General features: G+C 54.6%; 5 protein-coding genes across 9 annotated transcripts; 2 read left to right on the top strand and 3 right to left on the bottom strand.

The window, feature by feature from the left end:
• Nucleotides 1-22377: 22377 nt before the first annotated feature.
• Nucleotides 22378-89922, top strand: CDH23 (cadherin related 23; the record flags this gene model as incomplete). The annotated part of the gene is made up of 60 exons (XM_084290519.1): nt 22378-22452; nt 27102-27180; nt 33116-33228; nt 34823-35011; nt 40073-40222; nt 40375-40533; nt 48641-48705; nt 48909-49146; nt 49244-49349; nt 49430-49557; nt 50801-50873; nt 51054-51170; nt 52154-52266; nt 53180-53287; nt 54415-54604; nt 54968-55113; nt 55254-55473; nt 55595-55747; nt 56216-56329; nt 56954-57102; nt 58435-58495; nt 58615-58763; nt 59520-59655; nt 59761-60149; nt 60243-60344; nt 61717-61866; nt 62132-62260; nt 62347-62475; nt 63057-63284; nt 73882-74103; nt 74180-74299; nt 76005-76185; nt 77202-77335; nt 77414-77623; nt 77950-78057; nt 78529-78631; nt 79452-79577; nt 79664-79867; nt 80007-80465; nt 81329-81445; nt 81778-82002; nt 82379-82548; nt 82805-82942; nt 83093-83212; nt 83592-83769; nt 84352-84563; nt 85134-85328; nt 85690-85800; nt 85990-86119; nt 86293-86556; nt 86673-86834; nt 87099-87355; nt 87636-87733; nt 87811-87931; nt 88070-88149; nt 88240-88280; nt 88447-88507; nt 88691-88820; nt 88910-89032; nt 89599-89922. The coding sequence occupies exons 1-60, from the start codon at nt 22393-22395 to the stop codon at nt 89920-89922; spliced, it is 9267 nt and encodes a 3088-aa protein (XP_084146645.1). The 5' UTR covers nt 22378-22392.
• Nucleotides 62591-72525, bottom strand: VSIR (V-set immunoregulatory receptor). Of its 2 annotated transcripts, none has more exons than XM_084290523.1 (7): nt 72445-72525; nt 68678-69133; nt 67936-67983; nt 67439-67546; nt 67054-67081; nt 66194-66384; nt 62591-66049 (listed from the first exon to the last, which is right to left on the bottom strand). In XM_084290523.1, the coding sequence occupies exons 1-7, from the start codon at nt 72503-72505 to the stop codon at nt 66012-66014; spliced, it is 930 nt and encodes a 309-aa protein (XP_084146649.1). In that variant the 5' UTR covers nt 72506-72525; the 3' UTR covers nt 62591-66011. The 2 variants fall into 2 exon arrangements, with proteins under 2 accessions (XP_084146649.1, XP_084146650.1); XM_084290524.1 differs by having other exon boundaries at nt 66194-66381.
• A 1173-nt stretch (nt 89923-91095) lies between the features above and the next one.
• LOC311211426 (prosaposin-like) lies at nt 91096-97866 on the bottom strand. The gene is made up of 14 exons (XM_084290159.1): nt 97774-97866; nt 94806-94930; nt 94513-94587; nt 94296-94421; nt 93943-94122; nt 93715-93849; nt 93561-93617; nt 93403-93443; nt 93216-93333; nt 93038-93115; nt 92610-92954; nt 92441-92521; nt 92228-92323; nt 91096-92120 (listed from the first exon to the last, which is right to left on the bottom strand). Exons 1-14 carry the CDS (start codon nt 97832-97834, stop codon nt 92085-92087), a joined length of 1554 nt encoding a protein of 517 aa, XP_084146285.1. The 5' UTR covers nt 97835-97866; the 3' UTR covers nt 91096-92084.
• An 869-nt stretch (nt 97867-98735) lies between these two features.
• Nucleotides 98736-121806, bottom strand: PSAP (prosaposin). 2 transcript variants are annotated; one of them, XM_084290520.1, is made up of 14 exons: nt 121733-121806; nt 112502-112635; nt 111380-111454; nt 110076-110201; nt 109620-109814; nt 108613-108756; nt 108022-108087; nt 105127-105240; nt 104225-104320; nt 103822-104008; nt 103512-103663; nt 102095-102175; nt 101460-101567; nt 98736-100890 (listed from the first exon to the last, which is right to left on the bottom strand). In XM_084290520.1, exons 1-14 carry the CDS (start codon nt 121773-121775, stop codon nt 100855-100857), a joined length of 1557 nt encoding a protein of 518 aa, XP_084146646.1. In that variant the 5' UTR covers nt 121776-121806; the 3' UTR covers nt 98736-100854. The 2 variants fall into 2 exon arrangements, with proteins under 2 accessions (XP_084146646.1, XP_084146647.1); XM_084290521.1 differs by having other exon boundaries at nt 108031-108087.
• An 8014-nt stretch (nt 121807-129820) lies between these two features.
• Nucleotides 129821-134852, top strand: CHST3 (carbohydrate sulfotransferase 3). Of its 3 annotated transcripts, none has more exons than XM_084289851.1 (3): nt 129821-129846; nt 132436-132719; nt 132880-134852. In XM_084289851.1, exons 2-3 carry the CDS (start codon nt 132583-132585, stop codon nt 134126-134128), a joined length of 1386 nt encoding a protein of 461 aa, XP_084145977.1. In that variant the 5' UTR covers nt 129821-129846; nt 132436-132582; the 3' UTR covers nt 134129-134852. The 3 variants fall into 3 exon arrangements, with proteins under 3 accessions (XP_084145977.1, XP_084145976.1, XP_084145975.1); XM_084289850.1 differs by lacking the exon at nt 129821-129846 and adding an exon at nt 131478-131586; XM_084289849.1 differs by lacking the exon at nt 129821-129846 and having other exon boundaries at nt 132263-132719.
• Nucleotides 134853-137403: the final 2551 nt, after the last annotated feature.

Raw genomic sequence — 137403 nt, 5'->3', positions numbered from 1 at the left:
TCAGCCGGCGTCCTGGAGGCGCTTCTGTTCCTCTGCCGGGGAGGCAGCGCCACCTCGGCAGGCTCTGCGAGAGCAGGGCATGGACAGCCCCGTCCTCCTCCAGAGGACCCTCCAAGGGCTGCAGCTCATAAGAGAGACAGGCAGGACTGTTTTCTCTTCAGTTCTCGAGGAAGAAAAGCCTGTTGGTTTCGAATTCAAGCACGAGGTGGCGTGGCACCGAGGTGTGTGTGATGCTGGAGCTTGGTGGAGTGCTGAGAGCGGGTCACAGTAGGGGATGACGCTGTCCCAAGGCTGTCCCCATGCTCCAAGAGCTGAGCAGCAGGGGGTTGAGTATCCGAATCCATCTCAGAGACCTCCCAGCCTGAGCTGGAGGGCCTGTGGCTAATGAATAAGCAGGGCCGGGACCCTGGGGACGGAGCAGAGGCCAGCAGAAGCACTCGCACAGTTTTGCATAGGCTGGCTCTGTGCGGAATTGGCAGCTAATGAGGGTTTTTCTCTTTTTAATTTTGAAATAAATGGCTGTATCGATTTGCAGTTGTCCTAGCTAATGGAGCAGCAACAGAAAGGCTATTTAAACCTCACTGCTATTGTGTGGCGCGAGGGAAAGTCAGAAAGAAGAGTGCGCATAAATAAATGGAACATGAAGTAAACTGACCTTTAAAAACAAGCCTGCCTCTAAACACCCGTCCCGGCGTTTCACGCAGTCCGCTTGATTTGAGAACGTGAATTATTGGGGCTCAGGTTGTTCTTCTCCAGCACAAGCTGGGGGTGATGGCACCCAGCTTCACCGCAGGTCCTCAGCATTGCCGCAGCTCCTGATGGCCATGCCGGGGACTGTTCGCCGCTTCCTCACACCTCAGGCTGATGCTGTGCATCCTCCGTGCTCATCGGGGCCTCACCACATCCCTGGCACCTGCCTGGAATAGCAGAGCAAGGACTGGTGTGGGACCTAGAGGTTGCTCCAGTGTAATGGTCCGCCCCGTCTGGGCAAGGGCGCACCACCGGTCGCGCATCGGGAGGCAACGAGGCGGCACGGACGCTTTCAAGTCTGTGAAGAAAGGGGAATCCTGCTAGACTTGGCAACTTAATTCACCAAGCTGGCCTCGACAGAGCTCATTAAGTTCTCGTGTATTCATTTCAGGCTAATGGCTGTCATGCTGACTGCTGTTTGATTTGCTGTAATAGACTTTTATGGCTTTCCAGTTTGTGAGGACGTGTGCGCCGGTGCCCGTGCCCCGTGGTGCTGCTGTAGTACATTAGTTAGCCGCTCGCGTGCTCGCTGCTCTGACCTTCAGGGCTCAGTCTCCTCTCGGATGCAGCCCTTGCGTTTCGCCTCTTCCATGCCCCATCTCATCCTCCCCCAGCCCCAGGGTGCCGTGGTTTTGGGAGTCTTGGAGCTTGGCTTTTAAATGAGGGACGATGCCTTGCTGAGCCTACAGCGGGCTGCTGTGGCCATGCCTCAGTCTCTGACAGCTCTGATCTGCTTTAGCCAATCTGTTTTTCCGTTTGACTGGGTCAGCAGGGAACCCGGTCTTGCTGGGTCCTCATTCTAGGTGGAGCAGAGCTGAGCCACGTGTCAGTTTTGTGGTTCCTGGTACTGGGATGGGGCTAGACCATTGGCCCTGGGTACCTGCTGGGTTATCCCATGCCACTTCCCAAGCACAAGAAGCTCTTGAGTTGCCTTTGAAGTGAGCAATCTGCCCTGCAAGCCCATCTCCTGCACTACTGCATCCAGGTGTCTGCTGTCCTCACCTCTCGGGCCCTTCAGGCATTCCTCAAACACGAGACTGTTATGTGGTGGGTGTCTGTCTCGTACTCCTTCCCAAAGATTCATTCCCCTCCACATCCTGAGCATGTTGGTTAAGTCCAACCTGCTCTAGCCTTGTCTCTGGAGCTTCAGCAGCCTGCACAAGCAGCAGAAAGGTCACTTAACTCTCTGGACGGGATGCCCATACATCATCTCCAAGCTTCTCCACTGCCTGAGTGAGGTAGCAAGGCACTGTTGCGAGAGCTGTCCTCTGGGCTGGGACGTCCTCAGCCTCCCCTCCTTCTTAGGGCTGGGATAAACATGCTCCTCTTGAGCTCATGCAAGCACCAGGAAGAGGTTAGGCTATGGAAAAGGAGTGTAAAAATAGGCAGGGATGTTCCTGGGCAGCACACAACATCGTGTATATGAAGGCTGGTGTCACATCTCCAGAATTCAGCCCCAATTTCCCCATCAATTTTAACCGGGAGGCACGCGGCGCTTGCTGTCAGCAACAGTCACTTCTGCTCGGGGGGTGGCCTTTGGGATCGATCCTTCATGAGCCACCGGTCGCCGTTTCCATCCTTAATATGTTGGAAACAGCACTTTTATGATGTGTGGGTCTTTTTTTTTTTTTTTTTTTTTTTTTGATTGTGCAGAAAGAAAGGGAGAGAAAGGAGGGGACTGTCCCTGCCCTGTCCCATTCCGCAGCCTGGAACCAAACCATGCAGGGTGGTGAGCAGGAGCAGGGAGGGCCAGAGAAAAGCTCCCAAAGCCCTGGCTGTGTAATTACAATTATTATTTTGCTTTAATGGTAATAATGTCAGTAATTATATCAGTTTCCCTGCCATTCTGCCTGGGAGCCTTCAGGGGCTCATACAACCGCTGCGGTGGCTACGAGGCCTGATGCTGCGCATACGAAGCAGCTGTGACGAGCGTGAGCTCCTGCTGCAGCCCCACTGGCCAGCGCCTTGTGCGTGCCCGGACGCTTTTTGTGTTATTCTCCCCTCTTTTTACACAAAAAGACTTTAAATTGAAGGCGATAATAACAGAACTGATCAGAATGATGTTCCCACCATACTGTAAAGTGGTCTACAATCCTTGCTGGAGGTTTTCCTTCCTCATTTCTTTTTTCCTTCCTTTTTCCTCCTTCCCTCTCCCTGTTTTCCTTCCCATGCCCTTCCCCTTCTGTGTGGATTTTAGAACGGCACAAATAATTTACGATGAATAATTTACCCCCCAAATCCAGCCCTCCCCTCCCTCCACCACCTCTGTGTGCACAAAATCCGCAGGCACACTGAACTCCTCCACAGCACTTCCTATGCAAATTTATTTATTTATGGCAGCGTTTTTATTTTATTTTATTTTATTTTAAACTTCCTAGAGAGATGGCAAGTAAATTTGTAAATAATTCAGGCCTGTGCTCATTCATCGCCATTGGCCAGGAGCAAGTTGGTTCTCTTTGCTGGGCAGGCGAGCATCCACACAGTTTTGTAGGAACACAAAATGTGGTTCATCCCGTGGCTCTTGCACAGAGTTTTGGGAGTCAGGCTCTGCCAACGGGCATCAAGGCTGCACGCTTGTGCAGGATGGACGGAGGAGATGAGCATGAGTGTAGGGTGAGGAAACCCTCCTTGGTCCATGATGCTGAGAAGCCCAGGGGTAGAAGAACAGCTTTAGGAGGGGGACAAGCCATTTTCTGGCAAATGAGATGAAGCTTTCAGTTTTGTGCAGTGTTGTCTCTCTGGCTTCGGAGATCTGGTCACCTTGTGTTTGTTTTGATGTTTTTCCTCTTTTTTAAAATTTTATTTCTGAGCAACCTTTAATTACTTTCCAGCCTTGCCCGGCAAGCCAGTGGAAGCAGAGCCGTGTTGTGAAGGGTCTGCCTTCCCTTCCACAGTCTTAAATGCAGAGGTACTCTCCGTCTATTAAAAAGCCATCTCTTAGCTGGATGAGATAATCTCTTTTGAGAGGGTTTCATCTGCTCCGTAATCACTAGGTAGAAAGTAATATCCCTCAAAGAAACCCAGCCTTCTCCCCTCCCCTCTCAACCCCAGCCTGTGTGATCCGCCTCAATGGGGCTATTTCTAGAGGAGGAATGTGAAAATGTACTTTTACGTGCAGAAAATGGCCAAGTCAAGGTTTTGGCAGCAGCGCCATGGGATGCCCTTTGTCACCGGTGCTGGAGAGGCTGTGCAGGTGGCTTGTACCCGCAGGGAGGAGCTGAGCTGCTCCTGCTTGCAGGGGACCAGAGGACCCCAATGATGGTCCAAGCCCCTGGGTATGGTCAGGGTAGGATGCCCCGTGTGTTGACTCTGGGTTGAGTTTGTGAATATTTAGAAAGATATCCACTGTCTGCGGAACATAAACGGGTCATCAAAGTGCAGGGAAGTTTGGGGGCTGTCTTGGGCTTTTGGATACTAGCAGTTCCTTAAGGCAAGGCCTGTTTGGAAGCCCACCAGCTTCTCCCCGCTGCTTTTTTGTGGGCACCAAGGAAAGGTGCTTGAGGGGAACGGGTTGTGATGTGCTGGGTAAGGCACAGCTTGTGCGGAGGAAGGTGCTGTGTGATGGAGCAGGTGCTCAGACCCGGGAGCATCCTCCCCTCTGAAGGTCGTTGTCATGCAAGGTTTCTGTCGTTATTGCTGCTGCGTGCACCGTGATGCCAGATGGAGAGCCTCAGAGGGTGCCGGTGACAACCTGAAGTCCCCTGGGGAGGGAGAAAGCCGCAGTCTGTGGCAGACCCAGCCCTTGTCTGGCTGAGCAGGAGACCCTGGTTCTTTAAAACACGTGCCCGAGGAGCGAAATGAGAGACGCAACAGAAACCACTGGGGCGGAAAACCCCAAATGGCGTGGAAGTAATGCGTAAAGTGTCCTGGAGATAACAGTCATTTCCACGAGGCAAAACTTGGGCTGGCTCTGGAAGGATGCTGCAGCAAGGGGGGGCAGCCCGAAAATTAGAAATAGTCGTGCTGTTCTGACCGGTGCAGTGCTGGGCTAGGCGAAGGGACAGGGGAAGGGAGAAAGGGGTGGAAAAGAGCCCACTTAGATCTGGCTGCTCCAGCCACCTGCACGCCTGGCTGCGGAAATATTTGTTAACGTGTGCCCCAGATGCTGCTGCGTTGGAAAATATTGCTCTTTTCCACCCCAAAACACCTAGGTTTGGTGGCAGAGCCACGGGGTGGGCACGTGCCAGCATCCTCACCCATCACACCCCGAGCAGGTGGGGTTAGAGCTGGCAGGACAGGCTCGCCAAGGCTTTTTTCTTCCAGTAAAAAAGCTGGTTTTAATTAAGACAGAAATATTTAAGGGAATGCTGCTGGGGAATTGGGGGAATTTCCGCTCAGAAAAGCTGTGCAGAAAGAGGGCTTCGAAAGGAGGACGATAAAAACCGCTCTTGCAATAGATTCAGTCCAATTTCTTTTTCGGAATTGCGTTTTATGTTTTATTATTTTGTAATGCGTCAGGGACAGTCATGTATAATAAGTTTTCTACCGCTGGTCATACTTTGTGATAAAATAATAGGCTAAATCAGCCTCTCTCTGTATTTTTTTTTTAAATATTTATGTGTGAACTGAACTGTTTGTATCGGTTCCAAACTATTTGCATTACAAATGGGAGAAATTTGATCTAGGAAAAAGTTTCAATCACTATTAGGCAGCCATCGCCTAATTTCCACCATTAATTGATGTTGAAACTTAAAGTGTGGTTGATTTATTCTGTCAGTAGGTGTGAATAATGAAGACAGCAAGAAAAAATGAATATATGGGGGTCCGAGGCAATTTCGTTTCAAGACAAAAATCTGAAAGTTTTTAATTTTTCAGGATTTGTTGCACAGGAGGTTGGAAGAGCATGGTTTGCCCCTAAATTGGGGTGAAAAGGAAAAGTTGGTGGCCAGGAGAAATGTCTGCTGTGTCTGGCCACCCCTCTTGCCAGGGCAGGGACGCTGTCCCTTGGGAAGGGACCCATAGCTCTCACTGCTGTGATTAGAGCATGATTTTGGGGGGTTATTTAGCAAGAAGCAGGTGTGACAAATGGTTTTGGGTGGAGCTGGTGTCCTTTTTCTTCTGGAGCATGTGTTTCAGCATCAGTCCTTCGCGATCATCTCACCCCGTTGGTTTGCGACATGGTGGCACAACATCTTCGATGCGCTCCGAAGGCACCAGGAGGAGGTCAGTGGGTTTTCTAGAAGACCCGTTTTTTGCTTTTAGGTACGTGAAGCTTCACCATTTTATTGTCCTTTTTGCAAGCACCTCTGAAATACAGAGCGTAGTGTCATGCTGAGCTGTCTCCGTGGGACGGACGGGGTGCGAGGTGACCCGTGGGCGATGGTACTTTATGCTCACCCCTCACGTGCATCTCTGGGGAGCCTGGTGCTTGCAGATTTGGGAGCTTAGGAGGCAGGTGGAGACCAGAAGAGGGGCAAGAAGGAGCCTGGTGCCAGCAGGAGGCTCGCAGGAAAGGTGGGCACCGCCGAGCAGCCGGGAGGCGGCGGCGAGCCACGTCCCTTCTGCACGTTCGCGCTTGAGGTCGGGCTGCGGCAGGCGTGCTTTTTTTGGGTTTTGGTTAAAAAGCCTCATCGGAGCGTTATGGAATCGGAATGTGAAGGGTAATTGAGCTGAAAGCCATTCTCTTCCCGCAGCCAGCGCCGCGGGAGCCGCCAAAGCGCCCTCGGATGCCGGTCCAGGAATCCTGCCGGAGCAGCGCAGGCGGGGGGGAGCGTCCCCCAGCCACGTCCCCTCCTCACCCCTGTCCCTTCACCACTCCACTGTGCCCACGGCTTGTGGGGAAGGGGTTGGAGATGGTCCCTGTAAAGGCGTGAGGGATGCGGATTTTGTGTGAAATGTGCAGAGAAAGGTAAAACAGGTTCCTGAGCTGCAGTTAGGCTTTTTGGAGGTCAGTCCGAATGAGTCGCTGCAGCTCGTTGGGGAGCATCGCCCCATGTCTCTGTCCCTCGCCCTGTCCCCATGGGGGACGTCAGAGGGGTGCTGCCCCCTCCCAGTGACACAAGGCCACCTGCACACAGCTCTGGGGCACACAAAACCATCAGATTTTTAGCAAACTGGAAGGGCTGCATTTTAACAACAGCAATAAAAGGTACCTGGCTCTTGAGGAGGAACAACGCAATCATCGCACGCAACCAGAAGAGGTATTTGTCACCGCTCCGGTCCCCTGCCTCTCTGACAACTGATGGCATGGGGATTTGCAGGGCGGCTGGTGTGACCTGGAGGAGGGGATTAGCAGAAGAGCCCCCCGTTTCGGACCCCCAGCCCTGGCATGAAGCGTGCAGCCCGATGGCGCGCCTTGTTGCGCGTTATTGATTGCCGAACGGGCGCAGCTAAGTGCCTCTCATTAATATTTGTTTTGGTCTTTTCCCTGAATTCCGATGAGCGGGGGAGATGCCTCTTATCTCTCTCCTGCAGGTTTTCTTTCTAGAGGATTCCTCTGGCTGGTGACAAACCTGGCTTTGTGGCAGCCAGGCCGCCCGGCCCGCTGTCGGGAGGAGGGATGAGTGAGTAGCTGCCACGAAATCTTGGGAGCTCTGCAGAAAGTGAGGAACTGAAATTAACACAAAATTAAGAAGGAAAAAAAAAAATCGCCTGGCTTGCATTGTGCAGCTGAAAGATGTATTTCCATGCTCAGCTTGGTTTGTAAATCTTTAAAAGGGAAGGGTTTGGGCACATAGCAACTTAAATAATGCTGGCTAAAGGTAAAGGTATGCACAAGGAGGAATTGTGTGAGATTTGGAGCAGGTAGCCACGGACCCGTTCCCAGGCAGGGCTTCTGTGGCTGGTTTTGAGGTGGTCGAGCTGAGTTAGTGGATGTGGTGTCTGTGTCTCCTGGGCTGTCACAGTAGCAGCAGTCCTTCAGCTTCCCAATGGCCCACAAAATGCTCTCTCTTCCATTTCTCCTCCTGGAGAGGAAACCTCTCCAGAGGAGACTGTCCCGCCTGCCTGTGCTTCAACAGGGCAAGGCAACGTTGCTTTCCGTCCTCCACTTTAATGCCTCGTTTGTTAGGCTTGACTTGAGCTGCTGCACCCCAGGCTGTGGAAATGCTTTGGGGCAGCTTTCAGCCGTTCACGTCGTGCCCCCGAAATGAAAGATTTCTGGTGTGCCCAAAAGCTCTGATGAAAGCTGCTTTAATACAGTCGCTCCTCCGGCTTTTCAGTGGCAACTTGGGTCCGGGTCTGCTGTGAAGCAATATCGGAGGCCGTGGAGCATGAAAAGCTGCGTTTGTTTGTGGGTTACAAATGAAGACCTGTCAAAAACCTTTTTAAGCAGTGACAGAAGTTTTCTTTTTCATGATACATTAAACTGAAAGGCTTTGCATCCCCTGGCTCTTCTCTTTCTCCCTTTCTACAAGTTGGGGGAAAAATTGGTGGGCTATGGCTGCTCTTCTTTTTTTGTGTCTTCCCATCCGTTAGAGCCTTTTGGTGGGGTGTTGGGATTTTATGGGGTGCCCTAGCTTCTGGAGAGTGTTGTGTCCAGGGAGAAAAAGGGCAATGAGCCCTGGGAGAGGGGGGGTACAGGACACAGACCTCTCCTTGTGCTCGAAGCAAGCGCTTTGCCAGCCTCGCCTGGGAAAAGGGTGCAGGCTGCTTCCATCGATTTGGTGTCAAGAGCTGTTTTTCAAAGGGTAAACGTGTTTATAGGATTCCTGTCCTTTTGTTGTAAGAAGTAGGATGCCGTGCCTGGACACAGGGGTTTGCTAGCAGAGTGTCACATCGGTTCTTCATCACTGTGCTTGGTTGTGCAGCCCCTTTCCTCTATGTGCTGTGTGAGCAGGGCATCATTCACCACCAGCCCCTGCGCCTTGTTTCTTTCACCAAGCTCGGTGGTTTCCAGCTGTATATTCTGGGTTGGCATGAAGAAAGAGCTTTCTTTTAACGGGCCTTTTATCAGGTTGATTTCCCGTTGCCTTTTCCCTTCGGGTGTGCTTAGGGGAGTTTATTCTTTTTTAACGGGTTTATTCCACTGGCAGCAATGGGTTTGGAAAGGCTGGGGGGCTTTGATTTGATGCCTGGAAAAAAAAGTATTTGGTTTCTGGTCCCCTCATGGGCTTGGGTGGATGGAAAGGAGGAGAAAACATTGCAGACATTCACGGTTTGATGGGAAACTTCACGTGCTTCGTGTCTTCCGCGATGCTTTCACAAATTAGCAAACCTGGGCTGTTTGCAACCTCTTCAGCCCGTCTAGCGGCAGCTTTCTCATCCCGTCTTTGTCTCTCACACGCTTTTCTTCCACTGTCATCACCAGCTGAGCCCTGCCGGTGGTCCTCCAGGAGCCCCGGAGCAGGTAAGGTGCCAGACGGCCCCGCATATTTTAAGCAGTGCCGCTCAAGTCCCTGCACGTCACCGGCACCAGCACCCCTAGCTCTCTTCACATCTGCTTCTATTTCTGCCCGAGCTGGGGCCACGAGGCAGGGCTGTTTTATTTTTTGGCAGTTTTGCCTTTATTTCACTGTTACATTCCTGAAACCTCAAGTTTCTCCTAACCGGCCCTGGAAGCAGCAGAGGTTTGGTTTGGTGATTTGGTTAAATGGCTATGGGGGGGGGATTAAATTGAGCTCAACCCCCCCATACATCTCCCTTGCAGCTGAGGGCAAATTTAGCTGCTGATTCCAGAGCTTCCCTAAAACGACTTCATCTGAAAATGCATTTTGGGCTCTCAAAGTTCAAGCATTTATCCTGAGCCAGAAATATACACAGATTTGCTCTCTAATTTAATAAAGTCATCCAAATAATATGATTTCTCCCATAACCATCGTTTATGTTTCACAGCAAAATGATAATGAGAAAGTCATTAGAAGTAATAAACAAAACAAAACCCACACAGCAAATCCTTCACTGAGCTTGACTGATGGGAAAAAGAGCAGCATCTGAGGCTCAGGCCACACAATATTAGCCGGGTGCAGCTGGTTTTAAGTAGATGTGCTCTCGAAACATCAGTTAGCTTCTTGAGTCTCGAGGGGCTGCTGGTGCCAGAGCAGGTGGGCACCCACGGGGCTGCCTTTCTTGCCTCTCTGGGGTTGGTTATAGCTGATCCAGATCCTCCTCCTTGTCCTGACTTGGACAACATGCTCTGCTTCTCATTTCTTGGTTAAGACTTGGGTCAAGCATGTATCGAACATGTAAAGATCAAGATTTTTGGTAGTTTGACATAGTTCTTCTTTTTTTTTTTTTTTTTTATAACCGCATATGGGCTTCAGCCTGTATATTTATTTCTGCATCATCCTCACCCAGGTAAATTTTCCTTTGACTTCAGTATTATTTTTTTCCTTCAATTTTTTTCTCCTTCGTTACCAGCACCCAGCAGTGCTGTATGTCCCCTCCCGCTGCCTCCCTCCAGCACTGATTTCACTGGTTTTCAGCTGAGACCACGCGAGGCACCTGGTCTGTGTCTCCTTCGTTTTGGGAGGACAAAGCAGAGGCCAGAGGGATGTCACGGCCACGACTAAACACAACTCCAATAAAATGCCCTGCTAGGCAAATAATTTTCCCCATTTCATGGCATTTTGGGTGGCGGGGACTTATTTCCTCCCCTCAGCCGAAGCCCCAGTGGTTACCCAGTGAGGCTCTGCTTCCAGAGCCTGCGTCACTGCAGGCTCTTGGCTGCTGCCGTGGTGCCCTCCCCACTCTGGCATTTGTTCTTTTTGGCCCAAAATAGCCCACATCTGTTGCTGCTGAGCGTTCATTCACTGCCTTTCGCCCAGGCTTCGGGGGAGGGAGAAGATAGCAGGAACAGCTGCTGTCTGCTGGTTTTCTTGGGACTGTCGGGCATCTTTGCAGGTCTCGTTGGTTTTGGGATTCAGGGCACCTTTTGTTTATTTTTTTATTATTGTTATTTGTATAGGTATGAAAAAAATCCCTCCTTAAAGCTCGTCTTTGCTGTTCCCACTTGAACTTTCTGGATTTTTAGTGCTGGCCGCTGTTGTGTTAGAGTCTGTTGGTGCTCTCCATGCTCTCCGTAGTTCCTATGGGTGCATAACCTTCAATCCTATGACCCCTGCAAAGCCCCAAAATAGGTTTGAGTCACCCTTTTCTTCTTTATAGAAAGTTTGCCTGGAGGGGGCAACAGGCTCTGCTGGGGCTGAGAGCAGAAGTGACCGCCCGGTGGTGGTGCTGAGGACCCTGGTGGCTCCTCATGGCTTTGTGGGAGGCCAATCTTGTTCCCTGCCGGTGCTGAAGGCTCTGTGGGACCTCCCCTGTGTGTGGCCACGGCTTGGAGAAGCTGAGCAGGGTGTGTAAACTGTGAGTGAAAAGGTGCTGATGGAAAGCCGCTGCCTTTTGTAGGAAATAAGGAGAGTTAATGACTCAGATCAGCTAAGGAAATCAGGGATTCTTTGGGTACGGTGGCAAAAAGAAAAGGACTGGAAAACGGTGTTTCTGTCTTTTTTCTTTTTTTTTTTTTTTTTTTTTCCTTTTTCCAGTTGCCCCTTTTTGTTACCCTCCCAGCTCAGGAGCCTGGGTTAGATAAAAGACAGAGGGGTTCTCCCTGGGGAGAGGTGCCGGGCTTTGGGGATGGACGTCCCAATTCTCATGCAGCGGCCGGTCATTTGGAAATAGTGGCTCATCAGGCACTTATGGATCTTCGGAGCCCCTTTCTCCCCCTAATAATCCCACCTCTGGGGAGGTATCGATTCGCCGCCGCCGGCTGCCTCTTGGTATTCCGCCGTCTGGTTTGGTCTGTGTAAATCGCCGCGCTGTCATTTTCACGCCGCAATTACCTGCTCTGATTTCTTTCATCCCCTGTCCTTTGCCAGAGATCTAAACTCTGTATCGACAAACCACCCTGGAAAAAAAGAGGGGGCCGGGGCTCGGGGAGAAGTTGAGCAGCGCAGAAACTTTGGGAAGAGCTTTTCCCCTGGGTGTGATCATCTCAGGGTCAGGGTCTCAAAGCGGATCGGTCTATTTTTATTTTTTTTTCCCTGCTGGAAAATGCTTGTCTAACACAGGAGGGATGCTGTGAGTGTGACTCTGTGCCTTGCTTTTCTTGATGTTGGAAACAAAGGGAATTATTAGCTAGGCTGCTGTGAGGCTTGGGTCGGTGGTTCCCAAATATGTTGTGTGAACGGAGGGAGGGATTTTGCTGGCCATCCTCAGTCCCATGTAGAAAGTTTAGGAGTTGTCGCTCCTCCAGCAGAAGCACTGGGTGCAGGATGCTTGTCCTGAAGGCAGAAAAGATTAACCAAAAAAAAACGGAGAGAGAAAGGTTGAGTGCCAGACACTCGAGCAGGAGTCTCGTGGTGGTGACCCGCAGCAGCGGGGTGTCCTCTGGTCCCCTCACAGCCCCCAAATTGCCCGGCACCGTGCTCGGCCCTGCACAACCCCACAGCTCCGAATGGAAAGGTGTTTGGTTATTAAAAGGGCACGCCTGGCCAGCCAGGGCTCTCGCTTGAGCACAGTCCCCATCCGAGCAGAGAATAAATTAAAAAGCCAACTGGCCGCGGCTGCCTCGGGAGCACCGGGACCAGAGATAGGGCCAGAAGTCAGATAGCAAACGGTGTCCAAAACGGCGGTGCCTGGTGCGAGGCGTGAAATTAAAACCTCCTCTGCCTCCTCCTGCACGCCGTAACAAAGCGCTTCCTTCCACAGTCTGCCGGCACCGGGAGTGCAGAGGAGAATAATTAAATACATGGAGATGTTGGGGCCAGGGGGAGGATGCTGATGCTCCTCTGCCCTGAACCTGAGCTCCGTGGTGTTCTGCAAAACCTGCTCCTGTGATGGGGATTTGCACCAGGAGGGAGGAATTGGTCCCTTTGCTGTGTCCCCCTGGTGCCAGCCCTGCTCTCCCCTTGTCATGCCAGCTTGCCAGCCCTGGGGAAGGGCGAGCTGCTGCTCTTCCCCCTGTTACCACTAAGGAATGATGAAAAGGGCAGGACTTTTTAATCAAAGTTACATTAGGTGAGGCTTAGATTATTCACCCTGCTTTATTGCAGCTATTTTTACACGGGGGTTAGAAGTTAATGCTACCCGGTGAGCCTGGTTTTGCTGGATCCTGGCAAGCACTGAAATCCATCAGCACATCCAGACAGGGTAGGAAAGAGCCCGAGCGCAAAATAAACCCACTAGCCGAGCTGGAAAAAAAATAAAATGAAGAAAAGAAGAGCAGTCAGGAACAAACCTTAAAAATCCAGACCCACAATAATAGAGGGTCTGGTCTGGAGGGGCAAAAACCAGCCAGGACCATCAGCTGTAATCAGCAGGAGGCAAGCTGCTGTAATCAGCGCCCAAAGGGGAGGGTTGTTGGGTTTGGGGTTTTTCTTTTTTCTTTCTTTTTTTTTTCTTTCTTGTTTTTGGTGTTTCTGTTTTTAAGGGAATGCCAGGGGTTTGGGCTGCGCAGGTTCCTTGGGGCTGGTGGGGATGTTGGCAGAGCTGCTGTCATTTCCCCTGCCTGATGCACTGAGCTGAGAGAGGGAAAGGAAGGAGTCATCCCTGTATTTGTAGAAAAGGGCCAAAACCCAACATTTTTTCTGTCTCTTGCCCCTAGTTTTCCACCTGCATTATCCCTCTGGGGCAGCATTCCTACGTTCAGGGAGTAGCTCCCTGCACTGGCACCGATGGAGGTGGCACAGGAGGCCGGGAGGATTTGGGAGAGGGCTTGCAGTGCCCATGCCATTCGTTCCCCCAGCCCAAGCCTTCAAGGATACCCTCTGGAGGTCTCATTGAAGCACATTAACAATTTCAGATTACGGTTAATGTAGCATCACTGCGCTGCGGTGTTATAATTACATGCTTGTGTTCACGTTTATCCACCAAGGTGTTCTGCGGGCAGGGAGACACTTGTGTGTCAGCAACAAACCCGGAGCCCTGCTTGCATGGAAAGCTGTGGGTGCACCCAGTGCTTTTTGGCAAGGGCTGGTTTTGACCCAGAAAAGTTTTTTTCTGGAAGAAATGGGAGAAAGAAAAATGTCACCAGTCTCATGGTGACAGCGAGCCGTGCAGGGCTGTTCCCTAAGTGCACCTGATGCAGGAATTGTTTAGCTCACCCCCATCTTCAGGGCATAGTAATGTGATGGGTTTAGCGTTAGGTCTGGCATCCCTGGTGCACCAGCAGCATGCTTGTCTTTAGGATCAGCTCTAAAACTTTTAATCTGGTGCCAAATAAATAAATAATGGAGGTGGCAAAGCGGGCAGGTTTCTATCCGAGCAGGAGGGGCAGGAGGAGATGGAGAGAAGTCCTGGTGGAGAAGGGATGTCCCAGTTCCTCCTTGGCCAGCTGGAGACTGGGTCCTCCTGGGGGCACAAAAGGGAGGGAGGAAAGTGGCCAGGACCCCTCTGAAGGTCTGGGAAGAGCAGATGGAGAGGAGACTGGGAGCAGCTAAGCGCCTGCAGACCTCGTGGATGTGTTTGCGGTGTGCTCTACAAATGAATGCAATACCTAATGATTCGTGGCTATTATTTGAAGGGCCCCACTGTTACAGATTTATTTGTCGTTTCCCGTAATAACACCGATGCTAATGAATTCATTTGTATTAATGCGGGTGTCGTGGGCTTCCGATGATGTTCCACGTTAATTAATGTACCATTAAAAGAAAGTGTCACCCAATTAATATCAAGTGGAAGCAGCAGCGCTGCGGTCCTGTCATTAGGGTTTTGGTTGGTTTTGGTGTTTTCCTTTGATTTTTCAAATGTCTCATTGGGCTCCCATCGGTTGTCTCCTCCCAGCCTTGTTTTGTCTTTGCCCACCTCCTCGATAATGGATGGAAAAGTAAGAGAAATGCAGCTTCTCCATCTCGATGGCCTGTGCCCTTTGTCCCTCACCATCTCCCAGCCCTCTTCCTGGGGAAAATGGCAAATGACGGGCAAAGCCCCTCACTTTCCCAGCAGGGATCCTCTGTGAATACTCTTGCCTGATGATATTCCTTGTTTATAATTGTACTTGGAGGGTGATGTGCTAGCTCACTGCATTGATTCAGAATTATTCTGTGCATTAATCAATGCCACGCAGTGCAGCCATATGGCTTAGAGAAGATGTGCATGGCTCTGGTTCCTTCCCAACCAAATTTGCTCCTTGCCATCCCAAATTGTTCTCCGGGAGGAAGGCATCCTTTGCCTCTGGAGCACCCAGGGTGTGAATTTGCATCCATGTGCCTTCTGTGGTGTCGTCCCTGGCTGCATGTAGCCAAGGAGGAAGGTGCTGTGTGGCCGTGGGCTGAGCTGCTTGGCTCTCATTGCTCGCTGGTGCTTTGCACGGAGGTGGAGGAAAAGAGACGAAACCCGAGGGGATGGGGAAAAGGGCACAGGGATGTGATTTATTAACCTAATGGGGAGCTACCTGGGGCTCATTTCCATGCACGGAGGTACATTGGGGCCAAAAACACGCTTGAGTGCTGATGTCCAAGGCAGTTCCAGGCAGCAAATGTCACCACGGATGCTCTGCTTGCAGACGTCCAGGTCCATGCTTGCACTGCCTAATGCCTTGCATCCTCTTGGGCACCACACCAGCAGCATTTAGAGGTTGGGTTTGCACGGGGCTGCCACTCAACACTTCCCTGGGGGTCATCTGTGGCCTCCCAGGGTGGTCTTGGGGGGAAGCACCTCGCTTTCCCTGCCTTGAATTCGTCTGCTTGAGAAGCAGCGCTCCCAGCCCCGCGCACGGTGAGCCAAGCCAGTAATTCAGTCCCCGGCTCCGACGCTGTGTCTTCTTCCAGCTGTGTTTATGGTGTTTTCAAAAGCCCCTCAATTGAATTATAGCTCTGTGGTGGCCGCTTGCCAGTGTCAGTCGATAATGAGGGAGGTCACTTAATAGAGAGAGCGGCGAGGGATACATATTAACGAGAGCTGATTGAAAGGTGGGGTGAATTTCAATCCAAAAAAGAAGAAGAAGAAGGGAAATTATCAGGTTTTAAAATCAAATTTTGAAATTGGAAATTGCTTGGCTCAGACTAGCAGTAATGCAATTAATAAATGTAATTAAAAGCGTAATAACGAACAAGGGAATTGGAAGCCCGCGCGCATCCGCGTGAGCTGGCGAGGCCCGTGCTGGCGGCCGGGGGAAAGCAAACCCATGGGCCAGGGCTGGCTTCAACTCGTGGCAGAGCCTGCAGAAGGGGCCTGGGATCTGGGGTTTCATCGCCTCTGGGCTGCTTTGCCTCAGGAAGAGGCACCGAGCATCCCTGCTCCCTCCTGCCCGGGGATGGGAGAGCATCGCCGTGGGAGCCTTTGGCTCCAGCACTGGGATTTTGGGAGCAGAAGACTTCAGTCTGCGATGGGGAGAGGGAGTTGAGCTGCTGAAATGGCAGCAGGAATGTGTTTAAGAGTAATAGGCTGACCTGAGGGGTAGCATGGGCAGCCAAGCATCTCCTAACAGCAGTGGTCAGCAGGGGAAAAAAAAAAAAAAAAAAAAAAGAGTAGGAACTGATATAGGGCCGGAGAGACGATTTTGGGGCTGATGTGGAGAGCACAGCACTGGAGCCCTCGTGCCCCCTGTCCGCTCGCGTTGCCTCCTGGCATCCCATCGACCTTCAGACAGCTGCTCGGCCAGATTGCCTGCCGTTTTCACACATTATTTGCACTGGTCCGGCGTGCGCGCAGCCGCATCCTAATCGCCTCCACCGGCTCCTGCCGGGTGACTTTGCCCTGGGAGGTCGTGCGGAGGTCCTGCAAGTGGCCAGATGCTCGAGAAGGGGCCTCAAGGGGCTTGAGACTCTTCCTATGGGATTTTCCATGCGGTGAAAATTTCCTTCGGGAAAATCCAGGAGGCACAAGTGGCCTCGCACCCCGTGGATCCTCCCTGGGTGAAGGATGGGGTGCCAGAGAGGTCCAAAGCGGGACCTGCTCCCCTTTGCCCTCCTCCTCCTCTGCAGGAGGCATCTGGCTGCATGGTTATTTTTATCTCACATCTGCTGGCGTCGTAACAAAGATTTAATGATATGACACGATTTTGTCATCTTCTTCTTTTTTTTTTTTTTCCTGTGGGAAGTTTCACCACTGGCTGGCGGAGCGAGAGAAAAGCTTTAAAAATGGGGAAAAAAAAAATTTAAACGGGGGATTTGTGTAGGAAGCTCACCTGTTTGCCACAAGATGTTGTAGACAAGATGTTGTAGACTCCTGTCTGTCTGCATTTCCATTCTTCTGGACAGAAAAGACAGATTTTGCTATTTCTGCCTCTCCGTGAATTAAACATAAGCACTGTTGAGGAGGAACGGCCAGGAGGGATGCTCAGAAGAGCCCCACAAATGGCCCAAATGCTCAGAAAGCAGAAACACAGCCTGGCCCCAGCAGCCCCGATGCTCGGCGTGCCCATCGCATCGCCCTGGGCCCTGCCCTCTGCCTGGGCTTTGTGCTCCAACCCCAAAAGCGAGCCCGCGATGTCGATACAGATGTTTTGCTCCATTGTTCGGGTGACGGGCTGCGTCTGCTGAGAAATGAGATGTCAGCCTCCCGCTGAGCAATAGCTTGAGCCTGCTTGACCCAAAAACAGCAAGAGGATTTTTAAAGATGCCTTTCCGCAGCTTTGAAGGCAGACGGTGTGAGATATCCCTCAGTCCTTACCGTGTCCTGCATGGGCACACGCTGCTCATGGGGCTTTTATAGGGGCAGGAGGTCTTCATGCAGGGCTTGACCCCCTGCTTGTATGGGATTTTCTATCCCGGCTGATGGAGGGACCTGAGCAGCAAAGCTGTAAGAGGGGGATAAATATAAAGCAAGCTGGAGCTCAGGCGGTGTCACCAGGATTTGTCACCTCCTTGTCCCCCCAAAAAGCCTCTCCCTTGGAAGGAAGCAGCCGCCTCGGGCGAGGAGATGATGAACTCTTCTAAGCCTGCTCCGGGGCTATTGTCTGCAACACAATGCTGGGGAAATCAAGCTCTCCCCTAATCGGAGTGGCCAGAGCGGATTTGCATGTTAAAAGGAGTGGCTGGGGGCACTTAAAAAGAGGAAATGAATTCATCGAGCCTGGCTTTATCCTTATGAATATTATTCTTCCTAGGGACACTGCGTCCCAGACCTCGGTGCAACCCGTGAGTGGGTAATCTGCAGTGCTGATCCCAGCAGGAACCTGGGGTGGGTGGGTGGGTGGATGGATGGATGGATGGATGGATGGATGGATGGATGGATGGATGGATGGATGGATGGATGGATGGATGGATGGAGGTGCTGAGCAGGGCTGCAGGATGCTCTGAGGCTGCATGGTGGCTTGGGGTAGCCCAAAAGATGAGCTTTAGGGGATGCCTACTGCTGCCCAAGGAGGTGTTCTTTGGTTGCCCCATACGCAAAAGCCCCCCACAAAGGACTCCTCCACCCCAGCACACCTCCTGAGCCCTCCAAGCTCCGTGAACACACAAGCCAGGATTAAGACATGGCACGAACAGCACGAGGCCAGGGCTCGTGGGGCAGATGTGGGCTAAGCGTGACAAAAAGCGAGCAGTTGTAAGGCAAAGGGTAGCAAACTGCTGGGATAAGTCGGCTGGGGAGGCTGTGATGTCTCTGTTGCTGGAAGGCTTTAAGGCTGGAAATAATTTAGGTGTAGCGAGAGGACGGGTTTTTCTTTTGAGGTCCCTTCTAGCTGGATCTTTTATGCTTTTATGATTGTTGATCACAAAAAAAAAAAAAAAAAAAGTTGAACGTGCTTTAAAAAATAATCCCCGGGCCGTGCCCTGCAAGGCTGCTTTTAGCAGCTTGATTTAGAGGAAGGAAAAAAAATAAATAAAGCACGGAAATGAAAAGTCGAGGTGGGAGCTGCAGCCTCTCACGCTTCGCAAGAGGTGACAGTGGGCAGGAGGTGTCGGGGACATGTGCGGGGTCACGGCGTGCATCCAGGGCAGCTTTTGGGGCCTCTGCTCACAAAGGTGTGCCGAAGGATCCCTGTTCCTTGTGCTTTGACTGAGCTCACAGCAAATCCTGTGCCCCCAGCAGCCCACGTCCCCCCCAGCACAGCCTTTTTGCTCGCCAGCCCTGCCTCTGCCCTCGCAGCGAGGCGAATACACGAGTTTAGGATTTGCATAGGAACATGCAGCTGTTCCACCAAAAATGGATAATTGTTCTCCCCGCTGCGAAGTTAAACAATAAGAAGTGCCAAACTGCACTTGCCGTTGCTGATTTTGTGCACTCAGCTGCATATTTTATGCATGTAGATTAGTTACAGATTTATGACGATTTAACTGTTAATGCCTGCATTAATCGGGCCAGGTTGTAGTTGCTGTGGAAACTCCAGCGTTGAGTTTTATGTAAAGTTCTGCGTTGCATTTAATGCATTTGGGGTGTGTGTGTGTGTGCTCTTTTATATTTAATGCCTTACGGTGAAAGCGGCGAGCGAATTGGCACTGAAAATAAAAGTGCCTTTGGGCAGAAAACAAGTTTCAGTAAAGAGTGAGTAATTTTTTCTGGAAAGTTGTGATGTCTGGGAAAATAAGGGCTTGTGATAGAGTGCCATCTTGACCACAGCTGTATAACTATGATTATAAGCGCGCAACAACTATTATAGCTGCCGCAATCCTGCAATAAAGGAAACAGCTGTATAACTTGGAAACGTTCTAAAAATACAGGACTCGAGTTCTTGGGTCTCTGGGTATCGGTTCTGGTGGGCGACAGAAATTGCTGATGTGCATCTGATGGGGAAATTGGCTGGTGCACGGCTTTATCCATGTCTTTTTTTTTTTTAATTTTCTTCCCAGAACACTCCAGTGGGCACGCCGATTTTCATCGTGAATGCCACGGATCCGGACCAGGGGGCGGGGGGCAGCGTGCTCTACTCCTTCCAGCCCCCTTCCAGCTTCTTCGCCATCGACAGCGGCCGCGGCATCGTGTCGGTCATCCGGGAGCTGGACTACGAGGTGACGCAGGCGTACCAGCTGCAGGTCAATGCGACGGTGAGTCAGCTCCTGCCCGTGTTTTTCCGGAGGGATGGAGCCACTGCTGACTCACTTTGTTGCCCTGTCGTCTTGTGGGCATCCAGTTTTCCTGTGAACTATCAGTGCTGGGTGGATTCGGTGGTGGTACGGGAATAGGGGAGCTGATCTGGGTATTTTGGGAGTAGTGGCAGCATCGTGGGGTGAGGTGCAAAGCATTGGTGGTCACTAGTGGTCATCATTGGCCAAGCTGCCTGCAATTCTGAGCATTTTCCACCTGAAAGGACATTGTTGTAATGCTGTGCTCCAGCTCCTGGAGCACAGATGCTCCTCTCCAGCAGCACCTTGGACTCGATGATCCTAAAGGTCTTCTCCAACCAACGTGATTCTCTGATTTAGGACACTGAAAAGCAAGGATTTGGCACAGCATCTAGAGCCAGGAGAGCCCATTAAGTCCTCTGGCCCCATTCCTTGTGCATCCTGGTTTATTATGGATTTATTATTTATATTTATTCACCTGTACGAAATCTGCTGAGTCTCGTTCAGCAACAGCTGAGTTCAGACCTCAAGAGTGCAGATTTCAGTGGGCCAGGAAGGAGAAACCCAGACCCTAATTAGTCAATACCAGGAGAGGCTTTCCCCCATGGCCACGATGGCAGGTTCATGCCCCACCACAAATGGGAACCTTCCCATTCCTGTAGGTCTGTAGGGAGGGGATAAATGAGGTGCACCAGGCAAGATGCTCTGTGCAGCAGCTCCGTTCCCGTCTCCGACGCAACCGAGTCAGGTGAGATTCAGCCCTGCAATATATCTGACCCTCTGTGTGTACAAGAAGGGGGGGGTGGGAAAAACCCGTCCTGCCCCCTCCAGGCAGCTGGCTGGAGCTCTTGAAGCATGTGATTCGATCAAGATCATTGTGTTGCTGCAGAGCCACAAATGTCACGAGGAGGCGGAGGGCTGCGCGGGGCTTCTTTGGGTTTTGTGGCTACAGAGGTTGGGCACGCACAGACTGCAGGGCCAGGGGCAAGCACCTCAACCTTTCAGCCCCATCCCTGCGTGTGTAGGGCCGTGGAAATTTCCCCCCAAAGCTTATTTTTCCCTGAAACATATCTCACTTTATTTTAAGTGCTCCAGCAGTGAGCCCTCCATCTCCCCCCTGGTAAACACTGCGATGTTTCATTGCCTCCACTGCTGAGACGCATCAAATCCTCTGAAGTTAACTGTCTCACCACTGCTTCCAGTCTAACAATCTGATGAAGTTTACCTGAAAAACTGGTAGATGCCTCACATCCTGCAGTGCTTTGCCAGTGTCATCACATAGGCATATTGGTCACGTAGCCTCTTGCCTTCCTCTTCCGTAAGCCAACGAAGCTGAGCTGATGTCCCCATCCCTAAATCTTTCCGTGTCCATCGTTTGGCCTCGTCATGGTAGCTCCATTGTTAGGTGTCACCACACCAGACCTGGACTTGTGGCTGCAGTAAGAAAAGAAATACAGACCCTTGATAGAAACGTGCCCTTCTTCCACATCCCTGATTCTGGTTGCCTTAAGGACACAAGGATGCTGCCTCCGTCCACCCAGCTCCATCCAGCCCTCTAGAGCTAGAAGGGGATGGGCAAATGCAGCATCCTGCTTGCCTGGAGAAGGGCACGGGGACCTTGTTTGGTGGGGTGGTGTTGGGTTGGGGTTGGGTGAGGGCTGTAGGAAGAGCCGTGGAGCCTTGGTGCGAGGCAGGAGCCGTGCGGTGCCGGGGCTGGAGGCAGCAAGGGCAGAAGGAGATGGAAAGGGCAGCGTGGGAGAGGCTAGATAGGGAAATGTGCAACGTGCTCGCTTTTCTGTGCTATCTGTAATGCTTTAACCAAAATTTAAGAGGTGAAGGGGAGAGAAAAAAACATTATCTGAAGAAACGAAAGACTTCAACCTGATAATGATAACAGCAGAGTGCGAGTCAGAAATAAGCATCAATCCAAGCCATAAACGCTGAGGCCTGCAGGTTAAGAGGATAATGTACAAGCTGTGTTGTTGAATACGGTTTAAATTAACATTAATCTTCTGGCAATCAGTCCTTGGCGCTGTTCAGAGCCATTTTGCAGAAGTGTGCGGTAACCTCTAATGGTCGCCTTTCACCGCCGTGCTTGATTAGGGGGTCAGGAGAGATTTATTTCCTTCCCTTTGTGCCTTGTCTGCTCTGCTGCTGCCCTTCTAGCAAAGGGCTGAGGCTGTCGGGGTGGCTTTTGGGCACCCATGGGATGAGCCAAGAGCAAGAGTGGGGCACAGCCCCAAGAAGCCCCTCGCAGCCTTTCCCCACGAGACATGATGATGTTGGTGGGTTTTTTATATGGAGAACCTGGCATGCAGAAAGGCATCAGCCCTGGTGGGTCTGCAGCTTTTTGCCATGATATTTTGGCTGCTCCTGCTCCTCCAGAGCGGGTACAGGGATGAGGGTCCACCCGCCACCACTCCTGAGTCTAGGCTGTAGCTGCAATGGGAGGGAATTTCTCTTTTCAAGTAGGTGTTGAAAAAAACCTTGCTTGTTTTCCACCCGAAGCACGATGACAATCAAACTGGCACTCGCTGTATATTAAAGGGGGAAACGCTGGAAAGAAATGCATATTGTATTCCAGCTCAGAGGGGGGTACAGTGGATGATAATTCCAGCAGGTAGCTTGAAAAAGAGGTGATTACCTGGGCTACTCATAGATTTTGACCAACTACAACTGAGAGCCTTTACGCCGTTGAATAATTCTATATTTTTTTTCTGATAAAAACCCTTTCCTGCCCTTGCTTTTCAAGGACCAAGATAAGAACAAGCCGCTATCCACTCTGGCCAACCTGGCAATCACCATCACAGATGTTCAGGATATGGACCCAATCTTCATCAACCTGCCCTACAGCACGAACATCTACGAGAACTCGCCTCCGGTAAGGGCTGCCGCTTCACGCTGACATGCCAAGGGGGGACAGGGCAGGCTGTAGGGCAGAAAGCACGAGGGATCCCAAAAGTGCTGGAGGAAATCCTCCTCTTTGCAGGGAAATTCATCCGTCCTTCCGTCAGGGCTTTGTATGGCTGGGGAGACAAGAGCCAAGGGCTAGGTTCAAATGGCATCTTGATAGAGGCAAGCCTTTTTCTTACTAAAATGACACGTTTCAAGTCAAATCCAAAATATTTTGTGCTTTTTAAAAAGGGAGCCTCAGTCAGGTGGTTTAGGAAGCCTGAAACAGAAGGAAAATGTTTTCTTAAAACATTTTTTCTGAAATTCTAAGGAGGATTTATGTTGTTCTTAGCGCATGCTCACCCCCTTTCTCCCCTACAGCATCCACGCATGCCATTCCTAATAGAAAACTTGAAGAAAAACGTAAACGTTCCTGAAATGAGGCAGTTTTGAAAATGCCAGAGTGATCAGCCATTTCAGCATTTTGAGTCTTTTCCCCCGGGTTTTGCCAAATTGATCCAATCATTTCAATCCTTCTGAAACTGGGTTTGTCAGCAGACTCGCTGTTCGTGGAAACGTCTCCCCGTCCCCAAACGCAGCGACGCCTTCCTCCTACTGGGAGCACGGGGCACAGCTTCTGCTCCCTTCACCCCAAGCACCAGCCCAAGGCAGCCAAATCCACCTCCCCAGCTTCATCCGTAGGGCAAATATTTTTGTGCACGGATAGAAAAACCTTCTGTCCTGAATGGTGCTTCTCCATCCCGCAACGCCTCAGTCATGCTGGGTCTGGAACACCTGATGGCTCACTTCTTGCAGTGGCAAAGTCTCATTTCTTTATGCCTTTTTATTCACTTTGGAGCAAAATTCTGTCTCTGACTGCTCCGAGCGTGCCGGATCAATAGGGCTGAGTCCTCCTGTCACAAATCCCATGGTCAGGCAGCACATTACCTGTCTGGCAGCCCAAAGATGGCCAAAAAATGGCTTCATGAATTACTTTCATGAGGTTTAGTGCTGTTGAGATTAAGGAGTATTTCTGTGGTGGGCTGTATAAGACACAAGGGGAAAAAAAAAAAGCACTACTCAGATCACTGTTAACAAAAAAAATGTAGATGAAATTGTAGAAATGGAAGTTCCACAGGTGTCAAAAAATTATAGACTGCATCACCGTCATGGAGTGACCTGGTGTCCAGTAGGCAAAGTAGCAAATAATCGCTGTGTAAGCCAGAATGGGAAGTGAATGAAGCCCTGCTAGCCCACCCAGTTCCTCTTGGCCCTGTGTGACATCTCCAAAGACATCGAGGTAGGATAAAAAGGAACAAAACCAAGCAGAAGAAGGTGAGAAGCAGTGTTTGGGTCCATCTCGTGGCCTTTATTCCCATGGGAAGGGGGTGATGAGTGCAGCCTGCGCTGAGCAATCCTCTCCAAAGGAATTGGTTTGGCCCCAAAGTCCTGTCTTTCAGGGGAGGAATCTCACAAAATGAGCTTGTCTTCTGCTTTGGGGTTTAGCACAGGGGCTCTCCAATGGCAAATTTCTCATGGGAAACCTCCTCCTGTGCTCTGCCTCACCACCCGAGGGAGTCTGCTTGGCTTTGGGAAGGATAACAGCATGTTTGGCTCAAGGTGTCAAGGCTTGGCCAGCTTCTGCCCGAAACAGGGCTCCTGTACACCCAGTTTAAGGCACCTGTGGTGTGTTTGTGGGGGACACGTGGTGTGCTGAGGCCATCTCCTGCCAGCCCCAGCCCTGAAGATGGCTCAGGCTTCCCCCATGCGCCTGCTCACCGCTGTGTTTCCTTTTTATCTGCAGCGCACAGCATGTCTGTGCTCCTCTATCAATGTATCGGGCGAGAATACCTAATCTAAAGTGTATACATTACCTAATAAAATCCTTCTTATTTGGGATTATTGCATCAAATTTTAATTTCCTCACTCGAGCAACAGCATGTCAGCCAGCCCGTCAGTGAAGAGCCGATAGAAGGTGAAAAGAGTGGATAAACTGCAGCAAATTACTGCAAACAGATCTCTATCAGCCCTTTGACTGGAATTGACTGGAATTAAGAAGTGAGAAATAGGATTTTTGCCTCCGAATCTGCCGTGGCAGCTTTCTAAGGCCTCCCCCCCCCCAGCCTCCACCGGCTCCTCCCGGTACTGCGCCATGCCTTTCAAGTCCCTAATCCTGCAACGGGCAGAGAGGAGAGAGGAGTGCTGTGATTTTTTGGCAGAACAGGATCTGGTAGTACAACTGTGGAAGCATTTTGGGCTCACGTTTATTTGGACACCAAGAGGAAAGACTCATCTTATCGGGCAAAGGAAGGGGATGCAGTGGGGAGAGGCTTTGCTGTCCCTGGAGGAATTGTGTCTTCTTCCTTGGCACTGGTTATCGTCCCAGCCTGCCTCAGACCTCTCTCCCAGGGCAGCCAAGGTGTTGATGTGTTTCTTCATCCTTGGAGTCTTTTTGGGTGCCCATCATCACGCCATTCACAGGCTGGATAGCAGCCCTGATGCCCTCCAGATAAGTTAGTAGGGGCTGGAGGAGAGGTGCTGACGGTCTGATGCGAGGTCCGGGCACCATCACAGCTTCAGTTTGGGGTGAAAGAGGTGAAATCCACCTGCTGAGAGAGGAGCTGAGCTCCCTGGAAGCCTGCTTTATCCCACAGGGAGCCATGCAAAGGCACAGGGGGAGGGCAAACCCTGCTGGCACTCAGTCCTGAGATCAGCAGGTATGTTCCCTTGCAATAGCATGGTGTAGATCCATGTAAAATATCATTAAAACAGTTTTAGTTCTTCAGCACTACCCCCTCCCTCCAAAAACTCCTTGGGTTAAAGAAATAATGTAAAATCAGTGCTATTTTTGCCCTAGAGTCTCAATAGCTCCAAGTTAATTCTTTCTTACAATATTTCTAGTCCATCAGTGTGAACACTTTATTAAAAGCTCAGGGTTTTATTAAAAAAGGATTGATTTACCCCTGCCCCTCTTCAAAAAAACCCTCAAACTTTGTTTGGATAATGTGCCATTCTTTATTTTCTTTGCTTTCTTTTAAGTATAGACTCTTCCAAGTTATTACTTTTCTAAATCTTCTCCCTCCTTCCCTAGAGGGAGTTATTCTGCTCCAGTTTATACCCACCACCCGAGTATTTTCCTTGCTTTAAGAAGTGCCAGGAGCATTTTGGAGTTTTCGAGGGCCATGGGTTCACACCACAAATCCCCGGGGTGAGCCCCAGGCAGAGTTCCTGGTGCTGGAAGACAGCTTGGGATTTCCATCCTTATGTAAATCCCAATTTTTTGCCAGATGTGTTTTGCTCAAGGTGGTCAGATGGTCCCCTCCGATGTAGGGTGCAGCTTCTCCCCCCCTTGCCATGGCAATGACTAGGTAGTGCAAGGAATAGCATTGTGGTTTAGTGGGATTTTGGGAAGAGGAATTGGAAAATGAGATGTGGCTGGTGAGAGGTCAATCATTGCCATCACATAATGGCTTTAGCCAGGGGTTCGGCTTGGTTTTGTGTGATCTTCCTCTTCCATCCCCATTTGTGTGTGCCCTTAGCATCCTGCGCTCTGTCGGTGGGCGACGAGCGAGCTGTTGGAGCAGCCAGGTGCCTTTGCACACCGTGGTGCTCCCCGGCTGCTTGCTTTCCCTTTTTTTCATGCTCTTTTGGAAAGGACAATTCCTGTCCGTGATGTAGAGATTCTACGGAGGCTGCTGAGCCTCACCAGCTGAGCGCTACCCAAAGGCCAGTGCCCTGGGATTTTTGGCACGTGTTCTGGGCTAATCGCGGGGTTTTGCTTAAGGAGCCTATTGAAATGCCCTCAGAGATCAGGGAAGGGACTGATCTGCCTGCCCTAAAAGCCAGGGACGTGGTGAGTCCCTGCTCTGCACCGGAGATGCTTCTTCAGTGCCTTTTCCTTTGGCCTCCAGCTGAAGGAGTGCAGGGCAAACGCTGCACTGCCGCCCGCCGTGCTGCCTCGTTAGCCATGCCAACACCTCCGCTGACATTTTCTTTGAAGGCAGGGAAAAAAAAAAAAAAAAAGATTGCTTCTTTTCCCACTGTTTAATAAACCAATGAAAACAACAACAGCTGAGTTGTAAATTTTTTCACACTCCATTAATTATGTGCATGTGCCTGTGTTTGTATTCACATGGGCTCGCTGCAGTGCGGCGGGGGACGCACAGCTTCTGGAGCTGACAGGAGCGTGTGATATTTGTATTTTAAGAGCTGAACAAGGACCTTGGGTTACTCTTGTGGTCCTCGCTGCCTTCTGGGGGCCTTGAGGACCTTTGTGCTGGGCTATAAGAAGCATGATGTAGGATGAGCTTGCAAATAGGGCAATCCCCCTGTTCCCAATGTCCGTCCTTCTCCTCCTTATTGTCTTCAATTAAACCTTTGCAGCTCCTTTAGCTCGCTGTGCCTTTGCTAATGCTTCACTCCCACCTCCTACTCTGATTTCCACTGCTGAGCTCCTGATGATGAGTGGCTGTGCCTTGATGGAGCCCCGATGGCTGCCCTCCCCATGCTTCAAACCCTTCTCATCTGTCCCCACATCCTCCCACCCTGGCTCATGGCCGAACCCAGCCTGCTTGGTGGGACCCATTGGACTTGCCCTGGTGCCACTGGGGCTCTAACACCCCTCTCCTGTCCCCGCAGGGCACCACGGTGCGGATGATAACAGCAGTCGACCAGGACAAGGGCCGTCCCCGTGGCATCGGCTACACCATCGTCTCTGGTGAGTCCTGGTGGGACACGGCACAGGGCATGGTGGTGGTCATCAGCAGGAGAACACAACCATTTACAGCCTTGACACCTCGTGGTGGCTGCCCTTAAGCCCTGGGGGCCCTTCCGAGGAGGTGTGGGCATTGATTTTGGGGGGAAATCCTTGCAGCAAACCGTGGTGGCAGTGCCTGCTGGCTGGCGGCTGCGGGTGCGGAAATAATTTCCCTGATCGCTCCTGCAGAGCCTGGCCTCTCCGAACGCTCTTTTAATCAACCCCGGGGGTCAAGGTGATCTCACCCGGGCTTTCAAGCCCATTGATCCCGACTGCAAGCATCCAGGTCAGCCTGCCTTTGAAGATGCAAGGATTATTTATTCCTCTAATTCCCTCTGCAATTTATTCTAATGTGCCCCAGCAGGAATTAAACGAGAGGTTCCCCCAGCTCACGTGTATCGGTGGGCAAAGTGCAGCAGGGGCTTCTTTTTTTTTTTTTTAACCGATCCAAACCCTTTTCCATTCTTGTTTTTCTGCTTCTACCTGGCTTTCCCACAGAATAGCCCTGAGGTTTCTTTGCTGGGGGGTACGGATAGGCAGGCAGGTGCCCTGCTCTGCTCACGGACACCAGGAGCTTAATCCTGCCCTGCTGCTGCCTGGCGGGGGGCAGCTCCCGTATCAGAGCATCGTGCAGAGCACATCAAAGCCACCAGGCTGCTTTGCAGTGGCTGACTTCTCTTTTCCCCAAGCCAGCTCCTCGAGATTTGCAGAGCATTTTCAGAATAGATTGAGAGATGTCACCCCTTGGTACGAGCATCTTTCCTGCCTCCTCCCCAGCCAGAGCAGGGCATCACCCTATATTTAGCTCACAGCCAAAAAACCTTATTTTTCTAAAGCCGGTAAATATGTGAATGCCCCCTGCCTCTTCTTGGGATGTTCTCCTATAATTTCCACAACCTGCTTTTTGCTCAAGAAAGATGTTACCCCACAGCCCAGCTGTGGGAAGCGGCCGCTAGCGCGCCTCTAAAATCCCACTCACCCAAGGCACGCGAGTTTTTGGCAGGCAGGTAAAGCCTAATTAATTTGTCATTATCCTCGATCACGATGGGAAAGGTCAGCGAGCAGATTTCGTGCCTGAGCTGGTAGATTTTTATGGCAATTTTGCAAAAAAAATAGTGGTCTAACATATGGGAAGCGGGATGCAAATTAAATTAGAAACAGACTGTAAGCAAGAGTGGGTAATTAGAGCTGGCACTGACGAGGGGAGGTGTTACTGGGACAGGGGATCAGGGCAGGGGGATGCCCACTGTCCCTTCCCAAGCCCAGTGCACAGGGTTCAGGCATTGCTACCCAAATTTTAGCACCCCCCTTGGATATACAGCAGAGGGAGAGGCGCGAAGTGACCCCGATGTTCATCATTCCTTCGGAGCGGGCAGCGGTGTGATTTGGAGGCGGGATATGGAAATTAATTTGGCACTGCTGTGGTCCTGCTCAGCCGTAGCCATGCCTCGGGATGTAGTGCAGAAGCTCTTATTTATACAGCCATCCCCAGGCGCAAGGTCCTCCCCTGACAGCAAAACAATAAAACTAAAAGATTAACCATAACCACATAAAATAAGGCCGGAGATCTAACTTCACGCCGCCAGCTTACAAGGCTGTTAAGCCTGAAATCAGGCAGCAGCACAGCCCTGGCTAGTTGTCCACGGAGTGGCTCGGGGAGTTGTGTCCCTCGCTTACTTGTAACCCCCTTTTGGCTGTTTCTCCCCTTTTCTCCCGGCCTGAGGAGTGTTTCAGCCCCTGGAAAAAATTCTTTTTAACTCTGTTTTTGCAAGGAGTGCAATGAAAAAGTGGTTTGGAAAAGAAGCCCCTGTGCTGCCCTGCTCGCTCATGGCTGCTCCGCGAGGTCGGCGATGCTCGGATGCTGAGGTCGGGGCTCTGTGTGAAGGACAGACCATTAATCCCGTGCAGTAATCCATGGCTCCTTTTTGGCAGATTTACGGAGATAGCCTCTGTGCCGGGCACTCTGCCTCCTCATCCTTCACGTCCCAGGCGAGGAGGGTGACTTGTATACCACGACTTGCTCTAGATAAGGCTTTTCATTTCGGGGAGCTCTCTGCTCGAAGCAGATTGATTTTCCTGGTGGCACACAGGCACCAGCAGGTGATGGGAGAGTGACGGCCTCAGGTGTGCAGGGCACCACAGGCTCCTCAAAAGGCGAAATGCAGCTGCTGATAAAGTGTCTGGGCTCCTCCAAACCAGGATTTTTATCATGGATCAAAGGGGTTTTGTCATCAGTGGGCATCATAGGGGTTAAACCAAAGGAAAGGCAATGCCAAAGGTCTGGCATGGTGATGGATGGGCACAAAGGCAGTTCCCACATCTTCTATGGGGCTTGGGGGCTCCTGCAGGTGAGAAAAGAGAGCTCTGGGCAGCTGGTGCTCCTCGGGGCTCCTCAGAAACCCTCAGAGCAGGTGTTTTTTTTCCCCAAAAAATTGGCTTTTCTAGGAGGCTGCTTCAGTTGCTGGTGAAGCGCTCTCCTCCTAAAGCTGGCGCATCCCGAGGGAAGCGTGAATTAAAAATAATTATTTGCACGATAGAACAGAAGTGTGAGTTACAAAAGCAGGAGGGAGGTGTGTCTGAAGCTAACTGTGCTCGGGCTTTCTTCTGTTCCTGCTACTAAGGAATAAGATATTTTATACTGTACTAAACGAGATATTTTATACTAAATCAGACTTCACATGTCCATGTGCCTTCCTTTCCAAAGGGCCACGTGAAGCTCTGATTGAGGGCATCCCTTAAACATGACACCGGGGAGCATCCTTGGAAATACAGCCCTCTAATTTTAATATTCCCAAGTCCTGCTCTGCGTCGTGCCAGCTTTTCTCCACGTTGGGATCTCTGGGTGAGCCGCTGGGGTGTCGGTGTCCTCATAAATCACAGCTGCTGGGAGCACCTTCCAGCCTGATTTAAGGGCACTCATCTCCGTAGGAGGACATGCTGATGGGTGGGAAAGTGCCTGGCGCCGAGTTATTCATCACAGGCTGTTTTTCCACCCTGCCAATGGCAGGGGATGAGATAGCACAAGGCGGAGGTGGTGGCTGTGGCCGTACCCTTGGGTTTTGTCACCCCGTTGGCTCCGTGGCAAGCCAGGGATAACAGCAAGGCAGCAGGGGTGATGGTTTGTCTGCTTGGCAGGTGGTTCCCCCAGCAAATGGCCCCTGGAAATTAAAACCATACATCCCCATTTATGGGGAAATATAGAAAGTAGTTTGAGTTTAATTGCTGGGACTTTTCTCCATACCTACCTGGGATTTAATGTATAGGCAGAGTGTTGGCAAGCAATGGGAAAGAAGGAACCTGTCTCTAGCTGTGTCAGGGCTAGAGAAAACAAGGGCTTCTGAGATGTTTGCTAGTATGGAAGGTTTTCTGGCAGGTGTTGAGCCTGACCGTGTGGTTTTTACTTTAAAAGCTGATTCAGAGTTGTTCCTGGGCACATCACAGCACGCTGCTTTCGTGTTCTGGTGCCTCTGCCTGCTGCCGCCAGAGAGCAAAGAGGCTTTCTGGGGACCTGTAAATCCAGCGTGGACAGGGTAGCTGCTAAGAAGGTGCAAATATATTTTCTTTTTGCATTTTATTTGCATCCTTCAGCCGCGTGTGACTGCTCTGAGATGGCAATGCTGGGCAATTCGGAGCAGCTTCTTTTTGGGGACATGCACTGCGTCCTGCTCCCTGCTTACTGGGACACATCCTCTGCATTTCTTGGCTCGTCTGTTTGCAGGAATGGGCAAAACCAACATTCACAAGCCTTACCTCATTCCCAGGGTGTCACCTAGGAGGTGGACATGGGGTGGGTTCAGGCAGAAATAGGGTGGTGAAGGGATGGGAATGCTGCTCCTCTCTTTTCTTTGTCCTTTAGAGGAGCGGTTGTTGTGATCCAAGCTTCAGCATCCCCTAATGTGAAATGCTACCCTCAAAGCAGGGGCCTGTCATGTCTGTGGGCTTCAAGCATCTCTCTGACACCTAGCCACAGTTCCTACAGGCTTCAGGAGGAGGATTAGAGCTTAGAATCTAAGCCTGGGGCACTTCCCAGCCTGTCGTACGGGGGCAAAACCTCAAGGTGAAGAGCGGCGCAGTGGTCACGGCAGCTGACGGCCTATTTATACGATGATAACTGTGTCTGTTGCTGACTCTCTGAACCACATCCAACAGCATCTATTTCGGTGCCGAGGAGCCCTGACGGAGCACATTTGGATTAATAAATTACCCGGCGCAAGGTGTGTGATGGGTTCCCCTTTGGCAGCTCGTGAAAGTCATCCGCTGCGAGCAGGATGCTCGCCGGCACAGGCAGGGCTGGGACCAGCAATGTTTGCATCCCCCCGTGGGTTCGGATGATGCTCGAAGGCCGAAAAGTAGGGAGGAAGGAGGAGATGGAGGACGTGTCAGTGTCTTGTCTTTTCTTTCATTTTTTTCTTTTTTTATTTTTTTTTTCCCTTTGGAAAGGGAAGGCCCGCACCGTCCCATGTCATCCGACAAATGGGATTAGCTGGGGGGCTCGGCTCAGCTGCAAATCCCCTCCGTGTCCTCCGTCTTGTGGTGCTGCTACAAAACCCATCGGGCACAGCATTGGAGGGGTCCTGTCCCCACGGGTCCAACCAGCTTGGCCGGTGGAAAGCTGGTGGGGAGAGGGAGAAATTCTGCAGGGACCGAAGGGTGGGGAGAGAAGAGAGGCTGGCGGGGAGTGGAAGGCAAAATTGGCTCTTTTTTCTCCCTCTTTTTTTCTTGCTGTTGGGAGAAAAGGGAAGAAATGTGAGGATGATTAGAGAGATTTTTGCAAATGCCTCTGGGGAAGGCGCATTGTTCAGTGGCAGCGAGAGCACTTCGGCCTGAGGCGTAACGAAAGGCTGCTTGGAGAGGCATTGTAGGGGAAATTAGGAACGTCCTCGGAGTGGCTGGAGCCACCCCTTTCCTTTTTCCCTTCCAGGGCTCATTTGCAAAGGCAGCAATTCTCCAGCCAGCAGAAAGGAGCCCTGGAGGGCACTAGGTGTGGATCTTCCCTCTGAGTGGTCCTTGGGATCTCTGACATTATCCCAGAAGTGACTGTGCAGCATAGCACAATTTTTAAGGTGCAGAGCTTGGTGCTGCATTGAGCCCTTTGCATCCAATCCATGCCCCGCTGACCTGTTTCTACTCAAACACTCTGGTCTCTGGGTTCATAGTATTTTGTGATGGAGAACATATTTTTATTATGCTTTATATTAGGAGGATAGTGGCACAACTGCCCCAGTACATAACATTTAACATGGCAACCCCGAGCAAGGGCCGAGGAGGAGAGGCAGCAGTGCAGGTGACCCTATGCCCTGCCCATCACTAATTTAGCAGCCGTCCCCGATACGGTGTCGGGCTGGCATCGGGTGTCCCAGGCTGCAGCCACCAACTGCTTGCTTTTGTTCCCTGGGGACTGTCGCAAGGGCGTCCCCGGTGCAGGACATTCATCTTTTCAGCATCTGCTGGCCGAGAGGCCCCAGTGTCACCTTAATCCTGCCTCGGTGTCTAGTTCCAGAGGAGGAGGGAGGCAGGATGCTCGCTGCAGGCACCCCGTGTGCCTGTAAGGACCAGCACAGAGGCCAAATTTGTCTCAGACAGAGGAGATTGAGGCAGCTGCAGGGGGAAAAACACATCTGCTGAAAAGCAAGAACATAAAAACAGAATGAGTGCCTGTAGTTCATGCTCCAGCACTCTCCCGGGCACTGAAGACATCCAGCTAAATGGAAAGCACCGCTTCCAGGGCTGGGGCAGGTCTGGGGAGGAGCGGGCCCCCAATTTTAAAGCACACTGAGGTAACAGGCAGGGTGTGAAAAGCCTGAGCACAGGGTCTGGTAGCACGTGGAGGCTGGCAGGGGAAGATGCTCATGTCCTCGCCGTGCCTCTGCTCATGCTGCCCCTTGTTTTTTGTCAGGGAACACCAACAGCATCTTTGCGCTGGACTACATCAGCGGAGCACTGACTCTGAACGGGCCACTGGACCGAGAGAACCCCTTCTACAGCGCCGGGTTCATCCTCACGGTGAAGGTGAGGTCCGGGAGAGCCTCACGGCAGGGTGGGAGGGCTCCCTGCTGGGGACACATCCCTCTGGGCCGTGGTGGGCATCCCCGGCTGAGTGAAGCGGGATGCTTAGTGGGCCTCGCACCGTGGTCCCAAACGTGGTTGCCTCCATATGGATGTGTAGGGCCAGTTTGTATATTTGGCCTCCAGCTAGATCCTCCTGCCATTGTATCTGCAGAGGGAGAGGTGCCAGAAGCTGCCTCGCCAAGCAAACGCACCGGAGCACGCTTTCCCAGCCCCACCTGAGCACGGCACCTGGCTCCGCTCGCAGCCCTTTAATTGAAATCAATACTGAGCTGGGCAGCTGGTCAGAAACGCATTTCGGAGTATAGATTGGGCCGGGCCGAGGTGGGGAGAAATCAGCACTGCAGGAAGGGTCATTGATTGAGAGGGCAGCAGCCTGCTCGCCTTGCGAAGTGCTGGGCTTTGGTAGGGGGCAAAGGGCCAAGAAATTCCCTCCTTATATCAGGCACGGGTCATATTGTGGGGTTTTCTGCATGGGGAAGAGACCTGCGTCCATCCCTGGTACCTCCTGGTTTGGAGATTTATAGTTTGAATTCAGTAGAAACCAAGAGAAGGGAAAAAAACACCACCACACATACGTTGTGTATATTTAATAGGAACAAAACTATCTGTTTAGCCTTGGAAAGGTTTGCGGACCTGAAAGCTTGCCCGTTTTCCTGCCTGCACGCTGCCAGGCTCCCAGCTAAATCACACTGCGCTGGCGGGTTTCCTTTTCCCTCCCCACAAACTTCTCCTCACCCCCTGAAAATTGCCAGCCCCTTCCCCGCGATGTTCCCTCGCTCTGCAACGCGCGGCGAGCATCCAGCTGGGTAGCTCCTCGCGGGATCAGCCTGTTCTGCTGGGCTGTGCGGGAGCAGAGAATACCAATGAACCTGAGGACGAGAGGAGGGACCCTGCTGGAAAAGGTTCTTTGCAAGCCTTGCAAGAAAATCTGCTCTCCTTGCCTTTGGAGAAAGCAAAATTCAAGCCCCCCTTGAGATAGAGGTGCGATACGGGGTTGTGACTCAGCCCCGTGTTTAGACACGTGGTGCCAAACCTATTTTAAGGTCTTAATCTTGTTTCCTCTGGTGCCCTAGTTTCTGCACTTGTAGTAGTACTTTGGTGGTTTAGCCTGCACCTCGGGAGGAGGCAGAGGAGAAAATAGGAGTGCGCTCTACCCCGTCACATCTCCCCTTGGTTTGGGGACTAGGAGAAGGGAGCAGGTTTGCAAGCACCACGTCTGAAGCAGGAGTGATGCCAAATGGCCCCGGGTTCTCAGAGGAGCTGTGGGTGCCTGGTGAGAGGTGGTGGGCTCAGCCCCAACCTTGCTGTGAGCATCCTCCCTTAGAGCCACGTCCACACATCTCTTGGACATCCCTCAGGATGGGCCCACCACCGCTCCCTTGGGCAGCCCGTCCCAATGCCAATAAAGAGTTAGAAATTCTTCCTAATGCCCAGTCTAAACCTCCCTGGCACAACCTGAGGCCATTTCCTCTTGTCCTGTCTCTTGCCCCATGAAAGAAGAGGCCGACTGCCCTGTTGGTTTCTCCCTTCACAGGGCACGGAGCTGAACGACGACCGCACGCCCTCCAACGCCACCGTCACCACCACCTTCAACATCCTGGTCATCGATGTCAACGACAACGCGCCCGAGTTCAACAGCTCTGAGTACAGCGTGGCCATCCCCGAGCTGGCCCAGGTGGGCTTCGCTCTCCCCCTCTTCATCCAGGTGCAGGACAAGGATGAGGTGAGTTGGCCCCTTTTGTACTGCTGTGGTTTTTGGGGGGATGCAGGGTCGTTGGCAGTGAGGTGCATGGTCATATCCTATATTGTGTAGCTCTTATTGCTGCTTGGTCCCCAGAGCACGGGCACAGGGTGGGCTTTCATGCAGTGAGGCTTGCATGGCCACTGAGAGCCAGAAAATAGGATTGTGCACGATGCTGATCCTTGCCTGCTGCTCGGGCATTGCTAGGCTTCCTTTTTTTTTTTTTTTTTCCTGTTTTAGGAAGGGAGGAGACTTTCTGCAAGGCTCCCAGGGGACCTTTGAGTCCCAAAGGGACTTTTCCTGGCAATTCAGGTAGATTAAGCAGTAGCAGCAAGGAATACAAAACAAAACATCTTCCCCCCCAGCCGAAAAGAAATAATAACAATATCCCAGTGGGTGGATGGAAACGTGCATCTTCTAAGAAGCAGGAAATTACCGTTAGTGGCTGGAAGGCAGAGGTGGCCTTTGCTGGTTGAAGTGATGGACGTGCTCTGCCCCAGCCCCGGGTGGGATCCGGTGAGCCCTGTAAAACCCACAGAAATCCCGTTTTTTTCACGAGGAGTGACTATGACACATAGCTAACAACCCACTTGTGACATGATGTCACCCACCAGGAGCTGTGAGCCCAGCCTGAAGAGGTGCAGATGAGCTATTAGGCAGATGAAAAGACTGTGCGTGTGTTGTGTTTCTTTTTTCCTTGAAAATGTCAATTACTAATAAAGAAGATGTGGCTGTGACAGATGCTGAGGTTAGTTTGTGAATAGAGTCACTGCCGTGCCTTCCGAGAGATGTCAGCAGCTCCGCGCTTGAAGGGCATTGCAATGCTCCTGTTTATGCCACATAAGAATGAGGGATCTGTCATCGTTCCTGGTTAAAAGCTCATTTTACTGGAGTCACTCCCATTCGAGGACTCACTCCAGCCTCTCAGCCTGGCTAATTTTAAAATGGGAGAATAAAAAATAGCCTCGCGTTCCCAATAGGGTGAGCGAAAAATAGACTCATTCTTGTGGCTCCTGGTGAATTGCCCGGGCTTGCTGTGATTTCCCCAAATGAATTGGGTGGGATTTTTGATTTTGTGCATTTCAGAAAGGGAGGCTAGATGCCTGGCGGTGATATTTGAGATGCTCTAGCTCCTCGTGGGAGCTGCGAGGTTTATAAAGCACCGGATTTGAGCTCAGCAAGGTGGCAGCGGGCTCTCCCTCTGCCTGGAGCTGTGGGTGCAGGGGTCGGATGGCGAGGTCTGAGATCTTCAGGTAGGGACGTGAGGGAGGATGTGGCTGATGGAAGCTGTTCCACCTTCATGCTGGAAATGACACGATTCATTTGAGCGAGGGAGAAAGGAGAACGAGAGGAGAACTACACACACGTCCCTGGGGAGAGCGGCTAAATAAATAAATGAGAGCAGATGGATGCAGTGCATGAAATCAGAGCTAGGTTTTGGGGCAAGATCATTTTGTAGGAGCATGGTCTCCTGCCTCTCAGCCCATGTAATAAGTCCATGGAGAGCAATCCCAAATGTCAAAGCTGTTGCTTCAGCTCCTAAGCCATCTTTCACCTTGTTGAGGTCCTGTTTGGATGAGCCTGAGCCCTGGCGTCCCCCAGTGATGGGTGGCTTTGGGGACCCCTTCTTCCATCGCACCCCAGATGGATGGTGGAAGCTTCACCATGTCCTGTAGGGCTGGGGGAAGACGTGGCGTGTGAGTCTGGCCCTTCAAGTGCACTGTGGGCCTTAAACAAGTTGTTGTTTTTTTTTTGTGGCGAGGGCCACATGGAGGACTGAAATGGTGGGGTTTGGGTCTGTCTTTCTGCTGGTGCAACACCTTCAGCCTTTGCTTTCAGGAGGATTTTGGTTAACCCGGCTCAGCGCTGGCTTGGGCAAGGCTTTTCTTTTCCCCTCTGCTTTCTGCATTCCCCGTGGTTTCTCAAAAACACTTGAACGTGGGAGAAAGCAGTGCACGGGGTTTGCTTGGTTCTGGAGCCAGCCTCTGTGAACCAAGAAAAAAGCATTAACCTCTGTGCGGCTGAGTTCCTCTGGCTGCCAGCTTGGGAGCAAGCCACTTGAATACCTTTCCAAAGCCGTTTGAGAGCTGTTTATGAAAATCTGTGAGAGTCTCCCAGCATTTTTACCGAGCTGTGCTCAATGGGATGTTCCGGGAGACGTGTGGCTGTGTTCTCCTACAGGGGCTGGGTTCTCCTCTCACACACGTGATAGATTGGCAGGGACGAATAAATCCTGTGCACGACAGCAGATTGACACCCTGGGCTACCCAGCTTAGCTGGCAAGTTGCTGATGGAGAAATGAAATTCATGTTGAATGCTCGGGGTGGGATTTTTGGAGAGGTCCAGCCGCAGCCATGGCTTCTGCAAGCACCTCATGTTCAGGGCATCCCCCATTTTAGCTTCCTTCACCCAAGGTTTCGCAGTGCCAGCATCACTGCAACCACAGGAGTGTATTAAGAGAAGTGGCACGCCAGAGAAACCAGCTCTCCCACCATGGCTTTCACTCGATTTTCCTTGCCACGGTCGATTGAAGAGGAAGAAAAGGGCAGAGACCGTGGAGAGCACGAGTATGACGGGCTGACATTTTAAAATAATTTTTTAAAAGTTCCCCCAAAATAAGCATATTAAGGAAGATAGATGGAGAATTAAAAAAAGAGAAGGGAAAGAAAATTCAGGCAACGATAATCCGCAATATTCGGGGCACAAAGCTGCATCGGGGAGCTGCATACGGATACGGTATGTGCCCATGCATGTGCAGGTGCAATATATGAATCATCCCAAGCATATATATGCATATGACAGGCACGCGCACTATAAATATGATCTACACAGCCAGGAATTGTAGGGGGGAATTGACGGCGCTCGAGTATTCTCTCCCAAAAGTGCCAGCTGCCAGTCGGGCTGAATTAGATTTCACAGGGGTTTTTGCAATACATGGAATTCACCAGCAAATTACCCTTAAAGAGGGAAAATCAATCATTTGGAGCAGAGATAAGCTGGAGGCGAGGCAGCCTCGGATTGATCCCGTCTGTGCAGGCGTGTGTGGAATTCGGGAGATAACCTGGGGAAGGAAGGCAGCTCCTGGGGCGGGGGGGTGAGCAGGTCTGACATTTGGGACGGACAGACGGACAAGGGGAGAGGGCTGATGGTGTATGGAGGACAAGGAGAAAGGCTTGGGATGGTATGAGGCTGGGGAATGATTTTTTCCAAGTATCCTGCGGGATGCAGGGGAGCAGTGCCTGTGGCCAGTGAGACATCAGGGTTTGGTGCCATCGTGCCCAGGTGCAGGGCGAGCAGTGGATGCATTGTGAGCAGTGGGTGCTCAGCAGGAGCTAGGAGTGAGCAGTGGGTGCTGGCAGCCCAAGCTGGCAGCGGAGGGAGGCTATCCAGAGCACTCGAGTGAAATGCCTTGAAGTAGGTGGAGAGAACAGCCCTCTTTATGTTTTCAAAGGAAGGATTAAGCATTACTTGTCTCTGCCTAGCTAGAACCAGGCACAAGGTAGCCAAGCCATACAAAGAGGCACTAATTGCATTTAAATTTTTTTTTTTTTTTTTTTTTTTTTTTTTTGCTTTCTGTCCTCCCCCACCCCTGCTGAACTCTTAGCACTTTTCTTTCTTTGCAAACATGCCAGAAGGAGAGATATTAGGCACTCCCTGGCTTTCTGCCCCTGCCTAGAAGGTGTCTGTGAGGGAAACCAGAGCGATGCTGCTTCACAAAGGCAGGCTGTCCTTTTTGGAAACGTTACCTGAGCTGTAGGGCAGAGGGATCCCCAGGTGGGTGGGAGCATGAATGATGAAGCCAGTGTGATGTTGGGTGAAAAAGCAAGGATAACGCTTCCAAAACCCCCTTACCTTGGGCTGGCACAGTGGATGCAGCTATTTTTGGCCTCCTGATCAGCCAGGAGGGGTTCCCAGTCCGCACGTGTGGTGCTGGTCAGCTGAGCACCATTTGGGACAAATCAGCCCCTGAGAAGCCAGGTATCAGCACGAAGGGCTGATGTTGGCATCACAGCACTGGGGCCATGATGCGGCTGCTGTTACACGCTCCGAGGAGCAAACACACGGGCAACAAAGTGATAATTATGCACAACGGCGGCTGCAATTGTCTTTAGCTGAATCGGCGTTAGGTTTTTTATCCATGGGGGGGGAAAGGAGCATCGTGACCGGTGCGCCCAAGCATCCCGTGCTGTGCCCAAGCACCCCATGCTGTGCCTGAGTGTCCTTTGCCATGCTGACCGTGAGCCCTCTGGGACCTCTGTGTGCTTGGGGTAGCAGCTCTTGTTTTGCTCTTCCTGGGCATCTCAGCCCCGTTGTTCGCTCCGGGTGGCCGGGAGGAAGGGGGTGAGGGATTTGAGAAGCGTGCGGAAAAAATCTCCGGAGCTGGGTACCGGTGGCAGCGCGGGCCGAGCCGGCCCCTTCTGCTGGGCAGCTGATAACAATTTGAATATTCAGATTTGCTTTCAGCCATCCGCAGGGGGCTCGCAGGCTCCAGGAACCGGGAGCAAGAAAAGCAGCATGGGGGCCGAAACCAAAAAAATAAACAGCGGCATAAATGTATGAACGCCACCTCGCAGCAGCCCCCCCAATAGGCTGATGTTCTCCCCTTCTCCAGACCTCACATGGGGAGACTGAGGCACTGGAGAGGCTGGTAATTAGGGACGGCAGGTATCTGGAGACTGATCTCCTTCCCCAGCTGGAATTAATCCACCCTGCTCCCTCCCTGCAAACATTTGGGTTTCTTTTGATGTTTCAACTTTTATCTCGCGCCTCCAACTAACGCGCTCCTCGCTGGATTCCCAGCAAATCCCTCGCATCTCGCTGCCACAAAAAGGGGCTTTCGCGTGCCGCAGGGACCCCAGGAGAGGCACGGGACACGTGGAGGAGATGCAGCACGGTTTTGCGGGGAGGAGGGCAAGCAGGGATGCTGCTCGGGTCAGCAGCTCTCAGTGGTCAAGCATCAAAAAAAAAAGACAACAAGGAGTTCTTGAGGCTGGTGCTGAGCTGTGCGCCTCAGGTAACCGGCCTTCCTCTTCTCCCTTTCAGGGCCCAAACAGCGTTTTTGAGGTCTACCTGGTGGGCAACAACTCCAACCACTTCATCATCTCGCCCACCTCCATCCAGGGGAAGGCGGACATCCGCGTCCGCGTGGCCGTGCCGCTGGACTTCGAGACCATTCCCCGCTACGAGTTTTCGGTACAGCCACGACGGCGGCGTGAGGGATAGGGTGATGAGGTGTAAACCATTGAGGTTGGCTAGAGCAAAGTGGGAGGGAGTTATTTTCTGCATTTTTTTTTTAATGGGTAATTTTGCAGAAGCTCCAACTCTCCCCTTGCCTCCCCACCCAGCTCTTTGCAAATGAGAGCATCCCCGACCACGTCGGCTTCGCGCGCGTGAAGATCAACCTCCTCAACGAGAACGACAACCGGCCCGTCTTCAGCAAGCCCCTCTACAATGTCAGCCTCCCTGAAAATGCCACCGTGGGCACCACTGTGCTGCAGGTCCACGTGAGTAGGAGCATCCCAGATGCAAATCCCACAGGTGGTGAGCAATTTGAGGGCTGTTGAGCCAAGGAAGGGACGGGGAAAGCAGGGCGCGGAGCATGGGATGGGGTGGATCAAAGTGATGTGGAGTGGTGCTGTTGGTGCTCCTCTGGGATAAAAAGTATCCCAAAGAGGAGCACCAAAAGCCATGCAATGCTTTGGGGTGAAGCGGTCGCGGCCCCTCCATAGCTGCCTGCCCATCCCAAGAAGAAAAGCCCTGACAAAAGGGTTCGGTGTGTAAGTGTGTTTACTCTACAAACAGATGGTGTGAAACTGCACAGAGCCCCCGAGCTGTTCCCATCTGACAGTTATTAATATTTCAAGCAGATGTTGAGCTAGTCAGGCCGTCAGGCGCTGAACAATGAGGTTGTTACTGCCTCTCCTCTTCCCCCAACTTCCAGCTATGCCAGCATTTCGGAGCACACGCAAAACCGCCAGGAGTTGAATCCTCCGTGATAAATCAGAATGGATGCAATTAGCGCTGAAATCCAGCTTTGCCCTCCCAGCTGATCCCAAACTTCTCACAGCCCTCGGGCTCCTCCTCCTCCTGCTGCGGGATGCGGCTTTCCCAAACCGTCCCAGACACCGCAGGGATGCTGGACATGAGGATGCCACTGCTGAAAAAAATGGGCAAAAGGAGACTCCGTTTGCAGTGACAAACGGCCACGCGTCTCCGCAGCATTTCAGCCCCTAACTGTGCTTGTTACCCTATAAATCAGCCGTGGAACAACCCCAGGAACAGGCAGCCGCTGCTGCCTCCTGCTCCCTGCCCTTCCCTTTGCTGCTGTGGGGTCAGATCTGTGTCCCCCAGGCTCCTTGGGCACCCCCAGGTCCCTTCCAGCATCGCTCAGCCTTGTTCGCCCTCTAAGGTTTTTGCCTGCTCTCCGTTCTCCGCTTCGCATCCCCTCCTCTCCCTGCCCATCCATCCATCCATCTGTTTAATTCCATCCATGAGATGCATTTATCATACGGATTCAGGGAGCTGCTTGCTTGCAGGGGAACATCTGGAGGGTCCAGCTTCAAGGGAAAGCCCCCCCCCCCGGTTTCCCACCCGTGCCTGAGCCTCTTCCCTCCCAAACTTCCCTCTCCCAGTTCTGCCCCAGCTACCAACAGATATTGAAATATTATTATTTTTTTTTCTGAAACAACTGGCCATGAAACCTTTTAATAACGTTACAGTAAAGGTCAGGGAAAGAATTTCACACTTCTTGAGCAAGCAGGCAGCCGGTATATAACTTCGTGCCCTCCGGGAGCAAGAGGCGCCGGGAGCATATGCTGCACCCTAAATTAACCGGGGTGCCTGACACCCCTGGCCGAGCGCAGCTGGTGGCTTTCTTGGTACTAGGGATGCTCTTGGACCACAAGGGGATAAATCTGTTGTGGGGAAGGGTGAATTCCCCCTGCTCCAAGCTGCGGGGCTGTGACCAATGGGTGCGGAGGTCTCTGCTCCTTTTTTCCCAGCCCTAGAGGTCTGTTGGGTGTCCTGAGCCTCTCATCATGCTGATGGGGTTGGGGATAACCCTTTTGGGGCTCCTTTGGGACATGGGGTGTGGGCACCAGAAGGGATCTTTCAGCTGAGAAGCTTTTTGGGGTGGAAGAAGCTGTGGGACATCGCTTGTAGGGCCACCAAGACCCCAAGCTTCCAAGGAGAGGAGCGGGGGGCTCAGCTTCCCCCCCTGTGTGTTCAGAGGGGTGGGCACGCGTCTCCTGCTCACTTGCTGCTGTGTTTGTTAGACCTGGAGGGATGGGGAAGGGCAGTAAGACAAGGCAGCGGGAGGTGGGAATTAAGGGGCGGGAGGTCTCCTTAAGCTCCTCGTATCCTACAGATCTGCACCGCCAAGCCCTCCTGAAAAGCTCCGATAACCAAAATCGTTAAAACCCAAGCAAACAGTGAGGAACTTGTTTTTTTTTTTTTAACCACAACAATGCCTCTCATTTGCCTTGAAGGGCCTGGAGGAAAACAGTTCTCTGGGGAAACGTGGGAAGTAATCCTACTTCTCCAAGCCCTCTGGTCACCCCAGTCTGGTCCCCACAAGGGATGCAGCTGGCATGCTGGGCTTGGTGATGCTTCCCCACAGCCTTCAGCTCCCAGGAACCATCCGAGGGGCTGCTGAGGCTTTGCAGAGCACTAAAACACCCCCCGATGGTGGGGTTTGAGGCTTTGGGCTCACTTTCCCCGTAGATCTTCAGCAGCAGCCCCCAGACCTAGCCTCAACTCCCCCCTTTTGCCACCGTGCTTCCCTGGGAGAAACCTTGTTAGTAAGAGCCTAATGAAGTAAATGTGCTAATTAACCTTCCGTTACTCTCCTCATTTAAGCAACCTTTAATTTGCTTGGCAAAGTTTCTCTCCTTCCCCACCCAGCTGTCAGTTGGCTGCCGCTGCTTCGATCTCTCTTCGGCCTCGCGTCGGGGACGGGAAAATCGATCCCGCCCTGATTTCCCTTCCCTTCTTTCCACCCAGCCGTGAACGCCAGACAGCAGGAAAGTAATAATGTGGTTTTCCCAGCCTGGATGTCAATAAGCAGCTATTTAACATGCAAATCGCTCTCTCAATCAGAGCCTGCCCCATGCCCTCTCCCTCCTCTGGGTTCCCAGCTGTGGGGTGGAAGCGAGGGACGGACCCGTTTTGGGGCAGCTCATCCTTGCTGGGAAGCCTTTGGCAGGACCATGGAAATATTTGGGATTTAGCGGGTTGGGGTGAGAGCCCGGGCAAGGCTCACGTGCCTGCAGATGGGGACAGGAGGCGACAAGGTGGGGCGAATGTCAGCGCCAGCCCTCCCTGTTAGCATCTTTGTCAGGCCCGTTGTTCGCAAGCCCCCCGTGTGCCCCCGCTCCAGCTGTGCTTAAACAGAGCGAAATCACGTCCAATTTCCCCGGCGCTCAGGAGAAAATTGAATCCTTTATCTGCGCGAGGAGAGGCGAGCAGCACATACGTGAAACAGTAAATAGTTAAATAATCAAAGCAGGCGATTCCAAATTGCCTGGAAAGTTAAACATGAGCGGCTTTTCTTCTTTGTGCCTGCCCCCTTTTTTTAAGAAACCTGCTCACACTCCTTGTTCCTTTTAAATATTCCTCTCGGTTCGGCTCTGTAAATACAGGGAAAGGGAGGAGGAGGTTTCCAGGTAGCAGCGTGATTGACGGATCTGAAGTCCTCGTCTTGCTGTCAGGGCCCAGTGCTCTTTGGCTGTGTTTATCTCTTTAATCTAAATATCAATCCGTAAGACCGAAATGGGGTGGAATAGGAATCATGACAGCCGAGGAGAGAGACACTTATTGCAGCTTTCGCAGCCGCGCCGCGTCCTGATGGAGCTGTCAGGATAAATGCGTGGCTGCAAAGTGCAGAGGTGGCAAAAAAGGAACCGCAGCCCCCAAAAAGGGACAGGCACAGCAGCAAAACCGAGGCTCTGCAGCCCCTAAAAGGCTCCGTGCTGTGTGGTGGAGGCTTAGGTGGCATTTGGGGTTCCTTGGGAAGGAATGAGGTGGCCTCCTGGAGCATGTTCCTCTTCGGGATGAACAAGGAGCATCTCCCTTGGTCTCTCTAGAAGTGCCTCCACCTCTCAGGGATGCATTTTCGGCTTGCTACCCCTTATTGAACTAAAAAGGGAGATGGGGCTGCAGGCGGGGGGGGGTGCTGGGAATGTTTCAGAGCTCACTAGGGATTTATATTTCCTGCATCGGACTCTGACCTTAATTTCTCTCGTTTTGCTGGGCCGTAAAATTCATTAGCGACCTACCGGCGCGGTGATTGAGATGTCAGCCAGGCAATTGTGTGGTTATTTAATCCATCAGACGTGCCGCTTGCCATTTGGGCGGACAACAGGAGAATATGAAATCAATACGGCTCATTAGCGGGGGACTCGCGCCTGGCTCTGTCGCGGCGCTCTGGCAAAACCCACCCGGGAGGGCACCTCGGCTGGCTTGGTGTCACCTTCTGGGTGGGACAGGGGGACAAAATATTGTGTCTGGGGCTTGTGCTAAAGGGCAGGGTTCAGCACAGAGTGTCCCTCGGCTCGTGGCTGAGCCTGTGCTCTCCGGCCACTAAAGCACGGCTGCCCAGGCAAGTGTTAACCTGGCCAGCGAGGCGCTGCTGCTGCAGGGATGCTGTTAGAAAACACAATCAAGGAGCCTGGAGGAGAGGTGGGGAAGGCTCTGCTGTTCCCAGGGGGGTTGATTGGCTATTTTTTCCCCCCCCCCAGAGCCCTCTGGGGTCGTTAGCGGCGATTGAAGCCCTGCTCGGGGCAGCTGGGCATCTCCCCGCTCACTCCTCGCCTCCATCCCTCCGTCGCGCCTAATCACGGCTGCCTGATTGCCACCTCCCGCCAGGCTGGGGAAAAAGCAGCTTCCATCTGGGAAGCCGGTGCTTTAAGCAGGTTTTCCACCAGCTTCCTCCATCCGGCTTTGCAGCCCGGTGGTTACTTCTCGTGGCAACTCCACGCCTTATCTCTCCCTCCTTTGCGCCCCAAATCACCATGCAGGATGCAGCCAGGGCTTGGCTGCTATTCCCTTGCTCTGAAGGCCAGGGCTGGCATTTTAGAAGAGCCTCTGGTTTCCTTAGCAGGCTGGGGTGGCTCAGATATTTGGCGTGGGGATGCTGCCTTGCCAGCCCCTTGTCCCCGTGCCTGCCCGGTGAGGCAGGCAGGCGAGAATCACGGCCGGTCAGTGCGGCGCCCTGACAGCTTTCTGACGTCGGGTAATTGCTTTCCTGCTACGACTCTTTTAAGCAGCGAGCTCCTGGCCAAAGCAATTTGCTCCCCATCAATTTTTATTTCCTGGATTCTGAGCGCAGGGTAAGGGGGGATGAGGCCGGGAAACAAAGGTAGCAGAGGAGCACGGGCAGAGCCGTGACCCGCTCCTGGGGAGCCCATGGGAGCCCCAGCATTCACCCATCCCATCCCATCCCATCCCCATCCAGACAGACCCAAGTCAGCCTTCCGATGGGCTTCTGGCCACCCCTGCCTTGCAGCCACTGGGTATTGACCCTCTGTTGCTCATCCTTCAGCCCCAACAAGGAGCAACACACTCCACCATGGGCTTCTCCTCTCCCCCCTCCGGCAGGTTTTGGTGGATTATTGCATTTTGGGGCTTCTCCTCTCCCCCCTCCAGCAGGTTTTGGTGGATTATTGCATTTTTTTTGGTCGGCAGATCGGCGTGTACGGCTTTTGTCTCTTTAAGCACATCCCTGCTCATCCCGACGAGCTGCTGCGAGCAGAGTTAATCTCGGGTAGTTTGCGGAGTCGTTCAGTGGGGCTCGGCGCGCGGATGATGAATGTCGAAACCATTACCAGCGAAGCGCCGGGGCTCCGTGGAGCTGTTTAAAAATGAATTCTCCCATGTAAATTTCTGCTCCATCAATCCTTACGACATGTCAAACATTGCCATTGTTTCCCGAACAAATTGCGCGGCGTGCCCTCTCCCGCGGATCTGTGCAGGAGGGCAGAGCCGCTCACCTGGTGGGGTGGGGAAGGATGTATGTGGGGGGAGCTCATAGGGTGAAGGGGAGATAGGTGAAATATTTGTGGGGCAGAGGTCTGGGCTGCGTGTTTTGGGTTGGCATCACCTGCAGCATCCCTGCGGAGGATCCTGCGGGTTATCCCCACTGCCTCTTCCCGGGACTCTCCCCGAGTTGCACTGCGTAAATGTGGTTTTGAGCAAAGCTCTGCGCCGGTGACAGCTTGTGAAAGGACAGCTGTGGACCTGTGCTTTCATCCTGCCCTTTGCAGGCTCCAGCGGGCAAATCCCCTTTTAATATTCCGGGCAGGAGGCGAGCAGCCGCCAAAGCCATTTGACGGCTGCTTGAGGTAGAGCCCAGGGAAACTTCCAGCCAGATGCTTCTCCTCCCTGGCCTGGGTGCCGGAGGGGACCGATCTCCAGGGAAACATTACAAAAAGCCCTGCAAAACCATCAGGATTTTGGCTCTTCTCCTCGTTCTGTCTCAGGATTGCTTTGCAAGAACGTGCGTGTTACCACTCTGGTGGGTTCGAGCATCCGAGCATCTTTTCTGCCCTTTAGAGGTAAAAAGTTTGGTAACGCAGAAATGAGCAAGGATCCAAAATTAAACGTGTTTAACGCACGTGGCTTGAGCTTTTTACATATTCCCTCTTGCAGGCAAGTACATCACCTCCTGCTCAGCACCAACAGAGCCATTGAGCATGACCACCTCCCACCTTCTCCAGTGCAAACGGAGCTAACTCAGCTCACCCAGCAGTATGGGGCAGAATCAGGCCACCTGGCACTATGCCCGTGCCTTGGTTTGCCTTGGTGGCACTTTCATCTGGCCCAGCAGCATCACCAAGGGCTGCTGGCCCTGCGTGCCGCGCAGCTCTGCGCTGACCTTCTCTTCACCTTCCTCCTTCCCTATATTTTTTTAGCCCAGCAGCAGAAAATTACACTTTCCCGGCATTGTCTGTCACTGCAATAAGCACTTACAAGTGCAATTGCACGGGGCCAAATGAAGGGAATTAGTTTTGCCTGTGCTTTGTGGTCCTGGCAGGTCCCCTGTAAATCATTATCTCATCACCGGCCAATCCAGGTGCGTGGAAAATGCCTTTCTTGTCCCAAGCAGTCAGGGATTAATGGGACCTAGGGCTGTGAGCACAGACATAGAGCCTGGGAAAAATCCTGGATGGAAATTTGAGGTCCCAGGTGATGATGAGGTGCCCAAGGGAAGGGGCATCTCCACCGGTGTCCTCCAAGGAGCAGCTGGCTCAAGGGGGATGGCTGCAGGCAGGGTGGATTTGGGTAGGTTTGCTGTGTTTGGCTGAGTCCAGCGTGCACAAATAGAAATCAAGTCTGAGCGGTGGGGAGGAAAATCAGCAAAATGGGTCGGGCTGGAAGGTCAGCTCCACCAGGACACGCTTCAGCTGGCGTGAAGCAGCAATGATTTACCAGCCAGGGTAGGGAAGCATTTTGGGGGGAAAATGAGTGAATTTGGGTGAGTGTTCACACTTTCATCCCCTGGCATGGCAGGTGGGGGGGCAACGAGATGAGCTCAAACTCCTGCTCTGCTGGCAAGGGTACCCAAGGCTGCTGATAAATCAGGAGGGTTTGGGGAGCGGGTTGTGCTCCATGCCAGTCCTAAAATACAGCCTCTTGATGGTATCTGGACATAAAATGTGTCTTTGACCCTGCTTTTTCAGAGGCTTGGTGGTGTCTAAGTAATCCAGACAGGACTCAATTTAGAAAATATACTGGGGGGAAGGGGGGGGGGAGGTATATTTTGGGGCTTATATTCCACTTCCTTCATCTAAATATAACATTTTCTGGCCCTTGTTTCTTGCCTCCATTCATGCATATTTTATATATTCATTAGAGAAGAGTCTTTAAAACACACATAAATCTCGCCTCACTCCTCTGGAGCTGGCACACCGAGTCTCTCACACCTCGCCCGGAGGCAAAGCCTTCCCGTGGCAAAGCCTGGCAGGATTTGTGTTTCCCAGGTCATCCTTCTTCTCCCGTGCATATTTTGTGGCTTTCTGATTAGATTTTCTCTGCTGGACTCTCCTTTCTGGAAAGGGGGCTGCTTGCAGCAGACAGCTCTCATCTCTGTTTTCTTGAAACTCTCGTCTGCCTCGAATTGCCGTATTTCATGCGTGCTTCCCAGATTAGCTCAGCATGTCGGTGCAAGTCAGGAGGCATAACAGTCCCCACCAGTGGAGTCTCTGGAGATGGTGCTGAGTGCTGGAGGGATGTTATCTCCAGCTGGTGGCCAGTTGAGGATCCCCCAAAGAGCCCAAAAGTCCCCATCCCCAGCTCCATTGGGTGCTCAACAGCAGCGCACAAGGTGGGCAGAGAGACGAGGGAGGTAGGGAGGGAAGGAAGAAGAAGTTTGGGCTTGCACACCCATTTTGGGTGGATGTTGGAGGCAGCAGCTGCTGCGAATGCTGCTGGAGGAGGTGGAGGGTTGGCTGGGCTGAGCATCTACCGACCCGCCCCAGAGCAGGCCACCTGGCAGAGACACAAACCCTCTTTAGGCAAGAATGCAAATGAAGGTTTTCCGTGAGTCGTGATGGAGCCGCTGGTGTGTGCAATTCCCATATGTAGCTTCATTTATTAACTAACTTTTTTTTTTAGGCAACTGACAATGACGTGGGCACCTATGGGAAAGTCAGTTACTTCTTCAGTGATGACCCCGACCGGTAAGTGGCTGAGCCACCGGGATAACGTTGATGCTCTGAACCCCTCCTACCCCATCGAGAGCTCATGTGGCAAATTTGGGATGCCCGTGGTGTCCTACCTGGACAAAGGCACTGTGCTGCCTTGAGCACGTGCCACTCGTCCCACCGTCAGGCTAACATCTCCAGCGTGTGGTCAGCAGGGCTTGCCCCCTTTTTTCCCCCAGTTTCTCCCTGGACAAGGACACGGGCGTGATCCTGCTGACAGCTCGGCTGGACTTCGAGACCACGCAGCGCTACACCCTGACCATCATCGCCCGGGACGGCGGCGGGGAGGAGACAGCGGGGCGCGCCAGGATCAACGTCCTGGATGTCAACGACAACGTGCCCACCTTCCAGAAGGAGGCATACCTGGGGGCGCTGCGGGAGAACGAGCCCTCCGTCACCCAGGTGGTCCGGCTCCGGGTGAGGGACGAGCAGGGGCGAGGTCCCCATCCACCATCCCTCCTCGCGGGGCCGGGCACAGCTCCCATGCTCACCCCTTGCCTCCCGTCACACCTAGGCATCCGACGAGGACTCGCCTCCCAACAACCAGATCACCTACAGCATCGTGCAGGCGTCTGCCTTCCGCGAGTATTTCGACATCACGGTGTCAGAAGGGTATGGAGGTGAGCACCGAGGTGGCGTCAGCAGGCTGTCCCCAACCCATCCTGCCCGGTGCTGAGCACCACACCTTGCTTCCTTCCAGTGATAAGCGTCAACCACCCCCTGGACTACGAGCAGGTCGCCAACGGGGTCATCTACTTGACCGTGATGGCCAAGGATGCCGGCAACCCGCCTCTCAACAGCACTGTCCCCGTCACCATCGAGGTGTTTGTAAGTACGAGGTGAAGGATGTCCCATGGGGGATGCCCCCACGGGGGGCAGCAGTGGCCAGGGACACCCCTGCGCCCCCACATTGCTCAACATGAACACGTCTACCCAAAGAGCACGCTTCTACTGGTCATCGCCTCCTGGCTGACTGTCTGCCAGTGGCTTTCAAGTAGACGTCACTTTTGTGCCTCTCAACCAAAGGGGTTTTCTCTCAACTGGGTAAAAAAAAATATATATATAATGGGGAGAATAGGAAGAAAATGAGGAGGAAGCGTTTGACAACGGCACTTCAGGAAAAAAGAGCCATGAAAAGGCAGAGTAATAGCAAGTGAAGAGGGAGGGGATTTTTTTTTTCCTCTGTTGGTTGTTGGTTTTTAATAAAGAAGTCAAACTCGCCTTGTAGATCTCCCATTAGGGGACAATACGCTTTGTAGCGGGAGCCGCCGAGTCAGAACTAATAGCGCGCGCGGCGCCGGGAGCCGGGGAGATATCAGCACTAATAAGCCTCTGCCTCGCTCGCTGACACCCCGCTTGGGGCAGGCAGCTTTTTGAAAGGCTTTTTGGGCTTCATGCGGGACGAGGGACCTACCCTGTCCTGCAGCGGGCTTCCCATAACCCTGCCCAGATGGAGAGCTGGCCAGAAATGAGCCCCTACCTCCCCAGGAGCCAGCTCACCGTGCCGTCATGATGCTGAGCACGGTCTGATTAACTCAGGACTGCTAACGAAAGGGTGTGGCAGCTGCCCTGGCTTGTACCCACCTAAACTGGTCTCTGAGGGTGAGGTCTCTCCGTTTCCAGCTTCCCCTTCACTGGTTTGCCTTGGGGATGGTTGCAGTTTCCTCCTCGCCCCGGCGGGGAGAGCTGGGTGATGCTCTGGCTGACTAAAGCCCACCTGCTTCCAGAAACAGGAGCAGAGGATGGCAATTTAATTACAGTGTGATGGGCATCGTTGGCACGTGAAATTGCCTCTGATATCCAGTTTGGTGGCAGCAGGAGCAGCTGAGCCTGAGAAAACATCTCTGGAGCAGCCCCAGCACAACAACAAAACCCGCAGCAGTGCTTTAACACCCCAGCAGCTCCATCCTCACCTCTCTGTGCTGCTGGATTTGGTGCTCAGCCCTCTGCGCCTTCCCCCACGAGCTGGTCTTGCGATGCGGGAGCATCTTCCACCCGTAGCAGCCCCTCACACCACCCCCAGCTCAGCTCTCTCCTCCCAGCCAAATTCTCACCCTTGTCTTTGCTGCAGGATGAGAACGACAACCCGCCCACGTTCAGCAAGCCCTCCTACGTGATAGCCGTCGTGGAGGACATCATGGCAGGTATGAGGCATGCTCCTCTCCAGGCAGCCCCTGGGGCCGTGGGGGTGTCACAGCCAGCCTGGGGCACATGACAATTTTTTGGGGAGCCCCTTAGTCGTTGGGGGACTGCTTGAGGTGCTGGGGGGCAGGGTGATGGGGTGGATGCCTCCTCCAGCCCTTGTTTATTTCCCCCCCCACAAGGTGCTACCGTGCTGTTCCTCAACGCCACGGACCTGGACCGGTCCAGGGAGTACGGGCAGGAGTCGATCATCTACTCCCTCGAGGGCTCCTCTCATTTTCGGATCAATGCTCGCTCAGGTGAGCCTCCATGCGTGTGCTTGCTCTTCTTCATTCCTCATTTCCCCCCCCAGTTTTCTTCCCTTTTGTTTCCCCCTTCCCAAGCTCCTTCCCAAGCAGCCTGCTTAGGAGAAACACGATGTAAGGGAGAGGCCAGGCTGGGTCACCGGGGAGGTTTTGGGAGAGGCACCAGCAGAAGGTCCCAGGGGACCTTGAGAAAAGGCTGGCGGTTTGGCTGCTAGGGCTTGCATTAGCCAGAGGTCTAATGAATGAATGCCCCCTTTGTGGGTATCTTTTTGATTAAGGGCAGGAATGCTGACAAAGCTACAACCACTGCAGCAAGGAGCTCCTTTTGTCCGTCTGTCCAGCATCCCCAACTGAAGCTCCACATGGGGGTCTAGGAAGGAGGGAAGGGGTGTTGATGGTGTGTCCTGGGACATTGGAGAAGCCAAGAGCTATCCACCAGGGCTCCGAGTCCAAGCTCTCCAAGCCTGTCCTACAAGGCTGAGCTCAGCTGGGTGCCAGTCTGCGGGCAGGAGCCATCCATCATTACGACACCTGTACGCTCAAACCACTTGTCCTGTGATTAATTTTTTCAGTGCACGAATTAGTCGGTGCCATGAGAGTTTGGAGGCAGATGTATTTTAGGAAGACCTTTAGCCCTGCAAATTTCCCTTGCCGGGATTAGTTTTGCCCCTCCAATCATTGCGTGGATGAGCTCCTCCCATGGTGTGCCAGTGCCTCTGTAGAGCAGCTCGGGCACTGTGTGAAGAAGAGGTTCTTTTGGGGTTTGGGGAGCCCAAAACAGCACATAGCCCCCAGGAGGAAGGGAAGGCATGGGTATCTTTATGTATTTACAGGATGATGCCTGTAAACCCCTTCCAGGGCCCCTCCTGTCTCCATTTTGGAGCCTCCCCTTTTCCACTGGTGCTGCTGTTCCCCAAGCCCCAGGTGGGAAGTGACCATACAACGTCCCCCATCCCTTTCATCACCTCTGGTTGCAGGGGAGATCACGACTACATCTCTGCTGGACCGGGAGGCCAAATCCGAATACATCCTCATCGTCCGGGCTGTGGACGGAGGCGTGGGGCACCACCAGAAGACGGGCATTGCCATGGTGAGTGCGGGCTGGCCCCGGGACCTTCCCCAGGACAGCCTGGTGCCTCTCCTGCAGCCCACAGCCCGTGCAGAATGCCTCCCCGGGGCGTGTAGGTCTGGAAATGAGGCTCTCCATCCCGGCCAGCCACGTACCGCGGCGCCACTTGACCTTCTAGTGCTTTGCATGTCCATCTCTCCGCGCGATCGCGGCAGCAGGAGCGTGTTCCTCCAGCAGCACGGCTCCCTTTGTCAGTGCCTCTTGAGAAAATGCTTGGTTGGAGAGCCTGCAGGAGCGCTTAGTTGTGCCTGATGACTGCTGTTCACACACTGCCTGGATCAAGGGCTTCCAACTGCTTCTTTGATTCGTGGGCTCCTCGCAAGGGTCTGGTGGAGGTGTGGGACATTGTGCAGCAGATTGGAGCCTCCTGGCAGTGGCTTTGCCTTGCCCCTCGCAGATGTTCCTCTCGTTTGCAAAAGGGGCTCTAAAAACCTCTGGAAATATCAGGTCAGAAGGCGAGGACCCATCTCTATGGCTCCATGTTGGAGCATTTCATTACGTTTGGGTTCTCCTTCTCCCCAAATGCCTGGCTGGGTTGTAGGATAGATATCCCACAGAACAGAGGAACATTTCTGTTGTGCCAAAGAGTTCCCTGAAATAATTGTCACCATGTTGAGGACCATCAGGAGGGGTAGGATCCGGGTTGGAAACTGGAAGCTCCCCATGGAGCATCCCAGAGGCAGGACACACTTTGGGGTGCTGGGTTCCCTTTCAGATGGGAGGATTCTCTCCTGATACCTTCACTGAAAGGCAAAAATAGGCTTTGTGCAGCACAGGCTGCAATTAGGGCAAGGAAAAAAAATAAAATAAACCACCACCACCCCTAGTGCTCGTGCAGATGTGGCGGTAGCTGAGCCTGAGCTCTGCCTTGCAGGTGAACATCACGCTGCTAGACATCAACGACAACTACCCCATGTGGAAGGACGAGCCCTACTTCATCAACCTGGTGGAAATGACCCCCCCCAACTCAGATGTCACCACGGTACGTGTGTGGGGAGGCAGCCGACAATGCCTCCTCCTTCTTCTCCTCCTCCTCCCACGGCCAGGTTTCCTCCCCAAGCCTTGCAAATGTCAATCCTTAAGGTTCCTGCTCGCTGCCCACCCCGTGTGTTTCTCCGCTCTGCTGGGGTTATTTTTTTTCCCCCAATTGTGTGGGTTTTGGCCAAGTCCTCCTTTTCTTAGCCTCGCCTGCGACCTCCTTCAAGGACCTCTCTGAAAGACATTGATTTACAGACTTTCAAATCCCGCTGGTGAAATAAAAGAGAAGGAGAGCACGAGGCTTGCACTCCATCACGCCGGGAGAAAAATGACGGGCACGAAACAGAAAATAAATGAGGGGAAAGTGAGGAGAATCCACAAAATGGTGTAATGGGGAAGGCTGCAAGAGAAAACTGCTGAGGAGGGGACCAAAAGGTCTGGCAGGCGAGGCGGGAGGTGTCAAGTCTCCATGGGGTCTCTTGCAGCCCCCAGCCCCTCCTGGGGGAGCCTGCAGGTCCCCCCGTGCTCTCCCCACGTCTTCAAAGGGTGGCAGAGAGCCTCTGTGGGGGCTGTGGTCATCTTAAATGGACTTCCCAATTAGCGGCTGGGAGCTAATCACTCTCACCCATATGGTGGGAATTCAGCTGGGATGAGCAGCAGGAGCTGGGAAAGTTAAAAGTGCAATGAAGTTGGGTTTGAGTTTGTTTTTATGGAAATGTCCCCGGTAATTAAAACATCACGGAGGGAACAGCAAAGCACCAGATATCCGGCGTGGAGGGGAACTCCACCAGTGAATTGCTTCCAGCGTTTCCTCTGCAGCAGCACAAGTTCCTTAGCACGCCTCCTTGTCCCCTTTATTTTATTTTTCTGAAGGGTGCCTATTTCTAGCTGCCTTTATTTAAAAAGCAAAAAGCCAGCGGCTGCTGCGTGCTCACGGCTCCCTTGCCATGCCAGCACCTGCTGGGCTTGCAAGACAATTTCGGCGAAATTCAATACAGCGCTTGGAGACGCACAGTCCCTGCGAGGCGTCATGGAAACACAGCTCAGCCACGCTACCAGACACCAGCGAAGCCCCACCTGGGAGCCCCGGATCCTCGCCGGCCTCTTGGTTTTAATTCTCCCATGTTCCAGGTGGTGGCCGTGGACCCGGACCTGGGGGAGAACGGCACGGTGGTGTACAGCATCCGCCCCCCCAACAAGTTCTACAGCCTCAACAGCACCAGCGGCAAGATCCGCACCTCGGGCGTGCTGCTGGACCGCGAGAACCCCAACCCGCAGGAGGCCGAGCTGATGCGCAGGATCGTGGTGTCGGTCACCGACTGTAAGTGCGAGGACGCGGGTGTTGAGGGCAGGGACAGAGCCAGGCGGTCCTTGGGACCTGGCACGTGAGTCTCAGGCTCAGAAGAACAGAAAATATAGGGAATTTCTGGAGGAGGATGGTAGCACTGCTGCTTGTTGCTTGCCCTTTGCATGTCTCCAGCTGGTTTTGAAGAGCAGAGGGTCACGTTTAACCTGAACTCTGCCCCTTCCCATGTTGGCACTGCGCTGTCCCATCCGTGCTGCCAGGAGGACAGGGTTAAGGACAGAGCATCCTGCCTGCCCCCGGGGAGCTCTCCCTGCGTGGGGACCTCGTCCTCGGGCAGGAGGCACTGACCTCGCCCCCTGCCCCGTTGTTCCCCCGCAGGCGGGCGGCCGCCCCTGCGAGCCACCAGCAGCGCCACAGTGTTCGTCAACCTGCTGGACCTCAACGACAACGATCCCACCTTCCAAAACCTGCCCTTCGCCGCCGAGATCGCCGAGGGGCTTCCCGCCGGCACCTCCGTCTTCCAGGTGGGCGCATCCCACCCCTCGCTCCCTGTGGTGCCTCGAGGCCCCTTTTTTTTTCCAAGCTGGCATCTCCGAGGCTCGGGGTTTACAAATGGCACTCCTCGTCCCCCGTTCTCACCCTTCCCTCCGTCCTCTCCCCGCAGGTGGTGGCCATCGACCTGGACGAGGGCCCCAACGGGCGGGTGACGTACCGCATGCAGGTGGGGATGCCCCGCATGGATTTCCTCATCAACAGCACCAGCGGGCTCGTCACCTCCACCGCCGTGCTGGACCGGGAGAAGATCGCCGAGTACTACCTGCGGGTGGTGGCCAGCGACGCTGGCGCGCCCTCCAAGAGCTCCACCAGCACCCTCACCGTCAAAGGTCCCAAAATTTGTGGGTTATCCTCAAGGGGATGCTCCGGGATGCTCGATGCAGCAGGGGGGTGGTTTTTTGGGGAGCTGGCTGCAGCCCTGGTGACGCTCAGCCCTTCTCCCTCTTGCAGTGCTGGATGTGAACGATGAGAGCCCCACCTTCTTCCCAGCCGTCTACAACGTGTCGCTGCCCGAGGACGTGGCCCGGGATTTCAAGGTGGTCCGGCTCAACTGCACGGACGCCGACGTTGGGCTCAACGCCGAGCTCAGCTACTTCATCACGGGTACGGCACCCCCTGCTCACCCAGATGGGGAGCCTTTCTCCCGGTGATTTTCACCAGGCTGGCTTTCGGGGGGATTTGGGGAGCTTCTCTAAAGGTTTGGGTATGTTTTGGGCTCAAAACTCTTGCATCTAGCGTGGGGAATGGGTGAAGTTTAGGGGAAAGCCCCAGCTTTGGGGACGCGGTGGTTAGGAGCACGGGGTGGCTCGCGTTCCCAAAACTGGGGCGGTATCGCCCTCTGCTGCACAGCCCCACTGCAGCTCCAGCTCTGCCAGGGGCTCTCGGTGGGCTGCTGCTTGCAAACCTTTTCCCCCTGAGCATCCCCTACAAGCTTAAAGCTTAATGCTGCCGGGAGGGCATCCAGCAATGCGTGTTTGTGTCGGGACATCCCAGATGTGTCGCGTCAGGGTTGTTTTTTTTTTTCCCCTGCCCTGGTGAGGATGACATCCCGGTCCTTGTTCCTTGCTGCAGGTGGAAACCAGGATGGCAAATTCAGCGTGGGCTTCAGGGATGGGGTGGTGAGGACGGTCGTGAGCCTGGACAGGGAGACGGTGGCGTCGTACGCTCTGATCCTGGAGGCCATCGGTGAGGGTTTCTCTCAGTCCCTGTGACCTCTGAAGCACCCGTGCTTGGTGTCAGCACCTCACAGCCCATGCACCCTATCGTGCCCTCGTCCCACCATGATTTTAGAAGACGGCCACTTCGCCCCTTGGTCCTGGGGTTTTCTTTTTTGTGTTTATCCCCAGCACCACAGCATCGCTCCCCTAATGCCCAGCCAGGCTGCGGTTCAGTGCCTGCCAGCTCGTCCCCAGCCACCTGGCACGGGCACCAAAGGCATCCTGGCCACCGTCCCCAGAGCTTTATAATGACGTGCCTGTGTGCAGAAGGCTTGGTGTCCCTTTTGAGTGGAGAAATAAGTGGCCTGCTTGGAAATCTTGGGGGTGCAGCATTGCAGGTGCCACAGGGATGCTGCACCGCGCTCACCTCCCTGACCCCTCACCTCCAGCAGCCCCTTCCAGCACAAAGCACCCTATTAAACTGCAAACCCTCTTGGTAACGGGGTCGCTGCCTGTCCTAAGGGCCTGTCCCCTGTTTCCCAGCGAAACAGACACCCAGGGTAGCACTGGTGGAGCTGCCAAAGGCTGGGCACCCCCCGTGCAAAGAGGTGGTGGTGACCAAACCCCCCTGCTACTTTCTTCCCCCCTACAGACAACGGCCCCACAGGGAACCGTCGCACAGGGACCGCCACCGTCTTCGTCACCGTGCTGGATGTCAACGACAACCGCCCCATCTTCCTGCAGAGCAGCTACGAAGCCAGCGTCCCCGAGGACATCCCGGCCGCCAGCAGCATCGTGCAGGCACGTGGCTCGCCCTTCCCCAGGGAGGATCTTCCTCCCAAGGACTGGGAGAAAAATAAGGAATTTACCCCAATTATTTAGTGGAGGGGGGAGAGAAAACCTCTGCGTTTGTGAGGTCCCTTGGCCAGCTGCCTCCCATCTGCCTCCCAAAAGGAGCTGAGAGCAGGGATTTCCACAGGGAGGGAGGAGAGTGCATGCAAAGAGAGCTCTGAGCATTTGGGCTCCTGCTTTGCTTTTTGTTCCCCTTTGAGTGAGCCGCGGGCAGGGCTGAATGGCTCGGCCAACCCTTAATGAATGTGGGCATTCACTCGGGCTTCCAGCACCCCTTCCAACCTGCCTTCCAGCCTGGGAAGGCTCCTGCTGCCTCAAGTCCTTCTCCCAGCAGCTTTGTCCCTGCTCCCACGGGATGAGGGCATCACAGGTGGTCCCAAAGCACAGCATCCCAGGGCAGGAGGAGAGCAGGAACCTCCCTGCAGGAATTAAACCACTTTTCCCTTTTCCCAGTGACTTCTGTAAGTGCTTCAGGCTCCTGCTGGCTGCTGCACACTCTGCCAGCAGAAAGGAGCGTTGTGTCCAAGCCGGTGGTGGCTGCCAGCTTCCAAAGGCCATTTCTGTGCAGCCACAGGCGTGTTTACCTGCTCCTGCAGCTTGTCTATTGAAGCAGGTTTTGGGCAGAGCCGCAGCACCCGTGCTGCCACCCCGGCTGCTGAGCAGCATCTGGCCACGGGGGCATGGGTCCGCTGGTGCCTCTGCCATCCACGGGGCAGCCAGGCTTCCCCCAGTCAAATATTTAAAAAAAAAAAAATTGTTCCGAAGTTCTCAGCTAAATGCCTTTAATTGCTGATGGAAACTCTGAGAGAACCAGCAGGGGTGAGCGGGGTGGAAAGCGAGATGCTGCAGCAGCGGAGGCGAGCATCGCTTGCTGTGTGACGCAGGAGGAAACCACGTCCAGCCAAAACCGCAGGGCCCGGGAGCAGTTTTCGGGGCACAGCAGGGCAGGGAATGGCACAAAATGCTGCAAAGCTTGGTCTCCCTCTCCTAAATTTTCCTAGCTGTACCGTTTGGGCTGGCTCGATAGCTTTTCTGTGGGTGGGAGCTGGTGTGCCCACAGCCTGGGCGTCCTCACCCGGATGGTTTGCAAGCAGCAAGCTCCTTGGCTTGGATGCTTTTTGGGAAGCGGTGTCCCTGGGCAAGGGACTGCAGTGTTGCTCGGGGACACCAGAGGGGACCATTGTGCAGCAGCTGAGGTCCCCAGGCTCACCCTGAGCCCATCCTGACCCTGCTGGGCTGTGCTCTGCAAGCTTCACCCCCTGCTTTGCTTTCCTCACAAAGGTGAAAGCCACGGACGCAGACGAGGGCGTGAACGGGAGAGTGTGGTACAGGATCGTCAGGGGTAAGTCCAGCTCCACGTGGGGCTGGGCAGGATGCTCCTGGAGCCACCTCGGTGCTGCACAGAACACATTTGGGGCAGCAGGGGGGCACCACCGCTGTCTCTTCCTCACCCCCCCCTAGGGAATGAGCACCACAACTTTCGGATCAACCCCAGCAGCGGGCTGGTGATGCGTGGCTTGCGGCCCCTGGACAGGGAGCAGAACTCGTCCCACGTGCTGGAGGTGGAAGCCTACAACACGGAGCAGGGCCCCATGCGGAGCTCCGTGCGGGTACGGAGCCCGGGGCTGAGCTTGGGGTGCTCTCGGCAGCCCCCAGGGGTGCTGCAGCAGCCGGCAGTAATTTCCAGCCCTCGCCGAGCGGAGGCAGGCGTGCAGGAAACTCGAGAGACCTGGCATGGAAATGCTGACGGAAAGTCTCCGTGGGTGGAGAAGAGGGTTTTGGTGGTGGGGGTGTTTTGTTGTGTTGTTGTTTTTTTATTTTATTTTATTTTCCTGTGACATGTGGGTGCACTGGGGCTGCGGAGTGCCTCGGCATGCTGGAAACCACAGGGCCAAGCACCTAGTTAAATTAGAGAGGGCCTAATTGTAACAATCCTGAGTAGCGAAACAGCGACTTCCTTCCTCCAGGAGGGGTTCCCACGAAACTTGATCCACCATCCCACCCCTCTGGTCACACCATATTTATTTTTAGACCCACCGAGCTGGTGGCAGGCTCTGGCTGAGCGCTACGAGCCTGCGGCACCAGTCGGAAAGCAGAAGGAGCGAGGCTGTCCCTGGGGAAAGGCGAGAAAAGGCAGCTTGACCCTCTGGCCGTGAGCTCTGCACGTTTCCCACGAAGCCAGCAGCGCTCCTGCAGTGTAGGGCCACTGGTCGGGGAGGTTTGGGGCAGGGGATCATAAATTGTCCTGGAATTACAGGGGATGGATTCACGGGCAGGGGAAGGGGACCCAGCGGTTCGTGCCATGTGGGTTTGGTCCTCTGAATTCATCGTGCCCTCCCCCCACATTTTTTGGGGGGGTTTTGCAGGTGATCGTCTACGTGGAGGACGTCAATGACGAGGTGCCGGTGTTCACCCAGCGGCAGTACAACCGCCTGGGGCTGCGGGAGACGGCCGGCATCGGGACCTCGGTGGCGGTGGTGCGGGCCACGGACCGAGACACTGGTAGGGAGCTGGGCACGGGGCCAAAAACCCCATGGGGTGGGCTCAGCCTCGGTGGTCCTGCCCCTGTGGGGTGCTCGGTCCCAATTCGCTGTGCTCCTGCCCCAGGGAACGGCGGGCTGGTGAGCTACAAGATCCTGTCGGGCGCCGAAGGGAAGTTTGAGATCGATGAGAGCACCGGCCTCATCACCACCATCGACTACCTGGACTACGAGACCAAAACCAGCTACCTGATGAACGTCTCGGCCACGGACCAGGCGCCCCCCAACAACCAGGGCTTCTGCAGCGTGTACGTCAGCCTGCTGAACGAGCTGGATGAGGCCGTGCAGTTCTCCAACAGCAGCTACGAGGCCGTCATCGTGGAGAACATCCCGCTGGGCTCCGAGGTGCTCCGCGTGCAGGCGCGCTCCATCGACAACCTCAACCAGATCACCTACAAGTTCGACCCCAATACCAACGCCCAGGCGCTGTCCCTCTTCAAGATCAACGGCGTCACCGTGAGTGGTCTTCCTCAGTGTGGTCTTCCTCGGTTGGGTTGGCCACCGCGGGCTCTCGGGGAGGTGGTGGACGTGGCTCTTTGCCCTCGGCAGGGCGTGATCACGGTCAAAGGCCAGGTGGACCGGGAGAAGGGGGATTTCTACACCCTGACGGTGGTGGCTGATGACGGGGGGCCGAAGGTTGACTCTACGGTGGTGAGTGGCTTCATCTTCCCCCTCTTGCCCGGGTTTTGGGAATGCCCAAAATCAAGTCGGTGCCCTCTGTTGCCCATTCGTACAAGCTCTACTCCCGTACCCTGCACTTCTCCAACCCGCGCAGGCAAACAGTAGGGTCTGGAAACCCCGATTTGGGGGAAACCCTGCTTTTGCGTGAGCACGGGCCACTGCATTTTATCTTCTGCATATCACAGTGTCATATTTCTCGGAACACACGCGCACGCACACATGAGACAACAGTAGGGTTTGCAGATCTCTTACCAAACTAAACCCTTCGTAGGTAAATCTGGGGGGCCTTGAACTACTTCCCCGCGGTTTGTGCTGATGGGGAGTGTTATATTTGGCAGTTTCGAAGGCAGCCGAGCGGGGGTGATTTGCATCTCCCCGCCGCAGCGGGTGGCACACGGGGCGCAGGCAGGCACCGGCGGCTGGGCTGGCATGGACAGAAACCAGAAATGGGCCAGTTTGGGACACCTGGGCCCCTGGCAGGGGGGTGGTTTCGAAGCCAGCAGCTTGTTCTTGTGTTTTGAGACCTCGTATCGGGGTGATGAAGGTGATGCTGGAGGAAGGAGGTAGCAAGGAGGCCGCGGTTGCCATTCCCAAGCTCATGGGTGCTGGTAGCCTCACTGCCCCCTGCTCCAGCCTCCCACAGATTAGCTAAAGCCCCACGGGGATGTGCCCACCCTGCCTCACGGTGGGCTGGAAGACACGTGCCCGACTCCTCACCACCACTCACTTGGTTTTTTTTTCCTCTTTGTTTTCTCTGCTTCCCCTCCGACAGAAGGTAAGCAGCACGTCCATCACACCAGCATCACCTCAGGGGGGGCAGGACCAGTCCCAGACGTCGAGCCGCAGGGACCCCCTCGCCGTGCTCCCCACGCTCCCCGCTCCCTGGTTTCCATTCATCGCCAACAATAACCGCAGCGGCTCGCCCCGGGCTTCCTCCGGGATGTCGTGGCGTTGAGCCCCGCCGCACCTGGGGGCTGGGGGGCCCCCATAAATAGAGCCCCGGGAACAGAAAGGCTCTTCCTCTCCCGTTTGTGTGCGGCCGTGTGGGTCTGTAATTGCCCGGGCGATGAGAGCATTTCCTGCGGCTAATTGTGGCCGAGGTAGCCCGCTCCTTTGTCACCTCCGGTATGCAAAGCGCAATGCTCGAGTGCTTGCTGTCTTTCTCCTGCCTCTTCCTCCCTCCTCCTCCTCTGCAGCTGCAGCTCCTGGGTTCAAATATCCACGCCATTCCCGGGCGGGACGGCTCCTGCTCGTGCTGCCAGCGATTTGGGGTGGGAGGTTGGGATGGAGACGTGATAGCCCAGGGTTTCCAGGTCCTGCCCTCACCTTGCTGTGCCTGCAGGTGACCATCACGGTCCTGGACGAGAATGACAACAGCCCCCAGTTTGACATCACCTCCGACTCGGCCGTCAGCGTGGCAGAGGACAGCCCAGTCGGCCGGCGGGTGGCCGTGGTCCTGGCCCGCGACTCCGATGCGGGCAGCAACGGGCAGGTGGGGCGGTGGTGCCACCTTCCCCGTGGCACCTTCCTGGTCCTTTCCTCTCCTCTGTGTCCCCTTGGGGAGGACAGGACACAAGCTCAGTGCCATCCTGGTAGTGTGAGACCAGGGCTGGCTGCTGTGGGGTGTCCACGTACCCCTGCATCCACCCACGTTGGACCATCTTAAGATGCTCTGAGGGCATCTCCGGGTTTATTATTGTAGGGTCTCCTTCCTGTCCTCCCAGCCCCACGTTGCTTGCCCTTCTCCTCCCCCACAGGTGATGTTCTCGCTGACAGCAGGGAACGTGGGGCGGGCGTTTGAGATCCGCACCACCAACAACACCTACGGCGAGGTGCTGGTGGCTCGGCCGCTCGACCGGGAGCTGCTGGACCGCTACACCTTGCGGGTGAGCCGAGCCCCCGCCACGCTCCCCCTGCCTCGTTTGGGCTTCACTGTGGCCAAAAATGACGCGTACACACCCCCCGACCACAGATCCAAGCCTCGGATGGCGGCGTGCCCCCGCGGAGGAAGGAGCACACCCTGCGGGTCACCATCCTCGATGTCAACGACAACCCACCCGTCATCGAGAGCCCCTTCGGCTACAACGTGAGCGTGAGCGAGGTGAGCCCCCGGGAGGAGAGACAGCTCCGAGGGAGCTGGATAATTAAGCAATAAAACACGATCAAGCATGAGAAAAGACAACTTATTTCCTGCCGGTTTAATTCCTGGGCCGGGGGTTCTCCATTTGAGGGTGAAAAATGAAATATAAGTAATAGCCGGTGACACTCGGAAGCATGGGAGTGCTGCTCATGATGAATAGCTTGGCATTAAAGTTATTGCCCTGCTAGGATTTCCTTATCTCTTTAATACATGGTTGGAGCTGGTTGAAGAATAGAAATTCTCTCTTGATTTCCCCCATAATGGGATCATCCAAAAATAATTAGCTGTGCTCCGAGTGCATTATACAGCCTTCACCTTTGGGTTCTGCACTCTTTAAGGATGCGCCAGCCCAGATAGTGGCTAATGCACAACCAAACTGCTTCATCGCAGGTCAAGGGGAGCTGCTTTGGTGGGTGTAGGGTTGGGGTTTGGTGCCCAAAGCAGCTTGGAAAAAAACACAGTCTGTATTATGACTATTACAAAGGATGTATTTTATGCGTTATGCCGTGCTGTGATGGGTTACGTGTCCATCCACCCTGCAGAACGTCGGTGGGGGCACGGCGGTGGTCCAGGTGCGTGCCACCGACCGGGACGCCGGCCTCAACAGCGTCCTGTCCTACTACATCACCCGCGGGAACGAGGACCTCACCTTCCGCATGGACCGCGTCACCGGAGAGATCGCCACGCGGCCCTCGCCACCCGACCGCGAGCGGCAGAGCTCCTACTGCCTGCTGGTCACCGTGGAGGATGAGGGCAACCCGTCCCTGTCGGTGAGCCACCGGGACACGCGTTTTGGGGCCGGCGGGTTGAGTTTTGGGGTGCTGAGTGCGGAAGGTACGAGTGGAAGTGCTGGGAAAGTTTGGGGTGGGTGCTGGATGCACAGCGCGTGGCTCTGCGGGGATGCCGTGGTGGTCTGGTGATGCACATGTGAACCCCAAGCGCTTTGATTCAGATTGTGGCTCAGGGTCCAGATCATAGTTGGCATATTTGGCAGCCAGAGCTGTTGCTGTGGGATGTTTTGGGGGCTGCTGCCTGCCCCGTGGAGGAGCCGCCGTGCCTTTGCTTTCAGCCTGCATCCTCGCGTTCCTCCCGCTCGCTCTGGCACGGCTGCGTTTCATCTCCCTGCCTCTGCTCTGAAGTGGTTTGAGCAGAAGTCCTGAGCCGTTTCGCGGCTGTAAGAGCTGAAAACACCAAGAACATCCCCACGTGCGAGCGGGGGCTGTCCTGCCCGCTGTCTTTGTTAGACACAACAAATAGAGTTGGCATGCAGGACGAGGGAGATGCGCAAACCGCCAAGCGAGTGCATGTTGCTCCCCAGCGAGGTGTGACCCTGCTGCCACCCTGCCTCGCCTCCACCTCCCCCCTTATCTCTCCATCTCTCTCACCTCCCGGCAGCGCTCTGGCTGCAGAGCCCTGCTCTACATTTTGAGGAAGCGTGCTGCAAGAAGCAGTGCAGGTCACAGCTTGCAAATCTCCGCTCTGCTCCCTGCCGGGTGGCTCACGCGCCTCTTTGTGTCTTCTGCTTACGCCATGCCGTGGTTGAAATCTCTTTCCTTAGAACGAGAGCAGCAGGTTTGTGCAAACGCAGCAGCTGGTGCTGCCAGCTCCTCCCAAAAGCGTCCCCATCATCCTGGGGAGCATCGCAGGCGCAGTGAGCAATGCTGTGCACGGAGCCCGGTGCCATTCCTTGGGGCTTCACCCAGGCTGGTAGCTGAGGTCTCTGATGCTTCCAGCAGCACCGATCCAAATCCTACAGAACAAAGCTTTGGGAAAGGCCAAAGGAACAGAGCTGGGAGAGGACTTGAAGGACCCGTGGCGATCCAGGACAGGGAGGGGGTGCGAGGTGTCCAGCCAGGAGCACAGCCATGGTGCTGGTGCACCAAGCCCTGTCCTCGCCATCCCGCAGGAGGCCCAAGGGCAGGGTCCATCAGGGGATTTCCTGGGGGGTCAGACCTCGAAATCCCCTTGCGCTGTGCCCGCTGCAGAGGCGATGCTGTTCCCTCCAGCCACAGGTTGTTGATCTTCAGCCCGCTGCCACCGGGGATGCTCTGCAAGGGCACGCTACTTTCACTCAGGTCTGCCAGGATTTTGGTATGACTAATGCTTACGGGTGTTTATTGGCAATTTTTTCCTCATTCTTTACAACAAAAACAGAAGCAAAAGAAAAAAAAAATATCACCCTTTGAGTAACCATTTCTACCACAAAGCCTTATCTCCTCACCCCTTAGGAGGGCAGAGGAGGAGCTCAGCTTATCTGAGGATGCTGCGAGAGCCCAAGCTGAACCGCAGCAGCCACATTCCCAGTGAGGGTGAGCAAGCCCACAGGCTCCAAGGGCCAAAAATACCTCCTGAAATCAGTGCAGCTGGGCAGGAGTGGGATTTGCCAGAGCCGCCTGAGGCAGGCTGGTTTTGGTGCCCTGGGATTGCTCAGGTTTGCAGTGAGGGCGATGCCGGCACGGCCACGTGCATAGCAGGAAAACCCTCCAGCACCATGAAGACGAGCTCTCCAATCTAACAGCATTTAAAAATATTTAAAAAAAAAGAAAAAAACATAAGCATCCTTTTTTTTTTTTTTAATCATCACTGGTAATGAATCACAGGCAGCCGAGGCAGGAGGACTCCCCCAGCAGGAGCAAGCCGTTCCCCTTCCTGTTTGGCAAAGAAACCCTCCATCCAACGCTGGCCGGTGACACTGTTTTGTCTCGCCGCGGCTAAAGTACTTTGCCATACGCTCCTGGAAAGGATGTGCCGCCAAGGAGAGCTGGCCAGGTTAGCACTGCACAGGTTGCAGCCCTGGAAATAAATTAAGAAGGGCTGGGGGAGGCGTGCAGGAGGAGGGCGCCCTCCCGGCATCCCAGCTCCGGTGGGATGCGGCTCCCGGCTGCTCGGGCACCGGGGCCGGGAGCTGCTCTTCCTTCCATCTTTTCTCTTATGCATCCTCCGGGGTTTAGGCAAAAGGTGAGAACCACAATGCTCATTGTCAATAAAAAGTAAATAGCCTCCGTCCGGGCACGGGGCGTGTGCAGAAAGGGGTGTGCGCGGCCGCACGCTCTCCCTGCTCTTCTCCGTGGAAATAGGCAGTAAAAATCAAAACCCAAGCAAGAGAGGTCACGTCCATCTGCAGGGCAGAGCTGGTACGGGAGAAACAGGCAGGGCTCCTGCACCTGGCTTCGTTTATTAAGGCATTTTGCTGTTGTTTGAGTCTTGGCATCCTCCCTGTCCCTGCCATGGGCATCAGTGTTGCCCGGTGCCAGGCAGGGAAACGTTCACTCATAGTCCTCACCGCCTGGTCTTCCTCACAGCACGAAGGGAAACCAGCGGTTGGCGTCCAGGCGGTAGGGAGAGGAAGGTGAGGAGGTCTTTTTTAGTTCGTTAGATAGATATTTTTCTGAATTTTCCTTGATTGGTGGTGGGAGCTGCTGCCCGCCCTGGCCACAGTCCCTCCTGGTGCGACCACAGCGCGCTGGCCTCCTCCGTCGCTTTTGCCACCAGACTCTTTAGGCTTTCAAGGAATTCGGCGAGTCGGGAACAGGGTCTGGAAAAGGATGCAGACAGCGGTGTCAGAGCAGCTTGCAGGATGCCCAGCTGTACCAAATATCGACCGGGGCAGCAATCCATCCCCCTTGACCCCCCGCACTCCCCTCGCTGCCTCCCCGGGGAGGGCTGCTCGGACACTCACCCAGCGTGGGGAAGAAGCAGTCCCCGGGGCCCGGGGGGGACAAGGGGGTGTTGGGCTCGGAGAGCAGGTGCCGGCCGGATTCGGAGGGCTGCCGGCTGGCCAGGTAGGAGAGCTGGGGTCGGGGCCGGGGCTCCACGCTGCCCGCGGGGAGCGCCTCGAAGACGGGGTTCTCGATGCCCTGGGCACTGCTGCTGCGGGAGAGGAGAGGGCATGAGGGATGCTCAGGGTTGGGTTTTTTTTGGGGAGGGTATTGCAAAGCCTCCCCGCATGGTGAGATGCCAGAGGGTGTCTCCTCGGCGGGTTTCTAACTAAGGATGCTCTGTCCGGGCACAGAGGCGCAGCTGTGGGGCTGCTTTGGCTCGCCGCGAGACACAGGCACCCATTTTGTTGCTCTCCTGCGAGGCTTGGCAGGCTGCAGCTGATCTTTCAATGCGCCTGCTTCTCAGTGCTCAAATCCCCCCGAAATCTGCCTCAGGACCAACAGCCAGCTCTGAGGCTCCAGCAAGAGGGGGATGAAGTGCTGTGGTCCCTTGTGTGCGTGCGAACACCTGGCCGCGCGGGACAATGGCCCCATTCAGCGTCTATTTTTGCTGAAACATTTCTTTCTCATCTCTTAAAAGATCCCTTTTTTAGGCTCAGAGAGAGCCGAGGTTACATTGCATCAGCGACATCCCGCCGCGGGTGATTTGCATTTTTATTTCAGGACCCGCTTTTCGCCTGGCACTTTTGGGGCACGGGGAGCGACGGAGCCGCTGTAACCAGCAGCACCTCGGCTGCAACCCAGCAGGGAGCCTGGGGGAGGCTTAGCAGGAGGACAGGGCTGGTTTTTGGGGTGCAGGTGTGGGGACAAGCACGCTCACCTCTCCATTCGGACCAGCTCGTGGGCACCTGCCAGAGACAAAAAGCGTCAGCACTGTGTGCACCCCACGAGACCCATCCTGCCCACCCATGCAGCATCCCCGCACCCAGATCCCAGCATCAAGCCCTTGGGGCTTTGCCTTTCCCCCACCCCCTCGAGGAATTTTGCAATGCAGCAGGGAGCAGCAGTGCCCCAACCATGATGAAACAGGGACGGGTGTCGAAAGCGCGGTTCCTGCTCGCGGCTGGCGTCGTGCCCGCTGCTGCTGCTGCACAACCCACTTCTCCAAAGGGATTCGGCCAGAGCGAGAAGGGCACGGCCCAAATCGGGTCCCTGGGGCTCCGGGACAGGGAGATGGGACGGGGAGCACGCGGCGGAGTACGTACGTCTGCTGCTGACCGCTTGCCTCTGCTTGTAAATCAGGACCAAGATGAGGGGCAGGCAGAGGATGCCCACGATGCAGGCGCCCGTCGCCAGCGCAGCGGCTGTGATATCTGTAAGATATGACCCCCAGGGCTGACTTGCAACCTGATTTTAGCAAAATCTGCCTGCCTAGCAGGCAGCAAGCAGGGCAGGCAGGAAAAAAAAACGCATGCACAGCCACACGTGGGCACAGTCGAGCGTCTAGATACAACACTGGGGGCTGGAGGGTGAGCGGCGCCGTGCGTCGGGGTGCTCAAGCAAGGCCTGGGTTTCCCCTGGCCTTATAAAATGTTGGGGTGGGAGGTGCTGGTGAGAAATCTGGTGGCCAGGAGAGCATCGGCAGAGGCACAAGTCACCCTCCCAGCACCCAGCTGTGAGGTCCAGGAGGATTTGGAGCACCAGGGGGCACACAGGCCTGGGTGGCGAGCAGCGCTCAGGTTTGGGTTTTCCCTTTCTTTACCTTTGCTGTTGGCAGTGTAAAACGTGCAGTTTTGAAGCTCTCCTCTGCCTGTGGAGAAGACAAAAGTATGTGAGGCCTCAGGGTGGTCTCGGGTGGCACCCAGCCCCTTCCCCAAGCCCACCGAGGCTGAGCAAACTGGCCCTGAGCGTCCCAAAAGCAGGAGTTTGGCAACAGGGATCTTCCGCCGACCTCGCCTGCGGCTGGCGTGCAGCACAACGCCCCACTTCCCTTTTATTTATTTTTTTTTGTCAAGAGGCCAGACAAATGTCTTTCCTAACGCTGCAGACTGAGGGATGACCTCCCCTGGCAGGAGCCAGCCCTTCCCGTAAGCCAGACCCTCCCAGGCAGCTCCGAGGCCAGCTGCAGCCTCCGCGCCCCGAGCTACGCCCGCGCTGCCTCTCCGCTCTTTCACGCAGGGTTTGTTTTCCTCTCCTCCGGAAAGAGGTTGAAGAAGATCACTGAAACTATGTAACACGGCTCCTTATTGCCTGCAGAGGCAGCAAAACCTTTTCCACAGCCTTGATTTATTTTGAATTATTTTGTTGGGGATGGGTGGGAGGGTTTGTTCCAGCGCTCTCTGGCCATCGTTCGACCTTTCCACATCTGCTGCTCCCCGTGCTGAGAGCCACCACGTCCCTGAGCCCTGGCAAAGCCACCACCCTGATGCCCATTCCCTGATGCCCCCCGGGACCCCGAGGCCCCTCTGGCACCCTGTTACCCCTCCCTTGTCCCCCCCACTCACCTCTCTGGATCTGCAGCTCCACGAAGCCGTGAGCCACCTGCAGGGTCTGGGGCTTGCCGTGCTCCCGCCGCACCTCCATGGCGTAGCAGCAGTAATTCCCGCTGTCCTGCAGCGTCAGGTTCATCACCACGATGTGGAAAGCCCCGTGGTGGTTGGGGACAAACTCCACGCCGCGGTGGCCGCCCTGCCACCCGTGGGGGGCCCTCCCGGTGCCGTTGGGCGCCGTGCCGTGGTGCCGGCCGGGCTCGTGGTGCAGCTCCCTCTCGGTCAGGTTGCGGATGTGCTGCTTCTCGCTGCAGCTCTGGTCGCCGGCGCTGCTGAAGTACCAGGTTTTGTAGAGCAGGTCGTGGCGGTCGGCCAGGGGCCCGCTCACCCGGCAGCTCAGGGTGACGTTCTGCCCCTCCGGGCAGACGCAGCGCACGTAGGGCGCCGTCACCAGCAGCGCCAGCGTCCCTCCTGCAGGAGAGGATAACGGGGTCAGTACGGGAGCAAAGGGGATCGTGGGGATGGCCAGGGCTTGCAGGGAGCCATCAGCTCCCCTGATGTCACCAACACGGGGACAAACCAGGCTCCCTGAGGTAGGAGATGCCGCTGAGCATCCCGGATCCTAAACCAGAGACGGGAAGCGTGACCCAAACCTTTCATGTCTTGTTGTGGCAGAGGCACCAGCACAAGTGCGCCCTGAAAACGAGCCCTGCAGGAGGCTTCAAAGAGCACCCGAGCAGCGTCTTTCATGTGGCCAGAGGTTTGCACGGCTGGCAGGGGAAGCACCGTGTGGGGCAGGAGGTGTGGGGCTGGGCTGGGGGGCACTTCGGCACTGCAGAGAGAGCGGGAGGAGAAGCAGGGCAGGGGGGTACGGCCCTCAAATGAGGAAATGTGAGCACCTCGGGGCCGGTTGTGAAGGGCTCTCCAGCTCCTGTTTCCCCACAGCGTGTGTCAACAGCTGGTTAAAAAAGAAAAAAAAAAAAAAAAAAAAAAAAAAGAGAGAGAAGAAAACAAAACAAAAAAAAAAAGAGAGAGAGAAAAAGGCATGGGAGGAGGCCGTGCCCCTGAGATCAGGCGGGGAGCAGGTCCCACCCTGCTTGTTTTTAAGCAGAAGGGGGAACTGCTGGCGAGGAGCTGCCTGAAACTGAAAACCGTGCAGGGAGAGAAATCCCTCCCCGAGAAATCCCTCCCCTGCACGAGTGGGGCTTTCCCTGCCCCAGGGGCACAGGGAGGGCTGCAGCGAGGCAGAGGGGGGCACCCCACTGCTACCGCACCCGTCCCGGGGTGCTGGGGGGAGGAAAGGGCAAAGCCTGGCGAGGGTCCTCACACTGGTGCTGTGGCCCTGCTGCTGCTAAGTGCAAGCATCACCTTGGGAAGCTGCCCAAAAGGGCCTTTCTGTTGTCGTGCCTTGCTTTTTCTTACATATGGCACTAAGAAAAGGAGGTTCCCGGGGCTGCTTGTGAGAAAAGGGCATCAGGACGAGATGTTCTAATAAACAGGCAGCATCCTGTTGTTCCACCAGCCCCGCTGCTGCTTCGCCTTGAGGTTTTCTCGCTTGCTATATCGAGCAGCCCCGGGGCGTGCCGAGCCTCCCCGCAGGTCACCCTCCAGCCTGGGACCAGGCTCCCGGTGCCTCCACCCCACCCGAGAGCATCCTCGGCCGTGCAGAGAGAGCGAAAGTGAAAACGCCCCGCGTGCCTTGCACGCCTCGAGCTCGTCCCGTGCCTTGCACAAGGCAGCCAGCACGGGTCCCAGGCACAAAGGGCACCGCCGTGGTGCTGCTACCTGCCGCCACGGGAAGTGCCCCATTCACAGCAGGGCCCCCGGGAGCCCGGGGAAGGGAAGCCGGGGCTCTATAGGAGGAAGTGTCCGCGGCAGCTTTTGTTTTCCCCAAAAGTGGGGCCGTCCTGCTCATCCCCACCAACTCCATCTGGGCAGCCTGCGCTGCTGCCAGCAGCCCCCTGCAGCCCCTGCCCTCACGGATGGGGGAAATCCAGGAGGATTGCTCGTGGATTGCTGTATTATTTTTTTTGCACAGGGAGCATCCACACCTTGGTCCCTTTTACAGATCCGTGCTCAGCACAAGCGGTCCAGGGATGCTGGGAACTACTGGGGTGGAAAATCAGCACGCTGACGGTAACCGAGCCCTGTCCCTGGGACGGGGCAGAGGTTACCACATGCGTGAGGCCTTCGGCATGACGAATTTCCCTTCGTTTTCCCAAGCACGGTGGAAAGCTTCCAGAAGGCGTCAGGAGCCCGAGCGGCTCCTCCCCGCTGGCGTGCGGCGGGATGGGGCGGCTCCGGGGGTGGCACAGCAAAACACAGAGAGGAGAAAAAGTGCTCGTGCCACGGCACGGCTATCTCTTTGCTGATGAACTGCTTAAATAAAGTAGGATTTCGTGCCAAATCCTGAGCTGCTGAGAAAAAAAAAAACTCTCCTGAGTCAATTCCCCTGCGCTTGCGAGCAGGTGTGCTTAGTTTCCAGTGGGATTTCCAGATGTGACTCCCACCCCAGGCCAGGATGCAGCCTCTGCACAGGCACTCCCTGGGCTTGCCAGAGCAGGGAACCTGCCCTTAATTCCTCTTCTGGGAGCTTTTGTACCGAGCAGCCTCACACAGAAATCCTGCGAGACCCCTCGTCACCGTGCCGTCATTACGCTCCAGAGTTATCAGCCAGCTGAGAAGGGCCGTGCACCTCAGTGCAAGTGCTTACGGCAGGGAAGAAAAAGGAGAGAGAAAAAAAAGGAGGTGCAGGCAGAAAAGCTGGTGTCAATTGCCCTTATCTCCCGTGGAGCCAAATGGTTTTGGGTCCCGGGGCAGCGGGGAGCTGCTTTGCTCCTCTCCCGGTGCATTGCCTGCGTGGTTTTGCTCTTTTTATTTTTTTCTTTCCCAGAAAAATTCAAAGTGAAACTCGGTGGCAGCAGCACGTGACAAACCACTGCCTCTCTCGCATGCCACCACCTGTCGCGGGCCACAACACTGCCCCGGCTCGGGGACAGGGTCACAACGCCGGGCTTGGGTTTGGGATGAGATTTTGGAAATCTGGGCAAAGGAAGCTTTGCAAGGGGGTAGGAGGGATGCCTTTGGCGTGGCTTCTGCCGGGTCCCCGAGCCGCGTGCCCTCCAGCCGTGCCTTCTTGGCACTGCCAACAGCTAGCAGCCCTCAGCATCGCCCTGTCACAAACCCCAGCTGGCAGGAAAGCCACGGCGAAAAACAAACGTGCCGTGCCCCTTGTTTCTAAACACACCTGAAGGAAGCAGCCAGCCTTGCACAGCTGGGCATCGTTTCTCTCTGGGGGCATGCCAGCAAAAAATCCTTTGTTGTCCCGGGGCAGATGGAGACGCCAAGTTGGGCACGAAGCCCCCCCGGCACATCCATCTGCGTGCACGCACCCGTGCTGGCTGCGGGGCAGAGCATCCGTGGGGAGGCCAGCGGCTGTGGGAGGCACACATCGCCTCCCCTGCACCCCTGGGGCAGCTTTCCCAGCCCGGGGGGCTCAGAAGGGGGCTCGGAGGGGGGGACACGGGCTGGTTTTTTCCTCCCAATGAACTCTCGACCGAAGCAAAGGAGGAAAAGCAACCGGTGGGCGAGCAGAGTTTGGAGAGCAGCAGCTTGCCCCGATGCAAGCAGCGTGGCCCCACGCACCGCGCGCTGAAGGCGACAGCGGTCCCCCCACCCCAAAAAAAACAGCGGTGGGGACGGGAAAGCGAAGGACCCCCGAGTTCCCCAGCCCAAGGCGCAGCAGCCCCAGGTGGGGGAGAGGAGAAGGAGCCGGGGCTTACCGTGGGAAGCCAGCAGGGCCAGCAGCAGCAGCAGCAGCGGTGGCGGTGTCACCCGCTCCATCTCAGCGCCGCGCAGCACCGCCGCGCCCGCAGGAAATTTCATTGCGCCGGAGAGAGGAGCGGTGCGAGCACCCCCAGGAGGCCGGCTGGGGCAAGGAGCTTCCCCCTGTCCCTTCCCAGCCCCGCGGCCCCCCGGGGGGAGAATTGGAAGAGCAGCTTGCTCGTAATTTGTGTGTTTTTGTTTTTTTTTTTTGTTTTTTTTTTTTTTAATTTATTTTCGATGTGGTTGCAAGGGTTTGGCGGGTCGCTAGTGGCCGGGCCAGGCTGGTGCTGCGGAAAGCCTCCTGGGATGGACGGGAGGTGGGTGAAAAAGGGGAACTCAGAGCGGAGCCAGCCACAGGGCTTGGTGCAGAAAGGGAGAGCCCGGTGGCAGCCGGAGAAATCCCATCCCTGGTGGCATCCGAAGCGTGCACTGTCCCTGCGGTGTGTGCTGAGCGCATCCTCTCCAGCCACGTCCCGTGCACGTGGTGCCCCGCAGCTTCACGCAAGTGCCTGCTGATCTCCCAGGCTCTCACTTCACTCAGAAAGCTCAAAGCTCAGCGGGTGCAGCCAGGGCCACCTTATTTCAAAGAGACGAGCTGCTGGTCCCTTTGTAGTGGAGCCCGAGGTCACTTGGAGGTTTGCAAAGCGCCCGAAACCTTGCTGACAACCTGCTCTGAGTGTTTGAGCATGCAGGGAAATAGAAAAGTAGCTGCGCAGCTTGTGGTTTTATGTCAAACACTTCTGTGAATCTCTTGTCAGAGATGTAACCCCTGCCTGCTAGAAGGAAACTTGTCCGTGGGGGAAGGTGGAGGTGCAAATCCAGAGGGGTTTTTGTGACAGTCACAACCTGGGAGGGAGCTGCAGTGTGCTCACGTGCAAAGCTCTTCCCTGGAGCTGGTGAAAATGTCCCACCTGTCCCCCTGCAAAAGAAGGTCGGAGATGTTCTTTTTCTGTTCTTCCTCTGAGCCAAGCAGCAGCATCTCAGGGTGTTTTCCATCCTACCGTGCTGCCACCCTCAGTAGTAGTGACCAAGGTGTCCCCCGCGTCACCTGAAGAGATCTATCCCAAAGGAAGCGAGGCTCAATGGTGATCAATTTTTGGCTTTTGGGGGGGAAAGGAGAGAGATGGTGCCAGGGCGTGCTGTGCTTGGGAAGAAGGGTGTGATTTAACCCCTGTGCACTTAGCTCAATACCTGCTCCCAGCCACTGCCTTGTCCTGGAGATGTTTCTGCAGCCAGGCTCGCTTTGTTTTAAGGCAATACCTCATGCTTCTCTCAGTAGGGTTGACCCCAAGTTGGTCATTGTCCTTGATGGGTCAAGCCTCACCCCTCCAGCTCTGAGCCTTGCAGAGCCCATCCCACCCCGGGGCTCACCACCATGTCCCCATGTCCCGCAGGCCACCACCACGGTGTACGTCACCGTCCTGGACGAGAACGACAACGCCCCCGCCTTCCAGCAGCAGCTCTACGAGGTGACGCTGGACGAGGGCCCCGCCACCCTCAACGCCACCCTGGTCACCGTGCAGGCCCTGGACCTGGACGAGGGGCCCAACGGCACGGTCACCTACGCCATCACCGAAGGCAACATCTTGGGTACCTTCCACATCGACAGCGCCACGGTCAGTATAAGGGCGCCGTCCCCAGCGTGGCCGTGCCCTTCTCCCTCATCCCTCACCCCGTCTCCTGGTCCTGCAGGGGCAGATCCGCACCCTGAAGGAGCTGGACTACGAGATCAGCCACGGGCGCTACACCTTGGTGGTCACCGCCACGGACCAGTGTCCCGCCGCCTCGCGCCGCCTGACGTCCACCGCCACGGTAGGGTTGCGACAGCGGGGCGGCCTCGGGGTCCAGGAGTTCCCCTCGCGTGAGCGGTTTCACATCTCCTTCCCAGCGGCCACCAGCTCTTCCCAGTTGGCCCAGTTGCTGCTCCGTCATGGGGGGTTGCAAAACAGGCACATGGCAAGGGCTGCTCGGGGTTGGGCTCGTCTCAGATCATTCATCTGGTTTTTAAACTCATTTTTTATGCCCCGTAGGGAGGTCGTGTGAAGTTTCTCGTCACCTTTTGTTGCTTTTGTCCATAGTTCTTCCATTTCTTCTGGACCACGTTGATTCGAACTTTGCGTGCCCCTCAAAGAGCAGGGCAGTGGACTAGCAGCTCCAAAACACGTGTTTTGCAGGAATTGAATACACCGAGTATTCCTGTGGCCTAAATTGAAATGGGATGGGTTGTACGGCAGGAGCTGTCCGTGTCCAGAGCGATTTTGGAGCCTGCAGGTGGAAGGGACTGATTAGAGCTCTCATTGAGCTCATTGAACCTGGAAGCCCCATCAGCCATGAGGACCAAAGCTAGACGGAACAGGAACCTCCCTACACAGCCCATGGGGCTTCTGCCAGCACAGTCTGAAGGCAAAGCTTTTAGGAGCAGATTTAGTGATTATTTTGGATAGCAAGTGGTGGGAAATCCATCTCCCTGATAAGGCGTGCCAGGGTTTGTTTTCTCCGCTGCTAGGAGACAGAGCAGAGACTCAGATAAAGTCTTTAAAGATCAGAGTTAGCCAGTATCAAGCGTCCATCTGATGGGTTTTACTACCCTCAGTTCAGGAGGTCAAAAAGCTCCTCGTTTTCAGCGTCTCTCTCTTACCCATGTGGCTGGGAGATGCAAGGCAGAGGAGTGCTCAATAAGCTCAACCTTTTACTAGCCACCAGAGACTCTCCTCCTCACGCAGGCATTTTCCACTACACAAGTGCCCCGAAGGGTTAACACGCCTTGCAATATAGCATGGTGTAGACGTACAAAAATGCCTCCTGTTGTAGGGTGACTCAGTTAAAAAGCCAAATTCCTGCAAGGCTGGAGCTTGGCTTGGCTGCTGGCCCCGGTGGCGGTGCTCCCCTGGTGACACCGTGCTCGGCTGTGTCCCGAAGTCACTGCTTTTCCCTTTGGAGAACTGTAGGAGTGCTGCTGGCCAGCCGAGTGTGTCATGGAAAGGGACAGTGAGCCAGCTGCGTTGGTGGTGGTTTACGTTTGACTCAAAAAGCACGCTCAATTTTTTTTATTTTAGCTTGCTCGTTGAAACGAAGCCCTCGAAATGTCCCGGAGGAAAAGGAGTGAGCAAGCCTGCAGAGAACAGCTCTCTGAACTCATGCCTTTGGTGGCCAAGTGCATTTCTGTCACCTTTTCGAGCTCATTTGGGGTCCTTCCTTGCTCGCCCTCTCCTCCAGCAGTGGAGAAGGTGGTTGGGGACTTTGTGCCAGTTTGGTGCCAGGATGTGAATGTGGAGAACATCTGGTTTGGGCTTTGCCTTCCCCCCCGTGGTGCACAGCCCGGAGGTTTGACAGAGCCCCAGCTGTGCGTGGCTGGATTTTCAGTTTCAGGGGTAGGACGAGCAAAGACAGAACTATTTGGGAAGTACTTGGTGGTGCTGTCCATCCGTGGCTCACCAAGCTCACCCATCCGGCAACGAGCCCGGAGCTGGTCCCCTCTCCGCTCACCTCCCTCTCCACCTTCTCCCCTCGCCCACAGGTGCTGGTGAACCTCAACGACATCAACGACAACTGTCCCACCTTCCCGCGGCCCTACGAAGGTCCCTTCGACGTCACCGAAGGGCAACCTGGCCCACGCGTGTGGACCTTCCTGGCCCACGACGGGGACTCGGGGCCCAGCGGGCAGGTGGAGTACAGCATCGTCGCTGGGGACCCTCTTGGTGAGCAGGGTGGCATCTCCCCGGCTTCACACCGCAGCTGGTGGCACGTCCCCATCCCTCTGCCCCTGCAGAGGGGCACGGGACGGAATCCTACATTTTTGGCACAGAAGCTCGCCGTCCATTTTTGCTTTATTTTGTGTTTTTTGTTTTGTTTTGTTTTTTTTCCAAGGAGAGCCTTGCCACCGGGCAGGGAGGGGGTGGGTGGAGGAGAGCGGGGCGGAAGCGTTTCAGAAAAGCCATCCTCCCAGCAGGCTGCTTCTGCAAATTCAGCCTTTCGACACCAGGAAATCCTGTTTGAGCAACAGGAAACTTAACCTGTTAGTGTCCGGGGAGGGGGGCCCGGGCTTGTGCAAGGGGAGAGGGGAGGGGAGGGTGGGGGGGAATTTGCTGAACAATAAACACCAAGCAAAAATAAATAGTGCAGAAGGAGAAAACAAGAGAGGCACGGCCCCATTGCAGAGGCTGCAGGGGGTTTTGGGGTCTCTGCAACCCGCAGCAAAGCTGCAGCTGGAGCCAGGCAGCCCCGAAGCAGATGGCAGAGCAGCTGTAGGTGTCCCCGGCCGCGTGGCAGCTGTGGGGACACAGCTACGGCCGTGGTGACTTCAGCCAAAGTTTCTGGAAGACAAAGCCCCGTCCCGTCTACCAGCTGGCCCTGGCTGCAAAACGTCTCCAGAACAAGCAGGATGCGGCCCCTTGGCTCTGGGGAGGGGGGCCCATGCCATGCAGCCCCCCTGCCCGGGCACAGCAGGTGCTTGGAGGACTCTTGGCATCTGCAGAAAGGGCCACGAGCACCTCGCTTTTGGCCATTTAGCCCACCCGCCTGCTCCTGATGGTGCCTGCATAGACCCCCGCTGCTTCATCCCACTGATAATGGGGTTGCAGCCCCCAAACCCACAAAGCTCACCCCTCCCTGTGGCCAGAGCCCATGGTGCCCATCCCCTTGTCCCCTTGGGAAGCCACAATGTGGGACACCAGCAGTGGCCCAGCGCGAGCCACGGCCCCACTGTCTCCGGCAGGGGAGTTTGTGATCTCCCCGGTGGAAGGGGAGCTGCGGGTGCGGAAGGATGCCGAGCTGGACCGGGAGAACATCCCCTTCTACAACCTCACCATCGCTGCCCGGGACCGGGGCGTGCCCCCGCTCAGCTCCACGGTGAGTCCTACAGCCAGGAATAGAAAACAGGGGTGGGAACTGGTGCCCCGAGCCCATAGCTCTTCTCTGCCCCCACAGATGGTGGTGGGCGTGCGTGTGCTGGACATCAACGACAACGACCCCGTGCTCCTCAACCTGCCGATGAACCTCACCCTCAGTGAGCACGCCCCCGTCTCCAGCTTCGTCACCCGCGTCCTCGCCCGGGACGCGGACAAGGGGCCGAACGCCCTCCTCACCTTCGATATCACCGCCGGCAACGCCGAGAGCGCCTTCTACATCAACAGCACCGTACGCCCCGCGCCCGCGGCTGGGGGCCAGGAGGTGGAGGGTGGGCACCACGTGTGGGCACAGCTCTCTCCTTCACCCCGTGCGTTGCATTGCACCCCGGGAAGGGTGTAGGGCACCCCAGAGCTAAGGAGGATGGGGATTTTGGAGTCATGGGGCAGGCACCAAGCTGGGTTTATAGGGCTCTGCAGGCTGGTGGGAGCTCAAGGACCTCGTGGCACCAGGCAGGGCTGCTCTGGTCTAGCTCTGCCGTCCCCAGGATGTTTTCTCCAACAGAAGCAGCCCACCTCACATCCCTTGTACGTATTTTCTCCCTTTTTCCTCCATAGACTGGCATCATCTACGTAAACCGCCCCTTGGACCGGGAGCGGGTGGCAGAGTACAGGCTGACCATCACGGTGAAGGACAACCCCGAGAACATACGCAATGCCAGGCGGGTAATTATGGACACTGAAGGGGCCACCAGTGGTTCTGGAGGCAGGGCAAGTGGGACAAGGGGCCCCAGCCATGGCCAGAAAACAAGGGGGGCATTTCCAACAGCAGCCTCACGCTCCAAAAACATCTTGGGGGCACAAGGAGGGGGCTGCAACCTCTCCACCAGCAGAGAATGAGACCAGTAGGTCTTAGGGCACGTCCAACATTTCATGTTGACCCCACCTGGCAGCAGTAGGCATCATGGAAGGTGGGCCAGGGTTGGGCTGGAGAGCTGGCCAACCACAATGACGTCTGCCAGGATGTCCCAGATGTCACCCTTTGAGGCATGGGGTGGGAAGAGATGCCCAACCCTACAGCTGGGGTCCCTGCAGACCCTCCAGGGTGGTCTGGGGAGGAGAGGAGGGAGGCGAGCTCGAGGAAAGGACGCTGCAGTCATCACCCTCTTGTTCCTGTTTTCCTTCACACACCTTTAGGATTTCGACCTGCTGGTCATTTCCATAGCGGATGAGAACGACAACCACCCCCTCTTCACCCAGAGTTCCTACCAGGCCGAGGTGATGGAGAACTCGCCCCCGGGTATGCCTCTCTTCGCTCCCTTTGGGGCCGGGCAAGGGGAAGTGTCTCCTGGCCACCACGGGCTGGGCTCCAATGGTGCCACGGCGCAGGGCAAGGCTGCAGGTCAGTGGGAAGGGGGTGCTGAGCAGGACGGGAGGTCAGCCTTCAGGAGACCATGGCTTTTGTCCATCCAACCTGTGGAAGCCCTTCTTCGCTCAGGCAAGATGCAATCCTGCAACAAACCAGCCCTGCTTGGGAATTGCTCGGCAGCAGAGAGTGAGATGCTGTGCCCATGGTCTGAGCTGAGCCCTGTGGGCAGCTCTGGAGGCCCCCAAACAGCGGGGTCTTGTAGGGGACGGGGTGCCAGCTCTCCAGCACCAGCACCTCGAGCTGCCTTGCTCCATGGGGTGGAGATAAAACAGTCCAGCCTGTCCACGTAGACATCCAAAGAGCTAGGAATATCCCTCCTATTTCTATGTTTTTCTGCCTTCCTGCTGTACAAATGTCTCCAAGACCTCGGGTGCCTCCCCACCCATCTGGTAGCTGCTCCCAGGCAAAGGGTTTGGGCACCTCCAGGAGCTCCCCTCCTACGAAACCCAGTGGGACTGATGGATGTGTCTGTCTGTCTGTTTGTTTTTAGCCGGACGCCCCACCGCCGCGCCTGGGCCCCGCGTGCCGCTCTGCGAGGCTGCAGCAGCCACCCCCTCGCGCCCCGCGAGGCCCCGCTCTGTCACCTTCTCCATTCATTCATTGCTGTCCCTCATGCGTCACCGGGCTGGGAGGGGGACAGGGGACCCCGCGGGGGGTTGTCACCATCCCTAACCCCTCTTGTCCCATCCAGGGACTCCGCTCACTGTGCTCAATGGACCCATCCTGGCTCTGGATGGCGACCAGGGCAGCAACGCCGTGGTGACCTACGAGCTCTTGGGGACATCCCCAGACCTCTTTGTTATCAACAACAGGACAGGTGGGGTGGCTCGGCAGGCCCCTGTCCCCAGCCCAGGGCCACCAGGCAGATGTGGAGTCTGTCACTTGGCTTTTCTGCTTCTCCAGGCGTCGTTTCGGTGAAGCCTGGTGGTGTGATAGACCGAGAAGCTTTGCCAGACCCTCTGCTGGAGTTCACACTGGTGGCCCGTGACATCGGGGGGCTGAACAGCACCGCCAGCCTCACGGTGACCGTCCTGGATGACAACGACAACCGCCCCGTCTTCCAGCCTGCGTCCGTCACAGCGCGGCTGCGGGAAAACAGCCCCCCAGGTGAGGACAGGGACGACATCTGGATGTCCCCGTGGGACCCTGAAGAGACAGCTTCCAGCCTGCAGGACTTGGCTGGGTTGGGGTTGAAGGGAAAATTGGGGAGCTGGGGCTGCCCATGTTGCTTGGTGGTTTTTCCCAGGCTTTTCCGTCCTCCGCGTGACAGCCACGGACGCAGACAGCGGCCTCAACAAACAGCTGGATTACCGGATCGAAGGCGGGGGCCAGGACAGGTTCCTGATTGAGGCCGCCACCGGGGTGATCCGCGTGGCCAACCTCAGCATCGACCGGGAGGAGCGGGACGCCTACCGGCTGACGGTGGTGGCCGTGGACCAGGGCACGCCGGCGCTCTCGGGCACCGCCACCGTCAGCATCATCATCGACGACGTCAACGACTGCCGGCCCGAATTCGTCAACCCCATCCAGACGGTCAGCGTGCCCGAGTCAGCCGCCCCCGGCACCGTGGTGGCCGAGGTGACCGCCATCGACCGGGACCTCCACCCCCGCCTGGAGTACTACCTGCTGGAGATCGTGGCCCGTGACGACACGGACGCGCTGGTGCCCAACCAGCAAGGAACGTTCACGGTGGATTTTAGGACAGGTAGGAGAGCGGGACGGGCAACACGGGCGGTGCGGACCTCTCTCCTTGCTTCTGCTTCTTCTTCTTCTCTACCTGGAGGTAGGTGTCCAAGATGATGCTCACCTCCTGCCTCCCCGCTCTCCTCCTCCAGCTGCCCCATCTCGCCCTGCCCTCTCTCCCCCCTGCCTCTGGGGTCTTATATAATCCTTTAGATAATCTGGTCTTCTCTAACCCTTTTCTTTCCTTTTTCCGGCTCTCGGCTCACCAGGTTTGTCTCGGTGTCTGTGCACATTTCTCTCTCTGTGCCATCCGTCGCCTCCCTCCATCTCACCCATCACCATCACAGGAGGGTGGTGGCTGCTCAGCCTTCACAGACTGGACGCGGGCACCCTTGCTGGGGTGGACTGGGATGGGGGGACTGGGGTAAGTGGTGCCTGGTGGGCTCTGCCCCAAGGGAAGAAGGACCAGGAGCCTCCCCCTGTGAGTTTTGGAAGCACAGAGCTGGTCTGAAACAGAAAAACTGCCTTGATGGAAAGGACATGGGAAAAGTCTCCTAAAGATGCTCAGATGCTGTGTAAAGGTGGATGGGGACCATGCAGCAGAAGCTGCTCCCAAACCCCTCTCATCTGCACAAACCAAACCCCAGCCGAGGAGCGTGAGACCCAGGAGGCTGGGCAGAGCAGAGCAGGCAGGAAGGCAGGTGATGGAGAGCACAGGATGGAGGGAAGTCATCTCCTCACATAGCTATCAAGTATTTTTCCCTGGTCAGCCTTTGGAGAGGCAGGAGAGCGAGCACAGAGGAGGATTCAGCAGCTGGTGCCGACCGACCCGCCCGGGCCTCAGCAGGGTGCACGACTCTAACCCCAGTCTTTTTGGCTTCCCAGGAGCTGTGAAGATCAAAACCCCTCTCAACAGAGAACTGGTGGCCACGTACGAGGTCACCATCTCTGTCCATGACAATGCCAGCGAAGTCATCGACCGCTCGGTCAGCGTGCCCAACGGTAAGCACAGACCCTTGCTGTGGAGAAGGCCGGGCAGCGTGGGGGCACAGTGCCTTTCCCAGCCACCAGCACAGCCTCCTGGCCCTTGGCCACCATCCCCAAGCCAGGCACACATGAGAAGAAGTGAAGTTGGAGTTGGGGCTCCTCTAGCTCAGTGAATTTTGTCCCAGCTGAATACTGCCATTGCTCTTGGCGCGCCACCTCAGTTTAGTTGGCTTTCCCGGAGCTTCATGCTTGTTTTTTAGGACCCTCCTTTCTTCCATCTTTCCTTCTCTTCTCTGTCTCACTTCTCTCTCTCTTCTCCCTCTTCTCTTCCCCTTTGGCCTCCACAGCCAAGCTGACGGTCAACGTCTTGGACGTCAACGACAACACGCCCCGCTTCCGCCCGTTCGGGGTCACGTACTTCACCGAGCGCATCCTGGAGGGAGCCACGCGGGGCACCACGCTCATTTCCATCTCAGCCGTGGACCCAGACAAAGGTGCCAATGGGCAGATCACCTACGAGCTGCTGGACCTCTCCCCAGAAGGCTACGCCTGCCTCGAGGACCAGTCGGCAGGTTGGTGGCCTGGGGAGGTGCGAGCCCCGCAAGACCTGTAAGAGGGATGGGGGAAGAGGTGGGGTGTCTGCAGCCCCTTGGCGCAGCCCCTTAGCACAGCCCCTTTACTAAAAGGACTAAGCCACACTCCTCCTATTAGAAATTTGGTCAGGATTTGGCTACAGAGGGCAAAAACTGTCCATCAAGTAGAGGGGGAGCTCCATGAAGGTGTTGTGTCTGTGTTGTGTCTGATTGCCAGCCCTTGGTAGGCGGCCTTGGAAGGTTCCTTTAATTCATTTCTCTGCCTTTATTCCATCGCCACGTCCTGTGTGGAGAGAAGGCCTTCAGGAGGGGACCTGGGGGCAGGTTTCTCATTTCAGGGTCTGCCGTCTTCTAGGGAAGGTTGTGGCCAACAGGACGGTGGACTACGAGGAGGTGCAGTGGCTGAACTTCACCATCCGTGCTTCCGACAACGGCTCCCCCCGCAGATCGGCCGAGATCCCCGTCTACCTCCAGATAGTGGACATCAATGACAACAACCCCGTTTTCAGCCAGCCGTCCTACCAGGTGAGCCAGGATCCCTTTTCTGAGTCCTGGGGGTTCTCTGGGGACACCACCACCCCATCTGTGCCTGACCCATCTAAAGAAGATGGTCAGCACGCCGACATGCTGCGTGTGAACGTCTTGTTGTGGGCAGGGTCACCAGGCTGAGACCTGCCAGAATGAGCATTACATTGGTGGTATTAACTGGTATTAACTCCGTTTTCCTACTAAAGTGGCACAGGGTGCAACAACCAGCTCTCCCTGCTCCCTTTTTTTGCAGAAAGCTGTCTTTGAGGACGTGCCACTGGGTACAGTCATCCTGAGGGTCAAGGCCACGGATGCGGATTCAGGGCGTTTTGCTCTCATCCAGTACAGCCTGGGGGATGGAGAGGGCAAGTTCGGGATAAATCCCAACACGGTAAGGAGCCAGCTGAAGCTGGAACAGAGCGGGGAAAAAGAGGATGAGATGATCCCACCTTGTGGGACAGCCTTGCTCCTGCACCTCACCTTCTGCTCGAGTAGCAGCTCTGCTGGACCGGACCCACCTGGAGGTCTCTGTGTGCTGCAGGGGGACATCTACATCTTGTCGGCCCTGGACCGGGAGAAGAAGGATCACTACACGCTGACAGCCGTGGCCAGGGACAACCCCGGGGACATCCCCAGTAACCGTCGGGAGAACTCGGTGCAGGTAGGGCCACCACCACTCCTGTGGAGTGCCCTACAAGAAGGTGTTAAACCTTGCTGGTGGGCCCGGGGAGGAATGAGCCAGAAGGGAGAGCAGAAGACCCCAGAAAACAGGGGTGGGGTGGTGAATGAAGGGGGCTGTGCACCAAGCATCCATGGGAGGGGACGGAGCAGGAGGGGCAGGAGAGACCGATGCTATTGTCTGCGAGTGCTCCAGCCAGCTGTGGAGAGAATGGGTGCCCCGGCCACGTCTGTCCCCATTGTTGGAGGCAGGAATTGGGCCAGCAGAGCGAGACGAATAGCAGGAAGGGCACTGCGCCCCGGTGCCGGTCACGGCAGGGGCCCCATCCCCGCGTGACCCGGTGCGCTGGGCTTTGTTGAAGGTGCTGATCACCGTCCTGGACATCAACGACTTCAGGCCCCAGTTCAGCAAGAGCCAGTTCAGCACCAGCGTCTACGAGAACGAGCCGTCGGGGACATCAGTGATCACCATGACCGCAACGGACCTGGATGAAGGGGACAACGGCGTGGTGACCTACAGCATCGAGGGCCCTGGAGCAGGTAGGAGCTGCTGGTGGGCAGCTCCTACCCGTGGACAGGGCTCGTGCAGGGATGCAGTGAGGAGCTGTAGGGGCCAAGCCACACTTTCGGTGCCTGGTGGCTGGTTAGCATCAAGGCTGTGCATGCTATCCTGGGAACAGCCGCTTTCGGTATTGCTCCACCATTCCCAGTTCCTCGTGGCGTGACGTGTTAAAGCTTTGCCCACCTTCATCCTGCAGCCCGGCCTTGCCTTCCCCCCAGCCATCTTTCCGTGGGTTTTCAGCACACAGAAATGTAACCTATGTGTCCTGGAGCAAACTCACTGCACACCTCAGCCAACAAGGGCTAGAAGGATGCAGGTAGATAGCAAAATAGCATCCCCCAGATGCAGGAACTCAGCACCCAAGGATGCTCCAAAATAGCACCTCAAGAGCACCTGCACTCCTGCTTTGGGCAGCCAGCTCTGCTCCATCACCCCATCACAGGGATTTCCCACCAGCAAGGGGTGTGCTTCACCTGGTAGACTGGTTTCTAATGCATACCACTCACAGTTTATCTGGTGTCAAGCATCCTGAGCCAAAGATGTGTTTGGTCTGTCCCCAGAGGCCTTCAAGATCAATAAAGACTCCGGGCTCATCACGTCCCGGCGGCGCTTGCAGTCCTATGAGAGGTTCAACCTGACGGTGGTGGCCACAGACAAGGGGCATCCCCCGCTCTGGGGGACCACCATGCTCCACGTGGAGGTCATTGACATTAACGACAACCGCCCCGTCTTCGTCCGCCCACCCAACGGCACCATCCTGCACATCAAGGAGGTACACACACACACCTGGGGCTCGTGGTGGGCAGGGAGCCATGGCACACCAAGGTCGTGCCCAGGAGCATGCCTGCTGCTGGTGGCCAAACCCACTCTTTGTCTCCACCGGGGATGGAACAGGACCCTGGTTTAGCACATGGCAAGAAGGTTTGGGTCGTACTTGCTTGTGGTGGGGACTGGAAGGGTCTCCTGGAGCAGGGAGGGCATCTCTGCTGCCAAACATCTCCAGATGCTAGGCCAGCCTGTGAGCAGAGCCAGAGGGGCATCCTGGGGAACAGAAACCCCAGCAGCAAACAAAATAGGGAAATGGCCGGCTGCTGCATGCCGGGCGTGTTCATAAACATGGGTCAAAACACTGACATTTAAGACGTTTCTCCTTTCTGAGAAGCCGGGCTTGGTTCCAACAAGTCCCAGGAGCTGTGATTGTGCCGAAGGAAATCACAACTCCACGTTTCCCCTTTGGGGCCAAATTTGGGCAGCATGGGCCAAAACCAGGGGGTTTGGATGGGCTATTGTTGCAGGGGGTGGCATGCAGGGCTGGGGCTGAGGGGCTGCCACGTGCCGACAGGAGATCCCTCTGCGGTCCAACGTCTACGAGGTCTATGCCACGGACAAGGACGAGGGCCTCAACGGGGCAGTGCTGTACAACCTGCTGAAAACCGGGGCCGGGAACAAGGACTGGGAGTATTTCAGCATCGACGCCGTCAGCGGGCTGATCCAGACGGCCATGCGGCTGGACCGGGAGAAGCAGGCGGTGTACAACGTGAGCGAGGCGGCAGCACGGCCGCGGGATGGTCCCTGGGCTGGGCTGGTGGGATGCAGACCACGCGGCGGGGACGGTGAAAAGCTGGCCCCGTGGTGGAGATGTCACACCACCACCTTAGCAAGGAGCCAGGTGGTTAGCAAGCGCCGGCAGAGGATGCAACGGGGATGTGGTGCGATTGGGAGGTGGGCCACCAGAAGAGTTGCATCCTGGAGGACGTGGTGGGCCAGCTCCTGGTTCAATTCCACAAAAGCCCTCTGCCGCCCAGCCGTCCCCTCTCTGTCCCTGCCTCAGCAATGTCTCCGCACCCTCCTCGCCCCCGTGGCTTTGCCCAGGACGGCGCTTTTGCCTCTCTCCCCAGCTGATCATCGTGGCCAGCGACCAGGGCCAGCCGGCCTACGAGACCATGCAGCCCCTCCAGGTCGCGCTCGATGACATCGATGACAACGAGCCTGTCTTCCTCAGGCCACCCGTAAGGCACCAGGGAGGGCACAGGGGGTGCTGGGCTGGGGACACACGTGGTGGAGCACGTGCCACTGGGCATCACCACGGGGTGCACGATGGCGTTTGTCCACTTCCAGCCTTTCAAAGCCTAAAAAAAAGCCCCCCAAAGCTCACGTGCTGCAGTAACCCTCCCCTCCCTTCTCCCGTGCTCCTGCAGAGGGACAGTCCCCAGTACCAGGCACTCTCCGTCCCCGAGCACTCGCAGCCCGGCACGGTGGTGGGCAATGTCACCGGGGCAGTGGACGCGGATGAGGGCTCCAACGCCATCGTCTACTACTTCATAGCAGGTGAGGTGGGGACAGAACAGCACAGGTGGGCGAGGAAGGGGGCGATTGCCATCCCAAACCTGCACACCCCCTTGCCGAGGGTTTGCCTTGCACCTGATGGCTGCGTGCTGTGCTTCTAAGGGGGTAAATGAGATGCAGAACCAAAAAGTTGGTAACTCACTGTCTACACGCAGCTGGGAACCGGGAGAGCAACTTCCAGCTGAGCCGGGAGGGGAAGCTGCAGGTCCTGCGGGACCTGGACCGCGAGAAGGAGCCCTTCTACTCCCTCATCGTCAAAGCCTCCAGCCAGAGGAACTGGTCCCCACCCCGGGGCCAGCGCACGGGCAAGGCACAGCCCTGGGACCTCAGCACAGACCTGACCCTTCAGGAGGTGCGGATCTTCCTGGATGACATCAATGACCAGTCCCCACAGTTCACCAAGTCGGAGTACACAGCGGGTAAGGGGTGCCTGGGGCCGGTGGGGGGCACCTGGAGCCAGGGATGCTCCGGGACCAGTCCAGCTGGTGGGGGGAGCAGCCCAGCCCCAGGTCTCCGTCCCGTCTCTCTCCCAAAGGGGTTGCCACAGATGCCAAGGTGGGATCGGAGCTGATCCGGGTCGTGGCGGTGGATGCCGACGTGGGCAACAACAGCCTGGTCCTCTACAACATCCTAGGGATCCGCTACATCAAGCAGCACTCCAATGACTCGGAGGAGGTGGCCAACATCTTCAGCATCGGTGAGTAGCCTGCATGCTGCTGAGCATGGGCCAGGGAGGGTCCCATGGCTGAAGATGTCCCCCCCATGGCCATGGTCACCATCAGCATGGCCAGCTGCTGTTCCTCCATCCTCTTTTATTCACCCATGAGGCAGGCTCTGGCTCTGTGAGAGCTGCTGTAGGTTATCTGCCAAGCCCTGGTTTTCAGGTCCCTTCATGGGGACCTCACATGGGTGGCTCAAAGTGACTGCACTAACCCTGGGCTTGTGGCCATCCTTCCACCAGGAACCCTCGATGGGATCCTGAGAACCTTTGACCTCTTCACGGCCTACAACCCCGGCTACTTCGTGGTGGACATCATGGCCTCGGACCTGGTTGGCCACAACGACACGGCCATCGTGGGGATTTACATCCTGAGGGATGACCAGCGGGTGAAAATCATCATCAACGAGATCCCCGACAAGGTCAGGCAGTTCGAGGAGGAGTTCATCAGCCTGCTCTCCAACATCACGGGCGCCATCGTCAACACAGACGATGTGCAGGTAACCGGCTTCCTTTGAGCGGGAGGTAACCTCACACACTGCTTGGGAGGTCCCTTTGAGGGTGAAATGACAAAACAGAGGCTCCCCCAAGTCGTGAAGGTGAAGGGATCATCCCACCTTCAGCCAACCGGTCAGTGATGGGGCTGCAAGTGTGTCCCTAGCAGCCATGGCCATGCTGGAGACAGGGTTTTCCCCACGTGAATGTGGGTGGTGACACACCTTGGAGCACGCTTGGAGATGGCTCAGGAGGCGAGACCTTGGTCCTGCTGTCTCTCCCCAGTTCCACGTCGACAAGAAAGGCCGGGTGAACTTTGCACAGACAGAGCTGCTGATCCACGTGGTGAACAGGGACACCAACCGCATCTTGGACGTGGAGCGGTACGCCACCCGGCCCGCCACGTGCACGTGGGGAGCCCCTCACGCACCAAGACACCCAACCACCCTCCTCTCCGCAGGGTGATTCAGATGATCGACGAGAACAAGGAGCAGCTGAGGAACCTCTTCAGGAACTACAACGTGCTGGACGTGCAGCCCGCCATCACAGCCCGGGCCCCGGATGACCTCTCGGCCCTGCAGGTGAAGGTCCAGCTGGAGCTGCAGACGGCCACCCCGAGGCCCCGGGGAGCTGCTGGCCCCGAATAACCGGGGTGGGGTGCCCACAGCTGTGTGCTGGATCGGTGCTGGAGGTTGCCGCTAGCCCTCTGTCTCTCCCAGATGGCGATCATCGTGCTGGCCGTGCTGCTCTTCCTGGCCGCCATGCTCTTCATCCTGATGAACTGGTACTACCGCACCGTGTGAGTGGCGCCCTGCGGACCCTCTCCTTCTCCCTTATTCTCCGCCCAAATTTGCCATATTTCCTTTTTTTTTTTTTTTTTTTTTTGCAGGCACAAGAGGAAACTGAAAGCCATTGTGGCTGGCTCCACAGGTGAGCAGCAGCCAGGCTCCATGCCACCAGCGCCCATCCCAGCATGTCTCACACCACCAGAGCCTTTTTGGTCACTTTTCGGGTTTTTTCCCCCACGAAGAAGCACTGCCCCATGCCCACATCCATTTGCTACTCGGCTGGGCAACCTCCACTCTGCCTTTTGCAGGGAACAGAGGCTTCATGGACATCATGGACATGCCCAACACCAACAAGTACTCCTTTGATGGGTGAGTCCTCCCCATCCCTCCACTCCCCACCTCACTACCTGGTACGTGGCAGGACCCAGGGGTGTTCCCAAAGGGGACACCTGCCTTTTACAGCCAGGGATGCAGCCTCTACTTGGTGGAGGGACTCAGCTGGGCATTTGGGGCGTGCTGTGAGCGCTGAGTGTCACTCCTGTCCCCGGGCAGGGCCAACCCGGTGTGGCTGGACCCCTTCTGCCGCACCATGGAGCTGGCGGCGCAGGCGGAGCGCGAGGACGACCTGCCCGAAAACCTGAGCGAAATCACCGACCTGTGGAACAGCCCGGCCAGGACCCATGTAAGATGGTGGTCCCAACCCCTCTGTCAGGCTCGCTTCTACCCCCGCTGCCCCACACACGTCCCCCACGCTGTGCTCTCCTCCCGCAGGGCACCTTTGGCAGAGAGCCCTCGGCCGCCAAGCCCGAGGATGACCGCTACCTGCGTGCTGCAATCCAGGAGTACGACAACATCGCCAAGCTGGGGCAGATCATGAGGGAGGGACCCATCAAGGTGAGCGGCCCCCACCACCGGGCACCCCTCACCAAGGGGCTGCCCTCGTTTTTTTTCCCCGTTCTGGCTTCCAGGTGCCGCACCGGAGGGTGATTGTGCTGCGAGAAACACCAGGATGGGGCTGATCCCCCCCCCAAAAAAAAGAGCTGTGTCCCTGGTGTAACCCATCCTCTCTCCCCGTTCACCCAGGGCTCTCTCCTGAAGGTGGTCCTGGACGATTACATGCGCTTGAAAAGGCTCTTTGCCCAGCGGATGGTGCATAAGGCCACCGCCAGTCAGGGGGACCGCTCCTCGGTCACGGAGGTAGACGGGGCGTGCGGGGGCATGGGGAGATGCTTGCCGTGCCCTTTGGGATGCAGTGTGTCTTCCCAGCCCCGCAGGCCTTGGCTGCTGGTGACCCCCCCACCCAGCATGGAAAACCGCTCCCCAAAATGAGCAAAACAACATATTTCCAGCTGGGGGAGAGATCACAGCCTCACGGAGGAAGAGGAGGGTCGGGTGCCTCCCGCTGGGCACCGCAGAGGGAAGTTGGGACGCGTGGTGACATCTCCGTGGGCTTTTTGCAGCTCATCCAGAAGGACCTGGAGGAGGAGGAGGAGCGCAGCCCCAGCCAGGGCAGCCTGCGCTTTCGGCACAAGCCGCCGGTGGAGCTGAAGGGTCCCGACGGCATCCACGTGGTGCATGGCAGCACGGGCACGCTGCTGGCCTCCGACCTCAACAGCCTGCCCGAGGACGACCAGAAGGTGCTGGGGCGCTCGCTGGAGACTCTGACCGCCGACTGCGGGGGCTACGGCGACCACAACGCCCGCACCGAGTCGGCCAAGTCCACCCCCCTGCACAAGATGCGGGAGGTGATCATGGAGAGCCCGCTGGAGATCACCGAGCTATGACCAGCGGGGCCCCTCGAGGCCGGCCGGGGGCAGCAGGGGACGAGCACGGAGCTGGGGGATGCAGCGGGGCCGGGGGCACCCCGAGACTGGCACTCGGCCCCCCCAATCCCCTGCATTTCAGTCCAGCAGCCTTGGAGAGCTTGGCCCCGGGAAAGGGCTCTCAGGACCAGTTTGCTCTTCCTCGCGTCTCATTTACCCATGAAACCATTATTTTTTTTTTAATTTTTCTTATTAAAAAAAGAAAAAAAATGATTTTTTTTTAATTAATACTAATGCTGAGCGAATGCAACGAATCCAAGCGTTACGAGGCTGGACGGGGGCGAAGGAGCAGCGTGGCCTCGAGGCTTCGGGGAGCCCCGACGAGCTGCCCGCCCCCCAAAAAACCACGCTGGGGACCAAAACCCATCGCACCTCGACCGCAGGACCGGGGGGGCTGGGTGAGAGCCCATTACCGTGTGTCGTCACCTTTCCGGCAAGGAAAGACCAAAACCGAAGACATTTCTCCATTTTCGCTGGCTTTACCAAAATGTGTTACGACGTGGAAAAAGAGAGAGAGACTGACAATAGCGGGGGGGCTTCTGGCTGTCGAGTGTTCGTGTGTATCCTTCTTTCCCCTTCCCCTTCTCTCTTGCTTTCGGGTTTGTTCGTTTGGGGTTTGCTTCCCACCGTAACCTTGTGGAGAGTTTTGGGAATGGTCTGTCGCGGGAATCAGAAATACACTCTCTATGGCTTTGGTTAAACTGTCTGTCGTCCTTCCTCCCTGGCCGTGCCTCCGGCAGCAAACACAGACTAAACAGATTAAACACGAGATTAGGCATCTCACGGCCAAGCCGCCTTTTAAAAAGAAATCCCTTTTTTTTTTTTTTTCTTTTTTTTTTAAATTCCTTTAATTCCTCTCTCTCCAGCCATTCTCGCATCCCACGCCGCAGCAGCCCAGTTTTGGGGGAGAACCATTAAATCCCCCTTAAGGAGCATCGCCCCGGGGACAAGGAGGAGGGAGACAAGAGCCGGGCTGACGGGAAGGGTTTATTTATGGTGCAATGCTCGTGGCCATGCTCGGCACCGGGCACTGCGGGCGTCCCCTTCCCGCGGCGGGGTGGGGACGAGCCAGCATCCCGCCGCCCCTCGCTGCCACGGTTTCGGCACCAGGATCCCCTTCAGGGGTTGCTTGCTGGGAAGGAAACCCCCCAAACTCACTCATTTGTTCAGGGGATGCTTAAAATATCTATCTATATAATATCCAGCTGGCTGCGGCGCTGTGTCCGTGGAGGGGAGGTGATCCTGCGCAGCATCCCACGGCGAGCAGCCCCAGCTGGGGACACTGCTTTGTGTGTCCTGGAGCGAGGAAACCCCAAATCCCAGCCCTGCAGTCCTGGCTTTGCACCCTTCTGCGGGCTGCGGTGCTCCTGCTGGTCCCAGCAGAGCAGACGTGTCTCATTTTTGTGTGTATGTGCATATATATATATATACACACACCTAGATGTGTGTATATATATATATATATATATGCATATCTATTATGTATATGTCCCTAATTTAACTCGGCCTCTCTCTTCTCCTTCCCCCTGCACAAATTCATCACGCAGAAGTCATGCAAAGCCAGGCACTGCAGGCAAATCTGTTCCGCTTTGTTTCTTTAACTGGTGACCAGGGGAAAAATAAAACAAAATTCCAAGCAGCCCCAGTTTGAGCAGCCCAGCAAAGGGCTGGGCTTGCCAAAAATCAAATGGGACCCGGGGAGCGAAGGTGCCTAGACTCTCAGCACCAGCGTTTTGGCAGCAGAAACCATCACAGCCCCTGGAGCTGCTCTGGTTTCGGCTGACCTGGGCTTCGGCCTCAGTTCTGGGTGGGATGTGGATGGGGCTAAGCCCAGTTTTTACCCCACGGGTCACAGGAGAGAGGGGATGGTGGGGTGGAGGGATTTTGAAATGAGCCTAAGAGACCTCCCCGCTGAATTCCCAGTCCTAAAACCAAGACGAAATCCCTTAACCTGATTTGAAAATCCAAGCCCCGGGGGTGGAAAAGGAGAAGGCAGAGGGGGCTGGGGCACCCCGGAGGCGCCCCATCCCCTGCGGCTGCGGGCGCATCCCAAGGGGGGGGGGTCCTGGGTTAGGTTGGGTGCCGAACCCAAACCGCAGCGAGCCCGGCCGGAGAGGTGGCTCCTAGTCCCATATATGACGCCTGCAGTGCTCGACGGCCTGTGGGGAGAGATGGGGAGGATGGAGGGGGCAGGCAGAGCCCCGGGGAGATGTAGGGGAGCAGGGGAAGCGTGGCAGGTGGCGGGGGGGATGGTGACACCGCTTACATCGCACTCGATGGCAGTGGCCATGCTGGCACACCAGTATCCCGGTCCCCAGGCGCAGGGCTCCGAGCCCAGGGGCGAGTCGCAAGCTCTGATTTTCTGCATGGAAAAAGGGGAAAAAGGCTGAATGGGGAAAAAGGGCAGGGGACACCGCGGGGGGGGGGACAGGTCACACGCTGTCTGCCTGTCCCACCGCGCTCAGCAGGGCACACTCACAGTGCAGACAAAGTCGGGGTCCATCATCTGCACCAGGAGCCGCACGGCCGCCGGCTCGTACTGCACCACCAGCGCCTCGCACTGTGGGAGAGAAGCAGGTTTGGGGTGAGCCCCACAAGAAACAAAAAGGGGAAAAAAGGAGGTGGTTCGGGGACCCTCTCCAGCTGACCTTGCCGGTGAGCGGGGCGGGCAGCAGCTCGCAGCCCTTCTCCAGCATGTCGCCCAGCTCCGCCAGCGTCTCGTTCTTCAGCAGCTCGTTATCGAAGTAGGTGATGAGGATCTGGCAGACGTTGCAGAAGGAGCCCGTGGCCGGCTCGAGGGCAGCGGCCACCCCGCGGGCAGCCCCCCGGCGCGGGCAGAGGCGCAGCATGGTGCAGACGGCCCGCGGGTCGGTGGCCTCCAGCAGCATGATGACCACCGCCTTGCCGTAGGAGTCCACGAAGTCCTTGCACTGCCCGATGACGCCGTGGGGCAGCATGTAGCACACCTTCTCGATGTCGTTCACCAGCTGCTCCTGTTCGGGGGGTGAGAGCAGGGAGGGTGATGCCGGAGGGACCCCACCGCCACCCCCCCAGCCCCACGAAAACCCCAGCTCGCCTCCGTCATGTTGTTCTCCAGGAGGCTCTCGGCCGCCCTGACGGCGAACTCGCACATCTCACACAGCGGCGTGGCCTCCTGGGGCAGGAGAATTAAAAAAAATATAAAAGGTAACACTCCCCTCACCCAGCCTTTTAGGATTTTAAGGGTGGCCAGGGACGGGACAAGCCCCACGTACCCCGTCGGGGAGCAGCGTGCTGAGGAGCTGGGCCAGCTTCTCGGAGAGCAGTGCATGCATGGATCCTGATGATGAGAGTGCCAAGGAGGACGCCAAGGAGGGGCAGAGCCCCAGCAGGCTGCAGAGCTCCCTCGGGTCCTGGGGAGAAACGCCCCGAATTCGGCAAGTTCAGCCCCCCATCCCCAGCCTCGTCGGGAAGGCAACGGGCATCTCGCTTACCTCAGCCTGCTGGGGGGAGGGAGGCGGCAAATAGAAAGGAAAAAATGATCATTAAAAAGTGAATGGCAGCAGTTGCAATGTAAAAGGGGGGGGAGAAGCTGTTCGGAAAGCAGCTCCCTCGCTCACCAGGTGCCGGAGCAGCCAGGCAGCCGTGTCCGCGTACTCGGCCAGGTAGCGCTTGCACTGTGTGGGGAGAAGGGGGCACGGTGAGCCCCCGGGGGCTTCACCCCATGCTGAATTTCCACACCCCCCCCCAAGCTGGGTGGCTTTGTGACCTTACCCGCTGTGCCAGGACGGGTGCCAGGCCCTCGCACTCCTTCTCGGCACGGGACGCCAGGGAGCGGGCGAAGGCGCCCAGCTCCACCTGCACCGCCGCCACCAGCCGGGCGCAGTCCCCACACAGGTCCCCCGGCTCCTGCGGGATGACAGCGGCACCCCAAAACATCAGAGGGGTAATTAAAAGGGACGGGGAACCAAGGGCAGGGTGTTGATGGGGCTGGGCAGGTACCTGGGCACGAGGAGCGTCCTGGGGCTGGAGCAGGAGCGGGACGCCGGCGATGAGGGGTATGGAGAGCTGGGCAAAGTCCTGCGCGGGGGCTGGCGGTGGCTCCTGAAACTTCAGGGCCCCCTCGGGGCTGCCCCGGGGCTGGCACAGCTTGATGGTGCCGCACACCACCTTCGGGTCCGACTGCAGGACAGGGGCGGTCAGGGCTGAGCCATCACACCCTACATCCACCCATCGCTTCTGTCCCCATCCCCTTTTTGCCCCAGGATGAGCTCCAGCCCCCTGGGGGCCGTAGGACCCCCCTTTGCTCCCCAAACCATGCCCTTTAAGGGGTTCCCCCCGCCGCGGGCTGTTACCAGCACTTGCTTGCCCAGCTGCACCAGGATGAGGATGCCGGTGTCCACCATCTTCTTGCACTTGACCGACCAGTCCTGGAAGGGCAGGTACTGGCATTTCTTATCCAAAAAGAGCCTCAGCTTTTCCTAGGGGACAAAGGGAAAGCTCAGGGCTGGGCTGGCCCCGCAGGGATGTGGGGGGGACACCGGTCTGTGCCCCCTGCCCTTGATGACCCACCTCGGTGCGGTTGTCCTGCAGGATCTTCCCCACCGTGGAGACCACCACCTGGCACAGGTGGCACGGGATCCCTTTCTGCTGAGGCAGGGGACACGTCAGGATGCTGCTGTGGCACCCAGACCCCCTGCATCCTCCCCACATCCCACCCTTGTGGCGTTTTGCAGGAAAGAAACCCTGCCCACCAGCCCCCGCAGGCTGCCCTGCCCAGCTTTGGGGCCGGAAAAGGCAGGATTTGTCCACCAGACCCCCCCATTTTGGGGCAGGGCGACCCTTCCCCTCCAAATTGCTTTTACCCCCAGGTCTCGGTCCCAGACGGCGAGCCGGCACAGCTCCAGCACCCCGCACTTGGCCGCCGTCCCCACATCACGGCACCACTCCTCCGGCCGCTCGCCGCACTCGGGGAGGGGGCTGGCCCCGGCTGAGGGGGGGGGGAGATAAAGAGGGGGCATCAGCACCCATGGGGGCATCAGCACCCATTGGGGGTCACCATCCCGACCCCACACCAGCTCCCCATCCTGCCCCGGGTCTGCCCACAGGCGAGGACAGATGCTGCTCACCCCTCCCACCCTGATTCACCTCGGCTTTCGCAACGGCATCTTCTATTCTTTTTATTTATTTATTTAGCTGTTCTTTTATTTATTTATTTATTTATTTTTATCCCCACCACCTGCTGCTGGCTGGCAAAGCTCCCCCAGCCCCAACCCCGTCGCTTTCTCCTTTTGCAGCATCTCGCGTTAACCCTGATAGGGACAGGCGCACCCGCGTGCCGTGGTGGCTTCAGCCCATTTAAAAGCACGGCAAGCCTGGGGCACCCCCTGCCTGGGCAGCTGAACACACTGGGAAAGAAAAAAAAAAAAAAAACACACACACTAATAAATCTTGCAAAATAAATAATCCGGGGGTGCCAGCGTCGCTCGCTCCATCCAGGCATGGTGCAACACCGCTTGATAAGCGCCTACCAGCAGCGCCGGCGTTTTAATTGCCACCTCTGCGTGTCAGGATTAATTTTCTCGGGCACCATGGGGCAAGATCCATCCCTGCCAGGGGTTGCAGCCACCAGCGCGGGGCCGAGGAAGCTGCAGCAAAAGCGCTGGCGCAGCTGGGCAGCGCTGGGTGCGTTCAGCCCCTGTTGCCCCACCGGCCCCGGGGCAGGGTGAGCCCCGCTGCTTCCCGTCCCACACACCTAGATGTGTGCAAGATGCCGCATCAGCTGAGATATATATATATATGGCATGCTTTTTTTTTTTTTTTTTTTTTTTTTTTTTAAGTGTGGTGTTAGCAGCAGGGGGAACAGGAATGGCAAGTCAGATGGGAGTTCAGGGGCAGCAACGACAGAAAAAAATGGAAGGGAAGAAGGAGGATGACTTGCAACATGTTTCTGATCATATAAACATAATATATAAAACATATAAAATATATAATATATAAAATATATATTATATAAAATATAAAACATATCACATATAAAATATATAACATATATAATATAATAAATGTATTAATGTATAATATATATAAACACATATATATGATAAGATATAGGTCTAGGTGAAAAATGAGCACTGAAGCTTTTTCTCATCCAAACCTCTGCCTATTTTCTTTTTTCTAAGCCAATTCTTCCTCCCAAGCCTGCTTTGACCAAGGAAACCCACAAAAGCACGAGGTTTGGTGCCAGGAAGCCGTGGTGCCCCGCTCCCTGGCGGCACCCCGCTGCCTGCACACCACAGCCCGGCCACGGGGAGCAGCTCAGGGCTGCCCCGAATCGCTTCCCACCCCTCGCATCCTCCCAGCAGGACGGGTGCCCGAGAGCATCCCGGCTTTAATTGGCTTCAGCTCGCCCTCTCATCCCACGAGCTCGCCGGTAATTGCGGAAGGGGTTGCACGCGCCACCCAAAGGCTGCCCCAAAGCACCAAGGGCACGGATGAGGCTGGCCCTGCCCGAAACACGGACATAGCCACAACCCTGCCTGACCCACAGACGTGGCCACAACCCTGCCACACAGCCCCTGTGAGGGGACAGTCCCCTGAGTGCCTCTGTAGGACGCACAAGGATGGGGAGACGTGGCTGAAGCACACCGAGGCCTAGCTCTGCTCGAGCTGAAGCTGTGGAAAAAATCACACTAAAACACCACAAATAAAGGGTGGCCCAAGGGAAAGCATGGCCATGGGGGCTCTGCGATGCTGTGGGGGCTGTCCCGGCACCTGAGAGCAGGGCACGGAGCGAGGAGCCGAGGCAGGAGCCCCGGCCGAGCCGGCTGAGCCTGGGGAACCGGTTGTGGTGCCAAGCCGGGGGCGGCGCGTGGGCCCCGCCGCCCCAGTTCCCGGCCCTCGCGCTCCGCCGCACACCCAAAACCCCCCCTTTTCCCCCTAAACCCATGCCAGGACCCCCTCCGGGGGGAGGAATTGGGGTTAAGGCTGTCAGGGGGAAAGCCTGGAGCAAGGGGGACGGGAGGATTTGGCGAGGATGGCTGAGGGAGAGCCGGCACAGCAGGCTCCGTGCACCCTCCCAGCACAGGGAGCAGATGAATTTTCCTGGTTTTCCTGGTGCTGGTTGGGGTGCTCCTGCTGTCAGCTCATCCACCAGCACCAGGAGAGGGGCTCTTCCCTCTAAAAGGCTGCCCCTGCCCTTTTTTTCAAAGCTCAGTGAATTTCCCTTGGGAAGAGGTGGTGGCTCCCCATGGATCACGGGGCGGAAAGCTCCGGCTCCTGGGAGGGCTGTGCCTGGGGGATTTGCTTGCTTACACCCAAAGAGGGCCCCCTGCTCCCCCTAGCCCTAAGGGATGGCTTTGGGTGGCATTTTGGTTCCTCCACGGCACAAGCACCACAACAGCTGCTCCCACAGCACACGTACACAGCCAGGTCTGAAGCCAGGACAGGCAACACGGCAGCCCTGCTGCCTCCCCACCTCCTCCTCCCCTTCCCACCCCATTTCCTCCGCATCCCTCATGCCCCGACAGAAAGCCAGCTCTGTCCTACTCATGTTGTCCACAGGAGGAAGGGGACAAACTCCTTTTTGGCCTTAAAATCACCTTCAAGAGCAAGAAAACAGGCAATTCCGCACAGACATGTTAAAGCACAACCTGCTGGAGAGTGCCTCAGCTCCCTGGCATAACCCCAACGAGGGACAAGGAAGTATTTGGAGTTTAAACCCTCTTGGCCTTTCAAGAGCAGGCAGACATGTCCAAGAGAGAATTTAGGATAGTTTAGGGGTCCAGAGGCATTTTCTAGGCTCAGAGTCCTACCCGCAAGGCCTGAGCTTACCTCGGTAGGAGCCCAGGCACACGGCCAGGACCAGCACCCAGGCACTCCATCTGCTCTCCATGCTGTCCCCGAGTGAGTCCTGTAGGCGGTTCCTCCCCGTGCTTCTCCCAGACTGAGGAATCTTGGATCAGCTGGGAGAAGTAGTGAGAACAGACACCTACGCAGGGCAATTACCACACCCCTCTCCTTATGCCTTGATTATAAAATCATCACCAGCATGCAAGGGGAGGGAGGGACGGGAGCCAGGCAGGTATTCCCAGGAGGTCAGAACCAGCCCGACCTCATCCTACAGCCCCGGCCCAGCTGCTCAAAGCCAGCTTCAGCACCACTTGCAGTACAGAGCAGGCAACACAGACCAAAAGCCCTGTGCCAGGCTGGACTAGGAACAGATCATCATCATCATTCCCCCCTTAAAAAAAAAAATAAGTCAAGACCAGCAAATTTTAGGACAAGTTAATGAATTGCGGATTTTAATCAACAGTGGATTTAGCAGTGGTATGCTTAGAGGCAGCCCAGCAGCTTGCTTAGAGCATTGGAAAGGAACATATTGCAGACTGGATTAAAGTGAAACAAGGAATGAAGACACAGGAAAGCCACGTAAATGATAGCAGGCTTCAGTGCTGACTCGCAAACAGCTCCAGCAAGAACTCCCTCCAGCCTGCACCGAGGAATTGCAACACCACGATGTTGCCTCACAACAGGCATTGCGCTCATCCAGGGAAGAGACCAGCAGTGGCAATCCCTGGCAAGCCTGCAGCTGCACTCAGTATTAAAAAAAAAAAGGCTTGACAGGACATTTGTGTTGCAATGGTAACCCGAATCAAGTCATTCAGCTTCAGATTCTCTGCTGGAGAAGCTTCAGGTGACATTTTGGGCTATGCAATCTTCTGCGGCAATGGGACACCGACAAGATCAAGATCCTTCAGCAGCTAGCGCACACCAAGGAAAGGACCACCACACACTTCCCGGTTTACAGAAGTTTTTATTGTTCATTAAAGAAGCCTTTGTGCAAAAATCAAGACAATGTTTTTTAGAAAGCAACTGCACGTTGTCCCCCCCCACACATGTAACTCAAGCGGGTCGGGCGCCACATTCCACAGGAAGTGAGAAAACCGAAGAGATGCCCAGCAGGAGCACAGGACTCCCCCCAGCTCACCCTGCCCTAGAGGCTGCGTGAATCAACCAACCCTCCGCTGCTAAAAAACATGAAAATTAAAACCTTGCCAGCCTGTAAGAGCAAGAACCAACCCACTCCCACCCCCCAAAAACTCACGCAGAAGAGGGTCACCCCCTTTAAAACAAAATCCTGTGCTACGTGCTGTGGTGCGACACAGGCTGTACCTCTAGGGCAGCGATGCTGAAGAGAGCCCATCGCCTATCTGGCATATCAACCCCTGCTGGGATACACTGCTGGAACCACTGCACAAGCCTGCCAAGACAAAGCTACGGATATTTTACATCTTTAGAGGAAATTCGTTAGTTTTTTGAAGCAGTGAGCACTTCAGAGTTCTGTACACGTACAAACAGGAAAGACAGATCAGTATTGGTATCTGCCAACGCTGCCCAGACATTCAGTATGTACAAGTAGTAATAAAAAGCTGCAGTTGAGTGGTTTTCTGCTGAACTCCATAAAAATTAGTTTGCTTGTTCCTGAAGCACTGCTACTGGAGCTCCCGCCTCACCCAAGTGACCGCACAGAGAGGAGCAGTTGCTGGCACCTGTCTGTAGAGGACTGGAATTTTCAAAGCTCCACCTCAGCCCAGCTTCTCCTCCCCAAAGGTCTCTCCAGAGCTACTTTGGTGCCTTTTGGGGCATTAACTTCCTCCGAATTTTGCACTCAATGCCAGTAAGGTGCTGTGAGGTCTGTCTCAAGCAACATGATTCTCATCCTCAAGCCCCTACCTCGTGGGCCTGACTTGTTTCCAGGGTAGCAGCCTGCCTTGGAAGTCTCCTCATGAAAATTTTGGGCCATTTCAGTGGGATACTTTCTTACTGCACCACTGCAAAAGGCAGCTTGCCCGGTTATGTCAAATACCTACCACAGTATTCTTACGCTGCCATCTCCACTCACTGCTTAGATACATTTCCCAACAGAAATGGAAACTCCAGGGGAAAAAAATGTATACTTCCAGCTACTCAGAAGGGTGAATGCCAGTGAGACTGAGCAGCAGCAGTGGAAACTGCCTGCAAGCCTCACAGCACCTCTGAAGCTTTAGGTGACTGAAATATGCTGTGAGGAAAAACCAAAAGCAGGGAATGAAGCAGCCGCAAGACTGAGCAGAATTGAGCAACTAGGGCAAGGAAAAAAAAGGGAGCCATTCCTTAAGGATGTCGCAGCATGCTTCAAAAGACTGAAATCCCACTGTTCAGCGCTCGACAATAAAACACCCACGCTGAGACTGAGCAGGCCAAGGAAATAAAAAGGACATGATCTAATACCGAGGGAGGGTTTCCTTGCCTATGATAACACCACAAGCTGGAAGTGTGGTCACTCAAGCGCAAATGCGTCTCTTCACATACCAGGTACTTGGAAAGTTAGCTGGGCACACAAAGCCCCCTTCCCTGCATTTGTAAAGCTTTGAAAATTCCAGCTGAAGGGATTCCAGGATTCAACGTTATCCCTTAGAGTTCCCCTACAGTCAAACAGAAAAATTAAAATTCCAGCCAGATGTTAAAAACACAAAGCACGTAGTCCTTCCACTGCTGACTACAGAAAGACATTTGAAAGTTTAGTCACCATCTTTTTCTTTAAATTAAAAGATAGTAGTCTCATTTCGTCTTCTCTGCCATCCTTCCCAGCACCTAAAAAAACACTTCAGCCTACCAATTAAAATCTACAACACACTGACTATTTTTAGGAGCATAATGAGTTAAACTGTACAATCAGAAGTATCTTTGTTAAGTCAACGATGAAGATCTGATCCTTCAACAGCAGCACTGCTACAGAAGAGTTACAATAAAGGAACTTGAAGGTCAATTTGTTAATGAGGCAGATAGGAGGGACATTTGAGATACAGCTCTCCAGCCTCGGCCCACACTTTTAAGAGCCATGGCAAACTTTCAGAACTGGAAATACTTCTTCTAGTTCCATACATGACGTTTGCAGTGATCAACAGCCTGCAGGGAAAGAAATAGCATACGTGAGTGGAAAAAAAGCCTGTTGGCAAACGAGCAGCCACTTATATATACAATTAACACCTTATTCTGAGCTAAGGTTTTGGGATCAAATCTGTTTTTCTTTAAGCAAGTGATTCTGTGGAGGACTACAGCAAATAATATTTTTGTCCCCACCCAGAAGCTTCAGGAAAGAACGATGATGATCCTTGGCCAGTAAAAGGCCTGGCAGAGAGAGCATCAGCCCACAGCAATACTGAAATTTCTAGAGCCTGATCAGAGGTCATGACATGGTCACAGGCTAAAAATACAAAGCTCAGGCTGCACCTTACTACAGATTCTGAAATGCCTGCAGAGAAAAAGGAGGAAAGGGGTGAGGAATCAGTCTGCTTGAGAAAGCTAAGGGCTATGGAAAAACCTCTGATCACTCACCCACATGCAGCTAGTACCCCCTTGCTTTTTGAAACTGAAATTCACCCACTTCAGAGCATGCTACAGAAGCCAGAAAAATAGTTTTTAAGGAGGTACCAAAGAGCAACAGGAAACTCAAGGCAGAATCCTGCCGTACGTACGTTGCACTGAGCAGCAGTCTCCATGTTCTTACACCAGTAACCAGGACCCCAGACACAAGCATCATCCCCCAGCAGGGGCTGTTTAGCTGATCCGCAGACTCCCAGTTTCTGTGAAAAGAACAGCAGCACAGTCAGTCTCTCTCCATTTGCACCAGAAGACCCTGACAGCAGCCCCACAGCCGAGCTTCCACCTGAACAAGTGCAGGAGCAAAGCTGAGGTCACTTCAGGAGCTCCTGCAGCACCATGCTCCACTGACAGCTGCAGTGAATCTGCAGCAAATCTGACACAAGGAAGAATTGAAAGTTAATTACTGCTTCACATCAGGCCTTGAGAAACAGCTTCTAGAAAGGGACTGTTCAACAGCTGCCACTTCACTTCCTCTGGCCACATTCAGGACACACTACGCTCCTTGCTGAACCCCAGCAGCTCCTTCCCTCTCTCTGTCCTTCCTTGCACAAGGCTGGCAGTCACACAGCTGCCCATTCATTACGCCCAAGGCCTTGCACAAGCGAGTTTGCTCCAAGCATTCAGCGTGCTCATCTTTATTCCAGCAGAGTTTCTGCATGCGAGGCACTGAAAGGCGCACGGGACTGTATCGGGGCCCATCCTGAATAGAACTGAACGCCATACTCACAGTGCAAACAAAAGTGGGGTCCATCATCTCTGCCAGGAGTTGCACAACCACGGGTTCATACTGTTCCACAAACTGAACGCACTGTAACAACACACAGGTTGAGAGATTCATTTGTTAAAGCCCTGAAAAGGTCAGAGGAAGATATGCTCTTTAGCAGGCAGGCCAAGCACCCCAACAATACGCACCAAACCAATTAACCAGAGACTTGAGCTCTGCGGAGGAAAAAGGGTTCAGCAGCACATTAACTACAAAACTAGATCGTTTTTAGTTGACTCACACCTGTCTGCAGACACAGAGTATGTACGTGTACAAGGCTACGATTAGAAAGCTGTCAAAAAGAAGAGAACCAAAGCAGGACGGGCTTTGATTTGCAATGTTTAGCCTCCTAAAGCAGAGATCACTGCGATTTCATGAAGAAAGCTCACTCCAGTTGCAGACAAACATCCTAAACATGCACTCATAATGCCTCTTACACATCTTTAGCCCAAGCACTTCCCATCCTCAGCAGCCAGCCCTCTAGTGGAGAGGCCATCTCTGAGGCACAGAGATGTTGGCACTCTCAGCAGAGACTAATGGCACCGATTAATAAGTCAACCACAGCTATTACACAGCTGCACAGCAGTTAGCAGGAATAGCTGTTTCACAGCTGCTTTAAGCCTGAGTATTAGATGCCTGCTACACTTATAAGCAGTCACCACTGCTGAGCTGACACCCAGCAGCCACCTAATAAGATTTTCAGGTAAATCTTGATAGCAATGGCCTAACAGGTGTTGCCTTTTGCTATCTCACTGGAATTATGCCAGCCTACTTCCAATTACTTTGTTAATCCCCTGAACAAGATCAGTGAGGTGGGGAGAGAAAAAAAAAAAAAAAAAAAACTTCAGCTGTTCCTACCCACTGTTCTCACAGGATTTCCAGGCAGACCTTTACTGACTGCAAATTAGTACAACAATCCAGCCAGTCAAGCCCTTGAAAGCCTCTGTCTATTCAAAGGGCTGCCAACCCCCAAGGATAGGGAATGGGAAAAATCTGGTGGAAAACCTAGTCCCTCCACACCCCCAAACTCCTTCCAACCTCTGCAGAGGGAAAGATTCCTCCCACTCTGACATGTTATACTGACTGTTCTCATAAAAAGCACCACGAGGCACCACTACCCTTTAGCTTTTCCAAATACTCTGCAAGATGTTTTATCCTTTTGTTCATCTTTGACTGCCTCGTTCCGAGTGGAAGGCAGGCTGCCATGCAGCCAGGACTGCTGCAGATGAAGCCTGCTCTCCCCCACCCCACACACAACTCTTTTTTAATTCCCTTTCTCTACTGCACACAAGAGACTGCTATGCTTTTGTGCTAGCTAGTGAAGAGTACCAGACCATCAGCAAGATGACTGCGTTTCAGCCTGCTACACGAGATGCTTTACCTGATCACTGACGGACTCTGGCAGGAAGTGGCAGACTTTTTCCAGTAAAGCCTCAATCTCAGCTGTTGTGGCATTCTTCTCAAGCTCTTTGTCTGCATAAGCAACTACCATCTTGCAGATATCACAGAAGCCACCTGCAGGTTTCACCAAAGCTAAGACAAAAAAAAAAAAACACATCAACACTTTGGTAGTTCCCCCAAACAGAAGAAAGGAGGCAGCATCACACCAAGGACAGAAGCATGGGTCCTCAGAGGATATAACCACCGGTGAACTGCTCATTTAGCAACTGCACTAATTCCTCATTACCAACCTGGCTGCTGTGGAGGCTTGTTGGCTGCACAGCACTTCAGCATCACACACACAGCTTCAGGGTTTGTTGCTTCCAAGAGCATGTCAATCAAAGCCTGGCCGTAGACTTCAATGAAATCCTTACACTGGTCTTTGACACTTGCTGGGAACAGGTAGCAGACAACCTCCATTTCATGCACGATTTCCTCCTGGAGTACAAGGAAGGATTAGTAGCAAACAAACAGAAATATGACTCAATTCAAAAGTAAGTTTTTTGCTTACTCTGTCCTAACACAGAAAGAGGAAGCTCTTGCTCTTGTGAAAGTAACAGAATTAACTTTTCCTTCCCTCTTCTAAAGCAGCAATAAGTCAGCCCCATTTTAGCCAAAGCCTTGGTAAAGATACCATTTTTGTCACTTACACACCTCTGTCTTGTTGCTCTCCAACAGGCCAGTCACTTCTTTCACCATAGTCTCACAGATTTCACACAAAGAAAAGGTCTTGTCTTGAACCGAGGCTTTCTGAGTACACATTTATACAAAACAATAGATCAACACATGAACAGGTTTGACAGAGAACAATTCGTAGAAGATCAGTCTAACAGCATTCACATTCAGGTCCAGCACACTAACTCGTTTACCTGGCTAGCTAGTTTGAGCTGGATTTAAAAGGTCTTGAAGAACCCAAAACCTCGGAGGTTTTAGTAAAATGCCTTTCTGTAAAGTAATTTTGTATGATTATTTAAGACCACAGTCCTCATGTTGTGTAAGGCAGGGAGCTGCCTTACAGAAATAGGCACTGCCACAGTGGCTGGAGTCAAGGGAAATATGAAGTGTTCTTTAAAATGCACTGAGAACTAAATTTGTTAGAACTGAAAGCATCCTCCTGTTTGGAAAAAAAAAAATAATCAAACTGAAGGACTTGAAGTAAATTGTTTGAACTCTGTTCATCAGAGGGTAACATTCTGCAAGAGACTTTCCTTTTGAAAAAAAAGTTCAGTCCATGTCTCAACCCAAGGGCTGTGGGAAGCTGAGGTGCTTCTCCAAACTTAGCTTCAGTGTTTTGACTGATCAGAATCACCTGTGCATGGGTAACACTGTCCCATTTTAAGAGTGTTCATGGGATAACTAAAAATAAAATTTGTCAACAAGTCAGTCAGCTGTCTCCTACTTTACAGATCTACCTCAAAAACAAGAGGCAAGGATTTCATATGCGGGAAGACTTGGGGCATTCTCTGTATGCAAGCTTTTATTTTTCTGTTCCATCCAGTTCATTACAGTAAAGCACACAGGACAGCAAAGCCATTGGGAACAAGAAGTTATCTTACCTCCACAGTTTCCATTTTCACTTCATGAACCACCTGAGCTGGCACCAGAGTCTGAAGGGGAACAGATTTCACAGAAGGACAGAATCCAACCATGGCACAGATGTCCTTTGGTTGCTGGAAAGAGAGGTATAACACATTTCTAAGAAAGGTATAAAAAGGTATTGCCCTTTTTAGGGAGCTTGTGGGAATGCAAAGAGAACAGGGGCCAAAGCTTTAAAAGGCTCCAACACAACTAGAGTTTCAAGACTACTTCTACTTCAAGTACTGCCAAAGCATTTGATGTGGTTATAGCCAGGACAACTACCGAATCAAACTTAGCAGCTCCTTTAAAAGAGGAAGAGGTTAGGCCACATCACTTTAAAAACCCATTTTCCAGGAGCTAATACATGATGCAAGCCCTTCAAAGGAGTTGACTTAAGAGCTACCAACACCAAAACAGACCACCACCGTCCCATTAGACCTGCGTCCGTAAGCTGCTCCCCTGAAAGCTCCAAGTTATTACAGAAGAGGCTGATTATCCTGACTCCAGAGTTCACCCAAGAACTGGAAGCAATGCCTAGGAGAAAGGACTCCTTTTCTCATCCACAAACTACCTGCTTTAAAGCATCCAGTAACACCACACCTTGCAAACAGAAACAGATTCCTGCATTACTGAACACAGCCTATAAGAAACAAAAGTTAACCATGTTAAAGCCTCTTTTTTTTAAAAAAAAAAAAAAAAAAGTATTTGCATTAACTATACAAATTTCTAGTGTTCTTCTCACCACCAGAAGTAAAACAGAAGCAAAGCCTTTCAAAAGGCCAAGTCTTTTGAGAAAGGCCTGAAAACTGATGTTACTAAATGCAAAAATAGATGCTCAACATCAGGCAAACTACTCTAAGGAGGCCCCACTACCTAGACAGCAGGAAGGGCTGTAGAGAATAATACACTAAATTTGAGTTGTCATCATCCACCTGCCTCTCCCCATCCCCCAAGTCTATTTAAGCTATAAAAGTTACCTTTGGTCCTACAGGTAATTAGAAAATCACACCCCGCCCGGTTAGCAGGGCATCGAGCTTCTCACAGCAGAGGTTTATGCAACAGCTCGTGTGCATCACGCCACATCCTCATGCACAGGCAGAAGCAGCACCTCCAACTGGCAGTGCTGCCTCAGACCCCAGCAGGCAGCACCTTTAAGTCAAGCCCTTTGGTTCATGCATTGTAGTAAGCATTTCCCCAGAGGAATGTTAGAGCAACACCCACATACACACGACAGGTTCTCTCTCAGAGAGATGACAGACACAAGGTCTCCCCAGGACTGGTTAAATTAGAAGCCCAAACGGCTCTAGGAAGCAGGAGCCTGAAGGTCTCCCGCACCTTCTTTTCAATTCTGAGCATTCCCTACAACTGATCCACTATAAATTTAAAGATTAACCAAGAAAGGACCCAGGGACAGCTTCACTCAAGCCCTTTTGAGCCCAAATATTAAACCAGAAGCTGACAGGAGCCTCTGGCTTGCTCTCCCCACATCTATCTATCTGGTATGAAAACGAGCAGATCTTCCACTCCACCCGCTGAAATCTTGGTATCACGGGCTGGTAGCCAGAGCTGCAAGTAAGACTGATCCACTGGAGGAAATCTACTGCCTTTCCCTGTTTTTATCATATAAATATCCCTTGTATCTGTCAAAACTGAGTACAATCACACCATGTACACGGCTAATAAAGCAAGAAGTGAACTACAAGCCCTTTAAGAGCAGTAAGTGAACTACAAGCAGGCTATCACCACAGGCAAGTTGCTCACCTACCTGATCCTTCTGTTGACAAAGGAGATTGGAGACAGAGGAAAATAAGAGAAATTAAAGATAACAGTTAAGAAAAAAAAAGTCAAAAGCATTTGAACTGCACAAACTCTTTCCATGAAGACAGAGCATGACACTGGCCCCATCCCAAACACGCACCTGAACTTCAGCAGTGCTACAGCAATCCACATTTAATATTCAATTGCACGGTGCTAACCAGCATTATTTATTTGAAGGTATTCAGATGTCCTGGGCAAGACTATTTTCAGAGTCTGAAAACTCAGCCAGATGCAAGGTGTGGTCAGATTTTGTTTTCAGGTGTCAGCAACAAACTGTGCTGCAATGCTTACACAGTTAGAAACTAGCTGTTGTTGGAAGGAGTTGTCTCTTCTGGTTGCCTCCAACCAGAAGTGTAAAAACAAAAAAGGCCTCTGTGTTGCCAAATTCATGTTCACAGTAGCCAGAGGCTCTATTCATAAACACATGCCATAACTTGCTACATATTTGCACTGCCTTCTCTAAAGAAAGGCCTGCCCTTTAAAAAAAAAAAATAAATTCTTTGAGGTCTGGGTAAAGAAAAATGCTATGGAGGCGGTGAGAGGTAATACATATTGTTGCTGCAGAAGACCAGGACTGGTGCAGTACCACTCCCTTCCTACAGCTCCTATCACCAGCCCAGAGAGCAGCAGATTTGGGACAGCAATTCCACAGTGAGGAGGTTTAGTCTTGCTTCAAGTAAGACACATTATCTCTAGCACTTACATGAATGTATTTTGCAATACTGTGACAAAGACCAACATGCTTACACAGTATTTGAGGGGAAAAAGTGCAGGACTGAGAGAATATAAAGAAACATAAAACCTTTTCCTCAGTGTCTCAAAGCACTGGAATGCCTTTTGCACTGGTGAAATAGTTGTGGAAGAAGAGGAAAGAGCTGAAGAAAACATTCAGGGACGTAGGTCACTACTACCCAATTAAATGCCACATTCAAAGTGTTAACAACAAGACTCATTGCAGTAAAAGTCTGGGTAGAGCTTTTGCTCTGTTTCCTGCTTCCAAACAAATCAGCTACACAAAGCAGAAAAATGAAAAGAGAGCAAATATTACAGTTCACTGATCTTACCATGTGCATCATCATCTGGATAGCCAAGTCAGAATATTCAGAGATATAGGTCTTGCACTGCAGGAAGTGGGAAAAAGAAAGTCTTGCTGTCATTATCAAGCCACTTAAGCAGTAGAGGCAACCTAGAATTTCCTAGTACTTCTCAAAGTATTTACATGCTCTACTTAATAACTATACTGTTGTCTTTCAGAGCTCGTCCCAAACATAAGGTGACATTTCAGGTTACACAATCACTGCCCACATGGCTGTTTATCTAGTAAGTCCTTCTGCTCCTCTCAGGGCAAAAGCACACTGGTGTGACCCCATTACCCTGCCAGGTCTCTTTGAGGAAAGATGTCTTTAAGGGCTAGCAGCAACTTCCTCCTTCAACCTTTTTCCCCTCCTCCCCATTCCCACCACCATTTGTTTGACCTGAAAGCTCACGATTTCAGTGTTGAGGTGGTGGTGTTATACTGTGTAGCACATCCTACATTACACGTGCTCCTTTGTTTAATTAGAGGTTATACAGAGAGGACTAAGGCACTGACAAATTATTTTATGTTTATACACAGAAGTGGATTTTTAAGTAGAAAGATAACTTGCCATATCAGCCATTCCAGGTCCCAAACGGTCACATTCCTCCTTGGCATGAGCGACTAAAGACTTGACAAACGATGAATTTGTCCTGACAGCTTCCTGAACATCAGTAACCAGCTGAATGCAGTCTTGGCACACGTCCCCATTTCCCTGGGCAAAGAGTGAAAAGAAGCTTAAACTGACACATCGTCAAACAGCTAATTTTAGAAGCTTCAATTACTAAGTTTAAAGGCTATTTTGAACTACACACAAACCTAAATAAATATGCTATAGAGTACCTAATACGAAAAGACCAGCTACTGTTGGTACGTGCAACAGCCACTAGGTGGAGATTAGGTACCTACCGACTCGGCTGCAAAACTCAAGATAATTGTTAAGATACCCAATCAAAGTCTCTTGGGTTTGTTTAGAGGGGGAAGTCTTCCAAATCTGGCATAGCTCTCCACCCACAGCAGCTTGTTCTCCACCCACCCGTTAACTCCCATGTCTAAGCTCAGCCTCTACTCCCAAGTTCATAGTCTCATCTACACCCCTTTGTCAACGACTTGTTTCTGAGCCAGTCACCTCTGGACTCAGAGGCAAACGCTTCCTCTGAAGGGCACAGTCAGGAGACTAATCAGAAAGCAGGAGAATTCTTTTTTCTTTGAATGCTGGTGCCAAACTGACTGGTGCCAAACTTGCTCTTGGAAGAAGCTGTTTCCAGCAAGACCTGCTTGACAGTCCTGGATGGGAACAGCCCAGCACAAGGCTTAGCTGCACAGGGTAATCCAAAGCAACACATGCAGTCCACGTGGGCTGCAGCTATTACCTCACTTAGCTTTAAACCCTCAGGTTAGGGAAAAAAATTATATGTATATGCAGCAGCACAAAACTCACTAGGAGACAGTAACTCAGGTGAAGCATAAATGCTGAACTCGTGCCAATCACCAATAGGCTCGTACACAAAGGAGCACTGGCACTCTGGAACAGAAGGTTCACTTCTCTTGCACAGCATAATGTCATTGAGTTCTCACCTTAGACTTCTGCTTGGGCTTGTCCTGAGGGTAAAGGAGGAGAGGCACGTTAGCCATAAGCGGGGATGCCAGTTCAGAGAAGTCCAGCTCCGGTATCTTATTGGTCTGGAGCTGTTTCTGAAGTTTCATTGCTGCAAGGTGCTTCTGAAGGGACTGGCACAGTGAGAGGGCACTGCATACAACTTCAGGTTTATCCTGAGGGAGAGAAGATACATAAATAAAAGCTCTAGACTGATGGCACTGTTACACGACAGAGTAGAGAATCAGTCAGCTGAAACATTATTCTGAAACATTTTCCCTTGCTGTAAGGAAGCAATCTGCAAATAAATTTAAAGAATGCCAATGAGCACTGACTCATACAGAAACAAAGGATCACATGCACCATCTTACACAGAACTGAAATTCAAGAACCAACCAGGGCACAATTTTCAATTCAGTTACAAGCCATTTACTTACAAACTCCTCCTTGACCATATCCATGATAACCGGCAGGTAGGAATCCACAATTTCTTTGCACTCAGAGGCCAGGCCTTGGTCAGGAAGAAACTCACACGTCTTCTCCAAGTAAGAGCGGATCTCATCCTAACAGGACAGAAGGTTATATATCAAAAGGCCATGTATCAAAAGCTCTTTCCAAATGCACGATGCCTAAAGCCTAAGAAGGCCCTTGGAGTCAGGTAGGTACAGCCAGCCACAGCAAGCAAAACTAACTTCTTTCTTCCCTTCTTAAAAATTGGAACTATGCTTGCCAGCTTCCAGCCAACTGGGACCTCTCCAGATTCCCAAGACTACTGAAAAATAAGAGGGGTCCTGCAATGCTGCTCTGAGGACACTGCGACAAACCCTATCGACTTGTATGCATCCAGATGGAGCAGCAAACCCACACCAGGTGTGAGTTTATCATCCCTGCAGTCACAGTCCTCCAACTCAGGGAACCTGGGGGTCCCAGAGCCCATCACTGATGTCGACAACAGAAGCGAGGAAGGCACTGAACATCTCTGCTTTGTCTACATCTGTTTGTGAGGTGGCCATCCTCATCAAGTAATGGACCTGTGTTTTCTCTGGCCCTCCTTTTGCTGTTATCATTTAACAAAAATTTATTGTCCCTCACAGTCCTGGCTGGCTTCAGCTCTAATTGAGCTTTGGCCACACACATTTTCTCCTTAAAAAGGTGAACAGCACGATCACTATGGCCAAGACAGAAGTTTTGTATTACAGCTTTATTTTCCCCAGTCCTTCAGTGAGACCCTCACCACAGTGAGAACTTTGAAATACTTCCTGCAAGGCCTGCACAACGCAGTCTTACCCCCACAGACCATTTACATTTAAGAGGAAGTGAAATTATGGGCGGGTGGGAAAGTGATCTGTTCACACAAAGTACTCTGGGCTCATGAAAGATGAAATGAAGAAGTCACATAACCAAAATAAAGCCCACTTCACCTGCTGTAATCCACTTCTACACACTGCACTATCCCACCCTCAAGATTAATGGTCCACTAGCACAAGAACAATCACATTTAGTATCTACAGACAGTCAGGGACATGTTAGAGAGGGCAAGGCTTGAGAATGTGCTAATCTCTACATCCGAGGAGGCTGCATTTCAAAGCCCTACCCTATGTAACCTTGCCCCTTTCCACATTTGCTGTTGAGACTGGGAAAATATCATGCAGGCCCCTTTTAACCCCTCACCTCAAGACCTTGTTAGGACAATTAAATCAACGAGTGCCTTTGGGGCAAGAAGAAGGGGAGCTCTGCTTACCTCTGTGCCATTGTCCTTCAAAACCTTGCCGACCACTGTTACAAGCTCCTTGCACAAGTCACAGGGGATGCTGTTCTAGGGAGAGAAGTAGTGTTACTTGCGAGCAGAATTAAGTGCCTATAAAAGCAGTGTGCACGGAACAATATGAAGAACAAGCATTACATTCAGAATTTAAAGAAAAAACACTGGTTGAAACAAAGGGGGGGGCATTTTAAAATAGTGGAGCTATTCCAAGCATGTTCCACTCCAGTTTCTTCAGTGAACCAACTGGATATGAAGAAGCAGGTATCCTATCACCCGCTTATCTCACCTAGTCCCACCACCCTTGAATTGTAAAGTTTATTGCCCTGAGAAGCACCCCCCTGAACCTGTTTTTACTCTGATGAGTCCAAATTTCCAAAAAGCACTAGAAGCACAGGAACCTTCCAGACTGCTTCACTCATTTCTATTACACTCTGCCCTTCTAACATTCCCCTTTTCCCCTATTTTTTCACAAGCTGAAACACGCCTGGGCACATATACACACAAGGTGGGTTGAATGCAACCACATATAAAATGCCTTTTTCCCCAAGAAAGCTGGGGAGCACCACCACAAGGGGTACAGCTCTATCTGTAAAGCAGCACTCACTTTTAGCAGAATTTGAAAAGCCATGACAAACATGGCAATTGTATCATTATGCACTGTCAGAGCTTTCATAATTTAGCACATGCTGTACCCTTTGTAGAACATTAACCTGTAATAAAGCCTAAAAATAAAAATGCTGTGTGTTTATTTTTAAATAAACCCGTGAGTTTGTCATGGCTCAGAGAAAGAAAGGGCTCTATGAATTAGGAATCTTAATACAGAGGAATGAGCCTGAAATCCCCTAGCTCTGTCCCACATACTGCTCAGCAATTGTGCAACAGGTCACACGAGAAGTCAGCAGACAAGTTGTGCAACGCAACAAAATGGAAAGCAACCCTTATCTGCCACCCAAATTAACTCGTGGCAACCAAGACGAGTCAGATGTGTCAGATGTAGCACTTAACTCCAATCAGAGACTGGAAAATCTTTGTCGGCATACGAAAACCAGCCACCCAAGCTGCAAGTGGGAAGCAGACATCTCAGCAGTTGATACTTACTACAGTGGGCTTGTTCCAGACGTTCTGCTGGCAGTGCTTCACCGCTCCGCATTGCGATGCCGTCCGAAGGCTCTGGCACCACACCTCCGGGCCCTTTGCACAGTCCTTCTGCCACACGACAGGGCTGGCCACAGCTGCCAAAGAGAGAAGCGTCCTTTCAGTTGCACCTCGGAACGATTTGCACTTCAAAGCAAGCAGGTTAATGCCGTACCATGTAATTACAAACTCCATTAGACCACTTCGGTTTACTAACACTTTTAAGTCCTCCTCATCACACAACTACAAGAGAACTTGAAGCAGAGAAACCTCTCCTTGCAGAAAGCCACGCTTGGGACAGCGAGCTGCAGCCCCTGTCCTCGCAGTAACTTCCAACTCCAAAGCAGCAGCCGCATCTAGCCTGTAATTGCCGTCTGCATTCCTTCTCCCAGGTGATCGCTCTCCCCTCCTGGAGCAGAGCTGTGACACTCATTTGATTAGAAGCCACGACGGTGCACGCATTTGCATGGAAGACTTCAGAGCCAGGTGCAGGCTGAAACACTGCTCACAGAGTTTCAAGAAAGTCAAAGCCAAAACGGGACAAAACAACACGAGACATTCTCTCAAATAGTTTTTAATCCAATTAAACCCATTTAGATTTTATTTCTTCTTGCTCAGTTCACCTGTGTGCAGAAAAAAATGAGGACAAGCCCTTGCCTGGACACTACCTCCACCCACACAGAGCTGTCAGGTCACCTACCAAGTTTTGAAGTTAAATACAGAAAGCCACTTACAGGGAGCCTCCCTAAAGACGTGCAAAAGCTCTGCACTGTTAGTAAGCCATGGGACGAGTCAACAAAGCTCACCTTCTGGCGAATTTTAAGCCTTTTTATTTGTTTATTGTGCTGGCCTGCAAATGCCACTGGACCAGACGCTCAGCTTCATCCAGTTTTCTAAATCCATCCTACCTGTGGGTAGGCTCAATTTCTTCAGCAGTCAGCCTCTCTTAGGTTGCACTAACCGAGGAAGCAGCAACTCCTGAAATCCTACAGCAGGCAGGCTCCAGTGAAACCTGTTATGGCCTAATCCTACAGCACGCTGCTGTCAAAGCTTAAAAAAACCAAGCCTGTCCAAACCTATTAGCTGTATAGGTGTTTTTCCACAGCCATTATTTTCACATCAACACTATTTACCCATCGCAAAACGCTGTAAAAATTACATTGTCAGCCAAGAAGCAGAAATTAAACTGTTTGATTGCTACGATGCTCCTCGGGAGGTTGTAGCAGATGAATAATCACTTTTCTATTTCTCCCATCCTGACTACGTAATTAGAGGATCAACTTAACAGCTGAATTACCAGCACATCTGCTAGGTACCCAGCCAGTACGCATCAAGTAGAGCCAGATAAACAGTGCTTTATAGGTGACAGTCTGCAGCCTTTCAGCTGCTGATTTCTAAAGCCTGTTTACACTGCATTTCACAGAGGAATGACCCATTTATTTTAAGAAAAACGTGCTTGGAATACTTAAGCTTCCACGCAAGGGCAAGAAGTTTGTCACGCTCTCTCCCAGGAAAAAGCATGGAAAAATGAACATTTTTCAGCAAAGCAGCCCCTTAGGACTGTAGGAATCAAGCTTCTAAACTTGTGAGCATGCACAGTTGGCAAAATATTTGCAGATGGCCTGTTCTAATGTGCAACATTTATCTGGAAGCACTAACCAGAGTAAAGTTTCAAAGCCAGCCTGGTCGGGCAGCTAGCTGCTAGCTCCTGGCAGGGTGACAGCAAGCCAGTAGCCACTTGGTTGAGGCAGGAGTTATTCTCCCCGGTCAGACACTGGCAGCAAACAGGGTAGGAAGCTCTGGAGTCATATCTGGCTAAAGTCAAGCAAGACCTCGACTTTACACATGGGAATTAAGGGCTTCTAACGATTTGGAAGTAAAGTTTTTAACCTATGCCTTCAGTTCTGTGCATCAGAAGAAAATCCCTCTCCCTCCCATCTGCAACATGCAATAAAGATACAAATCTACAAAACAACATGAGTTATGCCAGGCAGTTTAAGCTCTCAATCTAATAGGGCATCTAAAACACAAACTGAGGAATTCACACAGTAATTTGCACTGGTTTGATCCAGCTCTTAATGAGCTTTCAGTTTCCTGTTTGGCTTTTTATTTCAACATGCCCATCACCCTGTGAACCTTAAGATCCAGCTTTGGCACAACCTCCAGCAAGTGGTCTTCCTCCTCCATCTCTGACCTGCTCATCACAACCACAGGACAGCATACTCGGCCACCAGGCACACGGATTTGAGCACAGTGGCACAAATGTTACCTGCAATCCTCCAGAGGAGATCGGAGCCACAAAAAAAAATCCCACACAACTCAGAAGAGCCTGAGACAAGTAAGAACAAGTAAGAAGTATGAGAGGCATCAAGCAGGTTGTAAGCAAGCACTGAAAATGACCTATGCAATGCAAGAACCCCGAACACCTTCCTGCTGGCATGATGTGAAGCCCTCACTCCTGCACGCCACCACAGCAGGATGGGACACCAACACATCTGCAAGGCTTGCCCATCAAAAAAAACAAGAGACACAGGGAACTTAACTGGTTATAAGCACAACTTTCACCTGCAGAGAACAGAGGTACCTTTCCAGCTACCAAGGACATGGGGGAAGTTTGTTTTTACCTTCTGGGAAGATAAATCTACATTTGAGGCTTTCAGCACAGATCTTTCTTGTCAAATGGTGACAGCAAATTTGGTTGGGCCACACGCTGCTGGTACATTTTAGAAGAAGCTACAGAACAAAGGCAACATCTGCTAAGTGAGGCATCTTTTCTTCCATCTTCCACAGCGACTTTAAATATAAGTAGGCTTGCACCAGTTTGCATTATGTTGAATTGTATTACCCAACCCAATTTCTGGTATAAGGATGCACCCTCACTGCATTATCCACCCCTCCCTTTCTGAACATCCAAGGAAAAACAAACAAAACTAAAATCTTCTACATTAATCCAGCTTTTGCAGATTCAGAAAATAGCCTCAAGTCCCTTACCATCCCCACTACTTACTTCCTTTAGCTTGCTCTCCTCTTTCTTTTCAAGACAGCATTTTTCCTTCTCTACCAACTTGCATTACAACCAAACTTCCCAGCGTTAAGACCTTGTGCTGGCTCACAGCAGAACAGTTACCTTGCCTCCTCCCTACAGACAACCTCTCCAGCAAGACGGGTGACACTTTAATGTGGTATTTCACCTCCCCAGCACAGCAGCAGCCTGAAGAAAACAAAGCACCGTCAGTTACCTTGCACAACTCTTAATACTTGCTGGATAAACCCAATGGGATTACCTTCTTAGTTACCTCTGGCATCCTTTTATTTCATACACTGTTCTCTACCTATCTGAGGTCACCCTTTTTTTTTTTAAACAGGTTTCTCCTTTCTCTGTAGATGAGCTCTCAGCAGTCACATGCCATGCCCTTCCAAACCTGCTCCCCTTCCAAGAAGTTCTCACAAGCCACTATTTTTAGAGAGCCAGACAAGTTTATCTGTAAAGGCCAGGGCGCTTCACAGCTCCTCCTCTTCTGTGGCTCAGCCCTTCTTGAGCTGGTTTCTTCTGTTTTAGCAAGAACAGCCTTTGCTGCACCGAACTCCTCCTGAATTAAGCAGAGAGAAAATGGAGGAGGAAGGAAAAGGGGGAGGTGAAAATGCAATCCACGTACCAAATTAAAGTGCTTTCAGATGTAAAAGGCTTCAGCTTTCAGGCTTGCAGCCAAGCTGACAGCCCACAGGCACCCTGTGATCCTCCTACTGGCAGCTTCCTGAAACCAACCATGAGACACTCAAACCCACTGCGACTTCTCCGATGCTCCGGGAACAAGCGTTGCCTCAAAAACACCGCCTGACAACAAGCAAACCCCTCCAAATCAGAAAGATAACAGCAGAAGGAGGAGCAGCCTCTTCCCAGAGGCCCAGGTCAGTAACTCTTTCAGTCAGCCTCTTTTTTCCTTGATGCTCAGTACCTGGGAGGGCAGCACTAACACAGAAATCAGTCAAGCAGGGGTGACAAACCCCTCAGACTGCATCTTTTCTACTTGTAGGTCTTACAGGACCACGCACGTGGAAGCATGAGGAGCTTCTTCACTCCTTTTAAGCAAAGAGCAACCTCGAAGAGGCTTACAAGGGCTGCATGCTGCTGGAAAAATGGTTAGGTTATTACCTCTCCTTCCCTTCCCTCAAGCACCTGTGTTAGACTTCTTCCACGGACAGCCAGCCCCAGCTTCTCCTCGAGATGGGCAGAAGAACATCTGAAACAATCTCCTCCAAAGCTGTACTCAATCTACTAATGAGACTTTCGTGATCAAGCTAAATTAACACCTTATATAAGCTCCTATGAACAGGGATTCTACATGGGCCAGACCAGAGTCCCTAAAGAGCAACAGGATAAACTGGGAAACTGTCACCCAGAACACAGAAATTCAGCTTGCAGACTCAAGTCTCCTCCAAACCTGCTAGGAAAGCCTCGAGGTAAGCAGCATGGACAAATTAACCTGCAATTGGTGAGAAAAAGGAAGAGCTGAGCTGTTCATTATCTTAAAGCCTTGCATTCAAACATGGAAGATAACTTAAGGTGCTATCAACTCTTATGCCTTCATGACAATCCAATTTATTCCAAATGTATCAGCATCCATCAGGAGAGATGTTTTTTTCCAGGCTATCCCACTTGGCAGTGTTTAAAGCAAAGCCATTATCTCCCAGAAATGCCCAGAGACCAGCTGAATGCATCCATCTCCTCCACTCCGCACTCAGTAACTGTTTTCCCCATTTATTTCCAGAATTGCATGTGTAAAGTGTGTTCAAGCTAAAGAAGTCAAGTGGGATCAACTTCTCTTCATTGCATCTGACAAAGTGTCAACAAGTCAAGGGGTGTCCACAACCTCAAGTTACTGAAGGGCCCGGTACTCCACAGGCTCTCCGGTCAGTTAGTGAGTTTAAGGAGCATTTCACAAGTTGTAACCAGCTCACACCACTAAGAACTCCTGCCAAAGTCTCCTGTGCTTTGGGATTAACAAGGCAGCAAACACCCGCAGCATGTGCAAGACTACAGGCAGGTTGTGGGGTAAACAGATGAGATCTGGCTCGACTTTATCAGCCCTCCAGATGTCAGCTAAAATCAGAGCCTTCCTGTCCGCTATCTGCTCATCAAGTATCGAGCTGGAAACATTCACAGGAAGCAGATCTTCATTTCAAGCTCTTCGTTGTGGCGGGGAGTGCCCGCCTATTCTGGCACACTACCTTTGGTGTAAAGCATTGCTCCCACCTCGGACGCGCCCTCGCTTCCCGCAGCAGCTAGAGGTGGCGGGAGGAGCAGCTGCACACAAGGCAATCACAACAAAATTAAAGAGAACAGAACAGGATGAGCCAAAGCAGTGAAATCAGCTCTGCTGCCCCAAGAAGTGGTCACGGTTCCTGTAAGGCTGAAAGAGAAGCACAATTTCTATGCTGATCAGAGATTGCTACGAGGTTGCCAAGCAAGCAGTGACTTCTCCCTGGGATTTTCCTGTGACAGAAGCTGGAAGAGAGAGCTGGATGTCCCAGAGCATCTGGCAGTCACCAGGGGAAAGCGGTCCCATAGAGGATGTTGGGATCTTTCCCAGGAGATTATGGGAAGAATTCTCCCTGCAGCAGAAGTTCTTCCCTGTAGAAACACGCCTAAATGTTAGGAACATGCTTGTTTTCCATCTCCATTCCTGATGGTTTGGGGTTCTCTGGGGGGAAATGGGTGGATTTCACGTAAATTTCTGCAGAAAATCTGTATTGAGCACTCCCCTTCCTCCAGGAAAGTAGACTCACCCCAGCTGCTAATTAATTACATTTAGAGTGCCATATCTGGATGAGGAGAGACCAAGTCCTTGGCCACAGGTCACACTGCACTCCCAGCACAGCGCAGGTGAAGTCCAGAGACACAAAAAGCCTTCAGAGAACAGCAGGGCAGCTCTGGACACCGCTGGAAGCAGCAGTCTCTGGAGCAATGCTCTTCTCCCTGCTGCCATCAGAATGAACACCAGAGGCAGAGGACAAGAGGAGGCTCCCTTCAGGAAGGGAAGGACACGAGACCCCGCAGCTGAGCAGAGGACACATGCCAGAGGGATGAAAAGGGACATTTCAAAGAGGACATTTAGCCACGGAGAGCCTGGAAAGGCAAACTGGTGCATAAACTGCAAGAATAACCCAGGCAGGGGAACAAAGCAACTGAGAGCAGGAAAGAATGAAGTGCTGAACCCTGATCTGTGCATACTAACAGCCTGCATCCACAGGCAAACACAAAGAATTTTAAACTCATTTCTGGAAAAAAAAAACAAGCCTTGAAATCTCATTGCAAGATTCAGTTACTCTGGATTCAAACCCCTCTAGATGCAGACTATTGCAGAAGCAGAGAACAAAGTTTAAAAAATAGAGTAAACAGAGCAAATGTAAGCCTCCTCCTTGAGAGGAGGAGCAATGTTGGTATCTGAAAATAAATATTGCTCTGTGACGCAGCACACAGACAAGCAATACCCCAAAAATACCCACGCAGACTTCAGAGACCAGAGAAGCACCCCGTGTAACTCGCAGCAGCACACCACAACTGCTCCACCAGCAGCAAAGCCCGAGCTCCCCGAGTCCTGCTGACATCACCGTCACCTGATGGAGACACTTCCAGTTTTGCTGACGAGCTTTCATCCCCTCTCCTTCCACCTTCCACATTACCTCAGCTGCTAAGAGCTTTCCAGAACTGCTCCTCTGTGGTACGAGGCACGGCACAAGCCGAGGCTGCAGGCAGGCTGCAGCATTTCTGCAGAAGCAACCACGCAATTCACTCAGGGCGGCCGTGAGCACGCAGCACAGCTTGTTCAGTTCCTCCAAGAACAATTCTTTCTATTTCTGCCCCTTCCGCAAACAACGCAGAGATTGTCCAAGGGCAGGTTCACACGCCAGTCACGTGGCTGCAGCAGCACTGTCACCAGCATGTTATGTGATGGTGTACACCTCATACCCACAGCACTCCTCTAACACAAGGACTTTAAGACTCCTTCCTTCCCCTGTCTGCCTAATTTCATGTCCAGCACAAGCGCAGCCTTGCTGTTGGAAATCACTTTCCCTGCCAGAACAAGCTTGCAGACTCCAGAGCACCGGTCTGGCTCAATTATCTGCCCTTACCACCTCCTCCAGGAAATTCAGGTCAGGCAGACCAGCTCAGGTCTTCATCTGATGGTTTTCTCCTCCTCCACGTTCTGGCTGGCGCTTGCTAGAGGAATTACCAATCTTGGGAGGAAGGAACATTAAGTCTGCTATTACAGGAGGAATAAAAACCACATCCTCAAACTTCTCACTTTCAGCTCCCTGCTCAACTTTCATTGTACCAGGAGAAAGAGAAATGAGAAATATGCCTCGCTCAGGAGACACCAACTTCTGCTAAAGCTCTGCTCCCAGCCTTCCTTCTCTCCTGATGGCAAAGATCAGCAATAATCAAAAAGCACACTCCCAGCATCACAAGCTCTCTACAACCTGCTTTATTTTAATTCCTTCGTGTCTCCTTTAAAGGGAAGATGCACCGGAGCATTTGTAATTAGGTCAACCAAAAACCCTCCTGGCCTACCAGCCGTGCTGTAAGCCAGCCAAGTAACTCCATTAGGACACAACGACAAGGGTAGCTAGGTTTTGATGCAGCTAATTAGCCAACTCGTCACACAAAAGCGGTGTCCCAGGTTGTCACAGCCAAATCTCCAGAAAAATCTGCACGGCAGTACCGTAGGTGAGTCAATTAGCTGTCATAACTGGACTCTGGTGAAGAGAGACAGGTGTTTATTTCTGTTAAAACAGGGACTTCCTAGAGAAAAACAGGACCAACGAGTCCTCTGCTCTGCTCAGCTGCATGCACATGCCCTTAACAAGCAGCCCAGGTTAACTCTCATCACTGAACTGGTTTCTCATTACAATTTCCCTAAATACACTAGTGGGAAACTTGGGAGAACGCTTCCAAGACAAAAGCTTTTTGCTCTTAAAGTGCAAGAAACCACAATTTTAGGGACTCGAGAACAGTCCCAAGGGAAGTGATAACTGACAGGAGATTTTAGCACAGAGCCAACACAGCAATGACATTATTCTAGCAGGTAAACAAGCCGAGTGGAAGGCAGCGCTTGCTTTGTTTCCAGCCTGAAAAGCCGGGGTTTCTCCCCCAAAATGCCCCCGTATGGGTACGGCAGAAGGGCAGTTCCTGGAGCATACCAGTAGCGCCCAGCTCTGCGGTGCCAGCTGGTTACACCTACGGCTTCCAAACAGCTCCTTGGGCTTCTCTGTAGCTGACTGGTGAAATACAGCTGGTTTAAACAAATCAGCTGGACGTTTACAACATTTCATTTAAAGGAAAATTATCCAACTAGGAAGCCGAGGTGGATCAGCCCCCTGCTGTATCCCTGCACCTCTATGTGGGGGTCTCTATGGCACAGCCTGCAGGGATACACCCCTCAGGTCAGCCCAGAAATCATTTCTTTAGCTGTCCAGCTTCCTCAAAACACAAGTATTGCCCTTGCTAATCCCTAGCCCTAATGGCTAACACGGAATATTTCTTATTTCCCCACCACCGCTTTCAGACGGGCCGCAGCCAGCAGTAACACAGCGCAGGGCCGAAGCGGTGGGATTTTCCAGCAGGAAACCCTAAATAACACGGCTGACAAAAGCACCTAACGGGAGGGGCAGCCCCTTGGTGCCTCACAGGGGATTAGCAGCGAGCTGCCCCTGAGGTGGCAGAGATAAACGGGGCCTCCTGGAAGCGGGACAGCTCCCAGCAAGCACCCTACAGGGCTGCAGGTCCCGCAGGTGCCTTTTTCTGCTCGTTTCTGAGGTAAATATTTAATAAAAAGCTGTTTTTTTTTAAGGCACAGCTCCCTTGAGGCCAGCAGAGCTGAGGGGACCCCCCCACCTCCCCCTCCCCACCCCTGCTCCTCCGAGGCCGCTTCTCCCCCAGGCCCAGCCCCGGCGGCTGCTAGGAGATAATTAAAAAATAATAATAATAATTAACGCTTTTACACCCCCCTCACCCATCCAGCGGCCGGAGGTCGCCGCAAGGAGCCCGGGGGCTGCGGGAGGGAGGCGAGGGGAAGCCGGGCCGGGGGAATGGGGTGATCCCAAGCAGGGTTTTGGGGTGCCCGGGGAATTTTTGGGGTGCCCGGGGGAGGTTTTAGGGTGCCGGGTGCCGCGGGTGCCGCCCGTGCCGCTTACCGGCCGCCAGCAGCGCCAGCAGCCCCAGGAGCGGCGCCGCCATCGTCCCGCGCCCGTCTGCAATGCGGCGCCTCCGCCGCGCCCTATTTATAGGCTGCGCCGCGCATGCGCGCCCCGCGGGGACACGCCCCCCCGCGCGCGCCCCCGCCCCCGCGCGTGCGCCAGGGGAGGGTCGCGCCCGGCGCCCCCTCCCCTCCTCTCTCTCCCCCCCCCCTCCCGCGGTGCGGGGGCCGCGCATGCGCGTTGCGGCGCGGGGCTGAGGGGCGCGAAATGGCGGCCGCGGGGCTACGTCACGGCCCCAATGGAGGTCACCAGTGAACGGCCCCGTCCCGGTCCCCATAAACACCACGGCCCCAACAAACGTCAGTTTTAATGGCAGTTGTACAAAACACAAAGAGCACTCCACAGCCCGGCTTCCTGCAAGCCCTGCCCTTACAGGGCCAGCCAATCACACCAATCTTCTCTTAATTAATCCATAATTATTGCAAGCGCCTGTGTAGATCTCCACCATGCTGCCCTTCAGACAAGTGCACGCCCAGCATTGCTGCGTTACCCCTACATCTCTCAAAGCCAACGCTTGTCGATAACATTTAAAGCTTTCCATGCGGTTTCAAGGTTAGGGGGAAGTGGAGCTGCTTTGTTTCATTTTGCATATCTATATCCCAACAAGGCAAGACACACTTCTCCTATTAAAATCTTTTTTGAGTCCCAAGCCAAGCTAAGATGCCCCTGTGGGCAGCTGTTGGTTATCCTCTTCTTCTTTGTGAGCAGACCCACCAAGAGCGCCCCACAACTTCATCCAGAGCCTCCAAAGACCACAAGCAGCAGGACCAGGGACTCTTTTAGTTAGGTATTTCCTAACTAAAGTCAGATGGACAGAAGCAACCAGACAGAAAGCCATCGTGAACAGCAATTTTGGCCGGAGCAAGCAAACAACCTTTACTCTGGTCCCAAAGCCACCTTGCATAGGCAGGGCCTCTTATCTCTTATCTCTTTGTGAGCACAAAGTGTTGACAAGGCACCGTGACTTTCTAAGCCAACAGTCAGCTACGAGCTTAGGAGCACACACACAAACAGCTTTGTGAAGAATATTTAGAAGTGGGGTGGGGGTAAAATACGGCTGTTTGGAAAAGGAGAGCCATTTCAGCAGGCAGGGTGTCTCTGGTGCCACCCCCAATCCATTGCCATTGCAGGCACCAAGACAGCCACTGCCAGCCAAAGTCTGCCTGGAGCTCTGCCACTTCTACTTGTTTGGGGGCTTTTTTTTAAATTTTTAATTATTATTACAAAGCATATAATGATATCTAGCTATCACCTTCCTGATTGTCGCTATGACATAGCATTACCGTTTTTGCAATATCACCTAGTAGTTTTCTCACTTAAAATGGAATCACAACAATTATATAGCATCAAGAGATCAAGCACTGGCCATTTGCAACTGATGATGGGACTGTCTGCAGGAGGGAAGCCCCATAGCACGGCTCGCCCTACTGAGGCCAGGTCCAGCTCACAGATATGAGGAGCCCACTGCACGGACAGGGACCTCACCCTGACAGCATCAACCGCAGCCGTGCACCATGTACCTACCACCTTCTGCTTTTGCGAGCTTCTGCTCAGATTTGGGGTTTCCCCAAAAGATAGGCCTTTAAGATAAGGTGTCGTATAAGGCTTCTCGGGAATGGCTGTGGCTTGTCCGCAGTCACAAGCAACTGAGTCAGTGTGCTGTGGATGGGGGAGAAGGAGACCCTTCCGACCTCATCCCGGGCACCACGTCTGGCATCCACCGGGCTCTGCCAAGAGCAGCTTCAACTCACTGACCTCCCCGCTCTCAGCCAGCTTTCTGCAAGCCTCAGAAATAGGACAAGACCTTTTCTTTTGGTTATTGAGCTGACTTTGTCGGATAGCCAGCTGCGCAGATAGTGGGGCGCTGCCTACAAGCTGCAAGCATTTCTTCTCACAGGCCGTGAAGCCTCCTTGCAGTGCCCTGTGCAAACTGCTAAACCAGAACCACGGTTGTTTAAATACAGTTGGAGGCTGGTTGTCCGAGAGCTTGTTTTCAGCCCCAGTTTGAGAGGCAGAGAGAAAGTGAGTGGGAAGAGCCCCAGGCCGGGAAGCTGCTGGTAGCAGGGACTGTGCTGCAGCCCAGCCCGTGACTCATTTTCAGGGCTGCCTCCCCTACCAGCCAGTCCAGCCTGGCTGGCACCAGGGCCCGGCCGGCTCCAGAAAGCCTGATGCTCGGTTTTGTCATGCCTACGGCACACAAATTCCTTCCACGGGCCGCCTCGCCCTCCTCCTCCTCCTCCTCCTCTTCGCGCTGCTTTCCTTGCTTTGCATAAGCAGCAGGCACGCACAGGAGACGTCTCTGTTTGGCAATCTCGGAGGCCAGCCAGAGGCCCCTGCAGGCTCTGCTTTTGCAGCCTGCCGGAGACAGCTCTGCAGGAGAAATGCTCTCCTTGCCAAAAATAAATAAATATATAAATATAGGCATTTTCTGCAGCAGCCTGGCTCTCCGACCACTTTGCATTTCCCTTCCGACTGCACCAAGCTGTCAGAGAGGAAGCAAAAGCAAGCCACAAATTACAGCCTGGCAGCCTCGGGAAGGGCCTTGAGCACATCTGAAGTTTGTCCCAGCCCGAGCAGAAGCAGCCTCCCAGTGACTCATCACCATCTCGCCGGGGCTCCCCGCCGTGTGCCAGATGCTCTGCCCCCATCCTCGCCGCCACACGGAGGAAAAGCTCCAGCTCCAAGTGGAAGGGGGAAGAAGCACCAGGCCATTTTCCAGCTCATTTGGCCCACGGCGGGCCCCCCGCCTCCTGTCACTTTGTCCTGCTGCTCCTCGGGCTCCTCCACCTCCCTGCCACGGCCCTACAGCCCTGCCCTGCAGAAGCAGATGGTTCTTTGCTGGCTTAGTGACCCGAATCAGCCCAGGGCAGCAGAGCAGCGTGCCATGAGCCAGCAGGGCTGTGAGAGGGAGGCCGAAGCAGCCCCACGCTCCTCCACGAGCCTCGCAGCCCCTTGCAGCAGCACAAACAGCCCTGAGACGGCAAAGGAGCGACCTGGTCCTCTCCTCAGGCTGGTTTTGAGCCGGAATCCAGCTTGCTGGTGGCAGCACGGGGTGCAGGCAGCTGAGGACCATCCCCTTTTGGCAGCGCTCGGTTAACGCTGCTGGCACAGCAGCCCTGCTCCTTCCCACGTTCGACAGCTCAATTATCAAAAGGGGTCACATCAAGTGCACCGGGTTTTCCGTGCAAAGCATAACACAGAAAGCCTCAAATCTCTGCAGAGAGTTCGCATTTCAGCATGTCCTTTGTCCTGCCCCGTGCTTTTCGTTCCAGTTAAAAGTTAATTGTTGCTTTTTATTGTTTCTCCAGCATTTTTGTGCTGCTTGCTGGGATTATACCATTCTTCCAAGGCAGGGCATATCCCAGCACACTGCACTGCTGTTTCAAACCAAATAGAGCAGCCACGGAGCGGAGGGACAGCAGCCATAAATGCTTTGCCCTCGTGAACCAGGGTTTCTGACTTGCAAGACCTGGAAGCACAACAGAGTCGATAGAGAAGCAGCTGATTCTTCATAAATACGGAGGAATCGATATTTCAGCATCACCTTGCAAAGCCCATGCTTCAAAGGAGCTGCATAAAAGCGCAGATCCCCATCTCTGCTCTCATTGTGTCATCTTTCCAGGGCTGTCAGCAGTCAGCATGCAGCCAGACAAACCTCTGCTACCAGCGTGCCTCTGAAGGGGAAGCAGTTTTCTTGTTATAAATGGAAAGGAGAATTAAGTCACGGGTTCGTTTGCAAACCCTACTTCCCCCCTCCACCAAACCAAACCAAACCAAACCAAACCAAAGCACCAAACGAAAAATAAAACACCACGAGAAACGTACATCGAGGTTACCCAGGAATAAAATAAAGTAAAAAATAATAATAATAGAGTTTAAAAATATATATCAGAAAGTAAAAGGTGACCAAGGAAAAGAGGAGGGAGGTTTTTGGAGGCCTCGGTTCCCATTCACACTGCTACAGAAGCAGCTCCCCAGGAAGCGCTGCCCCTTCTCCTCCCTTTCCCCTGTAAGGATTTAAAGCAGGTGACCCCAGCTGCTTACTGGGAGCTCAGATCCCCTCCAGTAAAATTGATTTTGGGGGGATTTCTGCAATAATAGCGAGGGATGAGTGCAGTTACCACCTCCTGCCCTGCCTGAGCCACGTTGTGCTGGTGCACTGAAGCTTGCCATGGTGTGAGAGCAGCCAGCTCTCGGCAGTGTCAGCTATCCCCCAAAGAGCCACTTTGCAGAAGGTGCTTTTAATGCATCAACTCCATTAAAAAATACATAAATAAATAAACTCTGAACCCTTTAAAAACCAGCCCAGCCCACTTCTAAGAGCTAACCCCTCTCCGAAAGGACGCCGCCGCAGAAATAAGCTTTTAGCTCGAGTCCTCAAAGCTTATGGGGGGAAAAAAAGCATTGCTTGGGTGCTGTGGAGCAACGCCTGATGTTCCCCTTTCCTGTGCTTTCGCTCCGAGGCAACAGGCAACAGGTTCCTCATCTTCCACCTCCTCCTGCCCGTGGCCTTTGGGTGGTCTCAGCTCCGAGCACAACCAGCAGCTCCACAGGCCACTGCCCTGCTGCTCTGCAGGTCACGGGTCAGCAGAAACCACGGCCTGAAGGAAAAGCCTCGAGAGCCCTGGGCTTTGCTGAGAAACGAGGCGAGATGGCAGGGCACAAAAAAGCTGCCGGGGCTGGTGTTAGGGGCTTACACGTTTTGGTGCCAGGCTGCGACTGCTCTCGCCGTGCTCCTGGAGTTGGACGAGGTTCAGAGCCATGCTAACAGACCTGCAAATGAGAGCTAATTAGCCCGGGGCGATGTGGAAACTGTTTTTCCATTTTATTTTTTTATTTTTTTAAAGAGGATTATCAGGTTTGAGCTGCTCCTATTTCACAAGGGAGCTTAGAAAGCAAACGGCTTTTGCTCCTGTTTGGTTTTCCGGCTGCTGCCCGGGGCAGTCAGGAGACAGGAGGAATTTGGGTGATTTCTGACCCAAAAAGCCTCCAGATTGCCCCATCGCCTGCCCCGACCAGCCCGTTTTTGGGTTGAACAGCGAGGATTTGGTTATCTCGAGGCAGCCAAGGTTTCCAGGCGGAGGCCTTATCTCTGTATGACCACAGGGATTGAACAGAGGCACCCTCTGCCCTTCTGCAAACAGGGGCTGAGCTCTGGGAGCATCAACCCCCACAAAAAACCCTGGCAGCCAAGCAAACCAGCAGCAGTCACGCGCCAGCGTGAGCTCAGATCCCTCTGCAGGCGGCTGGGCAATCCCAAGCCCGCCGGGTTTTTTGGGATAGGGTGGCTGGCCGTCTGTCCCATTAGCTTTCTGTGGGTCCTGCTGAGCACATGCAAGTAAAAGGTGTTGCTAGATGCTCTGTGGTTCTTACTTCCTTCTTTTGGAGGGCACAAATTGGCCAAGTCATGTTTTTGCACATGTTTTTACCCCTGCTGAGGCGCGGAGCAGATACAGCTGGTGCCCCTTTTTTGCGGGTTTCCCTTTGCGCACAGAGCGGTCAGCAAGAAAAACCCGGTTGGGGTCCATCTCCCAGCATCAGGCGAAGGGAAGGAACTGAGATTGGTTTGGCTGATCCTAACCAGGCTTTCCCAGGTTGGGCCTCGTCCCCATTTGCCTGTGCAGGGAGTCCCAGCGGAGGATGCTCCTGGCCTTACTGAAATGCTCCCTGCACTTTTGGCACCGCAGCGCAGCTCCAGAGCCACCGACCGCCCCACACACACCTTTCCCTCTGTGCCAGGGACTCGGCAGGACAAATTAGCCAGCTCAGGGCTTCCCACCCCCTCGTTTCGAAGGAAATGGGAGCGCAAGGACAAGGCTGGATGTGGCTGGCCCAGCTTGCAAACGGCCCGAGGAATTGCCGCCGCCTGCTTTTTCGGTTCCGATTCGGAGCTGGCACCTGCCCGCTTCCTCATGCCGAAGAGATAAAAAACTTGATTATCTGGTGGCCCATCGCCCCCGCGGCTCGGTGGCCCTGCTGGGGGCGAGCACCCGCTGCGGGAAGGCCACCACGAAGGGGACGAGGGGCAGGGGACAGGGAGCAGCAGCCCGGGCTCCCCGGCTGTCCCCGTTCCCAGCCGTGCCACCCCGTCGCCGTTTTGGGTCGGGAAAGCGCTGGCGATGAGCCACAGCTAAAAATAATAAAGGCAAAAAACCCGAGCTCGACGACTTCCCCGTTTCACCCAAGGCGGTTTCGGGGCGAAGCAGAAGCGAAACGGGAACAGAAATCGCGGCGCGGGGCCGCGCGGGGGCGCAGCGGCAGCGGGAGCGCGCCCGGCCCCGCCGCCGGCTCCGGGAGGGATTTTTTTTGGGGGGGAGCCCGGGTCCTCGCGCCCCCCCTGGCGAAACAAAGCCGCCAGGAGCCGGGTGCTGCCCTGGGACAAAGCCAGGAGCCTCCTCTCCAGCCTCCCGGCCACATCCTGGCCCCCCTGGGAAGCGAAACCCCGGGGGGAAGCAGCCGGGCGGCGGGGGCCGGAGGGCGGAATCGGGCAGCCCCTGGTGCGCGCAAGGAGAGCTGCCAGAAAAGCTCTGTCCCCGTTTTACGGAGCAAAGGGCAGCCCAGGCAGAGCAGGACGTGGCCACCGCCGCCTCCTCAGCTTGTGCCAGGGGCAAAAAAACAGCCGGGAGGAGAGTTTGATGCCATCCAGGGCCGGGATGCTCCTGGGGAGAGGAGCACCCCTCCTGCTGCCAGCAAGGTGCTGCCCCACACGCCTTGCCTTCGTTAGGAGCCAGACACTAACGAGCTGCACGGGCCGTCACATGCAAGCACCCATACAACTCGTGTTTCTGCATAACACCACGGAGAAACTATGCTGGGAATGCACGAGAGGACGAAACATCTTGTGGGGATCCATTTTTGGGGTCTTTCCCTGTGGAGCTCGCGGGGGGCACGCACAAATTTCCACGCATAAGCCAGAGCTGCTGTCCCCATCCACCTGGACATCACAGCCCACCCTGTGGGGACAGGGACAGCCCTGCACAGCGAGGGGGAGATGCTGGTCCCCCCCGATGGGCCACGGTGGCCAGCACTCCCCCAAAAGGGCCACGCTCACCAGGGCACCCGTGCGCATCGCATCATCGCCTGCCTGGCACACGGGGGCCATCGGGTGCCACAGAGCCACCCACAGACCCTACACGGGGACCAATGCGGGGGTCTTGGGGTGGCCAACGTGCATGGGGTGGCCAATACGAGGTCTTAGGGTGACCAAAGTGGGGTCTCGGGGCGCATTTGGGGGGGCAACGCCAAAAGGGAGGAGGTGGGCGCGGAGATGGGGGAGCGAGGAGCAGCCGGCGAGAGCCACGGAGAGGGAGCATCGGGGGGAGGGCGCGGGGGTGGCACGGAGAGAAACTTTTCCCCCGAGCTCCCCGTTCCTCAGCAGGGTGCAGGATCCGTCCCTGGCACCGTGGGACGATGGCCTGGGGCCCCAGCCCCGCCCCGGCCCCGCTCCCCCCTCCGGCACCCCGGGAGGAAGGAAAGAAGGGAGGGAGGGAGGAAAGAAGGAGGGAGGGAAAAGGGAGGGAGGGAGGATGACAGCGCCGTGAAGAAAAGCAGGGGACCCGCCGCCCTCCCCGCTCCCGCACGGCAGGACCGGGCCCTCGGGGGTAGGTGAGGGTGGCACTGGGGGACACTTGGCCAAGGGGGGGCTCCCCGGGGGTCCCGGCACCCAGCAGGGGCACCGGGAGCCGGATCCAGCGGGGGGCTCGGACGGGGAGTTGCGGGAAGTTGGGGGAAGGGGAAAGGGAAAAGAGGGGGGAAGGCACAATCCTGGCACCGGGGGGGTTTGGGGGGCTCTGTGGTCGCCCCCCAAAGCCCCTCGGAGGCGGCTCCAGGGCTCCGCCACCGCCGCCTTTGTGCTGCCTCCGGCCGCGCCTTTGTCTGCGGGCAGGGAGCCCCCGCTGGGCCTGGGGGGTCCCCGGGACCCCCGGCCAAGCAGCTCGGGGCCGTGGCAGAAAATTAAAAAAAAAAACAAAAAACAACAGAACAACAAAACCACATTCTCTCTATATTTATAGAGGGAGAGATGGATGCGTCCGGCAGAAGGCGAAGCCGGGGTGAGCCGGGAAGCAGCGGGGCGGCGCGGGGGGAACTTTTCCCGCAGCGATCCCGGAGTTGCATCATCCGGCCCCACGGGCAGCGCCGGCAAGTTGGTGGCGGGGGGCTGCAGGGGGGCTGCGGGCACTGGCCGGGTGGCCACAGGACCCCAAGGGGCTCTGTGGCCAGCGGTGGGGGGGGTCTGGTGGCCGGACCCCGTCTCGGCACCGTTGGGCAGCCCCGAGCTCGGCCTGAGCCCGCAGCATCCCCCCGCTGCTCGCCAGCCCCTCGCCAGCTGCAGGTGGTGCCGAAAAAAACCAGCTGTGGCTGCCAGTGGGTTTGGTTCGAGTTTGGGTAATTTGGGGTAGGAGTTTGGGGTTTTTTTGGGTGGCCGGGCGCCGCTCGCTGCCGGGCCAGGTGAACCCCGAGTGTGCCGCAGCTGCGGGGTGCTGGGTTCGGCCGGGTGCTGGGCGCAGACAGCTCTCCTCGGGCACCAGCCGAGGCCAGAGGGAGGAAAGCTCACCCCATGGTGGCCACAAATTTGGGCTGGGGACACCAACATGCTCCTCCGACGGGCACCTCGCCGGCCCCAGTTTGGCCAAGGCTCGGGGCTATTCTGGGCAACTTTATAAACAGCGTGGGAGTTGATGTTTTTTTTTCTCCCTCCCTCTCCTTTTTTTTTTTAACTTGAATTACACGTGTTGTTTTTGAGCAAAAAACAAGCACCTCTGAGCGAAAAACCCCGGAGGGAGCAGCCAAAGCCAAGCGGTGCCACGCTCCAGCGCCTCCAGCCCGCTGCAGGGGGACAGGAGCCGGCCGGGGGGCGAGCTGCTGGCCCCGGAGGACAGGCAGGGGCAGGAGCACGACCCCTGCGAGGCGAGGGCGAGCGGGGAAACCATCGGGTTTCCCTCCCAGCCTTGGGAGGGGAAGCAGTTGATAAACACGGAGGGAGCCGATTTGTTGTGATTTATCTTTTTTTTTTCCTGCACGGGTTGCAGACAAAGAGATCAGCCCGCACGCCTGCTCTCTTTGTTGTTCCAGCCGAGGGTTTCGCCGGGTCCTTTTCCCAACCTGACGGAGCAAAGTGCTCCAGAGGGGCTCCCGGGCACCGGCTGCCAGCCAGCGCTTCACCTACCGGCTCTGGGAACTCATCCTCAGCCCGTTGAGTCAGCGGAGGAAAATGTGACTTCACCCCGTCACACCTCCGGCTGCTTTCCCCCGCGAGCCCGCAGGCGCCTTCCCTGCCCTGGATGCCGTCTCCAGGCCGGAGGAGGGATGGGGAAGGGCTGGCCCCGTGCATCGCCCCTCGCCCGCTGCTCGGAAAAAACAGGCTGAAACGAAAAGCTCTTTGGGTTTAGGGAAGAGCCGGGTCCCTCAGCCCGCTCTCCCGTGCACAGAGCCCCTCTGTTCCCCCGCACAAAGAGCCGCTTGTGGCTCTCCTCCTGCCCCGGCCGGGCTGCGCCGCGCGCTCCCCAGCGAGGAAGAGCTCGAGGACGCCGAGCAGCCCCCGGCCACCTCGCTGGGTCACCGCGGCCCCTTCCTTGCTGCTCTCAAACCAGGACGTGCAGGGCTCGGGGTGCTGTCTGCCTGCCCCCTGTGCCTCCCCGGCCCCAAGGCTGAGCCCTGCCAGGGTTCAGGGACCCGGCGGCTCGTCCGCTGGCAGCTGCTCCTCTATTTAATGAATTACGCCCACGCCGGGCCTCCAAATCTTGGGTTTTGCTGGAGATCTCTCTCTGTACAGTCCCCGTGAATGATTCCTGGTCTGTGGATCATTTGTGGTTTGTCCGCTGTGGGCATTAGAGAGGGGGAAATCCTGGGCTGGCTGCGCCCAGGGCGCTTGGCAGCGCGCAGGGTGCCGGCGCTGACCCTGGGAGCCGCCTTCCCAGCGCTCGCGACTCCAGATCCGAAACTCGTTCCCCTGGCAGCCTCCCCGGGAGCGGCCGGCACCCTCTGCCAGGGTCTGTACGCTTTAATTTCCCCTGGGGGCTGCTGAAATACCCCGAGCCCTGCCACTGCACGGGCACCGGGAGCTTTGTGGGGCGAGGGGAAGGCTTGGGGCAGTGGTGGGCGCGTGGTGCTCCGGAGGCGGGCGCTTTGGCAGGGCAGCAGGGGCATGAAATGCAGGGTTTCCACGCACAGCCTGTGATGGAGAGCAGGGCCACGAGGGGCCCTCCACCTTCGTCCAGTTCCTGGAAACCCCCCAGCTTTCGTTTTGAGACCCACAGGAAGGCGGAAGCTGCGCCCCAAGCACCCCGTGGCAGGAAGCTGCCCGGCCCCCCAAAAAGTCCCTTGCCCCGAGCGCCCGGCCGAGCGATTCCCCCTGCCCGGGGGGGGGATTTTTGGCCGGCAGCTGGCAGGGATTGGGTTTCGGCGCTGCCGGGAGGAGGTGCAGGAAGGGGTCTCTCCTCCGGCAGATTTATTTCGGGAGCGGGGAGAGCGGCGCTGTCAGCAGCTGCTGGGTGCGGGGTGGAAGCGATAAAAGGGTTTTTGTGGCGCACAGCGACGGGAAATCGCCTCCAGGCCCTCGGCACGGGCTCTCCAGACGTGGACGCTGCCGGAGAAGCAAGCGCAGGGGAAGGCCCTGATGTGTCCCCTCCTTGTCCCCGCAGGCCAGGGCCGCCCGGAGGGGGATGCCGAGGAGCAGAGGATGCCCAGCAGATAGCGCAGGGCAGCGGCAGCCCGGCCGGGGGCTCCCCTGAGGCCGGGAGGGACGTTGGGAGGACGCAGAAGCCCCGGCTTCCCGGCTGTCCCTCCCCATGGAGAGGAGATCCGCCCTGCCCCAGGACCTCCGCGAGGTGCTGCACTGCCTGAAGATGAGGAGCAAGTACGCCGTGCTGCTGGTGTTCGTGGTGGGCCTGGTCATCATCGAGAAGGAGAACAACTTCATCTCCAGGTAGGGAGCACGGGGGCTTTCAGCCTGCTTTTAGCCCTGCCTGCTTGGCGACCCTAGGTGCTGCGGGGAGAAGCGCAAGGGGGTCCCCAAAACCCCTGTGGGGACGGAGGGGCGGACGGAGGGGTGTCCTCAGCCCCGGGCTGTGCTCGCTCTCCCGCAGGGTGTCGGACAAGCTGAAGCAGTCCCCGCAGGCGCTGCCGGAGGCCAACGACACGGAGGCCAGCCCGACGCCGGCCGAAAACGGGTCCCTGGCCTCGCTGCGCCAGCTGGACGCCGCCTTCTCGCAGCTGAGGACGCGGCTGCACAACGTCACCCTGCAGCTGGCCGGGGGGCTGGCGACGGCGGGGACGGCACCCCCGGAGCCCCGGCGGCACGTCCTGCTGATGGCCACCACCCGCACCGGCTCCTCCTTCGTCGGGGAGTTCTTCAACCAGCAGGGCAACATCTTCTACCTCTTCGAGCCGCTGTGGCACATCGAGAGGACGGTCACCTTTGAGCCGGGCGGCGCCAACGCGGTGGGGTCAGCCCTGGTGTACCGCCACGTCCTGCAGCAGCTCTTCCTCTGCGACCTCTACACCCTGGAGAGCTTCATCTCGCCGGCGCCCGAGGAGCACCTGACGCCCTTCATGTTCCGCCGGGGCTCCAGCCGCTCGCTGTGCGAGGAGCCCGTCTGCACGCCGGCCCTCAAGAAGGTCTTCGAGAAGTACCACTGCAAGAACCGCCGCTGCGGGCCCCTCAACGTCACGCTGGCGGCCGAGGCGTGCCGGCGCAAGCAGCACGTGGCCCTGAAGACGGTGCGCATCCGGCAGCTGGAGTTCCTGCAGCCGCTGGCGGAGGACCCGCGGCTGGACCTGCGCGTCATCCAGCTGGTGCGCGACCCCCGCGCCGTGCTGGCCTCCCGCATGGTGGCCTTCTCGGGCAAGTACGAGAGCTGGAAGAAGTGGGCGGCCGAAGGGGCGGCCCCGCTGCAGGAGGACGAGGTGCAGAGGCTGCGGGGCAACTGCGAGAGCATCCGCCTGTCGGCCGAGCTGGGGCTGCGGCGGCCGGGCTGGCTGCGGGGCCGCTACATGCTGGTGCGCTACGAGGACGTGGCGCGGGCGCCGCTGCGCAAGGCGGAGGAGATGTACCGCTTCGCCGGCATCCGCCCCACGCCCCAGGTGGAGGAGTGGATCCGCGCCAACACGCAGGCGCCCCGCGACGGCAGCGGCATCTACTCCACGCAGAAGAACTCCTCGGAGCAGTTCGAGAAGTGGCGCTTCAGCATCCCCTTCAAGCTGGCGCAGGTGGTGCAGGACGCCTGCGCCCCGGCCATGCGCCTCTTCGGCTACAAGCTGGCCGGCAGCCCCGAGGAGCTGACGAACCGCTCGCTCAGCCTGCTGGAGGAGGGACCCCCCTCCTGGGTCACGTAACCGCAGCTGGGGGACCTTCGACTTTCCGGGAGGGCTGTGCAGCCCCGGGGGCTCGCCGAAACCGCGCCGTGCCCTCCAAACGCTGCCGTCGCGGGGAGGGACTGAGCACGGAAAGCAGCACGGCTGCCCCGCCTGATGTGGGGCCCAAAGCAGCGCTGCGCTGAGCACCAGCAGGGACCCGAAGCCCAAAGGCCTTACTGGTTTAGTGCCTTCACACCAGCACGGACTGGGAGCCGCCCGCGGAGCCCCAGCCGGCAGCACGACGAGGTGGCTGCTTGGGTTTGCGCTCCACAGTGTTGGTTCAAGGGGGGGTGGGGGTGTTTGGTTGGTTTTTAAGTTTGTTTTCTTCCTTTTTCTCCGTGTACCAGGGTTGCAGGGCAAATCTATTTATTTATTACGTGAAAAAGAGGGGGAGGTACACCGGGGGTCAGAGCTAAGCCCAAAAAAATCAGAGCAGCACAACGTGCTGTGGAGAAACAGGGACACCTCCAGCGAAGGCAGGGGGATCGTGGCCCACGGGAGAGCCCCAGGAGAGGGGAATTGGGGATGCAGCTCCCCAAAAAACCCTGGGCACAGCGGGGCAGGGATGCTGCCAGCAGCCAGCACCGGCCACAACCTCACACCGGGGCGAGGACACCCTGGAGCAGCTGAACCTTGGCACCTGCTGGAAGCCGTTTCACCTGACTTAAGTAAAAAAAAATCCCAATAATACAAAGGAGCAGATTCCAAAGCATCTCCTGTCTTGTTGGTGTTCGTCCCCCCCACCCCATAAATGTGCCCCGTAAGCCACAGGCAGGATTGGGAGAGCCCCTGGCTCCTCCAGGAGCCTTGGCAGCTGCCGAGGAGCCTCGGGGGGCAAAGCGAGGGGCCCCCACTGCTGTCCCCGAACCCAGCAGGGCCACCCGCGGCTCGCTGGGGCCACCGGCCCCCTTTGACAAAAGCAAAAATAAATAAGCAGAACTCAGCCGCCGCCGGCTCGGCTCTGCTCTGCTCGGCGAGCTCACAAAAGCTGCGTTTTTTGACCCAAAGCGGAGAACAGAGGCGGCATTGAGGAGCGCGGGGAGCAGCCACGCCAGAGCCGTCGGCAGCCGTCCTCCCGCAGCAGCCGGGGTTTTTCCTTTCCCCCCCTTTCGCTCCGCTTGCATCTGGCCTCAAGATGGGAGGGAGCCGGGGTGCTGGATGCTGCCGGGCTCCGGAGAGGGGGCAAAAGCGGGGTTTGTGCAAAAACAGGGGGAAAAAGGGAACAAAACTCAGCTCTAGTCCTTCTCCATGCCATTAAGGACACGGATTTGGGGGGAAAAGGGTGCGTTTTCAGCCTGAAGACCTACCTGAGGGTCCTGCTGCACTCACACGGGCCATGCCAGAAGACTGCATCCGCACCGACACCAAAAGCCCTCCCTGGGAAGGATCCAAGCTTTCTGGGACAAAACAGCTTCCAGAGAGGCTCAGGCTTACCCCAAACCAAACAACCCTCGTTATTCCATCCCCCAGAGCTGCTCCCTCCCCTTTACAACCTGCCCTAAGCAGCTCAGTGCCCGCAGCTCTGCTGCGTCCCGCTGCTGGCGCAGGCCCCCACAGAGCCAGCCGCAGCTGTCCTTTGGGGAAAACGGGGGAAAATTGGTGATTGCTGTCACCAGAAGGAGACTTTCTGCAGGCAGCCCAGCGAGGGGAGGACAGGGCCACCAGCCGAAGCCTGGAAGTTAATAAAAAAAAAGCCATTTTCCAGCTTGGCACAAGGTTTATCCTGAACACAAGAAGCCCCTGCTGCCCTGCCGGCCCTCCTAACCCCCCGTCCCCTTCTCCTCTCCTGCTCCAGCTCGAGTTAATGGGATTGGGTTTGCTAATCCCCCAGTACTATCAGAGGGGGATTTCTGCAGCGGGACCAGGAGCAAACCTATGGCCAAGCCCTGTCCACCCCGCTGCCTCCTGCCCAGGCCCAGCCTTGCCCGTGGAGGGCTCTGTGCGCTCCCTGCAGCCAGGACGAGGGGCCGGGGGCTGCAGCAGACGTGGACAGGTCAGAATTAAATGACAGCCTTGTTTTCTGTTGTGTTTTTTTTCTTTTTTTTTTTTTTTTTAAGAGGCTGCATGCCTGACCAGACCGCATTTCTTGGTCCGCATCCCATATTTATCCTGTAATTACACCTCCAGACAAAGGCCGCCTGTCTGTGCGGGCGCTGTTTTTAAGGACACGGTTTTATTCCACCTTGGGCTTTCACCGCCGTGAAGTCCTGGGGATTTGGGGGAAGAAAACACCCCGCGATTCGGGGGTGAAAGCTGTTCTTTCTTGCAACCCAGAACCCGACCACACATCCTGCTGCTCCGGCACCCCGCGGGCAGTAACGCCACCAAACCCAGCACCGGGCTTGTCCCGTAGGAGAAGGATGTCACCCGAGTGCTGAGCCCCGCGCTCCGTGCAGCAGGACCAGAGCGATCCCATAAAAATCCCATAAAAAACCTCCTGGGTAAGGCCGGCCGAGCTCCTTGCACCTGCCCAGCCCACAGCACCGCCAGCGATGGATTCCCACAAGCCGGCGTTTTGCTCCAATTAACACCCACCACAGTTTTGGCTCCGCAGGGGCGGTGAAGATGTGCCCTGCCCGAAAACCAAAGGCATTTGGTGGGGTTTTTGGGGCAGGCTTTCCTCCCAGAGAGGAGCTTCACCACCAGGAGCAGGGGGAAGTTTTGTGACCCCAGCTCCCCACGGCCGCTCTTTCGCTGCTCGTGCAGCCCAGCTGAAATGCAGAGAGCTGTGAGCTTTGCTTTTTTTTTCCCCAAATCCCCCTTTTTTTTTTCTTTTTTCCACGTGGGATCTGCCCGTCAGTGCACGTGGATGTTTTGCCCAGCCCGACCGACACAAGGTGGCCTTGGTGCCGAGGGCTGTGGTCGGCAGCTGGGCGATGCCACCGAGGAACTGGAAATGAAAAAACGAGCGTGGTTGGAGAGGGAATAAATAAAGCAGAGCCTTGTTGACTCTCGTTGAAAGCAGATTTTATTTATAAGGTAAAAAACAGGCAGTGGTGACGTTTAAGAGCAGCCGGGAACTGGCCTGAATTGATTTTTCCAGGCAATTCTGTGCCCTGGGTTACCCGTGGTGGTGGCAGAGACCCTGTGGCACACGGGAATGACCAGAGCTCGCTAAGAGCTGTCCTAAAGTCGAAAGCAATCCCTCCATCACACCTAGGGAAACACCGGCACCTTTGCAGGGAAGCATCTCTCAGCCCTGCACCTGCTTTTGGGGCAGGACGAGGGGACAAGGAACGTGCAGAGCAGGGCAG

Source organism: Netta rufina (genome assembly GCF_964035555.1).
Source record: "Netta rufina genome assembly, chromosome: 7".
Lineage (NCBI taxonomy): Eukaryota > Metazoa > Chordata > Aves > Anseriformes > Anatidae > Netta > Netta rufina.
The sequence above is the reverse complement of the archived record's forward strand: the minus strand, read 5'-3'. Positions and strand labels throughout refer to the sequence as shown.

What these genes read in the sequence shown, in the direction of transcription:
- LOC311211426 (XM_084290159.1), bottom strand. Translation starts at nt 97,834, where the DNA reads ATGGAGAGCAGATGGAGTGCCTGGGTGCTGGTCCTGGCCGTGTGCCTG. An exon ending in AGGACGCTCCTCGTGCCCAG is followed by an intron (nt 93,850 to 93,942) that starts GTACCTGCCCAG and finishes GTCATCCCGCAG; the next exon opens with GAGCCGGGGGACCTGTGTGG. An exon ending in ACCCCGACTTTGTCTGCACT is followed by an intron (nt 92,324 to 92,440) that starts GTGAGTGTGCCC and finishes TTTTCCATGCAG; the next exon opens with AAAATCAGAGCTTGCGACTC.
- VSIR (XM_084290523.1), bottom strand. Translation starts at nt 72,505, where the DNA reads ATGGAGCGGGTGACACCGCCACCGCTGCTGCTGCTGCTGCTGGCCCTG. An exon ending in GGCCCTGCTGGCTTCCCACG is followed by an intron (nt 69,134 to 72,444) that starts GTAAGCCCCGGC and finishes CCTCTCCTGCAG; the next exon opens with GAGGGACGCTGGCGCTGCTG. An exon ending in GAGCTGGTCCGAATGGAGAG is followed by an intron (nt 66,385 to 67,053) that starts GTGAGCGTGCTT and finishes CCTCTCCCGCAG; the next exon opens with CAGCAGTGCCCAGGGCATCG.
- CHST3 (XM_084289851.1), top strand. Translation starts at nt 132,583, where the DNA reads ATGGAGAGGAGATCCGCCCTGCCCCAGGACCTCCGCGAGGTGCTGCAC. An exon ending in GAGAACAACTTCATCTCCAG is followed by an intron (nt 132,720 to 132,879) that starts GTAGGGAGCACG and finishes GCTCTCCCGCAG; the next exon opens with GGTGTCGGACAAGCTGAAGC.
- PSAP (XM_084290520.1), bottom strand. Translation starts at nt 121,775, where the DNA reads ATGGCGGCGCCGCTCCTGGGGCTGCTGGCGCTGCTGGCGGCCG. An exon ending in TGAAGGACAATGGCACAGAG is followed by an intron (nt 110,202 to 111,379) that starts GTAAGCAGAGCT and finishes CTGTCCTGTTAG; the next exon opens with GATGAGATCCGCTCTTACTT. An exon ending in AGACTGCTGCTCAGTGCAAC is followed by an intron (nt 100,891 to 101,459) that starts GTACGTACGGCA and finishes CTTTCCCTGCAG; the next exon opens with GCTGTTGATCACTGCAAACG.